Source organism: Schistocerca nitens, chromosome 3 (assembly GCF_023898315.1).
Source record: "Schistocerca nitens isolate TAMUIC-IGC-003100 chromosome 3, iqSchNite1.1, whole genome shotgun sequence".
Lineage (NCBI taxonomy): Eukaryota > Metazoa > Arthropoda > Insecta > Orthoptera > Acrididae > Schistocerca > Schistocerca nitens.
This window is the reverse complement of record NC_064616.1, coordinates 669,890,588-670,034,766: the sequence shown is the minus strand read 5'-3', so window position 1 is coordinate 670,034,766 and position 144,179 is coordinate 669,890,588. Positions and strand designations below refer to the sequence as shown.

Genomic DNA, 144,179 nt, shown 5'->3' with positions numbered 1-144,179 from the left:
GATGCTCCAGTCATTATCATGTGGGAGGGTATAAAGGTACGTGGGCGTACTGACATTCAAATCTTTGAAAGCAGTGCATTCTCTGGTAAACATTATTGTGGCGCTTTGCTCCTTCGCCATGTGCGTCTTTTCGGTGGTGCATTCGGCTGTTTACGGATGATAATGCCCAACAGCATCGAACAGCGCAGGTGGAGGAACTCTTGGAAGGAGAGAATATACGGCAAATCGACTGGCGTGCCTGTTCCCCCAATTTAAAGTCTATAGAAACCTGTCTGATGCGCTGGAGAGACGTATTGCAGCATGTCCACATACACCAACGACCATACAGCAGTCGTCAACTGTCGTGGTGGAGGAATGGAATGCTCTGCCAAAGGAACTCACTAACAACCTTGTGGCCAGAATGTGTGCAGATTACAGACCATGCATTGCTGTCCATGGTGATAACGCATTCTATTAAGAACTATGTCCAGCCATTTGTTATATACAGGAGACCGTCGCAAATCGAGGTGTAATCATTGTCTTAGAATAAAAGTGTCATTACCGTTCGTCTAACTGCTTACCTTCTGTACTGTACTGTGCTGTACTGTACTGTACATATCTCATCGAGATATGTTATTTGGCAGTGACACATTTCGCAAAAGTTACTTGCGTCTTATAAGTTTTGCACACCAATGTATAAACTTCTCAAGCCAGCTTATGGTGAAGGGTACATGGTGCACTACTGCCACTGTCCCGATAACTTACTCTCACCCAATCTCCCAAAAACTCTTCCTGTTCCATACTCGAAAGTTCCGTGGAAAAAATGACTGTTGGTAAGACTCCGAATGTGCTTTAATTTCTCTAAGTTTATTATCATTGTGGTCCTTTAGATACACTGAAAGCCGTCACTTGCTTTACTCACAAATATATGTCTGAGTGAAGCTAAATGTTATTATCTTTACATAAAGAAAAATATTATCTTGGCAATAACCTTCAAATCGTATGCTGCACCCTTTACTTTTATATATGAATTAGTGAACTTGCTCACGGCACTTTTGCTACCCTAAGAATGCAAATCACTTTCAGAACTCAAATTTATAATCAAATTAACTAAGCCGGCCGGAGTGGCCGAGCGGTTCCATGCGCTACAGTCTAGGGCCGCGCGGCCGCTACGGTCGCAGGTTCGAATCCTGCCTTGGGCATGGATGTGTGTGATGTCCTTAGGTTAGTTAGGTTTAAGTAGTTCTAAGTTCTAGGGGACTGATAACCTCAGAAGTTAGGTCCCATAGTGCTCAGAGCCATTTCAACCGCTTTGAAATTAACTAATTTAATAAGACTGAACCTTAAATAGGTGTCACAACAGACAAAACACTGAATAGCAGCTGGAGTCAAAATGATAAAAGTGGCGTATTTAACTTTAAAAAACAATGGCAAGTTTTATTAAACGTTTAGTAACTACTACTTTCTGGAGAACCAGCTTATAAATCTTGCACAAAATTACAAATACAAATCAGCTAAGGAACGGTGTCTGATAGGCAAAGCATACATTGGGGTGGAAGCTATATTAATGCTCCCATAAATTAATCCCTTTTAGAACGCAATCTGTCTTTGTTTACATGAATCCACCGTGAGGCCCAACGCTTTCAAATGGAATAAACTGCAATCAGGTATACCACAAACAACCTGAGAACAGGGAGCTGCGAATATCATTTAACAACCCACCGCCGGTGCAGAATTACTTTACCCTTTCACCTTGAATCAGCAATCAGCGCAAAACGGCGCGCTATTGGCAAGGAGCGGTGCGCTGCTGCAGCTGTATGTTCTAACGTGTCCACAAAATATGAGGACTTCCCTGCTTGGCGTTCTGATTATCAGAACGTGGGAAACTTCCCTATCAGTGGCATAAAATCCTGGCAGACTTCAGTGTGAGGTGCACCCATTCGCTGATCTGGCCAGAGCAAATTGACTCATTGGCAGGATGGTGTGTGCTGGAATTGTCAAACTACAGACGGCCAACTCGGGACGAATAAGTTTACCTTCATGACGCATGATACATCCGAGATGATATGCTGACAGTCACATTACAGATGGTTATACAGCAATTTCCGTAATTTTTAGAAGAATGAGATTTATTAAATGAAAAATATAGTGATTTTAAATTAATTTTCTTTTTTATGAATTGAGTCACAACCTCTTCCAAAGTTTTTCATTACTCTAGTTCATTTTGTAACTCACTTTACATGATGTTTTACATCATTTTGTTTTCAGGTCATTTTATTGATAATTTTCATGGTATTTTAGGTCATAAAAATCCGAGCAAGTTGTTTTTTATATTCGTAAACTAAATGAATTCTCAGTAGGAGCAACTGTGTCCCCCCCTCAAAAATGGTTCAAATGGCTCTGAGTACTATGGGACTTAACTTCTGAGGTCATCAGTCCCCTAGAACTTAGAACTACTTAAACCTAACTAACCTAAGGACATCACACACATCCATGCCCGAGGCAGGATTTGAACCTGCGACCGTAGCGGTCGCGCGGAAGAGTCTCTGATATGCCAAAGAATTCTATAAATTACATTTACGTTTAACAGCACATTTTTCACCTGCTTGCACGAGAGCCTGCCTCAGGTAGAGGCGCACGTTTGCAGGCTGACTGTACCTGCCGTCAACATGAAATCCGTCACCGTCCGTGAGTCCACAGGTAGAGATGACAAACGACAGAAAGTTGGGAGAGGGAAGAGTGAAATAGAAAGACCGTCCACAAAGAATATATTATTATTATTTTTGCGAACATATGTCACTGAAAGACAAGCAGGAAGAAAGTCATTTAGGTTCTGAAAGGTACCGACAGGAATGTGGAGCTATGCCGACTCCAGTGCTGCTCTAGTTTCTCCGCTGAGAATTCATGGCGCGAACAGTCCGATCGAGGTTGTCCGACAGATTCTCGATTGAGTTTAAATCCGGGGAGTTTAGTGGCCAGGGGAGTACGGTAAACTCATTCTAGTTCTCTTCAAACCATGCACGTAACACTGCGTGCTGTGTGACACGCTGCATTGTCTGCTGGAAGATTCCATCGTGCTGAGGAGACTAGAAATCTACTCTGTAGGAATCAGCATGGGTTTCGAAAAAGACGATCGTGCGAAACCCTGCTCGCGCTATTCGTCCACGAGACTCAGAGGGCCATAGGCACGGGTTCACAGGTAGATGCCGTGCTTCTTGACTTCCGCAAGGCGTTTGATACAGTTCCCCACAGTCGTTTAATGAACAAAGTAAGAGCATATGAACTATCAGACCAATTGTGTGATTGGATTGAAGAGTTCCTAGATAACAGAACACAGCATGTCATTCTCAATGGAGAGAAGTCTTCCGAAGTAAGAGTGATTTCAGGTGTGCCGCAGGGGAATGTCGTAGGACCGTTACTATTCACAATATATATAAATGACCTTGTGGATAACATCGGAAGCTCACTGAGGCTTTTTGCGGATGATGCTGTAGTATATCGAGAGGTTGTAACAATGGAAAATGCAGGAGGATCTGCAACGAATTGACGCATGTTGCAGGGAATGGCAATACAATCTCAGTGTAGACAAGTGTAATGTGCTGCGAATACATAGAAGGAAAGATCCTTCATCATTTAGCTACAATATAACAGGTCAGCAACTGGAAGCAGTTAATTCCATAAATTATCTAGCAGTAGGCATTAGGAGTGATTTATAATGGAATGAGCATATAAAATTAATCGTCGGTAAGCAGATGCCAGACTGAGATTCATTGGAAGAATCCTAAGGAAATGCAGTCTGAAAACAAAGGAAGTAGGTTACAGTACACTTGTTCGCCCACTGCTTGAATACTGCTCACCGGTGTGGGATCCGTACCAGATAGGGTTGATAGAAGAGATAGAGAAGATCCAACGGAGAGCAGCGTGCTTCGTTACAGGATCATTTAGTAATCGTGAAAGCGTTACGGAGATCATAGATAAACTCCAGTGGAAGACTCTGCAAGAGAGACGCTCAGTAGCTCGGTACGGGCTTTTGTTGAAGTTTCGAGAACATACCTTCACCGAACAGCCAAGCAGTATATTGCTCCCTCCTACTTACATCTCGCGAAGACACTATGAGGACAAGATCAGAGAGACTAGAGCCCACACAGAGGCATACCGACAATCCTTCTTTCCACGAACAATACGAGACTGGAATAGAAGGGAGAACCGATAGAGCTACTCAGGGTACCCTCCGCCACACACCGTCAGGTGGAGAATCTGCATGTAACGGTGGATTTGATCCCAAGGATAGATGCATCCTTGTGTTGATCCACGGTGCTTCCAGGATGACGAGATTAACCAGGGAACGCCACCGAAACATACACCAGACCATAACGCTTCCTCCTGCGGCATGGACCCTTCTGACGATTGTTGCAGGGTGCTTGCTTTTGTAAGTTTAACGCAGTACACGCCAACGGCAGTCCGGTGTAGCATAAATCGTGATTCATCTGAAAAGCCCACCTGTTGCCGCTCAGTAGACGTCCACTTGCAGTATTGGTGTGCAAATTCCATCCGCCGTCGCCGGTGAGCAGCAGGCAGCATTCGTGCATGAACCAGGCGCCTGCTGCAACATTCGCTGAACGGTCGTTGAGGAGACACTGCTGGTAGCTCCTTGGTTCATCTGGGCCGTCAGTTGCTCAACTGCTGCACGTCTATTCACCAGTACACATCTCCGCAGCCCTCGTTCACCCCTGTCACCTGTGACCCGTGGTGCACCACATTTACCTCAGTGCCGGTTTCCGATAGCGCAAGTTTGCCATGCATGGTATACTTTAACCAAGGTGGCTCGCGAACAGTTTACAAACTTATCCGCTTCGGATATGCTTTCATCCTTGGCCCAGAAGCCAGTGACCACGTCCTTCTGAACGCCAGATACGTCGCTCCGTTTCGCATTACGAGAACGATTACATTTTTTCTTCGCGTCTCATCCCCGTCTCTCCTGACACGCTAAATATACCCTCCACTGCTAGTGCTGCCATCTACCATCTGTTAATGATTATTGTATGTTGACGTTGAACATAGGCAGAGGTAACATAAATGTGACTGTATCTTGTATATTGAAACATTTTATGTATTTTATAGCAACTAAACAGTTATTATATTGAAACAATTTATTGTTATTATTATTAAAATCGAATGTTGCTGTGGCACGATGAAAGTGGCGACGACTGCGAGTTTTATTTGTGTATGGGAGGCAGTAACAAACTGTGACCTTTCCTCTCCCCCCTCGAATGGAACTCTGGATCCACACCCTCTACATCTCCATCTACATTCATATCCCGCAAGCCACATTATGGTACATGGCGGAGGATACCCTCTACCACTACTAGTCATTTCATTTCCTGTTCCACTCGCAAACAGACAGAAGGAAAAATGGCTCTGAGCACTATGTGACTTAACTTCTGAGGTCATCAGTCGCCTAGAAATTAGAACTAATTAAACCTAACTAACCTAAGGACATCACACACATCCATGCCCGAGGCAGGATTCGAACCTGCGACCGTAGCGATCGCCCGGTTCCAGACTGTAGCGCCTAGAACCGCACGGCCACTCCGGCCGGCAGACAGAAGGAAAAACGACTATTTATATGCCTTCGTATGAGTCCTAATCTCTCTGATCTTGTCTTCATGGTCCTTACGCGAAATGTACGTTTGTGGCAATAGAACCGTTCTGCAGTCAGCCTCAAATGACGGTTCTCTAAATTTTCTTAATAATGCTTCTCGAAAAGAACGTTCTCATTTGAGATCCCGAAGCATCTCCGTAAAACGTTTGCGTTGTTCGAACCTACCGATAACAAATCTAGCAGCACGCCTCTGAATTGCTTCGATGTCTTCCTTTAATACTTTTGGTGCGGATCCCAAACACTCGAACAGTACTCGACAATAGGTCGCACTAGTGTCTTGTATGCAGTCTCCTTTATAGATGAACCACATTTTCCTAAAATTCCCCCAATGAACCAAAATCGGCCATTCGCCTCCGCTACTAAATTTCTATATACCCTTTCCGTTTCATACTGCTTTGCAACGTTACGCCTAGATATTTAGTCGACGTGACTGCGTCAAGCAGCACACTACAAATGCAGTACTCGAACAGTATGCATTTGTTTTCCCTACTCATCTGTTACATTTAGAGCTAGCTGCAATTCATCACACCACTTACAAATACTATCTAAATCATCTTGTATCCTCCTACAATCACTTAACGACGACACCTTCCCAAATGCCACACCATCAGCAACCAGCCGCAGGCTGCTGCTTACCTTCTACATCTCCATCTACATACATATTCCGCAAGCCACATTATGGTGTGTGGCCGAGGGTACCCTGTACCACTACTAGTCATTTCGTTTCCTGTTCCACTGGCAAACAGACAGAAGGAAAAACGACTATCTATATGCCTCCATATGAGTCCTAATCTCTCTGATCTTGTCTTCATGGTCCTTACGCGAAATGTACGTTTGTGGCTTTCATCCTTGGCCCAAAAGCCAGTGAACACGTCCTTCTGAACGCCAGATACGTCGCATACAGAGTATGCGAATGAACTTGCCCCCCTTCTTGCAGCGGTGTTCCGTAGGTCTCTAGAAGAGCGTAGCGTTCCAAAGGATTGGAAAAGGGCACAGGTCATCCCCGTTTTCAAGAAGGGACGTCGAACAGATGTGCAGAACTATTGACCTATATCTCTAACGTCGATCAGTTGTAGAATTTTGGAACACGTATTATGATCCAGTATAATGACTTTTCTGGAGACTAGAAATCTACTCTGTAGGAATCTGCATGGGTTTCGAAAAAGGCGGTCGTGTGAAACCCTGCTCGCGCTATTCGTCCACGAGACTGAGAGGGCCATAGACACGGGTTCACAGGTAGATGCCGTGTTTCTTGACTTCCGCAAGGCGTTCGATACAGTTCCCCACAGTTGTTTAGTGAACAAAGTAAGGGCATATGGACTATCAGACCAATTGTGTGATTGGATTGAAGAGTTCCTAGATAACAGAACGCAGCATGTCATTCTCAATGGAGAGAAGTCTTCCGAAGTAAGAGTGATTTCAGGTGTACCGCAGGGGAGTGTCATAGGACCGTTGCTATTCACAATATACATGAGTGACCTTGTGGATGACATCGGAAGTTCACTGAGTCTTTTTGCAGAGATGCTGTGGTGTATCGAGAGGTTGTAACAATGGAAAACTGTACTGAAATGCAGGAGGATCTGCAGCGAATTGACGCATGGTGCAGGGAATGGCAATTGAATCTCAATGTAGACAAGTGTAATGTGCTGCGAATACATAGAAGGAAAGATCCTTCATCATTTAGCTACAAAATAGCAGGTCAGCAACTGGAAGCAGTTAATTCCATAAATTATCTGGGAATACGCATTAGGAGTGATTTAAAATAGAATGATCATATAAAGTTGATCGTCGGTAAAGCAGATGCCAGACTGAGATTCATTGGAAGAATCCTAAGGAAATGCGATCCGAAAACAATGGAAGTAGGTTACAGTACGCTTGTTCGCCCACTGCTTGAATACTGCTCAGCAGTGTGGGACCCGTACCAGATAGGGTTGATAGAAGAGATAGAGAAGATCCAACGGAGAGCAGCGTGCTTCGTTACAGGATCATTTAGTAATCGCGAAAGCGCTACGGATATGATAGATAAATTGCAGTGGAAGACTCTGCAGGAGAGACGCTCAGTAGCTCGGTACGGGCTTTTGTTAAAGTTTCGAGGACATACCTTCACCGAACAGCCAAGCAGTATATTGCTCCCTCCTACGTATATCTCGCGAAGAGACCATGAGGATAAAATCAGAGAGATTAGAGCCCACACAGAAGCATACCGGCAACCCTTCTTTCCACGAACAATACGAGACTGGAATAGAAGGGAGAACCGATAGAGGTACTCAGGGTACCCTCCGCCACACACCGTCAGGTGGCTTGCGGAGTATGGATGTAGATGTAGATTTAGATGTATATAGAAAATAACAGCAGTCCTGTCACACTTCCCTGGGGCACTCATAACGATATCCTTGTCTCTGATGAATACACGCCGTCGTGGACAACATAATGGATTCTGTTATTTAAGAAATCTTCGAGCCACTCACATACCTGGGAACATATTCTGTACGCTAGTACCTTCGTTAACAGTCAGCACTGTGGCACCATGACAAATGCTTTAAGGAAATCTTCGTGCATGGTTCGCGAGATCTTATGTGAGAAAAGGGAAAGCTGAATTTCGTTCGAGCGATTCTTTCTCAACCAGAGATGATTTGTGGACTAAAGCTTTTGACTCTCAAGGAAATTTATTACATTCGAATTGAGAATATGTTCAAGGAATCTGCAGCAAGCCGATTTTAAAGATATTGGTCTGTAATTTTGCGCGCCGTTCGCTGTGGCCGAGCGCTTCTAGGCGCTTCAGTACGGAACCGCGCGACTGCTTCTGTCGCAGGTTCGAATCTTGCCTCGGGCATGGATGTGTGTGATGTCCTTAGGTTAGTTAGGTTTTAGTAGTTCTAAGTTCTAGGGGACTGATGACCTCAGATGATAAGTCCCTTAGTGCTCAGAGCCATTTGAACCATTTTGTAATTTTCCGGGTCCGTTGATTTAGCCTTCTTATATGCGGGAGTCGCCTATACTTTTTTCTAGTTGCTTGGGACGTTGTGCTTGGTGAGAGATTCGTAATAAGTGCAAGCCAAATAGGGTACCAATGCTGTAGAGAAGTCTTTGTAAAACCGAATTGGGCTTTCATTGGGACCTGGCGACTAATTTCCTTTCAATATTTTCAGTTGTTTCTCTATACCATGGTTGCTTAATACTAGTCCTCAATACGGGAGTCTGTGTGATGGTCAAACGACGGTATGTTTGTACGATTCTCCTGCGTGAACGATTTCTTAAATGCAGTATTTAAAACGTCAGCTTTACTATTACTATCTTCTGCTGCCACATCAGACTGGTGAACGAGTGACTGGATAGAAGCCTTATACCCACTTAGCAATTTTACTTAGAACCAGAATTTTCTCGGGTTCTCGACAGTAAGGTATGACGGTGATACTTGTTGTAAGCTTCACACATCGATCTTTTAACAGACGCGCGAAGTTCTATTAACTTTTGCCTGTCGTCATTGGCGCGTTCTCTTTTGAAGCGAAAGTGCAACAGCCTTCGCTTCCTTAGAGTTTTGCGGATTTTGTTATAAACCACGGTGGGTCATACTTCTCCAGAGTATTATTTATAAGCCGTTTAAACTTTGCCCATAATTGCTCTACGTCCATCGTACTGGAACTAAATGATGTCAGTTCATTGTATAAGTGGGATTCTAACAACTGTCTATCTGCTCTTTGTAGCAGAAATACTCTCTTAGCCTTCTTGACTGATTTATTAAGTTTAATAACCAAAGTCGTTATGATGGCATCATGATCACTACTCCCTGTCCGTATACTGACGCTGTCGATTAGATCAGATCTGTTTTCGTAGCTGCAAGGTCTAAAATATTTCCACTCATTGTTGACTGTCGAACTAGCTGCTCAAGACAGTTTTCGGGAAACGTGTTCAAAAGAACTTCTCAAGATTGTCTGTCTGTAACCCTTACAATATCGAATCCGTAGTCTATATTCGGTAGGTTAAAGTCGTCTCCCACGAACGTTTCATGATCTGGTAATTTCCGCAGTACTGAGTGTAGACTTTCTTTGGATGACTCTAGAACTGCAACAGCGGAATCGGATGGCCGGTAAAAACATCTAACAATTAACTTGATTTCAACTAGACCTGTTATACGCGACCAGTTAACTTCACTGTCACATTCAAATTCGACCTCAGTAGAGACAACATTTTCGTCAACTTTAATGAACACCCCCTCCTAAGGCATTTAATCTGTCCTTCCGATATACATTCCATGAATCGCTAAATATGTCAGAGATTTCTACTTTGTGTTTCGGCCAGCTCTCGGTTCCGATAACAGTTTGAGCGTGAGAATTTTCCTGGAGGGCTGTAAATTCGGGTACTTCGTTACGAATACTTCCACAATTTACTGATAAAATTTTGACAGTAAAAGTGTCTTTAAGTGCGGTCTCATTTCGCTATCTGCGAGTCGTTGGCGAGTGTTCATCAGAGAACCTCAACCTATCTCCTAACCCCCCCCCTCCAAAAAAAAGCAACATCCGAATAGCTGCTTCTTTGTGTATTGAATCCCTGACCTATTAAGGGGAGTCCTACAATTCCGCACCCAGTAACTCGGGTCCTGAAATCTGCTGCTAAGACCGTCACAGAGTCGACGAAGCCATTGGCTGGGACCCTCCACACGGCTCCAAACCATAGGACACCGATCAACTCTGGAAACAATGCTGAAAATTGCGAGCTCTGCGTGCACCCCTTGCACGGCGTTCATCGCCTCCGCCAGCCGCCCGTTTGAACTGAGGATGGCCTCAGAACCCAAGCGACAGGCTTCGTTAGTACCACAACTTGCTGACGACTACACCCTGCACGCTCGATAATCGCAGGCAGGGCCTCCTCCACATCTGGGATGAGGCCCACCGGCAGAAATGCCGAGTGCACATCGGCATCTTTTGCGGCCTTGAACGCTATCTGCTTAAGTGGCTCCACAACGCGCCAAACGTTGGAGCTCGCGGTAATTAGTAAACAACTTCCCTCATAAGCTGCACGGACACCGCTGAAGGAGCCACCACCTGTTGTCCACTCACAGGGTGAATGGGCCAGGTCAGATGGCCAGCCTGCACACAGGTCCTCCGCCTCTAGCGATGCGAAAACGTTGCCACCCCCCACTCATCCTCCTATGAGAGCGGATGCACCACGTCGGGTACAGTACTAGGTGCCTCTGCAGCAGAGCCTGTGGGCGAAACAAGCGACACCTGGGGCGTTTCATGGAACGTGCCAGATTCTCCGCCACTTCCACACCCCGAGGCAGTAGCCTGAGGACGACTGACCGGAATGAAAAGCACATGAAGCCGTTCGCGAACTAAGGTCAGCTCCTGTAGCGTCGGCACACAGCATGCGCATATCCTACCCATCCTAGTATTACTAACTTAAGATGCAACTATAATAGCACAGACCGAAACCTAGATACGGAACTTACCTCCTGACGTGTCACCAATAGAGGCCGACGCCTTATGAGCTGTGAAGCTGGCTGTTCAGCTGAAATGAAAACTGCACTACGGACTGCCTGACAACCCTTTAAAGTTGGAAATATACTACTAAGAAAAGTCAGAAGAAGCTATACACGTAACTTGCCTTTTTCCAGGTGTGTACCAGACGGCAGCAGAACCCTGACTTGAACCACACCACACACGATCACACAGGCAATAGCCACATCATTTCCAACAGAAAAAACATTATTCCGTTAAACTGAAGTTAAAATTCCGCTAAAATCCGCTAAATGCTTGTTATTGTTGTTTACCCTCCTAAAAATGAAACTTCAATGCAGTGATAACTTACAAGGAATTTTTTTACCGTTATTGCGTATTATTACTATTACTTCTACATCTGAAAGGAATTTTATTAAACTTAGATTCCACTCACTGCATTAATGTAATTCAATCCACAGTATTTCAGTTTCCCCCTCGTCCTACAGTAGGACGTCTTGCATGTCCACTACTGAAGTCCTGGGGCTGGGTGAAGAAATATCTGTGGCGTATGCTCTCATGGTGCTAATTTCTAGGAGAACATTCTCCGGCATCTCGTAATAGTAACAGCACTTACCAACATGATTAAGACCAGCTCTTACTGTAATAATGGCCTTCTCCATAATAGTAGTTAGTCTCTTCTGGAGTCTGCTCTTTGGAAAACAGCCAACGTGGTATTTATTAAGAAATCAGAGGACAGGGACCCAACTGACTTCAAAACATACAAGCCAGTCTGCCATCTAAACACATTGGCAAAGGTAAAGGAGCGGCTCCTTTGTGATCGACTACAATCACACAGGCAAATCTTTGGGCTAAATCCACACCAATATGGTTTTAGAGCAAAAAGATAAATCAACAGGGTATTAGCAATAATACACACGACAAACGATAAACATGCAGTTGCAATTTTAAGCGCTATCACAGTTGCTTTTGATAACTCTTGGTGGCCTGCATTGTTAGCTTGGTTGAGGGAGATACAACTTTCAACTGTCCTGTACAATAGCTTACTATATTATTGCAAAAATAGGACAGCAGAGTGCTAATCAGAACACCAGAAAGTAGGAAGAAAGTAACGAAAGGATTCCCACAAGTCTCAGTCTGTGGACCAATACTTTGGGACGTTGCTATCGAACCACTCCTAAACAGCTTGGATGCAGATGACAGGGTAAACGGGTTAGTCGCTTATGCAAATGACTTTTTAGTTGTTGTATCAGCAAACTGACGAGTACTCCCAGAAAACAAAACTACCACCTTCTCATAAGTATAAGCAATTGGTACAGATTAAATAAACTCAAATTAGCTGTAAACAAAACAGTATATTAGTAAACTTGATAAGTTAACATAAAGACGAAACAAGTAAAACGATATTTAGGAATACATACCGACAAACGACTCACTTTCAATATGTCGCTTGACTGGCAACTGGCAAAGCGATGAAACGGATGCACAAACTTGCAAGGTTAAACATATTTGACGATGCTACGAAAGTATCACACAGTTCTCTTGGAAGCCATAGTATGTTTTGTAGCAAGTGCATGGACGCACCGCCTGTGTCTAGTGACCTATAATAAAATAGTGAGGCGAGAACAGAGGAGCATACTACTCAGAACGTCAGGTGCTGTTGGCACCACGTCAGTAGCAACCTTGTGTGTGGATCTGGGGACTTGCCCCGTTGACATCACTAGTCGTTATAGAGTGGCTGCATGTTAGGTGAGGAGGGGCAGAAATAACAAGATTCGTGGAATAACACGGGAAAACATTGTAGAAGTGCGTCCATTAAACAGCTGGCGCTCTAACACATGGAAACAGTAGTGGGAGACGTCCGAAGAAGGCCGTGGAGTTTTCTCCTTCTTCCCCAATATTCTCGAATTACTGGAGCTGTAGTACGCAGATCCAAGTCGTGGCATGATCCACTTTTTGACTGGCCACGATCCATACCGGAAACATTTGAACCGCGTGGTCTTAGCCAGTGCAATATGTGCACATGCGCGGCATATGGTTTTCCTGAACACGTGGCATTACACTGCAACACCATCACATGCGTAATGCCTACAACAGAATACAGTGACATCAATGAAGTATTGCGAGAACCAGTCAAATGGTGTGCTATAGGCAAAATCGCTGATAAGGTTTCAAGTACACTACATGACGTATGTAGACAGATAATCGATACGGTAGATGTTGAACAGGCACACAACAAACACAACAGGACCGTTGGGAGGACATACAGTAAACTCAGAGACGGCCACAGATACAGATGCAGATGCAGACGCACAAAATGACACAAACACAATAACATCGTCAGGCCACAGGTTGATAACATAAGGAGTATAACACCTAAAATAGATAAATAAGACCGAACAGGGTGGCACAGTGGTTAGCACACTGGACTCGCATTCGGGAGAACAATGGCCATCCTGGTTTAGGTTTTCCATGATTTCCCTAAATCGCTTCAGGCAAATGTCACGATGGTTCCTTCGAAAAGGCACAGCCAACTTCCTTACTTCCTTCTCCATCCATACCTAGTCCGATGGGACCGATGAAGTCGCTTTTGGTCCACTCTCTCCAAATCAACCAACCAAACAAAATAAATAAGATAATTAGAATAAAAGCAGACATAGAACGTGATTGGTTCATGTATCTTAACTGCACTTTAAATATGATAACTAAATAATGTAAAGGAAAATGACTAATATAATCAAAGAGCACTCCATCTTCAGGACACAACTGGCCCGTCTGGACCATCCGACCGCCGTGTCATCCTCACTGAGGATGCGGATGGGGGAGGGCTTGTGGTCAGCACACCGTTCTCCCAGTCGTTATGATGGTTTTCTTTGACCGGAGCCGCTACTATTCGGTCGAGTAGCTCCTCAATTGGCATCACGAGGCTGAGTGCGCCCCGAAAAATGGCAACAGCGCATGGCGGTCCGGATGGTCACCCATCCAAGTGCCGGCCACGCCCGAAGCGCTTAAATTCGGTGATCTGACGGGAAACGGTGTATCCACTGCGGAAAGGCCATTGCCAATATAATCAAAGAGACAATCATTAAATTTAAGGAATGTTCCGTACAGGGTGGCGAAGCTCGAAGTTCAGGTACTGAGACCTACCACCTGCACAGGACACTGGTTAAGGGAAACAGCATAATGTACTCTAACATATAGCACACAGACAATATACAACATCACACCTACATAAGCATTTAAAAGATGTAATCAGTGGTACTAGTTTTTGTACACTAGAAGTAACTAAAAATAGAGACACCCATGATGCATTCATTTATTAGTCCAAGAAGACATAATTTCGTAAGCTATTTGATTTGAGACAAGCTTAATGTTTCTGCCATGGCCCTTCCACCTCGAATAGGAACAACACGAACCATAATTTGTACGTCATAATTTGTTTTAACAATAAAAGAATTTTCCGATCGTTTCTTCCCTCTATTTCTATAATTTTCTTCTTAATTACTAACATTTACTATTTTAACACTCTGTTTCCTACAACTAATTTAATTTTCTTTGTAAATCAATGTTATTACCCTTGTTTTATTACTCAAGACAAATGGTGCTAGTAATGTTCAACATTGTACATTACATAAGCTGATATCCTTAACAAGAAAGGACAATAAAGAATACATATGTAGAGAGACCGATGTTAGAATACCTAAAGTAACGAACAGGGGTCGACATGAGGTTTGCGAACTTACATCACTTAATGCCCAAACTGTCCATTTCTGCACCAAAAATCTGCTTTGAGAATGGGAAGAGTTATCCAAAAATATAACACCATACGTCATAAGCGAATGAAAATAAGCAAAGCAGACTACTTTTTGTGTTGAGCTATAGCTTACTTCAGATACCATTCGAATAATAAAAATGGCAGCGTTAAGTCTTTCAACAAGATCCTGAAAGTAAGCTTTCCATGACAGTTTACTATCTATCTGAACACCCAGAAATTTGAACTGTTCTGTTTCACTAATCATGTGCCCATTCTGTGAAATTAAAACGTCCGGTTTTGTTGAATGTTGTTTTAGAAACTGTAAAAACTGAATCTTACTGTGATTTAGCGTTAGTTTATTTTCTACAAGCCATGATATTATGTCATGAACTGCACTATTCGAATAAGTGCCAATGTTGCACACAATATCCTTTACTGGAAACCTAGTGTCATCATAAAACAGAAATATTTTAGAATCACCTGTAATACTAGAGGACATATCATTTATATAAATAAGGAACAGGAGTGGCCCCAGCACTGATCCCTAGAGCAACCCCCATTTAACCATGCCGCAGTGGGCTAGTGTAGCTTGATTGTGACTACTTCTTACATTTTGATATAATTCCCACTTTTTTCTACATGATATCCTTATCCCACTATCAGCAACCCAGGCTGCCTTTTACTGACAGTACCCTGTTTAGAACATTCTAATGGAAAGCAACTTTCAAAGAGCAAGAGAAATGTGTCGAGGAAAGTATTATATTTATATCTATGTTATCAGCACTATAAACATCCTGCCACTCTTGTTCGTTAACGAGGTTTAAAAAAGTCTCTGTTGCCATTGCATTAGCTTTTCTACATAGTTTGTAATTATATATAACATTCGTTTGAGTACAAAAACCTTTTGTGCATCATGGTCTGAAAAGCCATTCATCCCTCTACTAACAGAATGCCCATCTAGTACTGAAAAGTGAATAAAAATAGTCTATGGCTGAACTACTGTTCCCCTGCTCCCTGTTTGGAAAAAAACACAGTCTGCGTCAGATCATATGAATTTTTCTTCCGCAGTCACATAGAAAATTAATATTGAAGTCACCACATATAACTAATTTTTGGTACTTCCTATAAAGTGAACCAAGAACCCTCTCTAACTTGACAGAAATTCTCTGGACTCAGAATTATGGGAACTATAAACAACAACAACAACAACAATTAGAAGTTTAATTGCACTAAATTCAACTGCCCCTGCACAATATACAAATACCTGTTCCTGAAGTATCTGAAGTAAGTGAAAGTTCGACACGAAAATTAGTCTACTTTGCTTATTTTCATTCACTTATGATGTATGGTATTATATATTTTGGGGTAATTATTCCCATCCTCAAACGATATTTTTGGCTCAGAAACGGGCGGTTCGGACAGTAAGTGATGTAAGTTCACGAACCTCATGTCGACCCCTGTTCATTAAAAAAAAATGGTTCAAATGGCTCTGAGCACTATGGGACTTAACATCTATGGTCATCAGTCCCCTAGAACTTAGAACTACTTAAACCTAACTAACCTAAGGACAGCACACAACACCCAGCCATCACGAGGCAGAGAAAATCCCTGACCCCGCCGGGAATCGAACCCGGGATCCCGGGCGTGGGAAGCGAGAACGCTACCGCACGACCACGAGATGCGGGCCCCTGTTCATTAGTCTGGTTATTCTGACAGTGGCCTCTCAATCTATACATATATTCTTTACTGTCGTTTCTTGTTAACAATATCAGCTTATTCCTAAGAGTTAGTTGCTTTCACTCAGTTAATACCACGCAGAAATTCAATCTACATTGATTGCGTTTACGTAAACTTATGGCTTTCCTTTTTTTGGGTTCATAAACAGATTTCTTATCTGTTATTACTTTTATGTTATAATTTCATGTACTGACACGTTCCATGACCTTGGAGATTTGCTTCTCAATTTGGTCCTATGGAACTAGGACTTGTAAAATAAAATACATGTAAAACTTTATAATGTACGACCTGCTTTTAAAATATCAGGCAACAAGTCTTTAAATATGCAATAAATTAAATGAAATGTTCCGGAGGGACGTTTTTATGAAATACAGTTGGCTAAGGGCCCCTTCCATCTCTGCACTGGACCAATGGTAAAATCAAAAACATGATAGCCAGATCTGAAAGTTCTTGGAAAGAACATGAGCCACTGGCATCTCTGTATGACCTAATTTCATTCCTGAACGCCTCAGAATTTTTTATTTCTTTCCACTAGACAATAGCGAGCTTCGACCATCGAAAATCAATTTCGTTTAATGTACAAGCTAATTTCCTTCGCCTGTGATACTACTGGTTCTTTTAGCACTCGTAATCATTTTCTTGCAACAATTACCGATACATTTTAAACACTTTCACATTTCGGGGCAAGTGGTGTTGTAGCTTAGAAGCAAGGGAAACAAGGAAATTTTCACATCTTTTCCTTATGGCACTCTCAACCTCAGACGAAATTTTGTCGGAAGTGTTCATACCTTGCGGCAAGACTTAGACTTCATGATCTACGTATACTCTCGGTAACTTATATTTGGGAACAACTGCTGTTAAAAGATCGCCTCTATTCCCTAGTACAACAATTCTCCTTACAAACCCACTGATTGGTAAAATGACATTGTTCAGGAGCCGTGATTGGTCTACAGAATTTGACTGAATTGCCTTATTTACAAGCTGTCATTCTTCCAAATGAGGTTTCAGAAAAGTGAGATAAATTTTGTTTACGTTATAACTTTACATATTACGGAGGAGTTGGGCAGTACAGCCCTTCACCAATCGCTGCTATCTCAAATAGGGGTTTTAGTTCAAGCCACTGGGACAAAACAAGAGAAACAGCCCCTAAAATAGACATCAAACGTATATTGCACAACTGAATTATTTTCAGTGGATTAGATCCGTCATTTATTGCACTGAATAACTTTCTGTAAGCAATTTGACGAGATGAAGACTTGGAAAACGTAGAATACGTTTCTCACAACAAAAACCCCAAACACCTGGCCAACGTTTCTACTAAACCTAAACTTCGCCCGAAAAGGACATGAAGACCCAACTGTAACGACCGGCCATCGTGTCATCCTCAGCCAACAGGCAACACTGGATGCGAATGTGGAGGGGCATGTGCTCAGCACACCGCTCTCACGGCCGTTTTTTGTCAGTTTACGAGACTGGCGTCGCTACATCTCAAGCCCCTCAATTTGCCTCACAAGGGCTGAGTGCACCCAGCTTGTCAACAGCGGTCGGCAGACCAGATGCTCATCCATTCAAGTGCTAGCCCAGCCTGTCAGTGCTTAACTTTGATGACCTGGCGGGAACCGGTGATACCACTGCGACAAGGCCATTGGCCAAAGGTTTTACTCTGGTAGAAGATACCGCCATGCCGCACAGCATGAGAGACACAAAGGAGTAAGACAAGATGAAGAACCTCTCCTTTCAAAACCTGATACCTGTGGCGTGCATTCAGGGGAAGCAACTGAAGCACTGCTTCGATAACAATACCGGTAATAATATGTAATAGTAACTACACATCTATTCAACTATATATATATATATATATATATATATATATATATATATATATATATATATATATATATAGGGTGAGTCACCTAACGTTACCGCTGGATATATTTCGTAAACCACATCAAATACTGACGCATCGTTTCCACAGACCGAACGTGAGGAGAGGGGCTAGTGTAATTGGTTAAAAAAATGCACGGAAGTAAGTTTTTTAACACAAACCTACGTTTTTTTAAATGGAACCCCGTTAGTTTTGTTAGCACATCTGAACATATAAACAAATACGTAATCAGTGCTGTTTGTTGCATTGTAAAATGTTAATTACATCCGGAGATATTGTAACCTAGCGTTGACGCTTGAGTACCACTCCTCCGCTGTTCGATCGTGTGTATCGGAGAGCACCGAATTACGTAGGGATCCAAAGAGAACAGTGATGGACCTTAGGTACAGAAGAGACTGGAACAGCACATTACGTCCACATGCTAACACCTTTTTATTGGTGTTTTTCACTGACGCACATGTACATTACCATGAGGGGTGAGGTACACGTACACACGTGGTTTCCGTTTTCAATTACGGAGTGGAATAGAGTGTGTCCCGATATGTCAGGCCAATAGATGTTCAATGTGGTGGCCATCATTTGCTGCACACAATTTCAATCTCTGGCGTAATGAATGTCGTACACGCCGCAGTACATCTGGTGTAATGTCGCCGCAAGCTGCCACAATACGTTGTTTCATATCCTCTGGGGTTGTAGGCACATCACGGTACACATTCTCCTTTAACGCACCCCACAGAAAGAAGTCCAGAGGTGTAAGATCAGGAGAACGGGCTGGCCAATTTATGCGTCCTCCACGTCCTATGAAACGCCCGTCGAACGTGTACCTCACCCCTCATGGTAATGTACATGTGCGTCAGTGAAAAAGACCAATAAAAAGTTGTTAGCATGTGGACGTAATGTGCTGTTCCAGTCTCTTCTGTACCTAAGGTCCATCACCGTTCCCTTTGGATCCCTACGTAATTCGGTGCTCTCCGATACACACGATCGAACAGCGGAGGAGTGGTACTCAAGCGTCAACGCTAGGTTACAATATCTCCGGATGTAATTAACATTTTACAATGCAACAAACGGCACTGATTACGTATTTGTTTATATGTTCAGATGTGCTAACAAAACTAACGGGGTTCCATTTAAAAAAAACGTAGGTTTGTGTTAAAAAACATACTTCCGTGCATTGTTTTATGGTTTGTATTAACCAGTTACACTAGCCCCTCTCCTCACGTTCGGTCTGTGGAATCGATTCGTCAGTATTTGATGTGGTTTACGAAATATATCCAGCGGTAATGTTAGGTGACTCACCCTGTAGGCTTATATATATTACATTTCTTCGAACCACATAGACCTAATACGATTATTAAGTTACTATAAATATTGATAGAGCATTATAAGCTGAGCCGAAGCAATCTCCATATAGCTTAGCTGTGCACCAAGAGAGATGCGCTCGCAGAACTGTTGGTCCAGCACAGTGTGCACTTTTCCAGCCAACAATCAAAGATAGGTTCGCCTTAATTACCTATATGTATTGTCTGTTCTTTCGAACATGTCCAAAGGAACAGACATCACATATACAATATACACCAATCAGCCAGAACAATATGACCTCGCACCTAATAGCCGATATGTTCACTTTTGGCATGGATAACAGTGACGATGCATCATAGCGTGTAAGCAAGGAGGTCTTGGTAGATCACTGGAGGGAGTTGGCACCACATTTGCGCACATGCCACGTTTAATCACAGCACAAATGTGTTCAATCGGGTTCAGATCTGGTGAAATGGGGGGACCAACACATCAATTGAAACTCGCCACAGTGATCCTCGAACCACTCCATCACACTTCTGGTCTTGTGACATGGCGCATTATCTTGCTGAAAACTGTCACTGCTGTTGGGAAACATGATCGTCATGAAGGGGTCTACATGGTCTGAAACTAGTGTACAATGCTCCTTGGCCATAATGGTGCCTTGCACAAGCTCCACTTGAGCCATAGGTGCCCATGTGAATGTTCCCCAGAGCATAATGGAGCCGCCACCAGATTGTCTCTGTCCTGCAGTACAGGTGTCAAGGAGTTGTTCCCCTGGAAGAAGACGGATTCGGACCCATGCATCGGCATGATGAAGAAGGTCTCAGTGTTCATCAGACCATGCAAAGCTCTGTCACTGTGTCAGTTTTAGTGTTGGAGCAACCTGCATTCTACCCCAAAGTACCGTCATCCAAGATGGCGGCGATGACGGCATTCAAGATGGCGTTCATGATGTCAGTTGATGACTTCATCCAAGATGGCGGCTGTGACGCCAGCTGATGACACAAGTACCATTACCCAAGATGGAGGGAAAGTGCCACGCCCCCCTGCCACCCCCCCCCCCCGCCCTGTGGGAAAGTTCAAATTCCATCAGGACAATGCATCACACCATGGTTACCTCTACTAACCTAAGAAAATGGCGGGAAAGAAAGGTCACTTGGGTTACCTCCACTAACCTAAGTCATCCAACCGCCACCTCATCCTAGGAACTGGCGCCAAGTTTGAATTTTGGCAGGAAGATTGGTCAATTGGGCTATCTCCACTAACCTAAGAACATGGCGGGAAAGAAAGGGCACTTGGGCTACCTCTAGTAACCTAAGTCAGCCGACTGCCACCTCGTCCTAGGGATTGGCGGGAAGTTTGAATTTTGGCGGTAAAAAAAGGTCACTTGAGCTTCCTCTACTAACCTAAGAAAATGGCGGGAAATAAAGGGCAGTTCCGCTAACCTAACTCACCCAACTGCCACCTCCTTGTAGTAGGGATTGATTGGGGAGAGGACTCGACCTGTGCTGGACATAAGTCTCTTATTCTGCATGCAGTATGTATTTACACAATATGATGCAGTACACCCATCCAGTGTGTTCACCATGAGGTCCAAACTCCAACTGACTTAGTACACAGTACCATCACCAGAGAGCACTATCATCAAATGGTTCAAATGGCTCTCAGCACTATGGGACTTAACAATGGAGGTCATCAGTCCCCTAGACTTAGAACTACTTAGACCTAACTAAAATAAGGGTATCACACACATCCATATCCAAGGCAGGATTCGAACCTGCGAGCGTAGCAGCCACACGGCGCTGGGCTGAAGCACCTAGAATCGCTCTACCACAGCAGCTGACACGCTATCATCCCTCTCATCTATTCGACCGCTTTCTCTCCCCTGCGATTCTAACAGTACTCATGCAATGTGTGTATCCTGTACATGCATGGTTATGTCACAGCATATAGCCCACATGTGCATACTGACATCACATCTCTATTTAAATAAGCGCTTAGTCGTCCTCTGGGCTTCGTGCGTGCATGTTCACCACTGCTGATGTCATTCCCCTCTGTACCTACAGTCCAGTGAAGACCTATTTGCAGAGCGACTAACCCTGAGAGTTGCTATAGGAAAACTGTTCCACAACTCATGACATATGTGTGTGATGCACTTACTGACATCACAGATCATGCAATAGAACTCCACTACACTGCTCGTGATTCTAATGGTACTCGTGAAATGTGTGTAGCCCGAGCGTGCATAGAGATGTGACAGCATCAAACCAGCACACGCATACTGGCATCTGCCGCCCCCTGTCCACTAGACCACACAGGAAGCTACCGACAGCCCCACGAAGTGATGTGGCCGTCAGATGTCAAACCATGCACAGGTGCCTGTTCGGGTCCCACATGCGTGAGGTGGCGACACCCCTTTCATACTTGGTACCTGAGAAATTCCTCTCGGATTACACGTTCACCTATGCACCATTACTGACACGACCGGATGGGAGTGAAGATTCCGCCGCAAGCCACAGCTGGACCCAAGCCAGTGCGACCCATCGCTCTATCACCACTGGCATGATAACACATAGCTGCAGTGTGGGTCCAGTGGGATCACTGTTCGCAATTGTTTTCTGCAGACGAGACTTTCACCGGTAAAATTATTTTGCACAGATCGCTAAATTGCACTGACAGGTAAACCCACAAAAGTTTTCTATGGATCATCAAATACATACAGGACTCACAAGGACATTGGCAGCCAGGAACATATTTACCAGTGTAACTACAATTAAATATTATGATCGCTGCTACAGTCTGACACTGATCAATGTACAGGCAATGTCTCCTCTTAACGGCTGTGGTTCTGGAACGAATTTCAGCATCTATAGTGCACATAGTTTTCCATGTAAAAAATCTCTCTCATACCCTCGCGGTTATCGATGAGTTGAATCTCTGTATCTCCCATGACAGGACACACACTCATCTTCTCTGGGCATACCACAACATAAGCCACAGTAACTTTACACTGCAATATATACACATTATACACAAACAGTGCAGTTATCTTTTATATCTCTACAGCACCCAAAGAAATTGTGGTGTACACTCACACCAGCTCTATCTCTCGATTCTCCTCAGCCCTAGGAAATTGTCTGACAAAGTCTTACAGTCAACGCTTCTGGAAGGTGTTGCATCCTGCCAAGTTTCTCTCAAACAAATGTTTGAAGGACAGGCGTCAGGCCCTATGTGTGATAACGAATACTGCAGCCACGGACGTAATGCTTGGAAAGACATCATTGATGCAAGTTGGTGTACTGTAATCATCATCACTATCGATATAACAACAAGGAAAATGCGACTTCGTTCTTCCTCACAGTCCTAACATAGCACCCCATCAATCACATGTTACCCTTCCTGATCTCAACATACACTGCTATGTAGAGACCCCTGTATCACAGCACAATTGATGTCTTGTGAATGAATGTGGGATTATGATTGGCTCTTATCGAATTTACCCACAGAATTAATGATGCTGTGGGTGCTGAAGCACCGTATGCGCTTTCTTTTCCTTTCTGCAGACGAGATTTTCACCGGTAAAAAACTATTTTACACTGATCACCATATTTTACTGACAACTAAACCTCGCAACGTGCCATACATATCGTCAAATATGGAAAGACTCTTAATCAATTACACTGCCCTCCCACTGAGGACAGGAGCTTCAATATTAGAGCTTGAAACCGATCTCCAACCCAGCAATATATCACTGCATACTGTGTCGATGTAGTAAACATACAATTCGTATCCTATGCCATACAAAAATCGCAACATATGGGACAAATAAATGCTAATACGTGTAAAATGGAATCGGGTATTGATAGTAAGGTGAATGGTTTGGGTTCCGAAATTAAAACGTCATTGAGTTCTGATATTGACGATAAAATGAATAAAACGGATACAAAAATGATGTGAGATATGAGAACTTCGCTAAATTCTGAAATAAACGAATTACATACTGAAGTTGTCGAAATGAATTCCAAAATGGAAAATAAAATTTCGAATTTGAGGGATTCGTGGAAAAATGCCCTGACTTTGTGTGGTAATAATATGAAAAGTAACAATAATCAGGTCAGGCAAGAATTTAATGCTGCAATTGTAACTGTGGAAAGTGAACTAATGTCACAGATAAGGCAAGTTGTTGAGGATAGTGTTCAGTTAGAGGAAAGAGTAAATTCTGAATTAGATAAAGTTCATGAACAGATTCAGAATATAGAAAAATGCTATGAAGATATTTACATTGTCTTAGCAAGTAAAATTAAAGAAGAAAATGATGTGTGTACGAGGGTTGGTGTGCAAATTTCTAGTAAACTTACTAATGTTGAAACTAACATTAGTCAGTTTAGTACTGAGGTAAATGAGCAGCCATGTTATCATGAAGGTAAACTAACAATGGTTGAACAGAAAGCTGACAACAATAATGTGTGTGTAGTGTCTAATGGTGTTGTGGAATCTACTGAAATTGCCTATTTGACACATCGCCAATTTTTTAAATTTAACCCCAATAAGAATGTTCATCCAAAAGAGTTTTGGAGTGATTTCAAAGATGTGTTGCCTAAAGTGTGAAGCGATAAGCAAAAGATCGGTTTCATTACGTCAAATTTAATGGAGGAAGCTAGAATATAGGGGAATTTAGCTTCTGATAAGTATGACAGTTTAGGGGATTTCAAACAGGCTTTTTTCGAAGAATCCTGGGGCAAGAGAAAGCTGATGGAAGTTTTAAACAAGTTTTGGTCGGGGGAAAAGTATGAGCCAAAGAAAGACTGCATCAAAAGTTTTGTACAAATGTCATATTTAAATGCAAAGATAGAAACAGAGCAGATCATTATGGGCATAGAGAATAAGTTGCCGTTATATTGGCGGAATAAGATCATTTCGGCTCATCGAGATGAGATTGATAGGTTTATCCATTATTTAGAAAGAGTAGAAAACGTTTTGAAAGAGAAGGAAAATAATAGGAGAGAATATAGGCCTCCCGCAAGCCCCAATGACAATAGGACGGAAGTCAATGTAAATAGAATAGGTGTACAAAGAGGTAATGGTTACTCAGGTAGGTAGAGAGGAAGAGGAGGTACTGCTGGAAGTAGGTTAACGACAGAGTACAGTATTTTGATTGCAATCAGCTGCGAGTCGATGCCGTAATGGATGAGCGTCACCTATCAGGTAATAGAAACGTCAGAGGCAGCGACATCACACGGCAGGGAAACGCGGAGCGGTCTGCGATGACGTTAGCGTTTGCAGACTGCATCGTATAGACGAACCCGCTAGCAACGCCCTTTGTAAAGAAAGCACCTGCTAAACAATGTATTGAATGTAATGTTAATGAAATCAGAAGGGCAGAGGAGAGGGACACTGAGAAGCAGTTTATTTCTTTAGAAAAGGAAGTAGCGTTTCGTGGAAAGTTCTACTAAAGATCGCAGGAACCATGCTAAGAAGGAACTTAATATAGAAAGTAAAGACTCAGGTCATGAGGTGGGAGTGAATCAGCACCACGAAACCGATGTGAGACTACATGTAGACGGTGGAAGTGACACTATGGGAATACAGGAAGATGTTGTAAATAGACTGAATCAAGTAATTTCGGAGAGTGAGGATGAAGGGACGGAAGAGGAAGAAGAAGTAAATGATTTAGATAGTTCCGACGACACCTTGGATAGGGTTACAGAAACAAAGATTATGCTGGAGGGTGATAAGTTAGAGAAATGTTTTGATTTGTCTATCGTGGAACGGATAGTAAAAGCCACCACTAATAAAGAAGTGAAAGGGGAGCCAGTTAAATGTACTTTCCACAGAAGGGGTAGGCTTTGACAAACGCGAAGTAGTGCAAGATTTGTTGGAGGAACCAAGTCTGTAATTAGAAGTGAATACGTGGGACAACCTATAGTAGTAACTGTATTTGAAGAAAAGGTTCCTTGCTTGATAGATACCGGATAAGAAATTTCGCAGTGTCGCAGAAATTTATGAATGCTCTCCCAAAAAGTAAACAAATAGTGATAATGCCTGTGAGTGGGTTAAAAATTGTGATGGCCACGGATAGAAGCAAGAAAATAGTAAAGCAATAAATATTGTACCAATCAATATAGGTGGGATACAGATAGGACTGAACTTTTTGATTATCAATTGAGTCAGTGTGGAAATGTTAGTAGATGCCATCTTCTTGAATAAATACGAAGGGTGGGTTAATTTTGGAACCAATGATGCAATGATTAGGGTAAATCGAAAACTGGTATCTATACCGTTCATAGGTAAAAGACATAGTGTGAATAATGAAGTAAGTGATACTCCAATCCGATACTGTACTACTGCTGAGGTGATTGAAGGTTATAATGAATACTGCGACAGCAAGGAAGTAGATCCTTCTGAGCTAGAGAACGTCAGAATCAGGATCAATGAAGAATTAGAGGAACTAACTGATTTGACGAATGCACAAAAACAAGATCTGAGGCAAATTTTAAATAGGCATTGAGAAGTATTTTCGAACCAGCCGGAATTCAAAAAAAATGTTCAAATGTCTCTGAGCACTATGGGACTGAACATCTAAGGTCATCAGTCCCCTAGAACTTAGAACTACTTAAACCTAACTAACTTAAGGGCATCACACACATCCTTGCCCGAGGCAGGATTCGAACCTGCGACCGTAGCAGTCGCGCGGTTCCGGACTGCAGCGCCTAGAACCGCTCGGCCACCACGACCGGCAGTCCGAATTAGTTCGGAACTATGAGTGTTATTTAACTGTGAAAGAAGATGCACATTTTTTCCGAAAACCCTTTACTGTTCCAGAAGTGCATAAGGAAGCTGTTCGCGATTTGATGCAGAACATGCTTGAATGGGAGATAATTGAAAAAGTAATTAGTGTCTACAATAACCCATTGGTTGTAGTAGGCCTACCTAAGAAGGATGGCTCAATTAGCCTAGTTATGGATGCCAGGGCATTAAATAAAATTATCTTACCGGAAAATGATAGACCTGAAGACATAAAAGAATTGTTACAAAAAATTAAAGATGCAAAATTTTTTACTTCTATGGATATAACTTGTGGTTACTGGAATTTAACTTTGGCTAAAGAATTCAGAAAGTACACAGAGGTTCTGTTTGAAGGACGATGTTACCAGTACAAGGTAGTACCCTTTGGGTTGAACATCAGTGTGTGTGCTTTTGATAGCGCAATGTCTCAGGTCTTAGGTGATCAGTTATTAAGGCAGATAACTGTTTACGTGGATGATGTATTAGTTTCGACTCCCACTTGGGAAGGGCATTGCATATTGTTAGACAAGGTATTAGAGGCAATTAAAATGGGGGGAATGAAACTAAAATTAGACAAAACCGAATTTGTGAAGAAAGAAATTAAATTTTTGGGACTTATTGTGAGTGTTGAAGGAATTACGCCCGATCCAGGAAAGATAGAAGCCATTAGAGATTATGCAGTCCCAACTACCCGTAAAGAGCTAACGGGTGTGTTTTACCTTTTCGTATTTTACCGAAAATTTGTACGGGATCAGTTATTTAATGAACCTTGTTTGAGGGAACTTTTGAAGAAGAACATGCCTTATAAGTGGACCCAGGAATGTCAAACAGCTTTCGAAAAACTTAAAGAAGCACTGGTGAACAGTCACATTTTGAACCATCCTGACTTTTCAAAAACTTTTTGTTTAGGATCAGATGCTTGTGGTTACGGACTGGGGGTGGAATTGTTCCAAATCTAAACGGTTGGTGAAGAACCACTCCACAAAACGATCTCCTCTGCAAGTCGGTCGTTGCAACAAGCGGAGAAAAATTATAGCATTTCCGAACTGGAAGCATTAGCCATTGTTTTCGGATTGCAGAAATTTGAGCAATACCTTTTAGGACATAAAGTTATGATTTTTACCGACCATAATGCTCTAACATATTTAGATACTTGTCAGCTTAAGCATAGCAGACTGAGGAGATGGTCTATGTACTCACAGCAATTTAACTATGAGATGAAGTATATAAAGGGTTCTGAAAACATCGTGGCAGATGCATTATCTAGAAGTGTAATGGAAAAGGAGCAGGGGGTGTATCCATTAAGAAACAGGAATTGTGATGAAATTTTGCTGGCGGTTATTCAACAGCAAGAAGAGGGAGTGATTAAGCATATCTGCAAGAATCGTAAACGGAAGCAAAACCAGGATGATAATTTGAAATTAGTAAAAAGCAGGATAGGTCACCCCGACTTTCCAAAATTAGCCGAATATTACCAGGTGCACAAAGATATACATTTCAGAAGGAGAAGGAACACTGATGAGAACTGGCGCATTTGCTTCCCTGAACAACATGTGGATTTGTTAATTGATTTTATACACGATAAGTGTGGGCATTACGGAGCCCATGAATGTATTGCTAAATTGATTAGAATATGTTAAGTCACATAGGTTATTTGGCTTAAGAAACATAATTGATTTAAAGAAATACATACTTAAGGAACCATTAAATAGCAGTAACTAAGAAGCCTCAAGTGACATGCATTCTTTGCATTGTCAGGTGGTTGATGATCACCAGGCGTCCCGAGTTGTTGACAATACTACTTCTCTTTCTTTTCGTGTTGTCAACCTTCCTCTTCATCATTCAGAACTTTTGCTGTTGTCTTTCCTACTTCCCTGTTTTTGTATATAGTGAACATAATGATAGAATAGACTTTGCAGAGTGGGTTTAGTAGAGGCAAAAGGAAGACAATTTTTGAGAGCAGTTGGAGTAAATAACATGACTAAGAAGTGACTAATCGAGAGAGGAAGGAATAAAAGAATACTTTAAGGTGACTATACAGTAATGTGAAGAGTTGTCAGAAGCTTTTGTGGCTTATGAAGATGTTGTAAGAGATAGATATATCCATTATATGTATCAAATATTTGTTTTGTTTGATGTATGTTACATGTAACCAAATTCTATAAGAGAGTGGCCTGTTCAAATGAGTAAAAAAAAGTTCTGTATTTGATGTCTGTTGAAAGCCACAGTGGCTGGCTTATTTCAGTAGTGTAATTTTATTGAATATAGGGCATGAGATGTGTTTGGGAGCCACACAAGAGGGCATGAGTCAGGTGTAGTAATTCTCTATAAGGGATTTATGTATTTACTGTCTATATAATATGTAATTTTGATCATGAGATGATGAAGAGCCACAGTAACTGACTGGTATTAGAGGTGTTTTGAGAGCCACAGAAGTTGGCTGAAGTTATTTTCAATAATGTGTAACGAAGAGCCACACTAATTGACTAGGAGGTTCAGTACTTTTCTATAAGGATCCTTTGTATTTTTCTGGAATATTGTGTACAAGATGTACAGAGACACAGAGGTGGCATGAGTTATGTTCAATATCTTCTATGAAAACTTTTGGTATTCACTGCCAATAACAAAGTATATTCCTTGTATAATGTATGTCTAATGTGTTTTGATAGAGCCACAGAATCTGGCAAGGATAATTTGTAGAAAATGTATAAGGGCTTTCTATAGAATTGGTATTCTTTGTACATAGCAGTCCATAAGATGTGCCTCAGAGCTATTGAAGTGGACATGAGTAAATTTCAGTGATTTCATGAAATTGTTTTCTCTTTAGTTCGATGTATATAGGAGGTTTGCATAATTGCAGGAGCTGGACTGAATGATTTTCAGTGCTTAATAAATTCTGTATTTCTTTATGTAATGTGAAATGATGTTATTCAGAGCAGCCAGAGATGGCAGAAATAAATTTTCAGTATATTTAATGATGTTGTAATTTCTTTGTATAATAGTTTATTTATGTAAAGTCAAGCAGTAAGATTTTTTTCTGAAAGAATTTGTAACAGTAACTTGTTTAATGATTAAAACAGATTTTGGAAAAAGAATTCAGTAGTAGTGACAATTTCACGTACTGTTAAAGATTTGAAGGAGACAGTTAAATCATTTTTCACTGAGTTAGTTAATACTAAATGCAAAGAAATGTTGGATTAATAATTAATATGAATTTGCCTAAGAAAGAGTTTCAAGTAAAGTGAAACTGTTACTACAGTAAAATTTTGAAAAAAAATTTGAAAAGTTCTTTGAAAAAGTTTTGTTTTTTACCTTGGGATCTGAGAGTCAAACTTGGAGAAATTTGTAATTAGGATACATGTGTGTGTTAGGATGTAGATACTAAGAATGGACACTAAGCCATACTGTATATTGCAGGCACGAATAATGTGACGGAATCGGAAATGGTACAGAGAAAGAACACGATTGTTGAGACAGAGCTGGACGCTGTATCCCAGTAACAAGTTATTATGTAACCCCTATGTAAGTGTTAGTGATCCGCACCCATTTGTTTCGTCAGTGAAAGTAGTCGTAACCGCAATTTTGTTTTGGAAAAGTATTGTAGGGATAGACGACCCTCGTATCGCCATAAAAGTTTATGTTTCAGTAAAGTTTTAGAACACTCCATAAGCGATGAAACAGAATATTTGTTTTGGGTTAAAAACTAGGCACAAAATGAAAAAGTTTCCTCATGAGAAAATGTTGTAGTATTGGATTGTGGGAGAGAAAAGAATTGAAAGTTTTTTGTATAAGAATATTCTGTCTCCATCAAGCCCTAGCCAATGATTATTTGATGTAATTATATAAATGTTATAATGTAATCTGTAATATTTTGTTTATTTGTGAAAGACTTTAGTTCAACATAGACTTTCGTAAGAACCATTTTAGATTTGACAGTGTCGATATGGATATTGACATTCTTTTGTAATAACCATAAACATTCTTAAAAGAAATTTTAGGTTCTTAGGGGGTGTGTAACGTCGTGAGTCAAACCACAATAGCATTGTATTGCAGTGAGCTACCTTGCAGTACAGGCTCGTAGCTTCGGAGTCGGTGGCGGTGATAGCCGCTTGTATCTCGTCGAGATTCACTCGCACCTGTCGCTAGCACGGCCATGGGAAGCGCTACTTGTGTCAGTTCCAGCGACAGAATATTCAAGCCCTTAAGAATCTAAATAAACGATACTAAATATTATTCAATTTTGATAAAACTTAATATGTAGCCTTTTGTTATTAAAAAGAAGTTGGTTGCCAAATCTCAGCTTTCTGGCTGGAGTATTTTCAGAATTAGAGAAAATTACCTAAAATACCAGAAACTGACACTAGTAAGATTAAAGTCAGTTCGGATGCATAACAGTTTGTCTTCTACTATCATTTGTAATCATTACTGAAGTTTACAAAATGTTAGGTCAGTATGTTTGAATTTTTACACGTAAATAACGTTCACTATTTTTTGTTTTCATAATAGAGAATTCATTTAATAACTATTTTTTTGTCGTGTAAATGAACGAAAGCTGTGATTCCCCTTACTTGCTGATGACGTATGTCATGACGTGTGGTTGTTTCTGTAAGAAGGCAGCCACAATAGTTATTTGTAGAGTAATATTTTTCTAAAGTTTTCGTTTCCTTTGGTTTGGTGGAACATTTTATAATAGTTGCAGCATAAAATGACGTAAATGCATCTGTGAATGTTGATTGGAGTAAATCAATTTAGGTGCAAATATGATATTGAAAGATTAATCGGATCGGCTGTTCATTTGATCAACCAATTAGAGTGAAGTCTTTCTCGCGCTCTATCAAGTAGTATGTGCGCTGCCAGCAACAGCATTGAGGCAGTCGTAGTCTCGCTGTCGGACGCGCAGGTCATGTTGAATGTGTCCGAAAAAGTTACATGTAAAAAGAAGAAGGTACTGTTATTTCGAGTTCGGTTTATATCGCCATGTAAGCAGATGCAATTACAGACAGATTGTGAACATTTGAGCTTTGTGAAAGAATTAGTTGGAGAGATAAACTCGTGTGAATCTCGGCCTTTGTGAAGAATTCTGCATGGCGTATTTCGTTATCGTTTCAGGAATAGCTGGAGAGAAACATTTTTTAAAGAAATCCACTGAAAAGGACCGCATGTAAAACTCATTTTGTAGCTGAGTATAAACTGTAAAAATCGCGTAACAATTGGGGTTGAACTTTGGTACATATCTGGCTGTCTTGCGTGTGTACTAGATGGTATGAGCTGTGAGATGAGGACAGTGATATTAGCTGTTAGTTCTAAACGCTGGCTGATGGCACCTAAGCAAAATAAAGAACTATTTGCCGGATTTTGACATTTTTCTAAGAGATGAAACAATCGCCCTCCACCCGAAAATTGTTATAAGGTATTTACATCACATTTAGCTACAGAGTTAATGCGGACTGTGCTAACGTAAGTACTGACGATGTTTTTCTGCAACGCTGGTTTTAACATCGTCAGGACAGTATTTACGTTGCAAGAAGCGGGTTGATGACCAGACGCCGTACTGAGGTAGGTGGAACTTTTGAGGTTGACAGTACGACGAAAGAAGCAGTAAAGCGTATTTTAACCAAGCAATTCCGCACGTTGTGTTGCGGCACTTCTGCGTGCTAGAGGGGGCCCTACACGATATTAGGTAGGTGCACCAGTTTCTTTGGCTCTGCAGTGGATATCTACATCAACACAAAATAGCTTTTGCCTAAATTGTTTTGTGCAAATTATTTCTTAAAAAAGAAGGAGATAATTAAAAATGGATGGTCAACACTAGAACTACCGAAAGGCCAAAAAATTTACTAGATATTTTCAAGGTAGTATTTATCTCAAATGTGAATGGTTAGCTGGCAGCGGTGACCTAAATACGGGGTTTAGCTTTTTTTTTTTTTTTTTTTTTTTTTTTTTTTTTTTTTTGGAAAGGATAGAAATTCTAGTGGGGAAAACTGGGAACATTAGTTTAGGAAATTTAATGAAGTCAGTTATCGAGCATGGACAGTCTTTTAATCGTCTAAGATCGCCTCTAGCTGTAGCTGCTTTTCGGGAAAATTGAATAGCAACTGCGTTTGAGGACCAGCTTCAAAACAAAATATCTCTACGCAATCAAAATGGAAAGCGCAACAGGGAAATCCTTAAAAGGCATATGAATGCAGTGTGTTTTCTGGGAAAATAAGAGTTGGCCGTTCGATGACACCATGAAACAACAGATTCTATTAATCACAGAAATTATGTGGAATACTTGAAGTAAATTGCAGAGTATCATCCTTGTTTGACAGAGCACATAGAGACCTCTATTGTGTTTGAAGAAATTTCTGATAGGATTCAAAATTATCTAATGCAAGCCATAGGTTCGACCGTTTTATCTGCAATAAAGCAGGAAATTGTAGATGTTCGTTTAGGAGCCATCATAGTTGACGAAATCTCAGATGTGGCAAATAAAGCACAATTTTCTGTTGCCCTGCGTTATGTACATGAAGGAAAGATAAATAGTAGGTTCTTGGGAATATGTGATGTAAATAGTGACACACATGTCCAGGCTGTTGCATAAGTATCCGGTACTTCATATCAAAATTCGGATGTAACGAAAAACTAATTGCACAAACGTTTGACTGGACAGTGACTATTGCGGGTAATCTGAATGAGGCCCAAGAATCAATCGAAGTCAGTTATCCTGCAGCCATATTTTTCACATTTACTGAACTTCATTTCGTCTCAAAACACCTGCCAAACACTGGAGTCTAAAATACTTACTAATTCGGTTGAAGGACTTGCTGTTTTTTCGGTATAATCTGAAGGTATTGTTTTTCTCTTGAACAGATTCGACAAAAAATTTACCTTCATTTATAAGCTGTACAACGTCCTCCAGAACCAAGGAAGTGATATTTTGTACTGTGAATATAAAATCCAAGAAACTCGCCGCATATCAACTACACTCTTAGACAAGGAAAACGACGCACGACGAAGGATTCATGCAAATTGGCTAAAATCGATATCCATACAGGTTTTGACACAAAATGTACAACTGTGAACTTTAGAGGCCAATGGATGAATGTGTGAAGCTGCAGCGCAGTTGGCAAGGATGGTAAACGGGAGACATGTTGATATGAAGGCATAACCTCTTTGCGAATTTTATTACTTGTACTCCATTGGACGGTACCTACGCCTCGCAGACAGATGCGTGAACAGCACACGCAGAAGTCACCATTTGAGAGAAGTCGTGTAGTTGGGCTCGAATATGCTGGTTCGAGTTATCGGCAAATCGCTCGACATTTGAATAGGAGCGATGCCACTATTCGACTTGTTGGTAGTAACAGATGAACCACGACCGAACACAGCATCAAGAACGAAGCAGTCGACTAGAGACGATTTAACGTGAGGATCAGAGAAGAGCTCAGAGCCCCAGGTTCATCATTATCATTGATCCGACGTGCAAATGGTACTTTAGTGAGCACAAGGACTATTAACAGGCGGCTCACGGAAAGGAGGCTGAGCTCACGGCACCCTTTGCATTGACTACCATTGACCTCTGTACACCTGCAAGCCCGTTTGCAGTGGTGTCGGGCATAGTCGGCCTGTAATCTCATTGAATGGACTAGTATTGTCTTCAGTGATGAGTCCCACTTCAAACTGAGCCCTGATGACCAGCGAAGACGTGTATGCAGATGTCCCAGTCAGCAGTGGGATACCGACCAAAATGCCACAAGATGGCCACCGAGTGAGATCATAGGTATTTTCTTCGTCCGCTAAAAGAACTTATTTAAGATAAAATAGTGTCAAGTTTAAATTTTCTTTGTTTTTTATACTTGCTGTAGTGTCCGTTCTTGTTGCACAACTGAATATTAGCGTCCCAGCAAAGCTTGTTCTTTGAAAAAACTTGTTCTTTAGCTGAAGTCCCGATAATCTCGACATAACCCCAAACGTTGCATAACATAAACACAAAAGATTCTATTCAAGTTTTCTTGAGAGTGCAAAATTCGTTTTAAAAAGACAGCAACTAGTTTCATCAGTGTCTATTGTCGCAATAAAAGTGTAATTAAACGTCTCTAACTCGTATTTAACTAACACATTTCGTATTGTTTACTAGTTAGATAGACGCGATCTAGGCCTAAATTTTCCGAGTTATAAACGTTTAAAAACGTGACCAAACACGCCTGATAACGTAAATTCTCTAAAAGCAAAGTAATTACAAATTCATTCTTCTGTCATTGTGTCTCTAAATAATTACAAAAACAACAACCACCGCACATAAGACCTTTGTGTCGTTTTTTGCTTACACACAGTCAATATCGCGTCCTTGATAAATTTAAAACATTCTTTAAACTTAATTATTGTTTAGAAACTGACCATGAGTGAGAAATATGGGAGCTGTTATAGGGTAGTGAGTAGAGGGATTTGTTGCCAATCTTGTACGAAATATTTTCACCGGGGGGGGGGGGGGGGCGAGGGGATGCAGTGGGGTGAATGTTGGGAGAACAGAAGAGGCTCCCTCCTGGAACTGCAGAATATGCAGTAGGAACAGTTTGAGTGGGGAACAGGAAAGGAAAATCTGTGCCCTTCAGGCACTGTTAGAAGAAGCAAGGAAGGAACTGATAAGGATCAAGGGAGATAGGGGGGAGGAGGGTGGCTGGGAACTGGCAGCTGGTAGGAGGACAGGAGGAAAGGGAACGCGATCTGACAGTTTTATCATCAACACCAAAAACAGGTATCTACCACTGCCAGAGTTAAGTGGAGCAGAGCCTCACGTAGATCAAGGAGCAGGAAATGTACAGCACACTTCAACCAAGGCCAAGAAGCCTAGGAATGTGCAAAGTGTTAGGACGAAGAAAGTGCTGCTGCTAGGTAGTATTCATGGGCGAGATGTACGCCCTAAGTTACAGGAAAGTTTAGGGGCAGCGTACCATGCCACCAGTATCTTCACGACAAATGCAGGGCTAAGTCATGTGAAGGAGGACCTAGAGTCTTTATGTAAGGACTTTACAAAAGAGGACCATGTAGTGATAATGGGTGGGGTGGGAAACAGTTTGGACAGGGAGGGGGCATATGACATAGGTGGTGACCTGGACAAGATAGCTTCCCTGACTCATGGCACCAATGTACACTTGGTTGAGCTGTTCCAGTGTCATGATCGACCATACTTTGATGGAGCTGTGAGGCGAATCAATGTGGGGTTCGGGATGGCTCTATGAAGAGCTTACTTTGCTCATGTTTCTCTGGTGCCCGTCGGGACTATCAACAGATGGGGTTTCACTAGGCATGGCCTACACCTAAATAGGACTGGGAAGGAAAGATTGGTACAGCTGATTCATGAAAGTATGGGGGGGGGGGGGGATCTCGGTCCGCACATGGTCAAATAACTGTTGCCTTAGGTAGGAAAAGTAGGTTTTTTTAGGATAAATCCAGACAACAGGTTCCCCTGCCTAAAGAGTATCTCAAGCAGTTTAAAAAATACTGAAACAATCACATCAAATACCACTCATACAAGATGTCACGAAGAAAAACAAACCATTGGAAAGAGTAATGTGGGGCATTTCACACACTTAACAATCGTCCATCAAACCATGCAATCAATGAAAAATAAAATACAACTATTAGAAGTTGAGCTCCAATCTTTGAACTGCACAGTAGTTTGTATTACTGAGCACTGGCGTAGAGACACAGAAATCCAATATCTAGTATTATCACTGTATGATAGGGCAAACTCTTACTGCAGAACTACTTCAAGGGGTGGAGGATCATACATTCATTCAGATAAGGAACACAGTTCAAATTAAGACATGACCTCAGTACAGTAAGTGAAGACAAACACTTTGAAATATCAGCTATTGAATTAACAGGGCTTGATATCACCAAGAAATTAATCATTATGTATGTGTATAGATCTCCCAGTGGCAATGTGGAAACTTTTTTCAATAAATTAACAGAAGTCCTAGATAAAGTCTCAAGTACAAAGGTAAACGTAATTCTGTGTGGGGACATTAACATCAACACTAATATCAGAAATGAATCCAGCAGCACCTTCATAAACATCCTTCAAAGTTTTAGCATCTCCCTGTTGGTCAATAGTGCAACAAGGGTTACTACAATGACTGCGTCAGTAATTGACCATGTGGCCACAAATATGGACAGGGAAAAATGTGATGTAGCTGAAAAAGATCTCAGGCTATCAGACCATCTCCGTCAAATAACAACAGTAAAATCAGGCATCAAATCATTCCCTAAACTACAAGCCAACAAACGACATATATCAGAAATCAAAATAAAAGATTTTTCAAAAGGACTAGAAAAACAAAGCTGGGATGAAGTGAATAAGGAAACCAATGTGAATATGAAATTCTCTAAGTTCTCCACATTGTTTAAATTGAACTTTGAAAAGGCTTCAAATGGTTCAAATGGCTCTGAGCACTATGGGACTTAACATCTGAGGTTATGAGTCCCCTAGAACTTAGAACTACTTAAACCTAACTAACCTAAGGACATCACACACATCCATGCCCGAGGCAGGATTCGAACCTGCGACTATAGCAGTCGCCCAGTTCTGGACTGAAGCGCCTAGAACCGCTCGGCCACCGCGGCTGGCGTTTTGAAAAGGCATTTCCAAAAGTATGCATGTCTGTATCAACACATCACAAAAACAGATCGTTAACAGCAGGTATTAAGAAGTCCTCCCAAACACTTAAACATCTCAGTTCCATGAAAAAGAATCGCAGTGATCCAGAATTCTTAAATTTCTATCATAGATACAAAAAGATCGATAGGAAGGTGCTGATTGCTGCAAAAAAGTTATTTAATGACAAAATGATATATAATGCAGAGAATAAAAGCAAAGCAGTCTGGGATGTTATCAAAGGTAATAAATGATCTACAACACTTAGCAAACTATGTAAACGAGCATTTTTCAACTATTGAAGAGACGTTACACCAAAAATTCCCCTAAACAAATATAATACCTGTAAAACATGTTGCACTAAATACAATGATGTTACTTCCAACCACAGAGAATAAAGTCAATAAAACTGTTCAAAAACTAAAAAATAAAAAGTCAGTAGGCTTAGATGAAGTACCAGTTTGTGTACTGAAACAATGAATCAGGATTTTACAAGGCCCCTTAACAAATGTAATAAATGAATCCTTCACATTAGGGACATTTCCAGAGCAGCTAGAACAGGGAAGAGTTGTACCTTTGCTTAAGAAAGGTAATGCAGAAGACATGGAAAATTACCGCCCCATTTCCCTGCCATCAGCATTCTAAAAAATAATAGAAGCAATTATGAAAGACAGATTAATGAATTATCTGAATAAATACAATATTTTAAGCGAATGACAGTTTGGTTTTCGAAGTGGCAAAAATACAGAGTCAGCCATAGTAGAATTCACAAAAGTTGTACTTGATGCTCTTGATAAAGATGAGTGTGTCACAGGCATATTTTTATATCTTTCTAATGCGTTTGATACAGTTGACCACAAGATTCTATTAAATAAATTAGAAGCATTAGGAATAAGAGGGGTAGCTAATGACTGGTTTCAATCATATCTAGCAGAGAGGGTGCAAAAAGTAGAGATTACACATACTTCAAATAGATCTAAATATTTAGTAAAACACTTATCAGAAGCAAAATACATTAATATACGGGTTCTGCAAGGTAGCATATTAGGACCAATACTATTCCTGATATACATCAATGACTTTCCCAGTAGTGTTACTCATCGGGAAAAAATTCTCTTCTCTGATTTAAGAAATATTATAGCTGCTGAGAAAACAAGAGAACTTCTTGCCAAGAAAGCAAACGAAACTCTCACGGAAGTTTACAATTGGTCAATAAGCAATAAAGTGACATTGAACGTAAAGAAAACTAATGCCATGAATTTCAGTTTAAGAGGAAAAATGACAATGTTAAATTAAATGTAGATGGCACCTCTATAAACTGTGTAACAAATACAAAATTTCTAGGAATCTACATCTGCATCTACATGACTACTCTGCAATTCACATTTAAGTGCTTGGCAGAGGGTTCAGCGAACCACGATCATACTACCTCTCTACCATTCCACTCCCGAACAGCGCGCGGGAAAAACGAACACCTAAATCTTTCTGTTCGAGCTCTGATTTCTCTTATTTTATTTTGATCATTCCTACCTATGTAGGTTAGGCTCAACCAAATATTTTCGCATTCGGAAGAGAAAGTTGGTGACTGAAATTTCGTAAATAGGTCTCGCCGCGACGAAAAACGTCTTTGCTTTAATGACTTCCATCCCAACTCGTGTATCATATCTGCCACACTCTCTCCCCTATTACGTGATAATACAAAACGAGCTGCCCTTTTCCGCACCATTTTGATGTCCTCCGTCAAACCCACCTGGTAAGGATCCCACACCGCGCAAGAGGACGAACGAGTGTAGTGTAAGCTGTCTCTTTAGTGGACTTGTTGCATCTTCTAAGTGTCCTGCCAATGAAACGCAACCTTTGGCTCGCCTTCCCCACAATATTATCTATGTGGTCTTTCCAACTGAAGTTGTTCGTAATTTTAACACCCAGGTACTTAGTTGAATTGACAGCCTTGAGAATTGTACTATTTATCGAGTAATCGAATTCCAACGGATTTCTTTTGGAACTCATATGGATCACCTCACACTTTTCGTTATTTAGCGTCAACTGCCACCTGCCACACCATACAGCAATCTTTTCTAAATCGCTTTGCAACTGATACTGGTCTTCGGATGACCTTACTAGACGGTAAATTACAGCATCATCTGCGAACAACCTTAGAGAACTGCTCAGATTGTCACCCAGATCATAGATCATGAACAGCAGAGGTCCCAGGACGCTTCCCTGGGGAACACCTCATATCACTTCAGTTTTACTCGATGATTTGCCGTCTATTACTACGAACTGCGACCTTCCTGACAGGAAATCACGAATCCAGTCGCACAACTGAGACGATACCCCATAGGCCCTCAGCTTGAGAAGTCGCTTGTGAGGAACGGTGTCAAAAGCTTTCCAGAAATCCAGAAACACGGAATCAACCTGAGATCCCCTGTCGATAGCGGCCATTACTTCGTGCGAATCAATAGATCGTTCCCTTCGAGGTGATTCATAATGTTTGAATACAGTATATGCTCCAAAACCCTACTGCAAACCGACGTCAATGATATAGGCCTGTAGTTCGATGGATTACTCCTACTACCCTTCTTAAACACTGGTGCGACCTGCGCAATTTTCCAATCTGTAGGTACAGATCTGTCGGTGAGCGAGCGGTTCTATATGATTGTTAAGTAGGGAGCTATTGTATCAGCGTAATCTGAAAGGAACCTAATCAGTATACAATCTGGACCTGAAGACTTGCCCGTATCAAGCGATTTGAGTTGCTTCTAAGAAACTCATGCTAGCAGCTGTTCGTGTTTCAAATTCTGGAATATTCCATTCGTCTTCCCTGGTGAAGGAATTTCGGAAAACTGCGTTCAATAACTCCGCTTTAGCGGCACAGTCGTCGGTAACAGTACCATCGGCACTGCGCAGCCAAGGTATTGACTGCGTCTTGCTGCTTGTATACTTTACATACGACCAGAATTTCTTGGGATTTTCTACCAAATTTCGAGACAATGTTTCGTTGTGGAACCTATTAAAGGCATCTTGCATTGAAGTCCGTGCCAAATTTCGCGCGTTTGTAAATTTTAGCCAATCTTCGTGATTTCGCGTTCTTCTGAACTTCGCATGCTTTTTCCGTTGCCTCTGCAACAGCGTTCGGACCTGTTTTGTGTACCATGGGGGATCAGTTCCATCTCTTACTAATTTATGAGGTATGAATCTCTCAATTGCTGTTGCTACTATATCTTTGAATTTGAGCCACATCTCATCTACATATGCATAGTCAGTTCGGAAGGAATGGAGATTGTATCTGAGGAAGGCTTCTAGTGAAACTTTATCCGCTTTTTTAAATAAAATTAGTTTGCGTTTGTTTCCTGTGGATTTGGAAGAAACGGTATTGAGCTTAGCTACAACGACCTTGTGATCACTAATCCCTGTATCAGTCATGATGCTCTCTGTTAGCTCTGGATTGTTTGTGGCTAAGAGGTCAAGTGTGTTTTCGCAATCATTTACAATTCGCGTGGGTTCGTGGACTAACTGCTCGAAATAATTTTCGGAGAAAGCATTTAGGACAATCTCGGAAGATGTTTTCTGCCTACCACCGGTTTTGAACAAGTATTTTTGCCAACATATCGAGGGAAGGTTGAAGTCCCCACCAACTATAACCGTATGAGTGGGGTATTTATTTGTTACGAGACTCAGATTTTCTCTGAACTGTTCAGCAACTATATCATCGGAGTCTGGGCGTCGGTAGAAGGAGCCAATTATTAACTTTGTTCGGCTGTTAAGTATAACGTCCACCCATACCAATTCGCACGGAGTATCTACTTCGACTTCACTACAAGATAAACCACTACTGACAGACACAAACATTCCACCACCAATTCTGCCTAATCTATCTTTCCTGAACACCGTCTGAGACTTCGTAAAAATTTCTGCAGAACTTATTTCAGGCTTTAGCCAGCTTTCTGTACCTATAACGATTTCAGCTTCTGTGCTTTCTATTAGCGCTTGAAGCTCAGGGACTTTCCCAGCACAACTACAACAATTTACAACTACAATTCCGACTGTTCCTTGATCCAAGCACGTCCTGTATTTGCCATGCACCCTTTGAGATTGCAGCCCACCCCGTACTTTCCCGAGGCCTTCTAGCCTAAAAAAACGCCCAGTCCACGCCACACAGCCTGCGCTACCCATGTAGCCGCGAATGAATATTGATTCTCAGTTGAAGTGGTGTGAACACACAGAGGTACTTGGAAACATGTCATCAGCATGTGATGCACTTAGAATCCTATCATCAGTGTGTATTATGCAGTGTCTTTTAGTTACATATTATTCATATGTACACTCAATTCTTAGCTATGGCATTCTGTTTTGGGGAACAAACGAGCAAAATATGAACACAATTTTCAAACTCCAGAAAAGAGCCATAAGAACAATAACCAAAAATACTAGTCAAGCTCATTGTAAATATCTGTTCAAAACACTGGGGATTTTAACTGCTCCATGTGAATACATTTACCAGTCAGTTGTACACATCAAAAATAACATTGGTAATTACTGCACAAACAGTTATGTCCATGACCATGCAACAAAAGATAGACTCAACTTACATTTACCAAGAAAAAATACACATGAAACTCAAAACGGCACTTTTTTCGAAGGAATAAAACTGTACAATAAATTACCAAAAGAGATTAAAGAAATTGCAGAAATAGACTTATTTAAGAAGGCAGCTAAGAAGTACCTGTTGTGCAATACATTTTATACATTGAAGGATTACTTAGGTAAAACAGAGTAGGGGTTTGATAAAAAAATGTTATACAAATAAATAATAAAAATAATGATTATAAAACATTCAACATTCCACACAAAACCTTCACTTTATGTTTTTTTCCCTTCTTTTTTCTCTTCTGGAAACACTCTCCCTTCAAGCTATACATGATAGTACAATACTAACACCTCTTCCTCTTTCTGAGCTTAACATCTCACTCATTATGGAGGGATGCTGACTCAGTTTTTCAGGATGGGAAATGGGAAGTTACGGTACAGAAAATGGTCCAGAGATCATCAGTGTGTGTGTTTGTGTGTGTAGTGAGTGAAGTGCTATGAAACAATGTGTGTTTAGTGTGTGTACTGACTGGTAGTGAGATATGAGTGAACAGTGTTGCATTACACTATTTAATAATTTATTTGTAAAAAAGTCTGTAAATATATGTGTAAACGAATTAGCTTATTTTAAATTGGTCTAAACTTGTAAATACTTTGACATGTCCTATATACTTGTAAAAAGAGATCTACAGATGAATAAAGCTACTACTGCTACTACTATTACTACAACCGGTCTGTCGCCTGCCATATAGAGATGGATAGTTCGCGAACTAACGGGTCCAAAGGAACGGTTCACCAAGATGAACGAAAGGACCGAGGAACGAATTCCAAGGAACGATCGATTCATAGTTCACTTCGGTCGCGGCGGTCTACTTATAGTTCCTGGGAACGAGGAACGATCGGTTCATAGTTCACTTATGTCGCGGCGGTCTACTTATAGTTCCCGGGAACGAGGAACGATCGGGCCATAGTTCACTAGTTCACTTAGGTCGCGGCGGTCAATTCGGCACTTCTCGTTCCAGCCTCGGTCGCGCGCTCGTCTCAGTCTCGGTCTCCCTCGGCCGCAGTCGTCGTTCTTCGCATAACCACCTGTCTCAGTTCCACTGCCGACTGCTCCTACTTAGTTCAGTATCCAGTTGTTCGTTTCGTTCACTGGGCTCGCCTATTTTACATGTGTTCCAAACTGTTCTTGCGCTTGGTTCTGGCTATTCAGCGTCACGACCGGTAATCAAAAAGTATTTGATAGTTACGTAAATTACATAAAAATTACGTTGTATGTAATAGGTACGTCTTTTCAGGTAACAAAAGGGCATATCAGCTCACTTTATTATATCGATTAACAGCAGAAGACATACTTATAACAAGGCAAGTTTTTTTGTTATTCATATATTTTTTGGTTTCGTCGACTTGATTTAGCAGCTAACTTTCAGTAATTTGCTTAATTTTTAGTGTAAGAAAATTAATATAAAACGATTTTCGTGTATCTTTCATATACAAAACATTACATTTAGGAAGGCTCTAATTTGTTTCCAATTTGCATTACCTGCTAGTTTGGTTTCTTGGAAAAAAAAAAAAGAAAAGTGGGTTGTGGGTCATTTTGACTCAATAGGAAAAGCGGTGCCTCTCCATTTGAAAAGACATAGATTGCCATAAAATCGTATTTACTTATTATCTCAAAAACATTTGTTCAGAAGGAGCTTTCAAACCAAAAATGTTGTCACTGTGAACTTAATTATTATTATTATTATTATTGCTGCATTAACTTTAATAATGCAACATAAAAACCTAATTTTTACTAAGCGTGTGAGGCAAGTATGAGAAAACCACATTTTATTTTATGCTTCCATAAAGTCTCTATTTCCCCTACGAACTCAGAGACAACGTGAAGTATGTATAGAGTGTAAACGATTATTGTTTACAACGTAGCATAGCTATGTAGTGGAAGTCGAAACGAAGAATTTTATATAAGACACTTGTGGTCTATTAAGTTGGGAAACAGTCACCAACAGCTTTACAAGATTACATGAGCTATAGCCCAAGCGCGTCGCGATAGATTTTCATGTTCTCTTCTCCAGCTCTCTACACATCGTCATCGATTGTTTCGCAATTGTTACTTGCATTAGCTTGTTATTTCTTCACTGCCTAATTATTACGTGTTTGTCTGTTTGTTGTATCTGCTCGTAACGGCAACACATCGTCCGTAATTGACGAGCAGTCTGTACTCGGGGCAGGTTTTCCGTGCGCCACCCTGTATTATTTCCCTGCGATCAGCCACACAAGGCTATGGTTGGCTAAGCGAGAGATTTTGCAGAATCACAGAAATTACTTCTAACAGTGTGTAAGAATTCTGTAATGAATAAAAACTCTATACTCCAGAGGGGCAAGTGCCCCCTCTCGGTGCCCTCCATCCTTCAGCCACTTACACTACTAGTTTTCAGTTTTTCATAAGAACCATATACCAAGCACAAATGAACGGTGAACGAGTAAAAATGAACGGTTCCCAAAAAAGAACGATCAGCAGTGAACTAGTTCCCAAGGATGAACGAGTTTACCCATCTCTACTGCAATAAGGCCCAACAACCAGGAGTGATGGTCTTGGGTGCCACTTCATTTCACAGCAGGACGCTTTTGGTTGTCATCCACGGCACTCTTGCAGCACAGGGGTGTACATCGGCGATATTCTACAGCCTGTTTTGTTACTCTTTATGACAAGCCATCCTGGACTTATATTTCAGAAAGGTAATACCTGTCCGCACATTGCTAGAGTTCCTACTGCTGGTCTTCATGCTTGCCAAACTCTACCTTGGCCAGCAAGGTCGCCGGATCGCTCCCCAATCGAAAACGTGTGGAGCTTTATGGTTATGGCCCTCCAAACGATTTCGCGATTTTGACGGTCTAATGCACCAGTTGGACAGAATTTGTCACGATATCCGTCGGGATGACATCCAACAACTCTCTTGATCAATGCCAACTGAATAACTGTTTGCATAAGGGCCAGAGGTGGACCAATGCGTTATTCACTAGCTCAATTTGTGAAGCTCTTTCTCTTGTACAAATCATCCAATTTTTCTGAAACTGTAATCAATTGTTTGACTGTAGATGCACATCACGTGTACTTTTTTTTTTCTTAGAGTGAATAGACACATCTGTCACACAGTGTCTGATAACATTGATACCCACCTGGATTTAAGATTTCAAGATCATTCTAAACTGAAATTTTTAAATTTACTAACACATGAAAACTATGGGCAATACTGTAACTAGTTCCCCGAAAGCAGCTTCCAGAGTCCCTTAGATGCCAATGGAAAGTTCTTCGATGCTATTTGATTGAAAAATAAGATGGCTATAGTGTCCATTACTGACGAATTTAGAAACAAAATCATGAGTGAACTTGCAAAACTGCTGTGCGCTAACACAGGTCCAAACAAAAGTTTTCAGCAGTTTAATATGTTAGTGTCATTGTTATATACGTTTCCTGAGAGTTCATCTTTAGTAAAAGAGTCATTTTCAGCTGCGAAGAGAATCAAAAGCTACTCTCGAAATTCTACTGGAGAAGAGAGAGTCTCATCTTTCAACTGAAGCTGGTGTACTAGGAGGACTAAGAAAGAAGGAAAGAACATTTCTTTGAGGAGGTTTGCTTCCCAGGAGTGAAGAACAGAATTTCATTCCGTTGATGTTGCAGAGGTGCTCTAGGTAGAAATTAAAGCCAGACACTAGTTATTTTCTATAAAAGTATGCTTATCGTAATTTAAATTGACATTAAGTCTAACTACACTGATGAAAAAAATGCAACACCAAGAAGGATTTGTGCGACAGAAACTAAAGTTGATAGGCGTATTTCTACACATGAAAGATGATGTCTATTCAAATGTCACTCCAGTCACATAGCAGTGGCATCAGTAGAACCACTATGAGGATGCAAATCACGTTTGCTTTAAATACACTTTGTAACGGTCGTGAGTGTCAGTTACCTATGGGATCAGATGTGGTGAGTTGTTGTTAGTCAGGAATGCCTTTAAGATGACGAAGACGCCATTATCAACACCTCATTGCGTTTGAACGAGGTCGTGTAATAGGGCTACGAGAAACTGGATGTTCCTTCTGGGATATTGCAGAAAGACTTCCCAGGAATGTAGCCATTTTACGTGATTGCTGGCACCGGTGGCCACGAGAATATAGAGAATATATTGTCACAAGAAGACCTGGCTCCAGACTGCCATGTGGCACTACCAAGAGGGAAGACCACTGTGTTCGGCATATGGCTCTGGCTCCTTGTATTGCATCTACAGCTGCAAGTTCAGTATCAGTTGGCACCACAATGACACAACGAACTGTTACAATATATCTCAACGGAAGGGGGGGGGGGAGGGGTCACAGATGGCAACTGCAGTGGGACATTAAGCAGAATCAGCGCCGACGACCGAAAATGTGTACTGGACCGGGATTCGAACCCGGTACACATTTTCGGTCGTCGCCGCTGATTCCGCTTAATGTCTCGCTGCATCTGATAGCAGTGACCCCTCCCGTCCCTTCCACTGACATACAGTGTTTCACAGCTGCGGGATCTGTGTGATGTCTCTTCTTTCGAAGGAACAGACACCTCGCCTTCATAGAGCTGTTACAAATCTGTTATATGAAGGCCAGCCGCAAGTCAGATACCCTGTAGCATACATTCCACTGACCCCAAACCACCGCCATTAGTGACTTTAGTGGTGTCAAGCGACAGTTCATTGGAGGGCTGGGTGTTTTGTGATGTAACATGGTTCTGCCTTGGTGTCAGTGGTGGCTGTGTGTTGGTAGACGAGCCTGCAACCAACCTGTCTGCCTACTAGACGTTGCACCTACACCTGGAGCAATGGTCTGTGGTGCGATTTCGTATGACAGCAGGAGACTCTCATGGCTATCCCAGGCTCTGACAGCAAATTTGTACGGCAATTTGGTGATCCATCTATTGTGCTGCCATTCACTAACAGCATTCCAGAGGGTGTTTTCCAATCGGATAACACTCAGTCATATACCATTGTTGTAAGCGAACATGCTCCACAGAGTATCGACATGTTGCCTTGGCCTGCTCGATTACCAGATCTGTCTCCAATCCAACAGATATGGGATATCATTGGACGACTACTTCAGTGTCACCGACAAACACCATCAACTGCCCCTGTGTTGACTGACCAAATCAAATGGCGTGGAACTCCATCCCACAAACTGCCGTCTGTTACCTGTGCAACACAATTCATGCACATTTGCTTGCGTGCATTCAACATTCTGGCAGTTACACTGGTTATTAATCTTAATCACTTACATATATTACCTAGACAAATGTATTACTGAAATTCCATTCTCAACATTAATTTTTTTTCACCATTATTTCTGTCAGCATATTTCAGTATCTATTCTTTCAGTTTAAACTGTTACCAGATGTAATTTAAATTTTTAATATTCATTCTTTTAATTTAAAATATTACCTTTAGTGAATGTTATGGAGATGAGCTTAGCCTTTGATTTACTATTGTTTACTTCAAATTGTAATAGTAGTAAAATTAACTAATTAATAATATAACTATGAAACAAATGGGGGTTATAATGTCTATGAAACAGCCTTACTTCTTTAGTGCTATCCGACTTTGACTCTGTTTAACTGCGTGAATAATACCCCCATTATTGTTTGTATCAATTTTGAATAATAATTTCTGTCAGTAAAGCTCTTATCCTCAATAAGTGGTTTGCTGCCTGCAGAAATGATAGTAAACTTAATTATGGTATGTAACGAAATCACAAATTAATTAATAAAAACATGATGAGCAATGTTACTAATCTAAGACATTACAACACCAATCAAATTAACTTCTTAAACTAACTACCCTATCATTGGCACAATGGAAACTCTATTCCTTACCATGCCCCTTTCTCTAACTTACGTTGGTTGATACTGGCCACACAAGCTGTTGTTCTACTGAAGCTCCATCTAGATGGACACAGAATCAGAGAGCTCAAGCAAAGAGCTAGTGGAACATATACTCATTTACAATTATAGGGCCCTACTTTGTCAGCTGTTTGCGCTAATATCACCGTAATACAGTGTGAAGATCACGACGGTCGTCCCAGCCACCGGCGCGATGTCTTTACCCTGTGAAATCTGGACTTCATCTAAAAACGTGGACGTGATTTCCGTCCAAAAAACTCCTGACCTTAAGTTGCTCAGCTGTAGAGTCCATCACGAGTCGATACACAATCCACTTGCACAAATGCCAGGAGTAATTGGCAGAATCAAATGCGTGGCAGCATTCGAATGCTACAAGTGAGCACAAATACGTTTTCTCTTCACAGAGCAACAGATGATACTTCTTTTGTTGACATGTATGCACTAACTCTGAGCAATTGGAGAGGGATCACTAGTCGCAATGCCAGAAATATCTCCAAACCTATATCTAGCCCTCCACTCGCCGACCAGCACCACACCAGACGGCCGAGTCCTCTCTAGGTCTCTACCTCTTGTTGCCGCCAAACTTTCCACTTCCTCTCACATGTATCCCTACGCGTTTTCGGCCAATCAGAACTTTGAAATTTCGCGCGGTTCTCCCACCTTTTGACAGGCGCGCCGTATTTGTGTCTTGTTCCAACGGTTGTATTGGCGCAATGGCGACAAGCAGCCTCTCTCTCTGTCTCGCATGTACGCTCTCTCTCTCTCTCTCTCTCTTTCCTTCCACCTGTGTGGTCTCAAGCTCCCCCTACGGGCACTGGTGACACTCTGCCGCCAAAGCAGCTGTCGTGTGAAGCTACAGTCAGCCGCCGGCCACCTCGCCAGCCAGCTCTTTCCTGTGTCCGTCCAAATCACCTTCCCAGTGATAATATGCGTAGTTCTCAAAATCTTACATACCAGTATGAACCTTGGTTTTGCTGTTAGTATTATTCTGCCTAACTGCTATACCTGTCCACGTGGTATTTGTCATTAATTTCTGAATCAATCTCATGTAAGGTGCTGAAATCTGCCGCCTTACATAACATACCCCTTAGAAAACAAATTCCAACTTGTATCTTTCGAATAGTATATACCGATCAAGCTCGAAATTTCCTTTTTTTTTACTCACCTCCATTGTGCCAATCTGCCACGTTCATCCTGATTTGCATGAATACTACCTCAAAAAGATTCTACATTAAAAAATTTAAACTGTGGTCATCAATTACTTGTCTACTGGTCACCTCTTGATAGAACTTCCTGTTCTGTGACTCATCATGGATACTTGTCTATCCAGATGACCCAGTGAGCAATAAAGTGTAAAAAATATTTAAAACAGATCAGACTAACAGTAAACAGTGTAGCTGTCTGTCTGTACTGCAATGGTAGTCCCCCACCTACTTTTTTGAGGCCTCATTCATCTCTCACATACTTCAGTTATCCTTCCCACACATTCACTTATCTTAACCCAGGAATTTAATTATGCATGACTACTTATTACCTGCGGCCATCCACCATTAAATTTCTTATTTTCATATGAAATGTGACTCAAAATTTAAATGTGCACAATTATTAATCTTAAATAAAATGCAAAGATGAGGCATGACCCATTACTAGTATTACAATTTCGTTATCTGCTGTTTCTTTAAAGATTATTTTGATATGAAAATAATGACAAAACGAGAGAAGCAGCAGTATCATGACTTATCTCTCTGTTCAATTCTTGAGACCAGCACATTTACTGTTAATTTGAAAGACATGAAATCTTACAAGTGAACTAGCAGTATCACTTGAGTTAACTTAAAACAATGATTCTAAGGTGATCTACAAACGTTTCTGCAGCTGTATTAAGTTGTCAAACAAGCAACATCACAAACTTGTCAATTTTAACAACTTTACACGGCATTTTCTTACATGATGTGCATTTACATTTATTGAATGATTGAAAAGGTGTAATTTCGATTGAAGCAGCACCAGCAAACATAATAAAAACAGAGCATATACACACTACAAGTGTTATCCACAAGAATATGTACTCTTTCTGGCCAACATTTAACTCTAACATCTGTATCAAAACATTAAAATAAAAAATAGTTCACATGAGCTGAACAGAACATAAAACAGAAATATAAGGAAACATCAAAATTCAGACAACAGGCTGCACAACATTTGAAATTATGAAAATGGTAACATGTAAAACAACACAAAAATCTGTGATGGGACATTAAGAAATTATGTGAAAATGTTACCATGTAAAACAAAATATGTTTGACAAGGCATTGCAAATACTAACTTGTGTGAAAACGTGATTGAAATTGTACAAAAATTAAGGCTTGAATCCATTCTGAAAGAAGTTAAATGGCAATTTGTACCTTAAAAATCTATGCTAAAATTGGACTTCCCAAATGTAAATGACTCTTTTCCGAAACATGTATAAAAACATTATGGTAACACATCTGGAAATAACCCCCCTAAATGTCAAACTTGATAGTGAAATTCTCCAATGGAAACATGTACCCAAACTTTATAACAGAGTAATGGCAACTAGTGCCCAAAATAAAACAAACTTGTGGAAACATATAATTAGAATTGTAAACTTACATACGGAAATTACCCCGTAACATCAAAATTAATCATGAAATTCTGCACTGGCAACTTGTGTCCAAACTTTGTGGAAGCTTGACTGATAAGTTTGCAGGTAATCGTATACTGGACTGACATTTGGTCCTATAAACTCGAAAGAGAAATGTATAGTTGTGAGAGGAGCTCACTAATGCGGTCTTTTAGTCATTCAGGGGAGTTCACTGGTACTGTCTGTAGTGGGTGTGTTGAACCGCCGTCTCTATTGCCCATGTAAAATACCGTGAGCCGCCACCCTGTGCCAATTGTTTGGCACTGTTGAAGATCTGAGCCACCCAGCTGAGCTGTGCGCCATGTGAAAAGCTCTCGCTTCGAATGCGGCTACCTCTACTAAGCTAAGGGGAATCCTCAAAGCACCCACTGTTCTTTCCACTACCGTTTTACTGTGCAAACTACCACAGAAATCTAAGTTTTCAGCTCCAATACATTGACGTATGTGAATGGGTTGAATTAAGTATGAATGACAAATAAATTTATAAAAGTGACTTGAGAATCTGTAAGTTAAAAACCAAATTGATTAACTTTGTAAAAAATGTCTTGAAAATAGATTTTTCTACTAAGAAATTTTACATCGACTAAGTATTACATATTATCTTACCCCTTAAGAAAGTGTATTTACTAAAAGTATGAAACAAAACAAGGTGAGGATCCTCCATTCTATAGCATTCATACATACATGTTAATGTGTTAGTGTTAAATACCATGCAAGTCATGCACACAAACTACTAGTTAGTCCTGTTCTAAGTGAAATGTAATCTTCCTTTGAGAACACTCTTGCTGTCGAATGTACAGCTACTCCATTGGTCAGAATAGTTCTCTCCACTGCTTTCTCTGCTTACACAAACTGCACTGTTATGTAGTTTTTCTCGTGAAATGAATTTTTTTAAACATTAGTTGTCGAATAGGTGATGGACCACATACATACAGAAATGTCCCCGAAACTTCTAATTATCCCAACGAACAGTGCTCCTGATTATATAGTTTTGCCATTCACAAGCTAGTATTCCTCTTCTGTCTGATGTCCTGTGCCCTTGCATTCTTCTGTCGCTTGTGTGCAATGCGTCAAGCCCTCCTCCATACATTCTTACAACTTAGTGGTTGTCTTTACTGGGTCTTGGCATTGAGACAAACCGTAACTTCGCTCTTGCTTTTGCAAAGAGCCCATCTACTTCCGTTGAGCTACCTTACACCACGTCTTGGCAGTGAAGGTACCATTTGTAATAATAAATAAATGTCTGCCAATGACACCGTCACCACATGTAACATACAGGGGTTATAATGTCTATCAAACATCCTTACTTCTTTAGTGCTATCCGATTTTGGCTCTGTTTAACTGCGTGAATAATACCCTAATTTTGAATAATAATTTCTGTTAATAAAACTCTTATTCTCAATACGTGGTTTGCTACCTACCGAAATGATAATAAATTTAATTATGGTATGTAAAAAATCACAAATTCATTAATTAAAAACAGGATGAGCAATGTTACTAACCTAAGACATTACAACGCCAATCAAATTAACTTCTTAAACTAACTACCCTACCATTGGCACAACTCTATTCCTTATCGCGCCTCTTTCCCTAACTTACATTGTTTGATACTGGTCACACAAGTCGTTGTTCAACTGAAGCTCCACCTAAATGGACACAGAATCAGAGAGCTCAAGCAAAGAGTTAGCGGAACACGTACTCATTTACAATTACAAGGACCTACTTTGCCAGCTGTTTGCGCTAATATCACCGTAATTCAGTGTGACTATCACAAAGGTCATCCCAGTCACCGGCGTGACTTTATCTAAAAACGTGGACGTGATTTCCACCCAAAAAACTCCTGACCGTAAGTTGCTCAACTGCAGAGTTCGTCACGAGTCGATACACAATCTACTTGCATAAATGCCAGGAGTAATTGGTAGACTGAAGTGCGCGGCAGCAAGGGAACACTTAATGTTGCATTCGAACGCTACAAGTGAGCACAAATACGTTTTCTCTTCTCAGAGCAACAGATGATACTGCTTTTGTGGATATGTATGCACTAACTCTGAACAGTTGGAGTGGGATCACGAGTCGCAATGCCAGCAATATCTCCAAACCTAAGTATGTTTAGCCCTCCACTCGTCGACCAGACTCTCCTTGTCTGCCCAGCACCGCACCAGACACCAGAGTCCTCAGTACCTCTTGTTGCCGCCAAACTTCCTAGCTCCTCTCACATGTATCCCTGCACATTTTCGACCAATCAGGACTCTGAAATTTCGCGCAGTTCTCCCAGCTTTCACAGGCGCGCCGCATTGGTGTCCCGTTCCAACCGTTGTATTGCCGTAACGGCGAGAAGCAGTGTCTCTCTCTGTCTCGCATGTATGCTCTCTCTCTCTCTCATTCCACCTGTGGGGTCTCAGGCTCGCCCGGCGCCCCCTACAGTCACTGGTGACACTCTGCCGCCAAAGCAGCTACTGTGTGAAGCTCTGGCCAGCCACCGGCCACATTGCTTGTTCCACAGCTCAAAACAGCTCTTTCCTGTGTCCATCCAAACCATGTTCCCAATGATAATATGCAAAGTTCTCAAAATCTTATGTACCAGTATGAACCTTGGGTTTGCTATTAGTATTATTTCTGCCTAATGGCTCTACCTGTCCACGTGGTATTTGTCATTTACTTTCTGAATCAATCTCATGTAAGGTGCTGAAATCTGCCACCTTACAATTATAATTAATAATATAACTATAATATTCAGTGCTTCAGTTGTCTGAATTGTCACGGCACACCACTGTGAGTATTTTGATAAATACAGGTTTCATTAATTATCGTTACGTTTTATTCGCAACATTCTTTTTAAAGACCTAAGGATGTGTAAGGAGGATCGTGAACTTGAAAATATGAATACGACATTATTTTATTGCGAAAAGTCACATTTACTACGGATACTTAAAAATTTTGGTTTATGTTTAAGCGAAAAATTCAAATCAGTTATCGAATCTGGTATAAGAAATCAATAAAAATAAACCTTCTTTTCGAAATTTTTAAATGTAAAGTTGTTGTGGATTGGCAAGACAGCCAATCCACTATGAGGAAGCCGAAAGGCACGCGTTTAAACTCACGCAGGCTGGCGTGAGGTCTGCAACAGGACACGGAAATGAGACTAGCAAAAAAGGTACGTAGCTTCTGGAATACTTAACTTTAATCCATAATTGGTGAACATCGCTCTTGACGGTACATGTGTTACAGCATCAATAGTAACTGGTAATGGCGCCTTGCTAGGTCGTAGCAAATGACGTAGCTGAAGGCTATGCTAACTATCGTCTCGGCAAATGAGAGCGTAATTTGTCAGTGAAGCATCGCTAGCAAAGTCGGCTGTACAACTGGGGCGAGTGCTAGACTTGCCGTGTGGCGGCGTTCGGTCTGCAATCACTGATAGTGGCGACACGCGGGTCCGACGTATACTAACGGACCGCGGCCGATTTAAAGGCTACCACCTAGCAAGTGTGGTGTCTGGCGGTGACACAACAAAAGTACGTGACCAGATTACAGTATTTTAAAGGGATAGGTTTGATTCACTCAAACTAAGTTGACACTCATAGTAATGGCTGATGGGAGCGACCGCAAAAAGGCATTTCCCATTGACACGGTCGCTCCCATCTGCCACAGCACCGAGTGTTAACTTTGTTCGTGCGAGTGGTTAAGTAGGCTCTCCCCCAACCTGGTATTGCGAAGGTTAATTGAGACTGTTCTCATGGATGTACAATATGTTAAAAGACGTTTGAATTACTTTCATTGATGAAATAATAACGAACTTGTCATGGTAAATGTTTAACACAATGAAGTGTACTTGATAATTATTTGGCTGTTGTAGCCATGCACATCAAGCAGAAATTAGTTTACAGCACTTATTTATAATGATCAGATTGCTGCACTGATACTTAGAGGTCGGGTTTGAAGTGGATTGGTTCCATCCACCAACGCTTTTTATCTCCCGCCTAGGCTCACAAGAAAGAGCAAGGAGGTTAAGCATTTGGCATGTCTTGCAATATCTTTGCCGATAAGCAGTGTTGCTGTTGCATGAGGTGTGTTTTACAATAGAGAGAGCGAATGATTGAGTGTTATGTTTGTGTATTGCGTTATTTAAGCCTGAAAATTTTCATATAAACAGATGTTGTGAGGCTAACTTTCAATCATGATAGCCACGATACTGTTTGATAAGGTTAGGTGGAAGTGTCAAAACGAACTGTCAATGTGTTCTCAAGAGCAGCAGTTGCGGCCGAAGCCGCTCGTGTACAAAAAAAGTCTCAAGTATCACCATTGGTCGAAAGAATAACGTCTTCAGAATATGAAATAAACCAAAGGGCATATATTTTGCAAATACTGTAAGTATTTTTCCTTGACCGCCAAACAGTTGATGATTTTTTATTAAATTCAAAAGGTAGTTGTCAGAAGTCATAACGTAAACAGGCAGTTTAGTGACAAAAATGAAAGTTGTGTAAGTCCACCCTCCTCCTCATTTAGGATATGCTTGAATGTATGAGAACGACATTATTGCAAAAATTGATTTATGATGTTTTGTTTTGGACCCGGAGCAATTGGTAATGTGTTTAGTATGCCAACACTTTGACAATTTTTTAAAACATATATGTAAAACTTGTTGTACATTAACTCATTTTATGTTCTATGATACCATATGTGCTTCTGCATATCAGCCAAAGATCGAAGGAAATCGTGTAATACGATATTTTAATGAAAATCACAATGTGCGTTACTGGTCTCGGCAGCTCACTCAATAGATACAGTATTATTTGTCATTATTTTGGTTGGAAAGATTTTAATATGTTGTATACCATTGATGGTTTTAGATTACCTGATAATATTGAAGCGTCTTATCATTATGTAATGCTGTTTTGACAGCTAAGTGAGTAACACAGAGAATTTATAGAAGGAAGTGTTGAGAATTAACATGTAATAGAAATGTTATGGTTATGAAACCAAGGCATGGAGCATGGCATAGTACTCAACATGGATTTATGCTTTTAGCAGTAGAAAAGTCTTACTCATGAACAACTAATTAAAGCAGTGGAGTAAATAACATATTTTAATGTTTCATGTGGGGTATGGATTCTTATAGTGTTGAATCTGAAGTAAAATATATGCTGTTGTGTGATAGTTTGCTTGGTTCAGTAATTTAAACAGCAGTGATACATACATTGGGTTCAATTATGAGATAATAACATAATAATACTTTTAACAACCAAATGCTGCTGTTATTTTTACTGATAACAATAAAAATGGGATTTCTTGCAATTATGTATGATGATATAATTATACTGATTGAGTCAAAGACTTGAATTTTTGTGGTATTATTTTGTTAGCTGATTTGAGGGTAGCTGAATATTACATTTGTAACTTTCGAGCAGGTACATAGATCAAATGAGGACCTCATGATGATCTTTCAGACTTTGTTTTATTTTGTAGAGTGCAGGCACCTTATTTACTTCTGCTTAGCATTGAAAGGAGATTTTAAGAAAAAGAAACATCTCAATCTACCAGCAGTAGTTTCCAGACACATTACTGTGTCAGTACCACATCTCTTCTTTGATCCATGACACTATCATAATGGTGGGCATGTCAGTAGTTTGGATGACTGATGAAGTGGAACAGTTGTCAGTGACCAGTCTGCAGAGCATTTACCACATTCAGTTGTATTAATCTCACTTATGTATGCCTGACTATCTGTGTTAATATGTGTTGATTCATATAGGTATTATGCGAAAACAAATTGTCAACTTGTAACACTCCTAGCTCCTTTTGTTTGCTACAAGACATGAACGGTCAGCCCACCATTTGTGTACTATCAGGGGCATGGACAGTCAACCCACCAAGCCAAACTTATGGAGAGAGTCTTCCTGATCAACCCTTGTATAAAACAAACATATGGTCATTAGAAGGTCGGCATTGTATCAACATTGGCATCTTGTTGTTATGAGAGATTTAAGCTGCTTGGAAAATATTTTTCCTCCACAAAATCAGAAATTGTTGGAAATATTATTAGCTTTCTTGAAAACTAAAAATGTTGCAAAATTTAACCTATAGACTAACACCATTCAAACAGCAAAATTACTGCACAGAACATTCAACTTCTGTAAGGATGTTGTGTCATGCTGTGACATTATTAACCTAGACATGAGAGTCACAGGAAGATTATGCAGATACTGATGTCACAGAAATAAAAAATAAAAAAAAATGATAAAAGTAAAAGGTACATTGGAGAAAAGAGTAGTACTCATTTAAACATTCAGCTCACATGCTTTGCCAGAGTCCAGATGGGCTTACACTTCAACACTTTTTATGTCAAAGCCTGTGATGTGTTTCAGATGTCAGAAATACAGACAGACTATTGTTGCATGTAAATGTGGTTGGACCTGCAATAGGTGTGGACCAGGAGCACACAAAACAGAGTTATCCTCTAAATTTCTAGTCTCTGTCTTCCATAGCCTTTATTACGTTATACAGAACCTTCTGTATTTATGATTTGGAAAAATTATTTTACTTTAACTTTATGGCGAGATGGCCATCTGTCACAACAGTCATTGGTTAACTTAAGGGATGGAAGTCGTGTACACCATCTACCTGTGAGTTATGTAAACTTTTGTTGTGTGTGTTATTGTATTTTAACAGTTTGTGTATAGAATTCCCTGAGTTAGAGCTTTGGTACTATCCCAGCATTTGCCTACATGAGAGGGAATGCTACCTATGAACAGCACGCTGGCTCCCGGTGTTGAGACTCTCTCTCTCCTGCCTGTCTTGCAAGGTAGTGTGCTGTGTGCTAATCTTTACAGACTGGCCAACAATATTTATTTACACTGACATCCATTAATTGCAAGGTAGATAACCCTATATTGAACAGAGTATGTTTTGGGGAGCAGAAAATTCAGGGACTGAAGTAATCAGGCAGGTTCTTTCTGGCAAAGAATTGTTCAAATAAAATTAACTTAGACTTCTTTCACACAGTACTAAAGAAACAGAAGGAAAACAAATGCAGCCAATTAAAAGGCTCAATATTACTGAATGTAGCTTGTACGACAGTAAAAGCTACTATTTAAATGTTGATGCGTACAACAGTGAATTGAAATATAGTTGCATCTATCCGCATGAGCTCAGGGAAGCATATGAGATTGCCACTTATGTAGTGTAATGTTGCTCTGTAGTCAGAGACAGTCAGTTTAAAGCCTGAAGGATCTGTTGTGAACCTAGCAGCCTCCTTGGCTCAGTGGACCTGTGATTAACTGAAGACAGTAGAAAATAGTCAAGGCAATAATTTAATTTCTATAAATTATTCCACTCTGCCCACCGTAGATAGCTTGGGCAAAGACACCCAGGTGTGTGGTGAAAGGGGTTACGCGCTCCGCATCCCCCACTCAGGAGAACGTCATTATCAGGAGAAAGAAAACTGGCATTCTACAGATCGGAGTGTGGAATGTCAGATCCCTTAATCGGGCAAGTAGGTTAGAAAGTTTAAAAAGGGAAATGGATAGGTTAAAGTTAAATATAGTGGGAATCAGTGAAGTTCGGTGGCAGGAGGAACAAGACTTCTGATCAGGTGAATACGGGGTTATAAATACAAAATCAAATAGGGGTAATGCAGGAGTAGGTTTAATAATGAATAAAAAAATAGGAGTGTGGGTAAGCTACTACAAACAGCATAGTGAATGTATTATAGTGGCCAAGATAGTCATGAAGCCCACACCTACTACAGTAGTACAAGTTTATGTGCCAACTAGCTCTGCAGCTGACGAAGAAATTGAAGAAATGTATGATGAGATAAAAGAAATTATTCAGGTAGTGAAGGGAGACGAAAATTTAATAGTCATGGGTGACTGGAATTCGAGAGTAGCAAAAGGGAGAGAAGGAAACATACTAGGTGAATATGGATTGGGGGTAAGAAATGAAAGAGGAAGCCGTCTGGTAGAATTTTGCACAGAGCATAACTTAATCAGGTGGCGCAGTGGTTAGCACACTGGACTCGCATTCGGGAGGACGACGGTTCAATCCCGTCTCCGGCCATCCTGATTTAGGTTTTCTGTGATTTCCCTAAATCGTTTCAGGCAAATGCCGGGATGGTTCCGTTGAAAGGGCACGGCCGATTTCCTTCCCAGTCCTTCCCTAACCCGAGCTTGCGCTCCGTCTCTAATGACCTCGTTGTCGACGGGACGTTAAACACTAACCACCACCACCATAACTTAATCATAGCTAACACTTGGTTCAAGAATCATAAAAGAAGGTTGTATACATGGAAGAACCCTGGAGATACTAAAAGGTATCAGACAGATTATATAATGGTAAGTCAGAGATTTAGGAACCAGTTTTTAAATTGTAAGACATTTCCAGGGGTAGATGTGGACTCTGGCCACAATCTATTGGTTATGAACTGTAGATTAAAACTGAAGAAATTGCAAAAAGGTGGGAATTTAAGGAGATGGGGCCTGGATAAACTGACCAAACCAAAGGTTGTACAGAGTTTCAGGGGGAGCATAAGGGAACAATTGACAGGAATGGGGGAAAGAAATACAGTAGAAGAAGAATGGGTAGCTCTGAGGGATGAAGTAGTGAAGGCAGCAGAGGATCAAGTAGGTAAAAAGACAAGGGCTAGCAGAAATCCTTGGGTAACAGAAGAAATATTGAATTTAATTGGTGAAAGGAGAAAATATAAAAATGCAGTAAATGAAGCAGGCAAAAAGGAATACAAACGTCTCAAAAATGAGATCGACAGGAAGTGCAAAACTGCTAAGCAGGCGTGGCTAGAGGACAAATGTAAGGATGTAGAGGCTTATCTCACTAGGGGTAAGATAGATACTGCCTACAGGAAAATTAAAGAGACCTTTGGAGAAAAGAGAGCCACTTGTATGAATATCAATAGCTCAGATGGAAACCCAGTTCTAAGCAAAGCAGGAAAAGCAGAAAGATGGAAGGAGTATATAGAGGGTCTATACAAGGGCGATGTACTTGAGGACAATATTATGGAAATGGAAGAGGATGTAGATGAAGATGAAATGGGAGATACGATACTGCGTGAAAAAATTATGACTAACTGGCAACCTCAGCTGCCGACATGTATTGTTGTTATACCTCGATGTGGACAGCTGAAAATGTGTGCCCCGACCGGGACTCGAACCCGGGATCTCCTGCTTACATGGCAGACGCTCTATCCATCTGAGCCACCGATGATACAGATGAATAGCGCGACTGCAGGGACTTATCCGTTGCACGCTTCCTGTGAGACTAACATTCCCAACTGTCCACAGTTGCGCTATTCATCTGTATCCTCGGTGGCTCAGATGGATAGAGCGTCTGCCATGTAAGCAGGAGATCCCGGATTCGAGTCCCGGTCGGGGCACACATTTTCAGCTGTCCACATTGAGGTATAACAACAACACCTGTCGGCAGCTGAGGTTGTCAGTTAGTCATCATTTATTCCAGGGAAAAGCTGCACGGTCATCAACAGTAACTGTTCTTTGAAGAACAAGTTACTGTCTTCGTATATACTGCGTGAAGAGTTTGACAGAGCACTGAAAGACCTGAGTCGAAACGAGGCCCCGGGAGTAGACAACATTCCATTAGAACTACTGACGGCCTTTAGAGAGCCAGTCCTGACAAAACTCTACCATCTGGTGAGCAAGATGTATGAGACAGGCGAAATACCCTCAGACTTCAAGAAGAATATAATAATTCCAATCCCAAAGAAAGCAGGTGTTGACAGATGTGAAAATTACCAAACTATCAGTTTAATAAGTCACAGCTGCAAAATACTAACATGAATTATTTACAGACGAATGGAAAAACTGGTGGAAGCTGACCTCGGGGAAGATCAGTTTGGATTCTGTAGAAATGTTGGAACACGTGAGGCAATACTGACCTTATGACTTATCTTAGAAGAAAGATTAAGGAAAGGCAAACCTACGTTTCTAGCATTTGTAGACTCAGAGAAAGCTTTTGACAATGTTGACTGGAACACTCTCTTTCAAATTCTAAAGGCGGCAGAAGTAAAAAACAGGGAGCGAAAGGCTATTTACAATTTGTACAGAAACCAGATGGCAGTTATAAGAGTCGATGGGCATGAAAGGGAAGCAGTGGTTGGGAAGGGAGTGTGACAGGGTTGTAGCCTCTCCCCAATGTTATTCAATCTGTATATTGAGCAAGCAGTAAAGGAAACGAAAGAAAAATTCGGAGTAGGTATTAAAATCCAGGGAGGAGAAATAAAAACTTTGAGGTTCGCCGATGACATTGTAATTCTGTCAGAGACAGCAAAGGACTTGGAAGAGCAGTTGAACGGAATGGACAGTGTCTTGAAAAGAGGATATAAGATGAACATCAACAAAAGCAAAACGAGGCTAATGGAATGTAGTCGAATTAAGTCGGGTGATGCTGAGGGAATTAGATTAGGAAATGAGACACGTAAAGTAGTAAAGGAGTTTTGCTATTTGGGGGGCAAAATAACTGATGATGGTCGAAGTAGAGAGGATATAAAATGTAGACTGGCAATGGCAAGGAAATCGTTTCTGAAGAAGAGAAATTTGTTAACATCGAGTATAGATTTAAGTGTCAGGAAGTCGTTTCTGAAAGTATTTGTATGGAGTGTAGCCATGTATGGAAGTGAAACATGGACAGTAAATAGTGTGGACAAGAAGAGAATAGAAGCTTTCGAAATGTGGTGCTACAGAAGAATGTTGAAGATTAATTGGGTAGATCATGTAACTAATGAGGAGGTATTGAATAGGATTGGGGAGAAGAGAAGTTCGTGGCACAACTTGACTAGAAGAAGGGATCGGTTGGTAGGACATCTTCTGAGGCATCAAGGGATCACAAATTTAGCATTGGAGGGCAGCGTGGAGGGTAAAAATCGTAGAGGGAGACCAAGAGATGAATACACTAAGCAGATTCAGAAGGATATAGGTTGCAGTAGGTACTGGGAGATGAAGGAGCTTGCACAGGATAGAGTAGCATGGAGAGCTGCATCAAACCAGTCTCAGGACTGAAGACCACAACAACAACAACAACATTGCACTAAATTAAACAGCATCATATTTTTACAATAAAAGACAGATTGTGTTACAGAAATAGTTTATCTCAAATTGTAAGCAGTCATTTAGAGTAAAAATCTAATGCTGAATCAGATGTTGTAACATTGGCTGTTGGCAAGTTTTATTAATCTCTTGTTTCATATAATTTATTGTTTGTGTTGATGTGACAGTCTGTCTACAAATAATTACTAAGTAAAAGATACTATACTTATATTAGCTTTACTTTTCCATTGTTCCAGGTATTTTAAGAAATATTTCGAACACAAGACATAAAAGATGCATCCAGAGTGTAAAAAGTTAGGTCTTCCACTTGATGAGGATCACAGTCATTGTCAGAACTGCATTAAAGTTAAAGAATGCAAAGCAAAAGGACTGAGAACTGAGAAATGTGGTATTATTGACTGCCCAAATGATTGTGGATTTATGTTCCACAAGTGCAAAATGTCAGAACATTTACTATTGTGTCTGAATTTAAGAGTTCCTTGCATTAATTCTGGAAATGGGTGCCCATTTACCATGCCTCGCAAAGAGAGGGGAGAACACTTGGAGACTTGCCCCGCCAGTGTTGTCGTGTGTACAGTGGAATGGAACCGTTGGCCAACATGCAAGATGAAAGGACCACATTTGCCCCGACAATCACATAAATCAGGACAACTAGGTAAAGTAGTTTTCCATTATTTTTATGTCTTATGTGCTGTGAAAACTACATGTTTTATGTGAAATGGTTATACTTATGAGTGATGATGTTAATTATAACTTCACCCTTATGAAAAATGTTCACATGTTTAGTGCATATCTGACACTATTAACCCAAAAGTCCAGCAGTTAATATTGATAAATTCGCCTTTGTGTCAACTACGGTCTAACAGAGAGGTTTATTTCTTCTTGCGTGGAAGAAAGAGATGTATCATTTTTACATGAAAAATGGCTTAGATAACCTCTCTCACATGAATTCCTTTACTTTTTCATTAGGTTATCCTAAGCAAGTGTTCTATTAGTTAAATATAAACTTAGACTAATTTACTGTGTGCTTCTGTTGGGAATTTATCGTTGGTCTTAGCCAGTCAGATGATAGGATACAGTACCAGTTAGAATTGCTTGATCATATAATATTCATTGTCACAAATATTTGGCTATTTTTTCCAGAATATGTCATGATTTCAGAGGTGGTCATTAGATTGGGACCTAATAGTTCTGCTTAGACAAAATACCAGGTAACTTCATTTATATAGCAAAGGAAATTATGAACTACCATTGCCATTGGCTACCCACATACAACTCAATATTCACCGAGTTCACTTTGTCTGATTCATCGTCAGTTACCAACTGCAGCAAATGATCAAGCACTTTGGCTCACCATAAATGTACTTTTACCTAAATTTGCTGTTGAGTTTAGTATCTACAGTAAAAAGCCATTTTCTGCTGTTATGTTGCATACTAATCTTGAAACTTAAGAAATGATTATTATGTATATAATGTAGGCATCAAAGCAACAACTCACCAAATAGGGAATTGTTGAGTCATAGACAGGCACACAAAAAGGAATGAAAACTTCACTAGCTTCTGGACAAATGATTTTTTGAGCTAGATTTCACATGCATATGCATGTAGACACCCATACAGCTACATTGTGCCAACTGACTACACAATCCTTGGACAGCATTTAGGCAGATAGAGTAGGATGAGTGATTGTGCTGTGTGGAGTGGGTGAGGGGAGAAAAGAGCCATGAAGAGGGAGGGAGGGCTGGGGTAGTGTGGCTGATTGCTTGGAGAGAGGTGGCAGGTGTGTAAGATAGGACTGTCAGAGGAAGAGGTAGCAGGTGCACGAATGAGGAATGTGACACTGGAGTGAGCGAGTTCATGCAGTGCACAATGATGGTAACAGAGAGGGGTGTTCTGGGACTGGGTGACAGAACAGAAGAAAGGGAGACTTGGTTAGGGTTTGGGTGCAGAAGGTTAGCGGAGATTGAGGCCTTAATATCTGCTGAACCCCTGCATCCACACCCTCTACCCACCAGTAAAAGGAAGCAAGGAAGATTTGGTTTAACATCCCATTGACATTGAGGTCATTAGATATGGAGAACTAGTTTGGATTGTGTCAAGGATGGGGAAGAAAACTGGCCATGCCCTTTCAAAGGAAACACCCCGACATTTTCCTGGAGCAATTTAGGGATATCACAGAAAACCTAAATCTGGATGGCCGGATGCGGGTTTGAACTGTTGTCCTCCTGAACATGAGTCCAGTGTGCTAACCACTGCGCCACCTCACTTAGTCTATCCAACAGCTGCCCTTTCTTTGTCCTTATACCCTCTCCCAATCCAGACCACCATGTCACTGTCATCGTGCATAAACTCATTGGTGGCCCCTGTGTCACATTTTGTCCCATGAACTTCCTGCCTCTCCTTCCTGCATTTCTATCTCACACCCCTGCTGCCTCCCTCCAAGCTGTCAACCACCCTCTCCCAAATCTCCTTCCCATTCTCCGCCCATTTTCTCCCCTCACCCACACCACCTGACACAACCCCTCACCCAGTTCACCTGCCTAACTGCAATAGCAGTGTTGTGTTTTCAGGCGGCACAGTGTAGGTGTACATATATGAGTGTGCTAATGTGTTCATCCAAAAGCTATCAAAGTTGTAATGTTTTTTGTGGTCCTGTCAGCACCTCAATTCTTTCAATATTGGTGAGTTTTTATCTTCACTCCTAAATTATTTATGTTCTGCCAAAATTTTCCACACCATAGAAATTATTATTAGTACTTTTGATTGCCAGTGTCTCTGAGGAATTAGAAACTTGCTTGATAGCAGCTGTTACAACTGTCAAAAATATCCATCTCCTATCACTGTAATGTACCAACAAAAAATAATACACTGGGTAGCAAATTCTAAGTTCTTGGCTTTGTGTATTGATAATAACTGAAACGGGAAAAAAATTGTAGCAGACTTGCTAAAATTTTCAGGTTGAACTGCTTTCACCATAACAATATTTAACAACTTTGGGAATATTCGAAATGGGTAACTTAACATATTTTATTTCTCTGATGTCTGACAGGATAATATTGTCGGGTAACTCTTCATGTTGGCAAAAAATATTTATTGCACGGAACAATGTTATTAAAATTGTGTGGGTTCTTGTAAGCATCTGTTAAACACTTGGGAATATTAAACACAGCCTCACAGTAGATTTATTCATTCATTCATGAACTTTGTTCTCAGAAATCATCTGTAATTTGAGAGTAATGCAGATTTGGACAAATACAATTGTAGAGGGAAAATTTATCTGCACTTTCTGCTAGTGAATTTAACTTTGGCACAGAAAGCAGTGAAATTCACAGCTATAAAACTCTTTATTAGTCTAACCATGGAAATAGAATGTCTGACAGACAGAAGAAGTGTTTCTAAATGAACATTAAGGTGGTTTTGCATGACAGCCCCTACTTTACCATGGAGGAATTTTTGAATAGACGTAAGTAGTCAATTACAAACCAATAAAGGGCCAGCATGTAGCCCATATATAGAACAGCATTTAAACAAAATTCAGAGAGTATTGCACTTGGGAGTAGAAACAATAGATACATAGGTAACTGCTAAAGAATTTAAATGTAAAATTTTTCCCAAGAAGATAATTTGACAGAAAATAGAGGGAATAAAAAATAAGATAAAGAAAACAGTGGAAATACACACTGTGGCTGGGGGGGGGGGGGGGGGGGGATACAAGAAACAGGGAATAATTGAACAGGAATGTGAGAAAGGTGCACAGATGCATCTGAAAGGTTGCCAATAAAAATATGTTGACGAGAAAAGGTATAATTTGTACAGCTGCGAAACTTTGGTAGTCAAAAGAAAGAGCAGACTAATCTAGCTGAATCAGATGAAGAAAGAACCATACAGGTTTTTGACCTCATATTGTAGTATGTATGTTATGCAAAAATTGCATGTTGCTAGAAATGATAATAAATGCATCTCAAACAGTGTCTGCATATTACCTGTTGGTGACACATGAAGATTTGTGTGCACTGCCACTCAAACCTAGTTTTCCCGTTTTTCACAAGTGGTCACCTTAACTACTTCAGCTATCCTTGCATGCTTTCAGGACTGACCCAAACTTCCATATGTCATACTTTTTATGACCCTATCGTTCACAACGACTTGGATTCCTATCACAGGGTTTCAAGGAAACAAATGTATTCAACGTTAGTATTGCAATTGTCATTTTGCCTATTGAGCACATCATATGGAAGCTGGTGTTAGTGCTGGGAGTGTGCTTGGATAGACAAAGTGGTTGGGGTGATTGCTCGCAGCAAGCAGGAAATCCGGGTTTGAGCCCTGGTCTGCCACAAACTTTAATGTGTCACCAGTAGGTAGTATCTTCATCAGGCCCCGATCTAGGGGGGGGGGGGGGTTTCAAACCGGGTATCTTTCTCAGGTGGCAATTTCAGGGGGTGCCAAATTCATATTCTTGAAGAAAAAAAACCTTGTTTCATAAAGCACCTAGCATTTAGTGCCCATTGGTCTATCGATCATTCATATGATTTTGAAACACATCCCTATTGATTTTTGAACACATTCTAAGTTGATTTTTGAATGAATTATGAGTTGATTTTTGAATGTGTGCATAGTGCACGTGAAGTCTTGGGCAGGGGAATCCCCATTGCATCAAGAAATAAACAAACTTTCCCACAGACAAAATAGGATGGGGCTATAGGAGCTGAGCCAGGTGAATACCAATTGCTGTTTGTTTATGTAGTTGACTGGGTGTGCGAATGTTAAGCATTGTTGTAATTATTAGCGAAATCCATAGGTTCAGACCACCAGAATGGAAATAAATGATTAACAGGAATAACAGGTAAGAAAGATTACATGTTATCTTCTTGGCTTATCCAAGAAAATGAAATTTTGGTAGAAAATTCTTGACAGATTGCTACACTACTAATGGGAAATTTTACAGTCCCTGGTTAGCAGCCACTTAAGTTCTATTCTCAGAATAGTGTGGAAAATGCATTGTACAAGCACGTAATAACACCTAACTGGAGAATAAACATGGGATAACTGAACTGGTAATTCCGGCAGTGTTAGAGAAGTTAACCAGAGAATAAGTTTTGACAATGGCAGAAGTAGTTACAGAATTAGTGATGACAAAATTGTTTGTTAGAATGAGGAATGAGAAGAAATGGGACATCACACAAATTATATAGAACAACATGATGGCTCCAGATTCATACAAAAATTTCGTTCCACTAGTACTTTTCAGTTTCATGCTTCAGAAACTGGAGTGTATGAATGAAATGTGAAACTGTTCCTTACATAAAACCTTTTGCTTGCAATAGGCATAATAGACATTTGATATTGGTATTTCATTTGTTATATTCTGTTGTGTTATTTACATAAAGGAAGTAGATAAAAATGACCATTTGTGCCAAAACAGTCTCACTTATTTGGCATGTGTTACAGTTGCTACAATATTAGAAAGCCTATTTTGTTTTATCTCGCAAACAATGACAAAATAGATGTAATCAAATCGAGAAACCACAACACTCTTGGGTACTATTCGTATTGACAGCGTTTTCAGTGTTACATAATGACATTTTGGTTTTTCTTGTAGTAAAACGTTTGATGAACTTAGATGAGGTAATTGATTCTTTTGCAGAAAGGAAAGCATGATGTAAAGTTGTAGCAAGATTAGAGAGAAAAAAATGCTGGGACCTAAGGATTGAAGAAATGTGTACTGTCTTGCTTGTCTCTTGTCTTTACAGGTTTTATGTTTCCTATATTTAATTTTACATCACACAAAAGAGAAAATTATTAGGTATAGGCGATAAAGAGTGCAAATTTTCTGAAGAGTTGTTATTCTCACGGCCACAAACAATCCCACCTTGTATTAATTGTCAATTGTTTTTAGGGAGGGTAGGATGTCAAACTGACCAACTGAAAGTAGGAGAAGCACCACAGTGCATTTTAATTTCCACTGCCCTGAATAGATGTTTAATGGCTTCCGTTACAAAATATAAATGTATGAATTCCACAGAGTGAAATACAGTAATGTGCGATAGAAGAATGCTGTGTGAAGATGTGTTGAACTGCTCTTTGCCACACTTAAGACCTAATAACACATCCTACATTTCCTCAAACATATATGTTTTGTACGTCAAACTCTTCAGAAAGATATGCACTAGAAGATAAACATATATTTGAAAAATTGAATTTTGACGTCCTATCTCAAACACTGGTTTTTGTGTGTGTGTGTGTGTTGATTTGATTTGATTTGATTTGATTTATTTCGTGTTCCATAGGTCCAACTGTGTTGGATACACAAGGACGTGGAACGAGTCAGTTTTTTACAAATACAATCTGATAATCTAATAGCATATACAGAAATTTGAGTACATAATTATATAAAAATTTATACAGTAAATTCTTTGGGCAGCAATACAGAAAAAGAAAATACATATTTTCTTAGAATCATTAAAACACTACAGAACACAGATACGGAGAACACACAGTTACAGAGCTCAGGTTAAATAAAATTCATAGTGGCATTATGTCAACTTGTATTATATAATATTAAAATATTACAATTTATTTAGTTAAAAATTCATCTAGACTGTAAAAAGCTTTTTCTAGCAAAAATATTTTTAGTGCTTTCTTAAACTCACTCTTGTTATGAATCTCTGTCTTTATTTTGGGAGGAAGAGCATTGAAGAGTTTTGCTCCAGTGTAGTGGACACCCTTTTGTGCCAAGCTCAAATTTCTGAGTTCACTGTGTATGTCATTCTTCCTCCGTGTATTATGCTCGTGATAATTACTGTTTGGTTGAAATATCTCTATATTTTTACAAACAAAACACATGAGAGAAAAAATATATTGGCATGTAGTTGTGTATATTTTAAGATTACGAAAACTATTTCTACAAGAGTCTCTTGGGCGCAATCCACATATAATTCTTAAAGCTCGCTTCTGTGCAATGAACACTTTCCTTGCTAATGGCTGGTTGCCCCAAAAAATAATTCCGTACTCAATGAGACAATGAAAATAGCCATAATATGCCACTTTTGCAGTGTTAGGTTCAACACATGTAGTGACAACCCGTAAAGCATAGGTAGCAGAGCTAAGCCTCTTACAGAGGTCAATAATATGTGAAGACCAGTTCATTTTCTTGTCAATGTGCACTCCAAGAAATTTTGTTGTTTCCATTCTAACTATTGGTTGATTACCACATGTCACACTTATCTCTCTCTCTTTTTCTGTTTTTGTACAGAATTGAATAAAGCTGGTCTTACTGGAATTTAATGAGAGACCATTCACCTTGAACCAATTAACTATATCTGAGAGTATGTGATTAATGAGTTCCTCAAGATTGTTGTCTGTTCTACTGCTCATAAAAATTGTGGTATCATCAGCAAATAATGTAAATTTACACGGCAGGCTTGTACATGATGGTAGATCATTTATAAAAATCAGGAATAATAGTGGCCCAAGAATTGAGCCCTGGGGCACTCCACATGTAATGGAACTCCATTCAGAATCTGAGGAAGTGTCACATACTCCACCCAAGCTATTCAACACAACTTTTTGTTTCCTGTCTTGGAGGTACGATTGTAGCCAATTGCCTGCAACACCACTTATTCCTACTAATTTTGCTTTTTGCAAGAGAATCTGGTGATCAACACAGTCAAACGCTTTGGATAAATCACAGAAGACACCAAGTGCTAGCATTTTTTCATTAAGAGTTTCTAGGACTTCATTTGCAAGTGCGTAGACTGCATCTTCTGTTGAACGGCCCTTTTGAAAGCCAAACTGGCTCTTACTGAGAACTTCGTTCTTCATGAGATGAACAGTAATTCTTACATGTATTAGCTTTTCTAGAATTTTGGAGAAAGCTGTCAGCAAAGAGATAGGTCGATAGTTAGTTAGTTCAGCTTTATCACCCTTTTTGTACAGGGGCTTCACAATGGCATACTTAAGTCTAATGGGAACAACACCTTTCTGAAGGGAAGCATTGAAAATATGACAGAGAATGTCCCTTATCCACACACAAGAATATTTCAATAAATTACTAGATATATTATCAACCCCTGCAGAATTCGTACTTTTTAGAGACATGATGATTTTTTGAATTTCTTCTACAGTAACAGGATTAAGGTGCATTTCTGAAATTTTGTTTGAATATACGGCTTGACAAAGAGTTACAGCTTCGTCAACATCGGGCTTGCAACCAATCTGTGTGTGTGTGTGTGTGAGGGGAATATAGAAGGGGGCAACACTATCAAGATTTTGCCCCGGTTCGGATGTACTGTAGATCCGGGGCTGATCTTTATACCTGCTGAAGCTAATGTCAAAAAGATTCTGCAATTGTGAATAAACTTCATAAATTAAGTACTGCTGCAAGACCAATCTCCCTTTTAACAGCTTTATCCAAAATTTTTGAGAAAGTAATGTATTCAAGAGTAGCTTCACATATCTGTAAAAATGAAGTACTAACAAAATGTCAGTTTGGTTTCCAGAAAGGTTTTTCAACAGAAAATGCCATATATGCTTTCACCAATCAAATTTTGAATGATCTGAATAACCGAACACCACCCATTGGGATTTTTTGTGATCTCTCAAAGGCTTTTGATTGTGTAAATCATGAAATTCTGCTAGACAAGCTCAAGTATTGTGGCATGAGTGGGATAGTGCACAAATGGTTTAATTCATACCTAACTGGAAGAGTGCAGAAAGTTGAAATATGTAGGTCTCATAACATGCAAAGATCAGCAAATTCCTCAAACTGGGGAACTATCAAGAATGGGGTTCCACAAGGGTCAGTCTTGGGTCTTTTGTTGTTCTTAATATATATTAATGACTTACCATTCTATATTCATGAAGAGGCAAAGTTAGTTCTCTTTGCTGATGATACAAGTATAGTAATCACACCTGACAAACAAGAATTAACTGATGAAATTGTCAATACTGTCTTTCAGAAAATTACTAAGTGGTTCCTTGTAAATGGACTCTCACTGAATTTTGATAAGACACAGTACATACAGTTCCGTACAGTGAATGGTATGACACCATTAATAAATATAGACCTTAATCAGAAGCATATAGCTAAGATAGAATATTTCAAATTTTTAGGTGTGTCCATTGATGAGAGATTAAATTGGAAGAAACACATTGATGATCTGCTGAAACGATTGAGTTCAGCTACTTATGCAATAAGGGTCATTGCAAATTTTGGTGATAAACATCTTAGTAAATTAGCTTACTACGCCTATTTTCACTCATTGCTTTCATATGGCATCATATTTTGGGGTAATTCATCACTGAGGAATAAAGTATTTATTGCACAAAAGCGTATAATCAGAATAATAGCTGGAGTCCACCCAAGATCATCCTGCAGACATTTATTTAAGGATCTAGGGATATTCACAGTAGCTTCTCAGTATATATACTCTCTTATGAAATTTGTTATTAACAACCAGACCCAATTCAAAAGTAATAGCAGTATGCATAACTACAATACTAGGAGAAAGGATGATCTTCACTATTCAAGATTAAATCTAACTTTGGCACAGAAAGGGGTGAATTATACTGCCACTAAAGTCTTTGGTCACTTACCAAATAGTATCAAAAGTCTGACAGATAACCAACAAGTATTTAAGAAGAAATTAAAAGAATTTCTGAATGACAACTCCTTCTACTCCATAGAGGAATTTTTAGATATAAATTAAGAAAAAGAAAAAAAGAACAAAATATTTAAAAAATAAAAATAAAATAAAAACACAAAAAAATAAAAAAGTTGTTATATTAACTTAAGTATGTTGTTAAATTAACTTAATTATGTCATGTATTGGAAAATTTGACTCGTTCCACATCATTACGAAATATCGTATTCATGATCCATGGAACTAGTATTAATCTAATCTAATCTAAACCATCACCAATGTCTGTTTCTTCACACACTATTAAAAATCATACTGTATTTGGGCCAATGAATTGTCACCCAGTTCCTCACTTCCTTTTTCTACTAATACATGTTTTTGACAGTTGGGTTGTGGGTTATGTAGCTGTTATTGAATGTAAATAATTCATTTTCCTCATGAACTTCCTGTACCACCCATCCTATAAACAGTGGTGCTCAAAATATATGCACCTGTAATTGGGTTTATAATAGCTGCATTCTATTCACACTTCTATTTTCTGGTGCACCACTGCTGTTGCTACTGCAAATTTCTCCACAACCTCCCTTCTTTTGTGCACACAGCTGTATCAGTGTCGTTGCTGCCAATTGCCCTGTCATCTTCTTCTGTGTCAATTTCACCATTAATGCTGTACTATTATCATAATGATTCTGACATGAAACCTCCACAATGACTGCTTTCTCAGCAATGGAGAGTGCACGCTTTTGAAATTTTCTAGTGGATTAAAACTGTGTACCGGATTGAGACTTGAACCCAGTACCTTGCCTGTTGTGAACAGCGCTCTTCTCAAGTGAGCTGTCAGGGCATAACTCACAACCTCTCCTAGCTACTTCACTTCTGCCAGTGCATCTCTCCTACATTTCAAACTTTGTAGAGGCTCTCCTGCACACTTTCCTGGACTATCACTTATGGAAGAAAGGATAGTGATGAGAAATAGCGTAGACACAGTATAGGATCTTGTTTCCGAAATTAAAATTTCACTCTGCAGTGTAGTGCGCACAGCTCTAAAACTTCTTGACATACTAAAGCTCTGTACTGGAGCGCCATTTGAACCCATAAGGGTGATTGCCAGAAATACCTCACTATATCAGTCAGTAAGAGCACTCCCATCACAAGGTGACATTCCGGGTCTCTGTTTGACACAATTTTAATCTGCAATTACTACTGTTGGCTTGTAAGTTGATGATAATTTGTGCTACCATTGTGTAAGTAGTGCATTCCACTAAAATATAATTTTTTTCTTATTGATAATTATGACTGCAACATGAAACCCACTTCACTTTACCTACTGTGAAAAACATTGCCTCATCCAGTCTGAATGTTACATTCATCTTTTGTAAATAGTCTTTAACTGTAGCCAATATCTGATTCAGTGTATTTAAATTTTTGGGATTAAAGAGGTAATTAAATAATTCAGTGCCCATGTGTAGTTATAATAGCATCAATTTTAAATGTTTCAAATATTTTCATGATGCTTTTAACAAGAATTTACAACTTTCTTTGAAAACCGATTTATTTCCTCTTTCCAAAAATTACAGTGTAAGTGGAGTAATTGAGATGTTATGGTGTGCAAGAGATGGTGGGTACATGAAGAGTTGTGCACAGATGCAAAGAAAGCTGGAATACTTTGCAGTAATATGAGCATGCTCTTTGCCTCATTTCCAAACCATAAGATTTAGCTGCTGGCTACTCAGAAAACTGGGAATCCTAGAACCTGTTCCATGTGCAAACACTGTTTTACGTATGCAGCTTTTGTGAAAAATTTATGTATGCTGAGAACTAGCAATATCACTTGTTAATGTAATTAAAATGGAAGTGGTAGCTTTATGTGACTGAAACGTTAAACAGTCTTACTATGTGTAAACTAGTGTGAAAGTCAATACCAACTGTTCTGTATGCAGCCAGAAGTTCACATTCCAGAATGACACAATTTTTTGGTTTGTCACTGTCCTCACTATTGCAAATTGTGCTAATACCCACCTTCTTATGTGCACACAACTGAATTTGGTGGGTGGTTTAGGGTTAAAAAATCTTTTGAGCCATTCCTCAGTTCTGATAGTTCATTTTGTTGTAGTAATCACAAGTGTTTGTCCCAGGCTGCAATAATAATGCATTTGACACACACCCATTATTGCCACCAGCAGGCACAATAGTCACTTGCTTTTGCTAGAACTTTGGTGGTGAGGTTCTGTATCATACTTCCAGTTAGACTGAGCATTATGCCTTGGACCAGGGCATTATGCCCATAGAACAAACATCAGCAGTAACTCTTGTTATGAAGTTTATAATGTTGCCTACATATAAAAATTCCTGTTATAGTGAATGGTTCATACAGTATTACACCTTTTCTTTGTGTAATTCTTCAATTTCCTTAAATAATTTCCAAATATCTGCTTTCTTCTTTCATCAGAATTCACTGTTCATTTTATGAAAACCGTTATTGTCATTCAGGCTGCTGCCACTTAATGGAATTTGTGTGTGTGTATGATTTGAGCTCCTTCTATCACTGTTTCTTATTCAGTTTTTAAATGATGTAGTTTCCTTGTCACCCCAGTGGCACCTAAAATGAGTTCAAGATTTTTACACATACAGCCATAGTGTCTGCCACATATAGTTAAAAGTTTCTAAAATTGGTAGGCTTTTTTTGATCATCATCTTTCTTAATGAACTTAAATAAATTGTATTTTCATGGCTACGACTATGCATAATTTTCCTAGCACTTGTCATTCTACAAATGAAGTCAATCAGCATACGTGATGAATACAGAGAGATTATAAGTCAGAGCCTGTTTATTACACTGCCATGCTCATGTTGATGTATGACTTTTGTTGAAACTCACTGACTTTGTATGAATTGTAGGGTAGAAAGAGTCTTTTGATGTCACAGGCTGTGACTAAACTTTGAGAAAGACCATAGAGGATTGAGGTAACAATGATGCAAATATCTTGAAGAAAGTGAATTTCTTGTCTGGATGATGAGCATTAGTTGATATGAGAGAAAAGTATTATTGCATCCTGGTGGCAATTCATAATGTATGTACTTAACATTTGCGGCCTGAAGTGTAAATTTGTTGCTAAGATGTTAACAGGATATGGAAGGAATAGGCAAAAGGGATAAGACATTTTCTAAGTGGATCTGAATAGTGTTGGATCCATATTCCATGGAGATCCAGGTACAGAATAAAATTTTAATTTGGAAGTACTGTGAACTGATAAGTTGAGATAGTATTTGATGCTGATGCATTTCATGCATAGCAAAATTTCTGTATGGTCTCTAGTTAGCTATATTGGGGAATGTTCAGTGACTTTCAGAACTGTTTGGTTTTCATTTGCATGAAGATGTGAAACTACTGTTGTGGATTATCTGACAATGTGATTATCTGACAGTTGACATAACTGGAATGACAGTCAGAGTAAAAAAAAAAAAAAAAAAAAAAAAAAAAAAAAAAAAAAAAAAGTTTTTAAAATTGCAGAAGTGTTAGTTTCAAGACATTTATTTTTATTTATTTTCTGGCATTTTTCAGATGCCGATTTAGCCCAAAGTGATGAGCGAGCGTTAGTAAAGTCATTTGAAAATCCCATGTGGAAAAGACAGTACCGACACTGTTGTAATAATTTCTTCCCAGCCATTCCTGTATCAAAGGAGAAGGATGGTATTGAGCTCGTTTTCAATGACACACAAGATGGACTTTCTTCACAGGAGAGCTCTCCAGGTATAATTTAATTTGATACAGCAGTACTACTGCCTTTATGTTATTATTATTATTATTACTATTATTATTATTATCTATATTTATTATTTGCCGTCATATGTGAAGTTTGCCGGCTGGAGGCTGTGACAAACTTTGCAAACTACTTCAGAAAAAAAGAAAGGGATATTATGGCCTCAGAGTACAGTCTCTGTTGTTACCTAAGTTGCAGCAAAATGTAACAGTCTTTCATTGTTTGCAGTAGATTGTCTTTGAAACATGCACCTTTTCAAGGATTCACTGTATGTTACTGGGTACTTTTATGAAGGTTGCGTCCATGAGCCCTCCACAAACTTTAACATTTTTTTTTTTTTTTTAATTTCTAAGCATGCATTGTTTCTTGTCTGGATGAATAAATTATTCTGTGTGGAACAGCATTTTAATTATTGGTATAATTATTTAGAAATAGTGTAATTGCTGACTTTTTTTCCAGCTGTTCCTGTATCGAAACAAATTGATTGCAATGAAGGAACTTTTGTTGAGGCTTTAGATGGTTCATCTTCTCCAGAAAAATCTATAGGTAATACTGGGTATTCTAGCTTTTTGTAGCATTTCCAATAAGTGAAACTGTAGGGTAAGAAGTATTCAACCATAAAATTAGATGTTAATTAAACAATTCATTTGGATAATGACTGATACATTTTTGCCAATACTAAATTTTTATTTATCCTCCTAATCTTAATTTATGATTATGAAATTGTTGAATGATGAAACTGTGTTTCTTATTTATTGCTCTGTATTTATGTCTCATCAGAAAAATAAATAATCAGGATCATAGACCAACAAGCCACTTCTGTCAAATTTTATTGCAAGTTGTAAGGTATTCTCTGATTATCAGCACAGGATGAGACTTGATGGGGCATTTTCGTTATTTTTTATTTGCACTGGTGTTTGCAGTCAGAATGAGGTTTTGATCATGTGATTGTATGACATCTACATTTCTTTGATCTTGTTTCACATAATAAAGGGGTCTCATGCCATGGGATTCAGCTTGTTGGAAACCTAAAAATATACATAGGAACTTTTACACTTAAAAATTGAAACTCTGTAACAGTCCTTTGAATTGAGACCTTTACCTTTCATGAGCAATTCTGCAATGCCCACTTCTCTCTCTCTCTCTCTCTCTCTCTCTCTCTCTCTCTCTCTGTCCTTTTGTACTTGTAGTTGTGAACTTGTTCCACATTACAGAAAGTTAGGTGGAATCTACCGAAAAGATGATTAAGAGTGGATGAATTTAAGTGATCAGTAGTCATATTAATTCCTTTTTTAGATAAAATAGTCATATCAGCAAACAAGTAAAAAAGGAGACCTCTAGTAGCAAAAGTAGGAACTTTCTTATCCCATTTTGCATTTGTAGAACACTTGCACTGGTGATAACACAGAGACCAGTGGAACAAAACTGGAGGTTCCTGAGGTTGATGATGGCAGAGTTCACGAAGTGAATGGCTAACAAAACAAGTCCAAACTGTTAGCAAAGTCGTCTTAACGAACGATGGCGATGCCGGTGCTGGAGCTACTGGAGGCTGCCAAGGCTGAGAACCATCGCGCAGTGCGGCAGAGTCACAGCGGGGAGAGGCAGTAATGTCCCCTGAGAAACCAACACGGGTGCCGGCAATGGGAAAACCGGTGTCCGAGAGGTCGGAGGGTGGGTGCCCAAATGTGGACGTAGCTGATTTTGGTGACGACGTACCACCTGGTCCCCTGCCTGCAAGGTATAGAGCCGGCAGCCATTTCGGCGCAGGACCACCGCCGGTATCCAACATGGATTGCGACCAAACCCACGTGCCCAGACTGACATACCCAGTGAAAAGCCAGGTACTCCGTTTTGCGAAGACTGGCGAGGACCAGGCCGGAGGAGCTGCAGCAGAGTCCTAGGTTAGCGCCCATGGAGGAGCTCTGCAGGGCTGCGTTCGCCCATTGGTGTGGTCCGGTATGCCGTCAGGAAAAACGTCAATGCCTCCTCCACAGGAAATTCGTGCACATACTTTTTCATCTGCGTCTTAAATGTGCACACCATGCGCTCGGCTTTCCCATTCAATTGTGGATGGAAGGGGGGAGAGCAAACGTGCCGAATACCGAAGCGCCTACAAAAATCCTGGAAGGTCTGCGAAATAAACTGCGGTCCATTGTCCGAGACCAGGGTGATTGGCAGACCTTCCACAGAAAAGATTTTTGCTAGTGCCTGGATTGCAACTTCTGAAGTGGTTGAGGAGCAGCAAACCACAAATGGGAATCAGGAATAAGCATCAATGACAATGAGCCAAAAGCCATTGAGAAATGGGCCCACAAAATCGATGTGAACACGTTCCCATGCTTGGGTTGCCGGCGGCCAGGAAGAGAATGCTGCCCTGGGAGATGCCTGTTGGCTCACACACTGGGAACAGGCAGCCACCAAGTGCTCAATTTCTCTGTCAATACCGGGCCAGTACACATGTCTGCGAGCCAAGGTTTTAGTACAGGAAACACCCCAGTGCCCCGCATGTAATAACGTGAGGACCTCCTTTCGGAAACTGGCAGGAACAACCACGCGAGGAGCTGTATCATTGGTAGCCAGAAGGAGAACTCCTTCCAAGACCGAGAGGCGGTCTCGTAGAATAAAATAATTACGAAGAGGGTCCGAGGCCCGGCCTGGAGGGCGGGATGACCACCCCTGCTGAATGAGGCAAACTACTTGCCGGAGAACCGGGTCAGCTGCCGTTTCCCTGGCGACTCTAGAACTAGTGATTGGGAAGCCATCAACCGCTTGGTGGGACGCCACATCCAAATGAAAACACATAATCTCTTCTTGATCGAACTTAGGATCCGGGCCCACCAGAAGATGGGAAAGAGCGTCGGCATTGGCATGCTGTCCGGTAGGGCAAAAATGAATGTCATAATGATACTTAGAGAGGAACAAGGCCCAGTGCTGTAGTCTGTGGGCCGCCCTATCCGGAATCTTAGAGGCGGGGCCAAATAACGATATTAACGGCTTATGGTCAGTGATTAACTGAAACTTCGTGCCATACAAGAAAGGGTGAGACTTGGTAACAGCGTAGACAATGGCCAAAGCCTCTTTTTCCACCTGGGAGTAATGGGCCTGCACGGGACTAAGAGTTTTAGACGCAAACGCCAGTGGTTGCTCAGAACCATCTGCGTTGCGATGGGCCAGGACCGCCCCCACCCCATACTGTGAAGCATCTGTAGCCAGGACCAACAGCTTATGGGGGTCAAAAGTAGCCAAACAAGGCGCTGACGTGAGGAGGCCCTTCAGCGAGTTGAACGCTTGCTCGCATGCAGGCGACCAATCAAAAGGAACACCCTTGTGCAGAAGGCAGTACAGGGGGCGGGCTATGGTGGAAGCCCCGGGAATGAACCAGTGGTAATAGGCTATCTTGCCTAAAAAAGCTTGTAACTCTTTCAGTGAAGCGGGCCGAGGAAGATCGACGATACCTTGGACCAAACTTCCTAGTGGCTGGGCGCCGTGCTGAGAGATGGTGTAGCCCACATACTCAATGGACGGTTGGAAGAAGTTTGACTTATGCAGGTTGCAACGCAAGCCCACAGACCTGAATTTGAGAAAGAGGGTGCGAAGGTTGTGCAAGTGTTCCTTCGTACTGCGGCCTGTGACAATTATGTCATCCAGGTAATTAATACAATGAGGGATTGTCGACATGACGTGCTCAAGATGATGCTGGAATATTGCCGGGGCACTGGATATTCCGAAGGCCAACCGCTGATATTGGTAAAGGCCAAACGGGGTGTTGACGACTGCCAGCCGTTTGGAGTCCTCATCAAGTGGTATCTGATGATAAGCCTCTGAAAGATCGATTTTCGAAAAATGTTGTCCTCCCGCTACGGCGGAGAACAATTTATCAGCATGAGGCAAAGGATAGGTGTCCACCACCAATTGGGAATTAATGGTGGCCTTGAAATCGCCATAAAGACGTAATTTTCCCAAGGGCTTCCTTACAATAACGAGGGGCGAAGCCCACTCACTAGAAGAAATGGGAAGAACGACTCCTAGGGCTGTCAGCCGGTCTAGCTCTTCCTTTACCTGAGGGCGGAGAGCCAAGGGGATCTGCCTTGCGCGTAGAATACGCGGGCGAGCCGACGCCTTCAACGTTAAGTGAGCTTCAAAATCTGAAACACGCCCCAGGCCCTCCTCAAAGATATCTGGAAAGTCTGAGATCAAAGATTCCAATGATTGATAGGGAACGTCTTCGGAGACCAACTGTATGGTGTCAGCGATAGAAAAACCGAAAGCTTGAAAGGCATCCAGGCCAAAAAGGTTAGCGGAGCTCGCGTCACTGACAACAATAAAAGTAATAGGCCGAGTGACTGACTTGTAAGTCACATCGGTAGTGAATTGACCCAGTAGGTGAATGAACTCTTTACAATAACCGTGTAGACGCCGGTAAACTGGCGCCAACGGGGGCGATCCAAGGTCGGAATAAGTTTGTGCATTCAACAATGAAACTGCCGTGCCCGTATCTACTTGCAGTTGTAACCGGCACGACAGAACCGACACCTCGATAAAGAGTTTGCGTGCCGATGCATCGGGAGCCTGGCCCGATGAAACTTCCTGAATGTCAACGTACATGTCCTCTGTACCTGCTTCCTTCGATTCTTTTGAGGCTGAGCGGCAAACTTTAGCAATGGGACCTTTTTTATTACATTTGCGACAAACGGCCCAACGCTGGGGGCACTCTGACCGATCGTGATGTATATAGCACGACGCACAGGACGGCAACAGGGGCCGGCGGCCGGAATACTGTTTACGCGCCGTGCGGGAGCGGCCGTAACGGCCGGATTGTACCACTCGCACGTCGTCCACCCCGGACGCAGTGGACGCGGCCGCGCCGCCCTGAACCGCCGCGACGTTGCACCACGCTTCCAGCTGTTGACCTGCGGCGTGAGAGACTTCATACGATTGAGCAATGGACAGGACTTCCTCGAGGGAAGGGTCTTCTAACTGCAGGGCCCGTTGCCGGACCTCCCTATCAGGGGCCGAACGAACAATGACGTCACGTACCATAACGTGGGCATACGACTCTCGCGACTGCTCCGTGACAAAATGACACTTGCGACTAAGACCGTGCAGGGTAGCTGCCCACGCCCGGTAAGACTGATGTGGCTGTTTCTTGCATTGATAGAACTCGACCCTAGCCGCCACAACATGCGTGCGGCGGCGATAATATGAAGACAGCAATGAACACAGTGCGTCAAAAGACAAGGACGAGGGTTCCTGCAACGGCGCTAGCTGCTGCAAAACTTGATACAGCGAGCGAGATATCCAAGACAAGAAGAGAGCACGACATACCTCCGCATCGGCAACATGAAACGCCTGGAAATGCTGCTGAAGGCGATGTTCATATGCGTCCCAATCATCCGCCGTCTCGTCATACGGGGGAAAGGGAGGAGGGAACGGCGCTGGAGCAGACTGCGTGGGGAGCAACGCCGGACGCACATGTTTCATGGTGGCCATGAGCTCCGTCTGCTGCTCAACCAAAACCCTCACTAAATCCTCCATGCCGTGGAGAAGCTGCGAAACCGGAACGATGACGCAACACGCGAAAGAACGACCCTACTCGTCGCCAATTGTGTAATAACACTGTTCACGTTTACGTCGCACTTCACTTGGCGTAGACCGGGACTGTGCCCTAGGCATGCTCAATGTTAACTGACTGGGCACGGCCCATGCTGCCTGAGTTGTTGTTGTTACGCCGGCAGAGGTTGCGTCCGAATTCTTGCGTGCCATCTGGTGGACGGGACTCTACTTGCGGCAACTACCGTCTGTGACGCGCCGTGCTGATGTGCGCCTCCCGCGATCTTTCTGGTGGCTACTGCACGTGCGTGCGTGTGTGTGTGTGTGTGTGTGTGTGTGTGTGTGTGATGGATTCATTTAGTATATTTTACATGGTCTGCAAGACTGGGTGATTTGTTGGAGGTACTGCTATCAGATTGGTGATACATTTTTTTGGCACTTTGATACCTGCCAGAATAGTTGTCTTAAGGTATTTTAGGTTTTTTTGTGTGTGTGTGTGTGTGTGTGTGTGTGTGTGTGTGTGTGTGTGTGTGTGTGTGTAAGGGGGTGGGGGGGGGGGGCAAGACGGGGAGGATGTCTTCTTTCTGCTGCTGCTTCTCATCTCTGGCTCCCTTCCCCTCCCAGCAGCAAAATTACTATTCTAACTTCATCTGTGTTTGTATGTCTGTATTGAACCGAGTGGCATAGAATCACCTCCCTTGTTACCTAGTGCCACCAATATCTGTTGGCTTACTTTGCCAATTCTAAGTTTACCAAGTTGAGTCCTCTAATCAGGTCATCCCTTGCCATTTTTTTTTTCTCCATGCCACCCAGAGTAGCATTTTGACTTCACCCCATCTGACCTTAATGTTTGCTACTTTCATATTGAACCCAATAACATTCAGAGACTACTGTCAGGAACTCTAGATTACTTTTCCTGCAACTGATCCTATTGTAAAACCTGCATATTTCATCATGTGCAAGCCTTAGTCCATATAAAACAAACCCTGAAGCAACAGTATCTCCACATTGACAGCTTCCACTCATTCCACATCAAATTCTCCATTCTCTACAGTCTCTTGTCATGAAAAACATACCAACACTGAATCCTACAACATATGCATCAACAATCTCTTCCATTATCTCCTCTCCCTCAACTTCACTGCAGACCATGTTCACAAACATAACTTGCAGACAGTCTCCTCCTCTCGTCCCTTCACAAATACACCTCCCATTTCTTAAAAACTCTGAAAACCCACTCCCCTCTCTGTTATCATCCAGGCCATTGCTCCAAGTCCATGACTCAAGTCAAGCCTTGGCATGAGATTTAGTGCCACAGAAACTTTCCCACAACACCCACTATTGCCTACTCTCAGATTATTTTCTGTACACCAAGATTCCTATACCTACAGTCATTCCCACTGTAAGATCTGCTCCACGTACACACCTACTGCCATTGTGCTAGCACTGTCACTGCTAAATTTTACATCACCAAACACAGAGAAACATATCAATCCCTGCATACCATTTACTAAGAAACATTTGTTCACGGCATAGCTTTTTGGAACAGATGACCAGCACTAAACTGGTTGAGCATATGAATGGACACAGAAATAGTGTCTGTCTTGGAGACACAGAGTACCTGGTTGCTGAGCTTGCTCCACAGCATGGCTTAAGGGGCTTGAAAGCCTCCTACACAACATGGGCTATTGGGATCCTCCCCAGTACTAGTTTTCCTTAACTCCAGAGATGAGAACTAGTTCTCCACCATATTCTTCTTTGGGTTTTCCCCATTTCCTCCTAGTTTTTAATTTCACTATTAATTCCACTTCTCATTCCTCTTTTTCTTAATCCATGTTCACTTCTGACTCCAACCTGTTCTCCTCTTCAGACTGAAGCTGACACATTGATTATCATTGTACTAATATTTGTCCAGCTGGTTTGCCTCAGATGTCGCCTCATTCTTCTTTCTCCTCACAACAGGTAATTCCCTATCAACCTGTGTTTTGAATGAGTTCCCTCATTTCCAATGTATCCCTCTTTCTTTTGTGAGGAAGAAACTAGCAATTCTAGGAAATGTAAGTAACAGTTTTTTTTCTAAATATCACTTCACGACAATCAGTTACTAGTTCTTCTTTGATGCGATCTTCAGTCTGAAGACTGGCTTGATGCTGCTCTCTATTTTAGTCTATCCGGTGCAAGCCTTTCATCTCTGTATAACTATTTCAACCTATATCCATTTAAACCTGGTTACTATCATCAAGCCAATTTTGACCGCCACACTTCCTTTCATTACCAAATTGATGATTCCTTGATGCCTCTGGGTATGTGCTATCAACTGATCCCTTCTTTTAGTCAAGTGGTGCCATAGATATCTTTCCTCCTCAGTTGTATTCAGTATCTGCTCATTAGTTATCCTTTCCACCCATATGAACTACAGCATTACATCGCAGAGGTGTCTAGTCTACCCTTTTCTTGCTTGAACTGTTTATCATTCATGTTTCACTTCCATTCAAGGCTATACTACAGACAAATACCTTCAGAAATGTCTTTGTAGTATTTAAATTTATATTTCATATCAACAAATTTATCATCTTTAAAAGTGCGTTTCTTGTTATCACCAGTCTGCGATTTATATCCTCTCTAGTTCTCCCATCATCACTTATTTTGCTGGCCAAATAAAAGAACTCATGTACTACTTTTAGTGTCTCATTTCTCAATCTAATTCCCTCAGACTACATTTCAGTATCCTTCTTTTACTTTTGTTGGTGTTCAATTTATAATATCTTCTCAAGGCATTATCCATACAATTCAGATGTTCTTTCAAGTCATTTGCCATCTCTTGCAGAATTGCAATGTCATTGGCAAATCTCAGGGCTTTAACTTCTTCTCCCTGAACGTTAATTCTCTCTGTGAATTGAATAACATCAGAGGTAAGCTACTACCTGCCTCACTCTCCTCTCAGTTATTGCCTATCTTTCATGCCCCTTGACTTTTATATCTGGAGTCTGGTTTGTATACGAGTTGTGGATAATCTTTTGTTCCGTGCATTTTATCCCTGCTTCCATTAAAATTTCAAATAGTATGTCCTAATCAGCATTGTCAAAAGCTTTCTGTAACTCTACAAATGATGTAAACACATGTTTGCCTTTCTTCAGTCTATCTTCTGTGATAAATTGGAGGATCAGTGCTATCTCGGTTCTACATTTCTCCAGAATCCAAACTTATCTTCCTCGAGGTTCGCTATCAGTGTTTCAATTTTTCTGTAAATGATTCATGTAAATGTTTTGCAATGATTTGTTATTAAACTGATAGTTCAGTAATATTCACTTCTGTCAGTGCCTGCTTTCTTTGGGTTGGAATTAGTACATTCTTCTTGAAGTCTGTCTCACATATCATGCACACCAGGTGAAATAGTTTTGTCATGGCTGGCTCTCCCAAGAGTTGCAATAAAACTGAAGGAATGTCCTTTACTCAGGGATCTTGTTTCGACCTGGATCTTTCAGTGTTATGTCAGATTCTTCTCACAATGTCATTTCTCCCATGTTGTCTTCATGTACTTCCTCTTCCCCATCTATAAAATTGTCTTCAAGTTCATTTCCTTCATATAGCCCTTCAGTGTATTCCTACCAACTATTGGCTTTCCGTTCTTTGCTTAGTGCTGGTTTACCATCTGGTCTCTTGATATTTATGCAGCTGCTTCTCTTTACTGCAAAGGTATATCTTAATTCTATTTCTGCTACAGGTGACATCTATCTTTTCACTAGTCATACATGTTTCTACAGCTTTACATTCCTCCTTTAGCCATTCCTACTTTACCACTTTGCACTTTCTGTCTGTCACATTTTTTGGACATCTGTACTCCCATTAACTTGCTTCATTTGCTGCATTTTTATATTTTCTCTTTTGTCAGTTAAGTTTAATGTCTCATGCATTATCCAAGGATTTCTACTGGGCTGAGTCTTTTTCCCTATTTAGTCTTCTCTTGGAATTGCACGTAACTAATGTGCAAATATTTCATATTGTATTACAGTGTTCTCATTGCCTTTTTTTTTTCCTCGCCTTCAGTCTCTTATTTGCTGAGAAGTTGTTACTGCTATGATGGTCACTTCCAGGTGATGATAACTGATTACAAAGATCGTTTTTTGTGGGGAAGGAAAGCTCTGTATTCACATCTTATTCTTAAATCTGTTGATGCCTTTTGATTCACTGTTCCCAAGTACAATATACTTATTTACATCAAAATTGTCTATTGTCTTTTCCATTGTGCTGTTGTCAGAATATATTCTGCTATACATCTTATTTGTTGAATATACATTGTTCCATGCGATTGCTTTAAGGCTCTCAGTTTTTTGTGTGCCTGTCATCTGTGCTGTGGCCCTGAACATAGCATATTTTTGTTTGGCTGGTGCAATGATTTGGGTATTGTGATGCTGGTGTTCTTTGATTTCTTTTAGATATGAAAGCTATGTTATTACTGTTAATTCAGATTATGAGGTCTAATGATCTTCAATAAATTCATGATATGTGATAAAATATACAGTTTTATCCTTTATTTTATTCAAGTAACACCTTAATCGTTTCAGTATAAACTGCAGTGGCAAAAGATTAGGTAGCTTCCACCAAAAGACATTATAAAAAGGTACCATAAACCACTGACATTGCCCACTTTAATGAATTTCCCGTTTCTCTCAGAATTTGTGTGTAATGATGTTAATGGGAAAACAATTTTCAATGATGATGCTTAGTTACACTGATCAGCCAGAACATTACAACCACCAACCTACTATCAATAGAAAGCTGTCCAGGTGATAGCAGCTTCACCTGGTGAGGAATGACTGTTAGTCAGAGGAACACATGGTGCATGTAGGACCAGTGTGTGTGCTGTTCATGTGTAGAAAGGGAGAGGTGCATGATCCATTTGAGTTTGACTGAAGGCAGATTATGATGGTCTGTACAACTGATCAACACTCACCTTAATTACAATTTGTTCACTAACAGAATAAGACAGGTGTTAGTTCAGAGCGTTTCAGAAACTGCTTGACTTATCGGGTGTTTGAGGTGAGTGTCTTCAATGCGTGGTGAACCCAAGGTAAAACCATGTCCAGACATTGTGGATTTGGGTGGCCACCCCTCATTACAGATGTCAGATGTTGTAGGTAAAACAGGGCAGATGGTGATCTGTGGTGGAACTAACATCAGACTTTGATGCTGGGCAGAGTACAAGCATGTGAAAGCACAGTGCACCGAACACTCCTAATCATGGGTCTTCGCAGCTGACGCCCATGCATGTGCCATTGTCATCATGACATCAACAACTATGACTGAAATGGACAGGGACCATTGGCACTAAATGTTGGTGCAAAGGTGGAGCATTGCGTGGTCTGATGAATATCCATACCTTCATTGTGTTGATGGGAGGGTGCGAATGTATTATCTTCCAGGGGAACAGCTCCTTGACTCCTGTACTGTGGGATGGAAACAAGCTGGAAGTGGCTCCATTATGCTCTGGGGAACATTCATGTGGGCACCCAAGTGTCCAGTGGAGCTCGTGCAAGACACCATGATGACCAAGGAGTACCATACACTGGTTTCAGACCACGTACACCCCTTCATGACAGTCATGTTTCCCAACGGCAGTGGCATTTTTCAACAAGATGATGTGCCATGTCACAAGGCTAGGAGTGCGATGGAGTGGTTCGAGGAACACAGTAGTGAGTTCCAATTGATGTACTGGCTGGCCCCCCAACTCGCCAGACCTGAACCTGATTGAACACATCCGGGATGTGATTGAACATTGTGAAAGAGCTCATCGACGCCCTCCCCCCTCCCCCAACTCCCTAGAATTTACGAGTATTAGGTGACTTGTGTGTGCAGATGTGGTGCCAACTCCCTCAAGTGACCTATGAAGGCCTTATTGCTTCCTTGCCAAGATGCATCACCACTCTTATCCATGCCAACCAAAGGCAGACATACCAGCTTTTAGGTAGGTGGTATAAGGTACTGTATATGATATGTCTCTCACAAATTAGGTGAAATTTTGATCCTCAGATTTTTTGCAGTCGGGTCTTACTGTCATTTCAAACCTTGAAGGTATTTGTGGCAGATAAGAAAATTATCTGTAGACTAGATGGATTTTGTTGCTTGGAAGTGGTGATGTACTGGATGACTAAAGACCATCATTGCCTCTCTTGTGGAAATGTGTGCTCTGAACTAACACCAGTTTTATTTTGTTAGTGAAGAAATTGTAATTAAGGCGAGTGTTGATCAGTTGTACAGTGTCGTTGTTGTCCTTTTTCTAGTAGAAAATATTATGTGCTGGTTTGAATAAGCATTTTCTAACTGAAGATTTTTGAATGAGGGATGGATGTATTATTTTCTGGTGAAATCAGCTTCTGATATTGCTTACATCATGGGGACCAAGATTTGCTTGTTTTGAATTTATCTCAAAAAATTCTCTGAGAAATTAGGAACCAACACTACATGATCAGGGGATTATTAACTATCTGCTGTCCTCAGAGGTAACAGAAACAGTGTTTGGATATGCTTAAGTATTGAAAATTCCATGAACATCCAATGACACTATAAATTCAGTTTGGATATATGATGTTCACAAACAACGCTTATTGTGGACTTTGAGATATGTAGCACACAAAGAAAAACTACACAAGTTTTGAAACTTAGTGGCAGATTACAACTGTGTGCCAGACTGAGACTCGAACTTGGGAACTTTGCCTTTCATGGGCAAGTGCTCTACCATCTGAGCTACCCAAGTACGACTCACGCTCTGTCCTCACAGCTTTTTTGTCTTAATACAGTGATCAAATATTTGAATTAAAATGTGAGAGGTCTTACATCTACAAGATTCATTGTGGGATAATAAATTTTGGATGTTGGTGAACCATGAAGCACATAGTATTGTAAAATTGGAGAAATGTGGGCTTGCATATCTACAGATGGAATAGGACTAATAACTAATGTCTTGCACACTTGCAAACTAATACCACTGTTTTGTACTTGCATAGTGACAAGCCTTAGTCAGAATACAAGTAGCAATGAGGAGGAATAAGCAACACTAATCTCTAAGTTGAAGTGTTGTGTAAGAGTCTAGAAGATAAAAAAAGCAGTGAAGTAGTGACCTACAGATACATATATCTGTTGATGGGACATTCTCTAGTGGAGTTAAAGTGTTATGTTATTCAGTTTAACATTAACACCATATAGCTGTGGAAATATGCCAATAGAGTTATGTTTATACTGTTGGCCCCAAGTTAAAATTTTGGTGTTTTAATCTAATGTGTATTCTCCTTAAAAATTATTGTTTGTATTACAGTTCATTTGATGGCCACAACCACCTTAATAATTTGAATTGATTTGAATGGGTTACGCATAATCTTTAAAAGCATGTTACCTAGTCAGGGTTAAAATGCATGTGCCTTCTTCATTGCTTGTTAGTACCTTGTGCTATTGGCAGCTTGTCATCTTCCTTTCTTTCAGTGGTCTGCAACATAATATCATACATCTTGTACAATCTCTCCAAATTCATACTGTGTAACTTATAGAATTCCTTGAGTAGTTAGTGGAAACAACCAGTTTCATATTTCTCATTTATTATTTTTACTGGAATTCACTTCAAAGTTACGGTGAACCACGGTTTCTTCATTATGCCATTCATATCACCATATAGTTACCCCTCTTCTGTATGAGCACAGTTTCAAAAGCTACTATCATACCAATGAGTTACGTGTAATTTCTGTCGCAATCTCCCAATTCTATCAGACAATATTTTTATTTCATACAACACTATTTTTGCTATTGTTTATTTTTTTAGGTCAGCTGAACACCAGCAGCAGCGATGATGTTACTGAATTTGAGTCTGATCAAGAGCAATGCAGTTCTTCCACAAACAAAAGAGTCTATAATTTTGTGTCAAATGAGACACCAGTTTCCAGTACATCATTGTCAAATAATATTGAGGCAGAAGCTGTGGAGCAGCACAGTAATGCAAATGAAAATGGTATTGATACTTTTTCAGAGATTTCTTCAGTTGTTCTGCCTTTGTCGTTTTCATTAAGTCTTACCATTGATAGACTCCCAAGAAGTCAGAGCAAACCAATGGACATATACACATTCTTATGTGCTCAGGAGTTCAGACGAGATGATTATGGTTGGCACTATAAGAATGTACACTGTGATATTCAAGGTGGATTGGATGGATGGGTGGAATATCGTTGCCCATTAGCACAGTATGGCTGCACATACAGTATTAAAAGATTGCACCCATGTAAGTTGGGAGCATCTGTGATTCACAGTGAAGAGCTTGAAAGTTTTGGATTCAAGGAGGCTGCTAACAGCATTGAAGAATCACATTCAGAGTCTGACCAACAGCAGCTGCATTTGGCTGAACTGCCATTTGAGTTACTGAGTCAAATATGCTTATACTTGGACTCATTCAGGTAAAACATAGTTTTGTCTTACCAATAATTATAAACAGCACTTACATATATCACACCTGATATGCTATGTATAGAAGGAACTTCCATATAGCACTTCATTGTGCTAGAGGTTTGTCCTAATGTAGTATTTGCATAAAAATACATTTTTTTTGTGTGTAGTTTATCTGTTTCAGATCCCTATTCAGTTTTATTTTATTGAGATTTATATGTTATCAGTAAAGGTGTATTGTTGAGTTCTTTAGACTGCATTAGATAGATACATAATTGTGTTTCTAAACCAATGTTGATACAGAAAAGAGAGAGAATCACTTCAGAGACTTTAATTTTTGAAGAGTGTCTTATTATGTATCTGTGAATAGATCTCTGAATCAAGCTTCAATTTTCTGCTTCGGAATCTGCCACTTTCAAAGCAATGAAAATTTATTTATATAGTGAAGTGTTTACACTTGTTTCAATGTGATTATTCTTTGCAAACTAAAAAAAATTGAAATGTAAGAACTTGGAAGGAAGAGAAAGTAGCTTTAAAATAATGTTATTAAAGGTTAACAGATTTTTAAACAGAATATCAACCAGCATATGCCATACCATTAAAATGCGAAGTATGGTACTATTTGAAGTTCGTTGTAAGAATGTTTAGCTGTTGCAACACAACTGGATGGAAAAATAAATTTGTAATGCATATAGTCATGTGAATAACTTTATTATTTCACAAAAGTGGAAATAAATATTCTGACTATAAATTGTGGATGGGAAAGCTGTAACTTGTGGGGTGGGGGGAAGAAAATTAAGTATAGGTGATGGCGACATTATGGTATACGGGAACTCAAGCTTTCCAAGTAAAGGTAGAATAAAATAAGGAATACAGGTATGATGGTCAGCACTAAAAGAAACTTATATTATTGTAAAATTTGGACCGTAACATCTTGGCCCATACTGTGGTTGCCAAAAAGTTGTATCTGCAATACTAATTTAATAAAAATACACGTTGTACTTTAATTTTAGAATAGTTAGACTGTTAGGGTTAGATAATGCTGAAGGCTTCAATTAACTCATTGAGTGTGATGCCAGACTTTTTACTATAAGCCAATTAAAACTTGGTACAGTGTGCATATAATTCAGAAAGAGGGCTAATAAGATTGTGATACAGAAATATGGCTTATCAAGCAATGACATATTAATGTTGGTGACTGCATATACTGGACCATTGCACAAGAGGTAAACAACATGGCAAAATCTTTCCAGTTGAATGAGAGGTTGAACATGATAAGTATTTATCAACTTCTGGGCAGTTAGACACTAGACGTATGTGTTGTATGTAATTAAGTTCTGATCTAATGTGGGACGAGGCTTGAGGAAAACAGAGGATTAGTATCTCTCAAAATGGAGAATGACACACTAGCCAGAGTACATAATCCCAGTCTGGTGCAGACAACTGGCCATTGTGGCCCATGTGGGACTGTTTCCTCATGTCTCAGGTGGTCAGGATGTGATGGCCACTGTCACTGACATCTCATAGTAGCAGTCACCAGTGCTCCAGTCCTCCTCCAAGACTCCAGTGGAACAGAACTGTGTGTGCCAAATGTCGTTCTACCAGGCTCCAACCGAACTGAACTGTCTTCCAAATTGTTCTCCAGCCCCTCTTTTTTTCCGTGGCTTACATTTATGGGTTCATCAGTTGTACATTTGCCATCTGGTGGAGTGTGGTGTTACAAATTTGTGGCTTGCTCTCCTTGCCTCTTTGTGCATTCATCAAACAAATAAACACAGAAACATACTGTGATTGGATTTTCCATGTTAGGCTGCCCCATGCTTCTGGCCATAGGAAAGTCTGTTCTTCCACAGCAAGGTTCCAGTCAATTCGTGTTTTTGTGTGGTTCGAAACTTCTGCAGTCATTCTCCAGGAAAGTCCATTTCCAATGTCTGAGCGGATGGGTGAAGCTTTTGGTATTCTAGGACATCTACCAACAAACATCCAATGAGAATTTTTCAGAAATACCCATTCTTGTAGCGGCAGTCTGCCATAATTTCCCACGAACTAGTTTCTCATAATAATGTAATTAAAAATCTGCTGCACTTGTAGCTAATATATCCTTTTATTCCACAACTAATTTTGGAGGCTTTATTGCTCAATCATCAGGTGCCAGCCATTGTGAGCAAGAAGTGGAGGAAGTAGTACAAAATGATGTAAAGCTACGATTAATGGCACCAATCAGATGAATTATTAAGTCATGGGTGTACAGTGGGCAGGTTTTCAGTTGTACACCAATTTATACAAAATGCCTACACCAGTATATAATCATATCACATACACATAGAATTGCTTGCACACCAAATCACTTCCCTCCTATTTTTGCCACCACATAAGCACATTTCTCTTGTGAGGGCACAGAATTTCTTCATGTGCTAATGTGATCAAAAAAGTAGTCACAATAATCATTCTTCCCTTAGAGAGAGAGAGAGAGAGAGAGAGAGAGAGAGAGAGAGAGAGCGCAAACCCTACTACTTCTTGGGTTATGTGTCTCATATATCTTTGACACAGTGTAATTTCTTGCATTCATCCAGAAGATCTTCTGACATTAGGAATCACTTTCCTTTAACTAGCTTTTAACTTATCATTTAAAAGCTTCACAGTGGGTAGGTGCTTTAACACAATAGAGACCTGATACAAAATGAAGATAGGGCTTATTCACAAGGTATGGAAAATTGATAAGTGTGATTACTTAAGTACAATTGTAGGAATTACTTTCAAGTTGAGACTGTAAATTATAAATGGGGCTCACAGATCAGGACTGGTCACTTTATTTTTCATCTGCATCTGTACTCTGCAAACCACTTTATGATGGATGATGGAGAGTAATTCATGTACCACTGTCACTTTTCTCCTTTGCTGTTCCAGCCTTGAATGGTCTGTAGGAAGAATGGTTGTTGGTAAGCGTCTGGAATTGGATGAGCATTTCTATGACACCTTTTCACTTAAGAAATGAACCTCTAGTGAAAAACGCTACTCTTCATAGGTTTTACTCATGTTTCCTTTATCTATCCTGTCTAGTAGGAGTTCAGACTGACATGTAGCATTCAAGTATTGGTTGAATGAGGTTTTTACAAGCTACCTCCTCCATGGATGGACTGCACTTCTGGAGGAATCTCAGTCTGGCATCTGCCTTACTTGTGATTAATTTCATGTCATTGTTGCACTTTACATAACTCTCTATGCATACTGAAATATTTAATCGATGTCACTGCTTCCAGTGAGTGTTCCCAATTGTGTAATTGTACAGTAGTAGACCTTTCTACTTATTTATGCTAATTACCTTATGTTTATTTATTCAGTATCAACTGCCAATCCCTGCACTAAGCATTGACCCCCTGCAGTTCTTCCTGCATTTCACTACAATTTTCTAGCATTAAACTTCTCAGTATGCAACAGTGTTTCAAAAAGCCTCATCCAACTCCTGGTGTTATCCACAAAAAGCACTCCGTCTTCAGGCCACGAGTGGCCTACCAGGACCATCCGACCGCCGTGTCATCCTCAGAGGAGGATGCAGATAGGAGGGGGGTGGGATCAGCACACCACTCTCCCGGTCGTTATGGTGGTATTTTTGACCGAAGCCGCTACTATTTGGTTGAGTAGCTCCTCAATTGGCATCATGAGGCTTAGTGCACCCCAAAAAATGGCAACAGTGCATGGCGGCTGGATGGTCACCCACCCAAGTGCCGGCCATGCCCAACAGCGCTTAACTTCGGTGATCTCACAGGAACCAGTGTATCCGCTGTGGCAAGGCCGTTGCCTGGTGTTATCCACAAGGTCATTCTAATATATTGAGAAAAGTAATGGTCCTGTAACACTCCCTTAGGGTATGCTTGAAGTTACTTTTATGTGTGAAAAGATCTCCTAATTAAGAGTAATGTGCTGTGTTCTGTTTGGTAAGAACTCTTCAATTTAATTACACACGTGGTCTGATGTTCCATATACTAGTATTTTGTTCATTAGGCAGCAGTGTGGAACTGTACTGAATATTTTCTGGAAGTCAAGGAACACAGCATCAAACTCGGCATAGAAATCTACTGCCTTTTTGGTCTTGTGGATGAACGGAGTAAGCTGGGTTTCACACGATAATTGTTTTCAGTACCGTGTTAATTCCTACAGAAGAGATTTTCGATCTCTAGAAATGTCATAGTACATTAGTTTAAAACATGCTCAGAAATTCTACAGTTATAGACATTAGTGATGTAGGCCTATACTTTGGTTTGTCTGTTTAAAGACCTTTCTTGAAAATGGGAGTGACTTGTGCTTTTTTCCAATCACTAGAAATGTGTTTCTCTTTGGGTGATTTATGGTACACTGCTGATAGAAGTGGAGCAAGTTCTTTTGCTTACTCTACATAGTGTTGTGGAGGTATCTCATCAAGTTTAGTCACCTTTCCTCTGTTGAGCAATTTCAGTCAGTTCTCTGTCCCTTGGTTACTTGTTTTGACAGATGCTATTTTGACAATGGTGCAATGATTTAAAGAAGGAGCCGCAATACAATCTTCATCAGTGTAACTGATTTGGAGAAAGGAATTTAGTATTTCAACATTCTTTCTGTCATCCTTCATTCCAGTACCATTATGGTCACAGAGTGTCTGGACATATGGCTTTGATCTATTTACTGACATAGCATAAGACCAAAACTTGGTAGGATTTTCTGTCAGATTGGTTGATAGAAGTTTGTTTTTGTGTAAATTGTACACTGCATGCACGGCTCTCCATATACTACTTTTGGCTTTGTGCAGTTTCTGTTTGTCCATGAAGCTTTGGCTATGTTTAAATCACCAATGAAGCTCTCTTTGCTTGCAGAGCAGCTTTCCAACATGAATGTTTAATCACAGTGGGATCTTTGCCATCCCTCATGACTTTGGACTGCAGATATCAGTCCAAGGAATATTGTACAGTATTCTTGAACTTCGTCCATTGATGCTCAAAATTATCAGTGCTGGAACTGATATGTTCATGTTGACTGCTCAGATAATCTGAAATCTGTTTCTTGTCACAATTGCTAAGCCAATATATCTTTCTACCTTTCTTTTCATTTCTATTTAAATCAGTATTCAGTGGTGTTGTTATGATCTTATGGTCACGGATTCCCTTTTCTATGTTAACTGAATTGAAAATTTTGGGAATGTTGCTAACCAGGAGATCTAAGATATTAGCTTTTTGAATCACTCCTGTGATTAACTGCTCAAGATAATTTCAGGATAAGGCATTTAGAAAAATTTCATATGATGTATGCCATCAGATAGTCTTTCAGAATATTTCTAAATTTTAAATTTCTTGGGTGTCCACCTGGTTCACATTGTAAGTTCTTTACGTTATTTTGGCAGAAAGACTTGCAGCCATCTTCAGATGATTCCTGATGACTGCTGCTCTGCCCATGTCTGTGTCCTGTATATGTTGGCTATTAGTCCCTCCATCACTTTGCTCCTATTGTTATATGTGCACCTGCTGCAATGAGTGCAGATGGTGGGAGTACTGGTGCCCACCTGTGAAATGGTGAATTGTGGTCTCCAGTGTACACAGTATTGTCGTAGGGTGTGGACCTCACTGTACGGGAATGCTTTGCTTTTTGTAGACACAGTACAGGGTTCCACACCTGACCCTGTTGTAGGCCATTATCTTTGTTAATTAGATTGTCTTGGACCCTAATTTCAGTGGACATTTTGATGATACACTCACAGGAGGAGGAAGATTGCCTGTCTTAGTTTTGTTATAGTCTGTAGTATGGCCAGTTTTATATTGCAGTCAGCCATGTCTGATTTGGTAGTCTGGTGTAATTCAGTGTGATTGTCTGTGTTCATGGCACCTCCCTACTAATTTGCAAACACTTTCCCCAACGTATGCCTTGCTGCATAGGCAGCAGATTTGTTAGACCCATGTCTTATGGAGGCTTAGATCATCCTTTACCGAACTTACTATTGTCAAGGATAGGGGGGTGGGCGAAATACATATTTGACATTTTGTCATTCGAAGATTCTGCTTGCTTTTGTGTAGGTGTTACCAACAAACTGGATGCATGCTACTGATTTGTGTTCCTCATTTTCATTGCATGGTTGTCTACCTATTACTTTCCTGAACACACTCCTTATCTGCTTATTACTGTACACATTCCTTTGGAATGTTGTCTTCAGTAGCTTTGGTTCAGTTGGAAGGCTGTCTTTGTGGCTGGTAAATCACACCATGTGAACAAATGTGTGTAAGAGGCCTTCATGCTGGGAGTTCTGGTGACTGCCGGAGAGATGCAGGTACAGATTCATTTGTGTAAACTTTCTTTGCTCACTGTGTCCAATTTGCCACCTTGTTTGTCTTCCACGAGAATGTCAAGAAACAGGAGGGAGCCAACACTGTCCTGTTCCACCTCCATGGTGAACTGAATGTTGATGTGAAACAAGTTGAGGTGGTGGAGAAATTAGCCAAATTTGCCCCATCCAAGTGACCAAACGACAAACATGTCATCCACATAATGGTAGAAATAGGTTGGTTTTAGTTGGGCTTACTCGAGGACCTTCTCCCCGAAATCTATGAAAAAATTCACCACAACCAGCCACAGAGGATACCTCATGGTGATGATCTCCATATGTTCATAATAATTTCTGTTGAACTGAAAGTAAGTTGAGATGAGCACAAACTCAGAGAGTCTCATTCATATTGGTGTTGAATTTCCTGCTTACAATTCCATGGAGTCCTTTAGAGGTAGGCTGGTGAAGGGGGACACTATGTCAAAACTCACCAACAGGTCACTGTCATTGAGAAAAATTTCTTGTAGATGTAGTACAAAATTAATTGAATTTCTGATATGATGATGGCATTTTCTGGTAAATGGTCTCAGGAGAGCAGTCAGGTGTTCAGCCAATCCATATGTAGTTGCTTCTATATTGTTTCTTATCGGTTGCAGTGGGATTGCCTCATTGTGAATTTTTGACAGCCCGTACAGTGTTGGTGAAGCAGCAGCTTGTGGCCAAGGTTTCTTGACTGTTTTCACATTGAAGGTACTCCAAGGAACTGCAGTAATTTTTCTCTTGAAACAACTTCTCAAATTGCCTTACATTTTCCTTCACAATGCATCACCTAGAAGTTCATAAATTTTGTGTAACACAAAGTTTCCTTTGTTGGCTGTCATGATGACCAATTCTGGGCAGTCATGTAACTCACAGAAGGCTGCTCTTTCTCCATTGAAATTTTTCTCTTCAGTGGTGTGGCCCTTCAGGTGGTTTGTATCACATTGTTTATAATTTCCACAATTGGTAGCGATGTTGGAGTTGGGGCAAAGTTCAATCCTTTCTCAAGCATCAACATTGCTGCTGATCATTGGTTGTCCTCTCTGTAAGGCTGATCATAATTCGCTTAGGTGGTTCTTGAATGGTACTTGTCATCCACAAAGAGGGCATCCCAGTGCAGCCTGCAGTTAGCAGTAGCTCAGCAACAACATATGTATTGGCCCAAACACCTGATAGGTCTCCTGAGTCCATCTGTGGGAAAATGCCAACATCACATCCAAAATTCTATTCATTTTGTACAAAATGTACAAGACTTTTTTCTCAGTAATAGTGACTTGTTGATGAGTTTTGACATAGTGTCCCTCTTCACAAGACTAAAGCACTCCATGGAACTAATAAGCAAGAAATTTGAGACCAATCTGAGGAGACTGCTCATCTAAACTTATTTTCTGTTCAATGGAAATTATTATGAACAGAAACACCCCATATGGTGTCCCCTGTCACTGGTTGAGGCGAATTTGCTCATAGAAGATTTTGAGAAGAAGGCCGTGGAGCAAGTCCAATGAAAACCAACGTGTTTCGACCAGTACATGGATGACACATTTTTCATTTACCTACATGGATGGGACAGCTTTGATAAATGTCATCATCACCTCAACTTGCTTCACCCCAGCATACAGATAGTTTACCACGGAAGCAGAACAGGATGGTGTCAATGTGCTCCTATTTCTTGACCTTCTGAACCAGAAACCAGGAGGCAAATTAGGACACAGTGTGTACAGAAAGCCCACACACACTGATCTGTATCTGCATGCTTCCAGCAGTCACCACAACTTCCAGCATGAAGATTTCTTATACACACTTGTTCACAGGGTGTGATCCATCTGCCACAAAGATAGTGTTTCACTGAGCTGAGACAATATTCTGTAGAAATGTGTACAGCATTAAGGAGATACGGCATGCATTCAGACAGTTAATACATAGACAACAGCAGAAAGATAAAGAGGACTACAAATCACTAGCAAGTGTCCTATTTGTTGGAAATACCTCCAGAAAAGTAAGCAGAATCTTGTAGTAACGCAGTGTTAAATGTGTATTTCAGTCCACCCCCTAACCTTGACATTGGTAGGTTCAGTAATGGATGACCTAAGCCTCCTCAAGCCAGGGTCTGGCAAATACACGGCCATTGTGACAAGGTATATAATAGGAAAAGCATTTGCTAATTAGAAGCTATGAATATATACACCACACTGAGTCATGCCAGACTGTCAAATCACTCATGGCTGACTGTAGTATAAAACTGGTCATACTATAGACTACAACAAAACCAAGATACCTGAGCAACGTTCTTCCTTCTGGGACTGCAAGATCAAAGGAGCCATTTGAAGTTAGGGTCTAGGGTGAGATGATCTAATTAAGAAAGACAGCATCCTACAACTGAGTCAGGGGTGTAACCCTGTACTGTGTCAAGGAAGAGCAAAGCATTGACATACAGTGAGGTGCGCAACCCACAACAGTACTGTGAACATTGGAAACCACAGTTAGAAGCTGGGGGTCACCACCACCACCACCACCACCACCACCACCACCTACTGGGTCAGTTGCACAGGTAGTGATAGGAGCAGAACAGATTTGTGGAGGTGATAATGGTCAACATATATAGGACACTGACATGGGCAGAGTAGCAGTCATTATGAATTAACTGAAGACTGCACTGATTGTATTTGCCAAAATATTGTGGAGAACTTATGTGACCCAGACAGACACACAGGAAGTCTACAGATATCATACAATTCCCTCTCCTTACTACCTGCCATAATCACTTGAGTCTCCCAATCTATAGCTGGTGGTACGTTGAAATCTTCTGCTGGTATTATAATTTGAGTTGAATTTCCCATAAAACGTCGATTTGGACTGCTATCATAAATGTGTGTAATTTTTGTATTATTATCTTGACCACAAATTGTTTTGAACAGAATTACCGATTTTAGCTAGACAGTAGACATCTTCAGAATCTACAATAGAAGTAAAAGAAAAAGAAAAACATTTCTATCTGCTACAGTATGGGATTAAAAACAGATGGCAGGAAATATAATATAAACATGATGTATTTCTCATTCTGCTGAACAGCAGCGAGTCGTAACCATGTAAAAATAAGTTGAGTCTAAACTGCCTTGCATGCATCAGCTGGATATAGATAGGGTGCAAAGCTATCCTAGAGGTTGTAGATGCACACATAGCATACAGATAATTACACAGAGTAATTAAGAAAAGATTTATTTAAAAGTAAATTTCTTTGAAATATTCTCTTTTGTATTTAAATGAGCAAAAAGTATTTTTAACCATCTGAAAAATATATTCATCTTCTGACTGTTTAAAGCTGGTCAGAATTTAACAAAACTTAAAAAAAATGAAAATTGGTAACAGATGTTAGTCTGAAATTGAATACATTTTGATGGCACTGTGGTAGTATTATAAAGGAAGAAGATGGAATAAACTTCGAGAACGTGTGTATTGGTCAGTCTGTCATATGCCAATTTTTGTCCAACAGCTTGTGCAATCTCTCAAAGACCTGTCGTCGCCTGAGAAGTGTATGTTTCTCTCGTCTGAAAGAAAGAGGCATAATTTTGCAGCAGTGGAACAAAATTTTAGTCAATGGAAGAGTTTCTTGGGTGACCAGCAAAGTGGTAATAATTCAGTTATATATAGTTTGAGACCTAATTTAACATATAATATTAAAATGAAGTTTTTGTTGAAAATACTAATTCTTCTGTATGTGCCACATGATTTATTTCCAGCAGAAGTTCACACTCTTAATATTTACAGTAGTTAAACATTCTTGAGTTTATGTAGTGTTAGTGCCAGTGGTGATGCACTATTTTAAGACTGTTCTCATTTATTGTTGGAATATTGTATGTGATGTAATTTCATAACCATAGGCAATTATAGAAATGATTGTTGCATATGGATGAAGATAATTCAGAAATAATTATTTGCATTTGGTCACTATGATAGTACTGATAAAATTTATCCTTGCATTTCAAGAGTGAATTCTGTCATCATCAGGTTGCTGACACTCAGTTTGTGGTGTTCAATTAAATTAAATAAAAAAACACTTTGGACTGTGGATATTCATTTTATACAAAATCTTCCACAAACTGTCAACAATCTTATGAAGAGAATATTGTCTCTTGAAATACATAGTTTAATTATATTGAAGAGCAACATTTTCCCACCAGACTGTGTATTATTTTTTTTATTTTTCACACTACCTGTTTTGAGCATAGTCCATTCTCAAGCACATCACCAGTAATATATGTGATTACATCATTGTAATTAATTTAAAAATCACATGCCCTACATAATTGTGGAAAGCAGAGTCATTAAACATCCTCATCTTGTAATATTTCCTGCAAAGCACGCTGTATACACCCATGCAGACGAAAATTATAAATGCTATTAAAGTGGTTAAATGTAAATAATTGTTACCCATAAATTACAGGAACCACTACCTCCCATCTGAAAAATGGATAACATGAAAATGAACATAATTAATATGCAGTGGACACCTCTGACTGTTGTACATATGCATGAAATTTCAGAATACACTCAGTGTCTTGTGTCATTTGTCACACAATGAGCCATTTAACTCCATTACCAGTGAAGAAGCAGAAAGTTTGTCCAATTCTCTGCTCACTATCCACTTGATTATCAGAACTGAGAATGAGTTGCCCTGAAAGATAGTGGTCTCATTGAGGGAAATGTCTGCACTGCAGGAAGCACTTAATCACTGTGAAATTCTGCAAATAGATGAGCAGGTTATTGCAGTGTGTAAGACAATGTACTCATATTAGAAAGAGGTGATATTCACATTCTGGTCTAGCCTTAATGATTAAAGTTTTCTGTGCATTCCTTAAATGATTTCAGGCAAATAAAAATAGTAATGAAGTCCTGTGCACACACTCCTATAATGAATTACTATAAAGATTTATGTGCACAAGAGGGGAAGGAAGGACAGTTAGTGTGTTGTTCCAGTGATGCAGCAGTCATTGGAGAGGTACAACCAGCCTACATTGCACAATTATGTGGGAGGAAGATGGAAGGAATCAGCAGTGGACACTTTGAAGAAACCATCATGGCATTCACTACAGTGATATATGAAAATTAGGAAAACTTAGTTTATATAGATTGGGCAGGAGTGTGAATATGTCTCCTTCAAGATACGAGTACATCGTGTTGTATGCTGCACCACCACTTTCACTAATTGCGCAGGAATTTTACATGACATCCTTATTCACATAAACACTGTTGCAATTCAGCCATTTAAATGAACTGTAGGGCGAGTGGAATGTGACTTGTGGGTACGAAAGTAAGGGATGACTTGTCTGCTAAAGTTATTCTCTTCCAGTCATTAATCCATATCACAAGGTTGCAACAAGTTTCTTGATTCGATTACATTACATTAAGACTTGTTTCACAGATCATGAATATGACATTTCGTAATGACATGGAAAATGTCAGTTTAACATAAGCCTTCTTTACATGATTTTCTTTTCACTTACTAATTCATATATAAAAATTCATATATTGAGTGGAAGGAGTTGTAATTCAGAAATTCTTTTAATTAGCTTTTAAATGCAGCTAGGCTATCTGTGAAACATTTAATGCTATTTGGCAAATGACCAAACATTTTTGTGGCAGCATAATTCACCTCTTTCTGTGCCAAAGTCAGGTTTAACCCAGAATAGTGAAGGTCGTCCTTTCTTCTAGTGTTGTAGCTATGCACTTTGCTATTATTTTTGAAATGGAATGGGTTATTAATGGTAAGGTCTTATGGGACCAAACTGCTGAGGTCGTCGGTTGATGGGCTATTAAGAAATTTCATAAATGAATATATGTATTGTGCACATACTGTGAATATCTCGAGTTCCTTAAATAAATGTCTGCAAGGTGATCTTGGGTGGTCTCCAGCTATTATTCTGATTACACACTTTTGTGTGATGAATAATTTTTCTCTTAATGATGAATTACCCCAAAATATGATGCCATATGAAAACAGTGAATGAAAATAGGCATAGGAGGCTAATTTACTGATATGTTTATCACCAAAATTTGCCATAATCCTAATAGCATAAGTAGGTGAAACTGTTAGTGTTTCTTCCAATTCAATTTCTCATCAGTGCACACACCCAGAAATTTTGAATGTTCTGCCTTAGCGGCAGACTTCTATTCAAAGTCTATTTTTTATCAATGGTGTTATGCCATGTACTGTACAGAATTGTATATACTGTGTTTTCTCAAAATTTATTGAGAGCCCATTTGCAGAGTGCTGCTTAATAATTTTCTGAAAGACATTATTTACAATTTCCTCAGCTAATTCTTGTTTATTGGGTGTGAGTACTATACTTGGATCATCAGCAAGAAGAACTAGCTTTGCATCTTCATGAATATAGAGTGGCAAGTCATTAATGTATTTTAAAAACAATAAGGGACCCAAGAAAAAATCCTGTGGAACACCATTCTTGATACCTCCCCAGTTTGACTACTCTGCTGATTATTGCAGACTATCTGTATCATTAATTTCAACCTACTGCATTCTTCCAGTTAAATATGAACCATTCATGCACTGCCCCACTCATACCCCAATACATATGCTTATCTAGAATAATTTCATGATTCACAAGCCAAAAGCATTTGAGATATCACAAAATATCCCAAATGGGTGACGTTCGATAATTCAGAGCATTTAACATTTGATCAGTGAAAGCATATATAGCATTTTCTGTTGAAAAGCCTTTGTCTTAAAATCTTCAACTGCTATGATCAGTACCCCATAACCTGATTATTAGTAACCTTTCATAATGGTCTTATCTACTAATGAGATTTTGGCACTGCACTGCTACTTACGTATAGTATTGTTGGGAAAATTACTGTAGAAAACAAATGAAGTGAGGGCTTGGAGATGTGCTCTTCCCTTCATCTTTGTCAGAGAATACTCAAGTCTACATTAAAGTCCTCATACATACCCCTCCCCTTAAAAAAGAAAAGTTAGTGTACTTTCAAAATTTCTGAAGTTAAAACAGCAAATGCTATTACTAAAATTTTTATTTAACTAACTTCACACTAAAATATCTCTTCACAGCAATAATTTTAAAAAGTTCAGCCTGTTTGAGAGGATTGTTTTCTCCAGAATAAATTAGGGTTCTCTCATACGCAGAGTGTACTGGAAAAAGAGATAAAGAGAATATATCTGTATCTAAAATTACCAAATATGCAGCAACCAGTCGCAAAATCATGTTTTATTTATTCACTTTTGCAAATCGATTTCAACTGATTAACAGCCGTCATCGGTGCTATCAACCAATATGTGCTCTGAGTAGTAATACTGTCTGAAGCAGAGGTTAAACATCAAATGATGGCTGTTAATCAGTTGAAATCGATTTGCAAAAGTGAATAAATAAAACATGATTTTGTGACTGGTTGCTGCATATTTGATAATTTTATAGTTTATGGTCACTGCTCGACTTGGAAACCACATGGAGCCCACCATTCATATCTGTATCTGTTCCCATGGAATATGATGTTCTATGAAGTACATGCTATCTGATTCAGAATCCATTTTCAGTTCATTGACTTCTGCCTGAAGTCCCATTCTGTTTGTATGAAACACATGTAATGTTGTGCAGCATGCTTTCTCTGTATTCACAAAGACCTTTGTCACTAAGGATTAGTTTTTGTGTACCAGTACTTTTTGGTTATGATCTTCCTCATTAGCCTTGTTTTCCACAGTCATGTCAGACATTGATGCTTTTGTGACATCCAGCACTCACGTAATCTTGATAAACATGTTGCAAGCATCTACTGGGCTTAATTGCCCTTGTCAAAAAGTTGGAGGTCATTTGTCATTTCAGTTTGCTTCACCAGCTGCCATCCAGTTAAAAGATAGCTTTCTGTACAAGTATGCTAACATCTTCCACTGCTGTAAGAAATGAGCACTGAAATGCACATGTTAAGACTTCCCAAAAGTTTTTAGACAACATAGTTGTATGGAGATAAACAGCGATTAATTTACTTATAATCAGTTATTCAAAATGACAGTCACAATCACATTATTTATTTTGCCGCCAACTGGTTTCAACCCACGATGAGGTCATCTTCAGGGCAATTTACATCGTTTGGTCACTCGCTGGAGTCGTCACCCTGCCTGTGCACAGTTGGTAACTTCCCAAAAGTGTTTTGTTCTGGAAGAGTTTATTATATTGATGACATATCTGTACTTGTTATCTAATGTGTTGACATAAAATTGTGATGATAAAGTTTCTAAGGAGGCTTGGTGGAAAGTTTATTATGGTTGCAATATTTTTCTGTGAAGATACCTATTTAGAACACATCAGCTTTACTCACGGCTAGATAAGATTACATTCCGGGCATGCACATCATATGACATATGCATGTACATGGATACACTTTAAAGAAAACATAAGGATACACTTTAAAGAAAACATAAGGATATGCTTTAAAGAAAACAGAAAACACATATAGGATGCATCCCCCCTCCCCCCCCTCCCTCTCTCTCTCTCTCTCTCTCTATTCGTTTAGCCAATTCCGACCCTCCATGATCTTGCTTCCTCTCACAGACTTTCCATGTTGAAATCCATTACTTATGTGATGTCGTCTGTCCATCTCATCCTTTGCCCCCTCTTCTCTTTGTGCTTTCAGTATGCCCCAGCATTAACTTATTTTCCAGTGAATCATGTCTTTTCATAATGTGCCCAAGCTAAGTGAGTTTTTGTTTCAGAATCAGACATTCCAAGGAGCACTTTGGTTTTATTTGCTGTAATACTGACCTATTCATTCTCTTTGAAGTCCATGGAATGTTAAGGAGCTTTCTCCGACAGCACAATTCAGAGGTGTCTATTCTACACCATTCAGCCTTCCTTATGGTCCATGTCTCACATCCATACATCACACAACTGAAAAGACCAAAACAAATATTATATAGATCTTTGTTGTTAAATTTATTTCTCTACTTCTCAAAACATTGACAAGGTTGGACATTGCCTTTCTGCCAAGTAAGAAACGTCTCTTGGTTTCGTGGCTGCATTACCATCAGCAGCAATCTGGGAGCAGAGATAATTGAACATAGAAACCACCTCCATTGTTTCTCTTTGTATTTGCCATGAAGTGATATGTGTAGTTGCCATAATTTTCATTTTCGTGATATTTGACATTAGACCAGCCTTTGTATTCTCATCTTTCACCTTCAGTAAGAGGATTTTTAACGGTTCTTCATCATCTGCTTATGTAAGGTTCTATTTATCCCAGCTATTTTAATTCTGATTTCTTCTTCATCTAACCTGACATTCCTCATAATGTGCTCCACATACTGCAGTCTTACTGTACTCCTTTTTGTATCTTGACCCTTTTAGTTGCCCCATATATGGTTCTCACCATGGTTTCTTGGTCAGAGTGTAAATGCCACTTGAGGTAGATGAGGTGATCTGGTATTCCCATGTTTTTTAGTGCTTCCCATAATTTGTTGTGGTCAACATAGTGAGAGACTTTAACATAATCAATAAAGCAGAGATACACACCTTTCTGGAATTATCTTGCCTTTTCCATAATCCATTGTATGTTAGTAATTGGATCTCTGGACCCTCCTCCTTTACAAAATCCAACTTGTTCTTCAGGTAGTTCTCAGTCTATATACTGGCGAAGTCTATTTTGTAAGATTTTAAACATGACTTTGCTAGCATGAGAGAGGAGTGCAATTGTTCAGTGATTTGAACATTCTTTAGAAATTCCCTTATTTGGAATCAGGATGAATACTGAGATTTTCCAGTCTTTTGGCCACTGTTGGGTTCTGCATGTTTTCTGACATATTGAATGCAACACTTTCACTGCATTCTTTCCAATGAGTTTGAACACTTCTGCAGGAATTCCAAGTACACTAGCCTTGTTTTTAACAGTACTTCATAGGGCCCATTTGACTTGACCTCAATCTCTAAAACACCTTGCTCTGCTTCTAAAATTACATTGACTCCATTATCATCATCTAATTCTTTCTTATATAGATCTTCTACATATTATGCCCTTCTTTCTTTAATGTCCTCTGCTTCTGTTAGATCTTTAATATTTCTGTCTTTTATCATTCCAATTTCTGCCTGGCATTTTCCTTCGATGTCTTTCAAACAGTGGAAAATCCAGGATGGAATGTAACAGCATTATGAAAAGGTAAGTTGATACTCACCATATAGTGGCGATGCTGAGTCACAGATAGGCCCAACAAAAAGACTGTCCCAAATGAGATGGTCTTTTTGTTGTACCTATCTGCAACTCAGCATCTCCACCTTTGATGTCTTTAGTTTTCTTGTAAAGATCCCTTGTCTTCCTCATTCTCCTACCCTCTTCAACCTCTTAGCACTATTCATTTAAGAAAATATTCTTGTATTTTCTGGCTAATTTCTGAAACTTTGTATTTAATTTAAAAGTTACTGATCCATCCATTTTGATTTTTGCTTTTTTTCTTTCATCTGCAATTTGCAATGCCTCATCCAGTAACCATCTAGCATTCTTGATATTCTTTATGTTTGGAATGTATTTTTCTGTTGTGTCTTCTAACTCTAATACATGAAATGTGTTTTTGACTTCTACTGGATAATCAGAAGGTATGCTATTAAGGTTTTATCTTTAAGATGGAATAGCTCTGGCTACTTTTGTCAGCTTCAACCAGAATTCTGCAATCAAGAGCTCATGATCTGATCCAAAATTAGCTCCAGGTCCTGTTGTAGTTGACTAGACAGCACTCTTCCACCTCTGATTACGAAGTATGTAATCAGCTTCATTCTGTTGTTGCCTGTCTGGCAAAGTGTAGGTGTATAGTGTTGTTTGGGTAACTGGAAGAGGAAGAATGAAATGTCAGTGGACACCACTGTGATATGGACACAAATACTCAAACTGACATGGACTCAGAGCTTAGTGGATTGCTGAGACAGTATCTGTGTGAATCAGATTATTCACTGAACATTAGATTGAATATACAGAACACATTATCTGTAACTGAATGACTGTAAATTAAAACACTATGTTTTGTATGATGGCAACGGCCTTGCCACAGTGGATACACCGGTTCCCGTGCGATCACCGAAGTTAAGCGCTGTCGGGCGTGGCCGGCGCTTGGATGGGTCACCGTCCCGCCGCCACGTGCTGTTGCCATTTTTCGGGGTGCACTCAGCCTCGTGATGCCAATTGAGGAGCTACTCGACCGAATAGTAGCGGCTCCGGTCAAAGAAAACCGTCTTAACGACCGGGAGAGCGGTGTGCTGACCCCATGCCCCTCCTATCCGCATCCTCACCTGAGGATGATACGGCGGTCGGATGGTCCCGATGGGTCGCTTGCGGCCTGTAGACGGAGTTAGTTAGTTAGAGTTAGTATGTTTTGTATGATAAATATGGTAAAAAATATTAATGATAGTCCAAAGATAGAGATAGCAATGCTAAAAGACTAAACTAAAGAGAGGAAGGAAAAGAACCCCTACGTGTGATAACTAATGATAAATATCAGTGAAATGTTATCTAAAATTTTAATTCTGTGTTAAGTGACAAACAGGTGGAGAAAATTTTGTACAATGATGTTGTCGTAAGAAACTTCATTCCCACTGCTGTTAAATGAATGAATAAAGTATTTTCTGCCATCTGAAAAGTATGAGAAATTCTGTGAAGATTGGCCAAGGGTTCTTATCATCCCATTGTTCAGATATGGAAACAGGAAAAACTTCTGAATTTCAAAGCCATTTTACTTCTGTCACTCACTTTTAAATTATTAGGAGAAAACTGACAAACCTCATGCTAAGGTCTCTGCCTGTAACTAGAGGAATCTTAGTTCAGGTCATGCTCTGGGTTTCTTGTCTTATGTGTTTTTTTTTTTTTTTTTAAATCCCTCCAGAGTTCAGAGAAAGTGATTTCAGGTAAGTCTTGGCCATCAATAGGTCTTAAACTCCAATGAAAAGTTACTATGAAAATTCTGTCTTTTGTAAAATGTAATTATTTATGTGAATATTAATTGTGTTTTTTCATAATGACACTCATTAGTATAAAGTCAAATAAAACTTAAAATTTTAGTCAGTCTCATTCAAAGTGGATTTGAGCACCGATAAACTTTCAAAAACTTGTCATTATGGAGTTTTTGCATTGATTTGGTACAAATTAGGTACTGTTAACTGTATACTTCCAGCTACTTACAGAAATGGCAGTTGTCAGTGAAACTACATGTTACACTAAATGGTACTAGACATAAATGTTGTTTGTTGTAGTTTTGGCCTTTTATACCATTTTTATGTGTGTTTTGTGAATTGTGGTGAGTTACAGTTCATATGTGTAAATGGTTCGATGAATGAACCACAACTGTTGAGTGCATAGAAATGGTTTCAAAACACTGGTAGGCAGAAGACAGTTTTGGAAGTGAAAACCATACTGCAGCAAATCTGTCACCTTATCAAAGTTGCTAAACATATACATAGACTCATTTATAAATAGCCATCATAGTTTTTCTGTCAGCCCTTGATATGTAGATGTAATTCAGAGCAGAACACTAAATGAAAGACAATAACGAGAACAAGAAAGTCTAAGTACAATGCAGACGAAATCCAATAAGCAGAGTGGCATGATTGGTAGTAGCTCAAAAGCAGACTGCACTAGACTGAATCATACTGCCTGTCTGGCTTCGTTGCTGCAAATGGCTTGACCCACATGATATGCCACACATGCACCTGGTGATGATGGTTCACTACAATCTGTAGCACCTCTGAGTCGTGGTCAGTATCAGCCATTGGTGGGCATATTGTATTGGTGACTGGGACATATGTCTTTGTGGTGTTCTATCTTTAATACCATATCTGTAAAAGACGAGCACCTTTGTGTCTGTCAAACCACATAGGTACAGTGTCCTGTAGTTCCTTATTTGTGTAAGCCAAAGAATGTAATTCCATTGACAACTGTATGAAGTAACTGTATACTGAGTTGTTCCTAAGACTACATGCATCCATTGAAAACAAATAAAGGTACCATAACAGTATTTGACCACGTGCTACAGCATCAACTAAGTAACTAATAATACTTCAGTGAATGGAATGGGATGTTGCGGATTACCTTCTTTACAGTCTGTATTTGATATGTGGCTTCCATCTTTTTACTGAGATAAAGATGTAATTGAGCATATGACATTTCACATCAAATGAGGACATGCCAGGCACTGTGATAATATTTCTATCAAAAGTTAGCAGAGTTTTTTGCAAAGAGTGCAGAAAAACTGGTATGTCCGTTTTCTGTTTATATACCCATTCTGATACTCACATGTGATTTAATTTCCGGCACTATCACAGGTTGAAAAGTAAATAGCCCTCATATTAATATGATGATAGAAAACAACAGAATGAATAAAGGAAAGCAATTTTTGTATAGAGGATGGGCAAGGAAATGGCTAGTTAATTACTGTAACTCACCTTTTTTATTAATAATTCTTGTGAACCAAGGGAAAATTATAGACATCAGTTGGAAAAATATTCTACTTCTGTTTGGTTTCTCAAACTTTATGGTATATGCTTTTTTACCTTTCAATGTATTGTTTCTTTATAGTTAGTAGCATCTGTAATGTGTGCAAAAAACCTATATGTGTAAGTATTTACTGAATAGTGGTATTTTTTCTTTATTAATTTCAGAAATGGGTATTCAGTACTGCATTCAGCCCTATTGAGGGCTGGGTTCACACAAACTCAGGAAATATGTCTGACCATTTACATCACTGTGCTTATAATGTCAGGTAAGACTGTGTTAAATATCTAAGGTTAGAAGAAATTTAATTGAAATTATTTTTATGAACAGTAGTGGCTCCCTCTCCCTCCCCCTCCCCACCCCTCTCCCACACCCTCCCCCTCTCCTTCTCTCCTACCTACCCCACCTCTCTCTCTCTCTCTCTCTCTCTCTCTCTCTCTCTCTCTCTCTTTCTCTCTCTCTCTCTCTCTCTCTCTCTCTTTGTGTGTGTGTGTGTGTGTGTGTGTGTGTGTGTGTGTGTGTGTGTGTGTGTGTGTGTGTGTGTTCGTGCGTGCGTGTGCGCGCTTATGTATTTTAAGTCTGGGTATGTTTAAGTATACATTCCCTCCCCCATTCCCTACTCCCCCACTCACTTCTTCACCAGATGTCACTGATACATGGTGATCTGGTAAGGCACAATTCAGATGTAGCCCGTTCATGTAAAAAGTTTACCACATGAGTATTTTGCCAGGAAGTGCGGAGATACAGTACCAGCAAATGCATATTTGCCAGTCTGTGCCTCAATATACTAGGTTAAGCCCTATCTCTTTGCAGTCTAATGAAGGAAAAGCATGTGCTGATTATAGTGACTTTTATGTAGGATGAAGATTTTAAAGACTGGCCCCATTGGTGCTCTTTGAAAGAAGGTCTCGTTGGCATTGATGTTCACTCTTCTTGTACCCTTTAATTTTCTTAGTGATCCAAAAAAATACAACACTAAACAAGCACTCCTTACAGCCATCTACATGGCACATGTACACACTTGACAAGCTACACTGAGCAAAGTAAGAAGAAGGGGAAATCTGCCTCAGTATATTGAGTGAAACTACATATACACTATGCTATGAAGAGTATCCGGACACCTGGCTGAAAACAACTTCAAAGTTTGTGGCACCCTCCATTGGTAATGTTGGAATTCAGTATGGTGTTGGCCCATCCTTAGCCTTGATGACAGCTTCCACTCTCACAGGCATACATTCAGTCAGGTGCTGGAAGGTTTCTTGGGGAATGACAGCCCATTCTTCGTGAAGTGCTGCACTGAGGTATTGATGTCGGTCAGTGAGGCCTGACATGAAGTCGGCATTCCAAAACATCTCAAAGGTGTTCTATAGGATTCAGGTCAGGACTACGTGCAGGCCAGTCCATTACAGGGATGTTATTGTCATGTAACCACTCCGCCACAGGCCATGCATTATGAACAGGTGCTCGATCGTGTTGAAAGATGCAATCACCACCCTGGAATAGCTCTTCAACAGTGGGAAGCAAGAAGGTGCTTAAAATATCAATGTAGATCTGTGCTGTGATAGTGCTACGCAAAACAACTAGGAGTGCAAGCCCCCTCCATGAAAAACACGACTACACCATAACACCACCGCCTCCGAATATTCTGTTGGCACTACACACGCTGGCAGATGACGTTCACCGGGCATTCACCATACCCACACCCTGCCATCGGATCGCTACATTGTGTACCGTGATTCGTCACTCGACACAACGTTTTTCCGCTGTTCAATTGTGAAATGTTTACGCACCTTACACCAAGCGAGGCGTCGTTTGGCATTTACCGGCGTGATGTGTGGCTTATGAGCAGCCGCTCGACCATGAAATCCAAGTTTTCTCACCTTGTGCCTAACTGTCATAGCACTTGAAGTGGATCCTGATGCAGTTTGGAATTCCTTTGTGATGGTCTAGATAGATGGCTGCCTATTACAAGTTACGACTCTCTTCAACTGTCGGTTGTCTCTGTCAGTCAACAGACAAGGTCGGCCAGTACGCTTTTGTGCTGTAAGTGTCCCTTCATGTTTCCAATTCCTTATCACATTGGGAACAGTGTTTAGGAGTGTGGAAATCTTGCATGCAGATGTATGACACTAGTGACACCCAATCACCTGACCATATTCGAAGTCCATGAGTTCCACGAAGTGCCCCATTCTGCTCTCTCACAATGTTTAATGACTACTGAGGTCGCTGATATGGAGTACCTGGCAATAGGTGGCAGCACAATGCACCTAATATGAAAAATTATGTTTTTGAGGTGTCTGGATAATTTTGATCACGTAGTGTAAATGGTCTGTGAGGAAATCCAAATGAATGAGTGGTTAGGCACACATTATATTTGTTTTCTAGTTGGCACTTAGGCCACAGCTGGTTTCTGCATAATAATAAACATTTGTAATAATTGTATGTGGAAGACATTGTCATTTAGGTACATTGCTGGTATTATGAGGGGTAGCGAAGCGAAAATTAGACAGATGGAAAAAAGTAAGTAAACTGTTTATTTCAGACATAATCACCATAACATAATGTTTTTGACTCACTTTGAGTTAGGATGGTCAATGCCTTAATTGAAAAATGTTGCAGTTGCGTACAGTACTATGATTGTACCCAGGCATACACCTCTTTGTTCAAAGCAGATCGATGGCCACAAATGTCTTTCTTCAGGGACCCAAAAATATGGAAATCACACGGGAAGAGCTGGGGGTTATGTGGGGATATGTAAGGGCTTCTCAGCAAAACTTCTGGAATGTAGTGGAGACAACCTTAGCAACATGTTGGCCCACATGGGTACAGTCATGGTTCCATAGGCAACCACAAACATTTTGCCATGAAGGCATTGATCATCTTATCACACAGTAGGATAAATTTGTTAACAGTTATGGAAAAAAATTTTGAAGTAATAAGCAGCTACTTACATTTTTCCGATCTGTTTTATTTTTATTTGACTGCCTCTTATACAGTTAACTTAGTTAATAGGGTCAAAGAGGTAAGGCAAGACATGTGACATCAACATGCAGCAGAAAACTGATGAGAGATGGATGTGGTTTCAATTCTGATACATGAGTAATTCAGTGACCATCCTAACTAGTCTCAGTCAACTGTTAATAAAATGTACAATGCAGTACACATTGGTTTTCTGCTGATGGAAGGAAGAAAAATGCCTCAAGAAATTAATGTCACTCAGCATACACCTTAAGTTGAGGTTTTGGGTCATTCGCCCATCTAAAGTTTTTACATCCTTTATCACAGTTTTGAAATTGTATTTTATAAAGTAAACTTACTTACACAGTTTCAAAGCCATCAGTAAATTTTTAGCAAATATAGTTACAAAATGACAGATTTCAACATTAGAGTATATCCCACAATTTACGGATGGTAAATGCAGTAGCAGTATATCACAAATTGCAGGAGACAAGAACAATCAGACACTGAATAAGCCAATGATACTGTCTCCACCCTCTCTTGTCCTCTTCCATTATAAGGAGGACAAATGTTTAAGAAAAATGAAGAAAATAGATAAGTGAGAACAAAAGGTGTGAGGAATCGTAACAGTGGCTACCCTAAAATTGACCTTGAACTTTTACTAAGGTAACTGTTAATTCCTTATCACCATCTCTCTAGTTCCTCAATTGATTGATCATCAATTACTTCACCAGAAGATTACTGCTGTGTAACAACAGAATCTACATCTGACTCCACCAGCTACTTTAAGGTATGTGGCAATTGCGAATAATACTGTCTGTGGTCCGTAGCCTAGGTTGCAAAGGTCTGTCCATACACATGCCAGCTATCTTGCCTTATTTGTTATACTCATCTTAAGCATCCTCAGTTTGAAGCGGGAACAAAGTATCCATTGTTGTTTCATCCTCTCATCCATAGATCAGCAAAAATGGTGCAAAACCCATAGTGTCTTTGTTTGCTGTGTTGTATCTGAATATTGTGAGAGACAGAATTGTATTTGAGTCTCTGTTCAGTGTCTATGTATATTGAGAGCACATTTGTGAACATCTTATTAAAACATTGTGTGATGACATTTGTCTGCTGCTGGTAGGTAGATGTCATCCTGTGGATGATGTTGCATTATGAAATTACTCCTGACACCAATCTTGACTAAAAAATTTTTCTGTGATTAATGAACTTTAATTCAAAAGTATATCTTCCACAAGAAACCACATGATTTACAGAACTTTGACAGTTCCTATAGCCTTGATGACTGTGTAGTGGATGAAGTAGTCAATGAACCTGTTATCCATTTATTCCCATTTGTTGACTCGATTAATCTCCCAAAAAAGGAAATTCCAGTGTAATGAAGTGGAGCAACTGTAGGAGGAATTGCTACGAGATGTCCTCGGAATACTAAGGCATGGGCTTCCATTGTTGGCAGTTCCCTACAGTGGCTTACAAAATGTCTTTCAGTTCAATTGAGACTTGGCAAATGATATCTGCTTTAGATTATATCAAAGGTCTTTGAAACTACCTGATGACTTGACATTGGAGTGTCATGAAAATACTTCAGTATGTAAATGAACTGGGATGATGAGCAACCATTTGCATCCCGTTGGGTCATAATTATTTTTACACAGTGTTCCATCTTTTAATCTTAATTCTGCTTTGGTGACATCTTTCATTTCTATGGTATCTACGATCTTCACTGATGTTGGATTTTTCCTTTGTTCATTACTGCTGCGATGACTTGGATATAGAGTTTCACTCTACCAAAACAGTACATAAATGTTGTAGTAAATGATAGGAGTATGGGTAGTGTTGGAAGGAAAGAAACATAAGTGAGTGTATGAGAGGGAAACTGGAAGCTGATGACTTCTCTCTGCCTTTTGTGTGTTTTGCACATTATTAGAACAGCATGCACTTCGGTGTTAGTCCATTGTATATTTGATGTTCTTAAAAAATATAAATTGCATTTTATAAATAATAAAAATTAGTGGACCACGAAACTTTTGCTCTTTTATGTAACCAAAGCAATATTGAGTACTTTCAATGCAAGTACAGTTTACGCGTACAAATCTATATAATTATTGTTGTTATTCTGTACCCAATAGAACGTTCTTCATCATGATCAAAAGCAACAGTTTCCTGTTATTATTGGTAAGTGTGAAAGTTGTTTATGAATAACAATAAAATGTTTTATATAAGTTCAATGAAGTATTGGAGCGAAGTTTGATATGGTTTTAAGGAAATGTTTTTTTTTTCTAGAGCTACATAATATATCTGTATTGCTTTTCTTGATTTTTGCTACAACATCCTTCTGTTTCACGTTACAAACCAACAATAACTTTTGAGTAAAACCTGAATTAAACATTGAAAATTTGAATCTCGCTATAAATACTGCTTATTTTGAAGTACCAGATGGGAGGATAACTATATAGAACAAAAATGTTCCATAGTTTATGTAGCCGTTTATATGAGGGTTGCCCAGAAATTAATGCACTGCATTTTTCCTTCTTCAGCAATTCTTTATGAAACATAATGAGAATTACACACACACAAGAATGGTGTTTTATCCACACACCCTATTTTTCCACGTAATCTCCGTCTCATTTTATATCCTTCCTCCAGTGTGAAACAAGGGCATGACTGCCCTGTCAGTATCAGTCCTTGTCCTGATGGCAGATAATGGCATCCACACTTTCTTTGGTAATTGACAGGTGTAGCACCAACTGCCGAGTCCCAATGCGTCTGTCCTTGCAAATGACTATATCAGCTCGCTGCAACACGTCAGGTGTGACAGCCATGGATGGCCTCCCCAACCGCTGCAAATTGTGGAGCTCCACTGAACTGCCTTCTGATGACCTCATCCTCCATGCCCAGTGACTAACTGTGCTTCTGTCGACAGAAGATGCTCCATAAACTTTGCACAAGTGTTTGTAAATATTTCCCACAGTTTCTTTCTCTGCAGTGAGAAATTCAATGACGGCACATTGCTTGTAAGGTACATCACCAACAGATGACATTTTGAAACTGTCCTGCAGCTACACTACCTGTCGGAAGTGGCGGAAACTTGGCACGCTCACTCAGGAGACTTCAAATAATACATATGTAACGTTTCACACTTGTAGCATTGTTTTTGGCTGAGAAAAAGAATGTGGTGTATTACGTTCTGGGCAACCCTTGTATATCCTTATCCTGTTTCTAAGCAGTTCACCACTTCCGGTTTCTGGGGGAACCTAGTAAGACACTGAAGACACTGATCTCATACACAAACAGAGCAATGAAAATGAGGTAATGCCCCTTAGATATGCAACACACCTAACATACAGGAAATACAGTTATGAGCTTAACTGACCAAGGTAACTAGGGAAATTACTGTAGTCTTCACTTACTTATGGTAGTTTACAGTAACCTGCAGTAATTCTACAACTCTACATGGGTACAACCAGCACCTATTATGTTCCTTGAATGGATTTTGTGAAAAGCAGATAGCATCATTGTTTATGCGTGTAACAGTGACTTTGTGCCCTGAAGCTTCAGTGCCCTTTTCGCAAGATGTCTTACTGATTTCTTTAGGATTATCAGTTGGCATACATAATAATCAAATGTCACAACAGTGAATGGACTGCTATATTAATGGGGCTGATCAGATGATTGCAATGCACTATTTCTCAGTCATACAGTAATTCTTCTAAAATCATATGAGCCTTTGTTTTCAGATATTTTATTTGTTGTAAGGAAGAGGACCACAACTGATTTTGGGAATGACAATTCAGTCAGCTGCCAACAGAAATCAAAGATTCTCCCTGAATGGAGAAGGCAGGCATCAGTGGTGAACAATTTGCAGCTAGCTGCACCCAGTGTGCTCAGTGGCTACTGGCGGGACCTCTTCCATATCTCAGATGAGAGCCTCAGAAAACGCACTTAGCTGACACTGGCTTTCTTTCCCAACTTGTGCACTGTTTCTCTGAGGGCCTTCCATCATCCACCCAACATTGGAGCTTCCACTGACTACCATACCTAAATTCTGCACTTCTCCAGACCTTTCAGCGAGATTGGCTTTGGTTCTAACAAGAGAGGAGTCTGATGCTGGATTAGATACATTCTCAGCAATGGGCAAGACCTCAAATATGCTTTCAAGACATAAAGGGGCAGCTGTGTGGACATTACCTTCTTTTGCCTTCCATGTAGAGGTTGACAGGATGACTTCGTTACCCACTGTTTTGAATCAGTTGAGCAATCATGATCTGTGTAGAAGTTTCATTTAGTTCAGAGTGCTTGTTTTCATAAAAATGATTTCACATTTTTGGTGATTTTCGTTTCACATGTTTCTTTATCCTGAAAAGGCTTGGACCCTCTTTTAATCTAAATTATAAGATGAAGTCACACAGATCCAGTGAATAGGATGGGTGTGAAACTATCTTAGTTTTAAGACTTAATTATGTTACTCAATGTAGAATATTTACCCACCTCAGCAGCCATGTGTGTTAACATGCTGCTTACAGGTTGGGGAGGTGCATCGGGCCCGGATCTGCCTGGCACATTAACTGTGAAGGTCGGTGTGCTGGCCAGCCTGAATATGGATTGTAGATGGTTTCTCACAGCTAGCCGTTGTGGCCGAGCGGTTCTAGGCGCTTCAGTTTGGAACCGTGCGACGGCCACGGTCGCAGATTCGAATCCTGTCTCGGGCATGGACGTGTGTGATGTCCTTAGGTTAGTTAGGTTTAAGTAGTTCTGAGTTCTAGGGGACTGATGACCTCAGAAGTTAAGTCCCATAGTGCTCAGAGCCAGTTTTGGTTTCTCACATCCCATTAAGTGAATTCTGGGCTGGTACCCAAGTCCCACATCAATCATGTGATTTGCAAACATATAGAGAACTTTTACTCACTTTCACATTAATAACAATACATGCATGCACTTTCGGTGCCCATATTCCATTCTGGCGGTAGGGGGGGGGGGGGGGTGGAGGGTGGCATAATATATAATAGTGTGGTGACGGGAAGGCCATCCAGCCAACACTTAAATTAACCATGCCAAATCTGTTAATGACCATGCTGACCCTATGTTGATACGTGGTACAAAGGCACAAGGAAGAAATGATGACTCCATTTACAATATTAGCTGTGATGATTGTATGAGACAAGTAAAAATGGTATGCTGAACTGGAATTTGAACCCAGATTCCTGCCATTTCTGGGCGGTACAATACTGGTTATTCCACCCACAGAGGGTCACTTTTAGCTATAACTCATTACAGATACAGATTACAGATCAATACACAACTTTATCTTGTCACATAAAGTCATTATCATTTTGTATTTTGGCCAAAAAAATGGTCGATGCACAACACTTTGCAATTTGGAATATTGTCATGGTGAAGAACCAGTTATCTCATAACCACATTGCAACCTGTAATTATTGCAGTAGCTCTCATGACTGTAACACCATGCATCACCATCTGTAATAATTTTTCCTAGAACTTGATATCAACACATTGATGTGTCATACTTACTTGACTTGACTTGACTTAATTCCTTTGGCCCCTATGGGGGCGTAGGGCATGTAGGAGAACTCTCCATCCGTCTCTGTCTTTGGACACTTGCCTCAATTCTGCGCAGGTCTTGCTAACTCTTTTTGCTTCCCCTTCCACTGTCCTCTTCCATGTGCCCCTAGGTCCTCCTCTCTTCCTTGTTCCCTGGGGATTCCATTCCAATATTTTTTTCCTGATGGCTCCATCTGGTTTTCTCAAGGTGTGCCACAACCAACTCCACTTTCTCTCTCGTCTCTGGTCTTCTATAGGTATCTGGTTTGTTATTCACCAGAGCTCCTCATTACATATTTTTTCTGGCCACCAGATATTCATGATGCACCGGAGACACCTATTTCTGAAGCTTTGTAACTGGGATGTTATCTTTTTATCCATTTTCCAGCTTTCACTGGCATACAGAAGGACAGCCTTCACATTTGTATTAAAAATACAGATTTTTGTTTTGTATGTGATATTTCTGTTTTTCCATAATGAATACAATTGTATGAAGGCAACATTTGCCTTTTTAATGCGGTTTTTCACATCATCTCCAGCTCCACCATCTTCCGTCACTATACTACCCAGATACAGGAATGAGTTGACAGTCTCCACCTGCTGCTCCCCTATTAACAGTGGCACCTCCGTGTTCCCTGAATTTACTCTTATTTCCTTTGTTTTGCCTGTATTTATCTTGAGGCCAGCAGTCTCTACTGCTTCTTTCAGCAAGTTTAATTTAGCTTGCGTATCAGTCAGCCTTTGAGCTAATAAAACTATGTCATCTGCAAAATCCAAATCCTCCAGACGTTCATGGATCCCCCACTGGATTCCTCGTCTCCTCTTCTCATAACATAGTCTAGAACAAGTAGAAAAAGTGTTGGTGATAAAATGCAACCCTGCCGGACTCCAGTTGTTACTTTTATGGCCTCTGTCATATTTCCCTTGTGGAGTACACAACATTTGTAGCCATCATATAGATTTTTTATAATGTTTAAGATCTTCTGTGGTATGCCATTCTTCCGCAACACCTGCCAGAGCACTTTGTTTCACAGAATCAAAGGCCTTTTGAAAATCAATGAATGGCAGGTACATGGTTGCTTGGAATTCTTTGCTTTGCTCTAAAATGATCCTAAGAGTGTTAATAAGATCAACACAACTGTGTTGTACCCTAAAACTGGCCTGTTCTTTACGCAGTCACTTTCCAAGAGACTCTTTAGTTCTGTTCAAAATAATTCTGGTGAGGACCTTACTGGGCACTGACAACAATGTAATACCATGCCAATTGTTACAGTCTGACAAATTTCCCTTTTTCAGGAGCTTTACCACCAAACCATTTTTCCACTCCTGTGGAGATTTCTCTTCAAGCCAAATATGCTTCAGCAAGGGATGGAACATTTTAACAGTACTTTCAGTATCAGCTTTTAAGAGCTCCAGTGCCATGTTGTCTAGGCCTGGAGCCTTTGTACTCTTTAGTGTTTTCAAAGCTATCCTAATTTTGTCCATTGTGGGGCTCTGCAAATTTATATCTTGATCTTCTTTGACTTCCTCTGGAATGTCTCTTACCTGTTCCTCTTGGTTGTCTTCACAATTTAACAGTACCTTGAAGTGCTCCTCCCATCTCTGTAGCTGTGCCTGTTGAGTTGCAAGCATCACCCCATCCTTGTTCTTAACTGGTCCTCCACATCTGAAGTTCTTCATTGACAACTGTTTGGTTATATTGTAGAGCTCTTTCATATTTCTTTGTCTTGCTGCCTCTTCTGCTAATTTTTCTTGCTCATCTATCCATTTTCTTTTATCTCAACATAGTCTTATTTTCACTTTTTTGTTCGCCTCTGTGTATTCCTTACGCACTTCTGCGTTCTTGTCTTACAAAGATTTAACTTAAGTTTTAGTTCTTTCCCGTGGCTGATTTTATTCCATATAGCATCAGAGATCCATTCCTTTCTTTGATTTGCCTTAAATCCTAAGATTTTTTCTCCCACATATAAATAACTTTCTTTGATTTTTTGCCAACATGCTTCAATTCCCTCTTCCATAAAGTTTTCTTCAGAGAGGACCTGGAATCTGTTTTGTAGTTCAAGGGCAAATGTTTCTTTGATCTGTTGGTCTTTTAATCTTGCCACATCTATTTTCTTTCACCTGTGATTGAGCTTGGTTTTATTTGCCACTATCTTCAGTCTGAATTCTGCCAAAACTAGGTGGTGGTCACTTCCAACGTATGCTCCTCTTCTATTTTTGACATCTAACAGAGTGTCGGAACTTGCGGCTTATGTTTATGTGGTCTATTTTAGTTTTGCTAACGTGGTCTGGAGAAACCCAAGTTATCTTATGGCAGTTACAATGTGGAAACAATGTGCCTCCAATGACTAGGTCATGTTCAGCGCACGTATCTATCAACAGTTCACCATTTACATTCCTGATCCCCGCACCATGCACACCCATGATATGTTCAAGCCCTTCATTTTTTGAACCAACTTTTGTGTTCAAGTCGCCCATTAAAATTTTTATGTCCCTAGAATTTGTTTGTCTAAGAACTCCGTTAAGCTCTGTATAAAATGCATCTTTTAATTCTCCGTTAGCTATTTCAATAGGTGCAAAGCATTGAATTACAGTGACATATCACACATTTGTTTTAAAGTGTGCGGTTATTATCCTTTCTGAGACTAGTTTCCAATCCAGTGAGCTCTTCTTGCTGCTTTTAGATAGTAAGAGCCCTTCACCATTCCTATGCATTGTGTCTTCAACTGTCTGACCCACATACAGCAGCACTCCACCATTCGGTGTTTGGAATTCCCCAGATTCTGGCCACCTTATTTCACTTAGTCCCAATATATCTAGTCAGTAGTTCTCCATCTCTTTTTTAACCTGTCTTAGCCTCCCTGCCTCTCTCAACGTCCTTACATTCCAAAAACCAATACAGGTTTTTCTTTTCAGGCCAAAGGTCATATCCTTAAGATCCACCCGGCTGTTTCTCCTTTTAGTTTCTGTGATATGTGTTTTTTGGTTGTGTGGGTTATCAGCCCACAGTCCCTGAGTGTCCTGGTGGATCTGTCACCTCATAGCCTGGACAGCTGCCAAGGTTTTATTTCAGGGCCTTACTCCTTAGATAGCTTGTCTTCACCACGACTACAGAACACTATCCATCCCTTCGCAGTAAGGCCTATGTACATCAACGTTGTCCTGGTTTCCAAGGATCTTCCGCTGTCCGCATTAGGGGACTGTGTCTGCTGCCACACAGTCACAGGGAGGAAAAGGAAAGGAAGGGAGTGTATAGGATGGGATAGAATAGAATAGGACAGGACAGGACAGGACACTGGGAGACACACTTCGTCTGGATCCTCTATGGGGACCTGTCCGGCTTGGGAGCCCCTGCTGGTAGTTACACTACCGCCGGTATAGCCCTCCAATTCATTGGATCACACAAACCCCCTTGCCTACACGGACAGTGTTTCGTTAACACAGTGTCTCCTGAGGGGGTTGTGTCATACCCACAACTGCAAAATTGTCAAGCATGTCAATCAGTAACTTACAAAAACCAGCATTTGCTAATGTCTCTGCATGGATGATGGTTGGTCAGTTGATTTACAACAGTTTGGTACCTAGCAGGATAACTCATGAGTACTACACTTCCACTCACAGCAAAGGGTTTCTAGTTACTACTGGATCTTCATTCATGCCGTGATTCATCTTCTGATTTATATGATCTTGTTTAATTGACACTTGTTTGTTTTGTGATACAGTTTGTGTATGGATTCTGTGATTGTGTGGAAGAGGCATTTAAAAAAATCTGTACATTGTTAGTGTTAAATCCTTTACAACAGAACTTGGATAGAGATGCACACTTAACTTGTGACAACCAACCAATAGGTACAGCTGTCTGTATGACACAGATAGAGGCTCACAATTAAAGGCTATTTCATTTCTATATTTTACACAAAGTCATTATCATTTCGTTTTCTGGTCAAAAGATGTTTTACATACAATGCTTTGTGGTTGGGAATACTGCAGTATTGAGGAGGCAGTTGGCAATATTGGGAGCAGGGTGTATATGCTCTGGGACAACTGGGAAATCCGGGGAAAAACCAAGGAATCTTTTCATCCGGGAGAAAACCGTGGAAAACCCGGGAATTTTTCAGAATTCCAGGAATTTTTCATTGTTTTAGTTTTCTGTTAAATTTATGTAATTTTGACTGTTAAAAACTGATACTCTAGCAAAGAATATTACTTTATCCCACTACTGCAAAATAATGCTGCAGCAATAAAACATAAATGAGAGAGAAAAAAAATAAAAGTTTAGTTGCAAAGGAAATGCACACTTCACAACATCCCGCCTGCCAACAGCAAAATGTGTCAATGGCCTTCGGTTGAAGACAATGCAATACTTCGTAACAACTAATTGCTTCTGATGAGCGTGACATCAAAGCTGTTTACATTAGATTCGTTTGAGCAGTTGCCAGTGGGCTCATGCGCATTTGCATTTCAGTCACATGTGAGCAGTACCTTCTCCTGCTTCTGGCTACTTGTAGGCAGATGCCAAGCGGATAAATTTATCTGGAGCGCCCAAACTGCCAGATTTATGCATGCACAGAGCAGTCTTAGTTGTAGTGGGGGGTGAGGTAGTTCCCATGTGACCTGTGTTTATGTTTAGTGATTTTTTGCTGTTTCCTCTTGGTTTACAGCTCCCATGTCAAATGGAAACAAAACAGGTTTCTGTGGCCAAGAGCTATGAAATGAATTAAAATACATTCACATAATTATGGAAGGCTGAAACAATTATTAGTTTAACTTTTCTGATTTTATTTCCACATGTTTGACAGCCAAGCAATAATCGCCTTGCAAGCAATAATCTCCTTGCGGAACAATGAAGTTATTTTCGTCGGTTTTCTAAAGAAACTTGGTTTTTATTAATATTTTCCACGGAGATGATCAATTTATTTGAAACGAAGCATTTCATTCCACAGTATGGCTAGTTCCAATTGTTCGCAGAATTTCAAGTGCACGTTCTCATCTTCTGGCACGTACGGCATTTTACCATAATAAAGAACCAAATGTGAGACAGTACTGTGGTGTCACCGCCAGACACCACACTTGCTAGGTGGTAGCTTAAATCGGCCGCGGTCCATTAGTACATGTCGGACCCGCGTGTCGCCACTGTCAGGATCGCAGACCGAGCGCCACCACAAGGCAGGTCTCGAGAGACGTACTAGCACTCGCCCCAGTTGTACGACGACTTTGCTAGCGACTACACTGACGAAGCCTTTCTCTCATTTGCCGAGAGACAGTTAGAATAGCCTTCAGCTAAGTCCATGGCTACGACCTAGCAAGGCGCTATTAGTTACTTCATGAATCTAAAGAGTCTCACTTGTATCATCAAGAATGCTGTATACCAAAGGACGATATAAAAGTTAAGTGTTCTAGTAGCTACGTTCTTTTCTTTATCACATTCATCACGTATCCTGTTCCAGACTTCGCGCCAGTCGGCGTGTGTGTACGTGTGCCCTTTCGGCTACCTGTCTCTGTGGACTGGCTGCCTTGTCAGTCCACTACAAGTACAGTTCTGGTACTCCAAGAAATTTGCATCCCGAAAACCATAGTGAAAAGCTTAATGTGAGGTTGGGACCTACTTCATTCCGATTATGGACATGCGAATGCGCACAGCAAGCTGAATTATACACTTTAGTATGGTTTACAAAATTCCGATGCTCTTGGAGTATCCTCTGATGTCTTGTTTCTTTTATGACATATTGTAAGACCTCTTAATGCTTTATACATACGAACATACGGGCTTCCTATGCCATCGTAGCTGCCTAATGCCTGCTTTCTGGCGCTCTGTGTCAACTACCAAAACGAATCTATTTCTGACAGGTTTCAGGAAAATATTGTGAATGGTGGTTTGAAAAGTATTATTTTCAAAGTAAATTTTTTTTACACAATATAAAACATATTACGTGTGAGAATGTGCAATGTATTTCTTAAATCACACGTTGAGGACCAGCTACTTAGAAGAATTTCGAGCCCAGAAGACCACACATTTATGTCATTATTTTAAATTTTACTGGTACATTTCTGTGATGTATCTTAAAGTGTGACACTTGCAAAAAAAGACTAATATTACATGTGAAAGCTCAGCTTCTCTTGTAGCTTATTAATCAAAAATGTCTCAAATGGCTCTAAGCACTATGGGACTTAACATCTGAGGTCATCAGTCCCCTAGATTTAGAACTACTTAAACCTAGCTAACCTAAGAACATCACGCACATCCATGCCCGAATCAGGATTCGAAACTGCGACTGCAGCAGCAGCGCAGTTCCGGACTGAAGTGCCTAGAACTTCTCGGCCACAGTGGCCGGCACTTATTAATCTTCGAGATCTATATTATATGTGAAAGCTTAGCTTTTGTTGTAGCTACACTACATATGTTAATTTAAACCATTTAAGTGATGTTGCTATTGGCTGACATGTTCCCTCTGCTCTGAATAACTGCTGTCACCGGCTGGCAAGATCATGTGACAAGAATTATGATTGGCTTACAAAAGGGCATTGCAATCTTGATTTCAATGCTTTGGCAACTAACATGCGCCGGCCGCGGTGGTCTCGCGGTTCTAGGCGCTCAGTCTGGAACCGTGCGACTGCTACGGTCGCAGGTTCGAATCCTGCCTCGGGCATGGATGTGTGTGATGTCCTTAGGTTAGTTAGGTTTAAGTAGTTCTAAGTTCTAGGGGACTGATGACCTAAGATGTTAAGTCCCATAGTGCTCAGAACCATTTGAACCAACTAACTTGCAGTGCTTGGTGGAATTTGAATTTATAAGTCCATATTGACGAAAACACGGAAAAAGTGTATTTTCACCCGGGAAAACATGTATTTTTTAACCGGGAAATCTGGGATTTTTTTTCCTTGTCCACATATACACCCTGTGTGAGGGAGTAACTTGAATGATTTATGATGATGATGATAGTGGATGATATTTGTATGAGGTGCATCCAGAAAGTAAGTTTCCCTATCTTTTAAAACGAAGACAACATAGTTACATGAAAAACTTTATTGGCAACAGGTACAGCAATGTTTGAGCTATTTTTTGACATAGTCACCAAAATAATTAAGACACATGTCATATTATGGGATCAACTGTTGTATTCCTGTGTCATAGAAGTCTGTCGCCTCTGAATGGAACCAGTGTGTGACAGTCTTCTTCAACCATGGCGCACAATTTCTTGAACAGCAGGTGCTTAGTGACAATTTCATGTGACAAGGCTCATGATATTCGTGGAAAATGGCTGCTGAACTATGTAATCATGAAGAAATGGTTCTCCAGGATGCGCCGCCACACCAGCTCAACCAGGTAATCATTGATGAGGGATAGTTGCCCACTGTGGTCTTCATTATGTGCACTTTGATGACCTTCAGAAAAAATCCTACACCAGCGACACACCATCTGTTTGCTCATGATGTTTTGCCCATGTAGCTGACAGAACAAACGATGAATTTTGATGGGCACTATGTTTTGTGCATTAAGGAACCTTACCACTGAGAAATGAGAGACAACTTTTTGGGGCACTGCTGACAGGTGGAACCTGTCCAGCTAACGTTTGATTGACATGTCATAGATCTGTTGTGCATGCACAATCTTCCTGGCTAAATTCATTGAGAGAGAGAGAGAGAGAGAGAGAGAGAGAGAGAGAGAGAGAGAGAGAGTAAACATTTACAGAATTTGTTAACAATCCTGTGTAAACAGTTTTTAATATAGACTATGCAGTGTTCATAGTTTGTTTGCTCCATTTTAATATATTACCATTTACTGGGAACAGGACCCCTGCGGGTCTGGGGGTTAGAATAGGGCTGAGGTATTCCTGCCTGTCATGAGGCGACTAAAAGGAGTTTCACATGTTTCAGCCTTTATGTGATTGTCCCCTGTAGGGTTTGACTTCCATTTTTCAAAATTTTCCTGAAGAGCGAGCCAATTGGGAAAGGGCGCCTTACATGGTGCATCGTGTCCATCATGCGCTGAGACCTATTGCATCCTTCATCGACGTGGATCTCCACTTCTGCTCATTCTCCAAAAGTTGGGCAAGGTCACCCTCCTGGGTGCGTATTTTTCCATCAACTGTGCAGTATCATTTTCTACGCTGATGATGATAGTGGACTTGTTTGCTTGCTTGCACCTGATATCCAGCACGGTAGCCAGTCCATTGTGGTGGGACCGCCATGTACCCTGTTGGTTGTGTGGCGCCATGGCGAGGCCCCCTAGTTGGAGTTGGTGGCATCAGGGTGGATGACATGCGATGAAGTGTAGTACATCATCTCTTGCTGGTGGTCAAACACCAGCAGTCTCGTAAGTGTTCATGGGCTGAATTCAACACACAGAAGTACGACCCCAAATTGTTCCCTTCCCTGGCACACCATGGATGGCAGCTGCTCTTATGCGCCCTGGTACCTTGTATGTTTGAGAGCTGATGGGGAATCTTTCATGACGATGAAGCTTCAGTTTTTTGTTGACCATTTAGAGGACAAGTTTGTGGAGGCGAAGGGCTTGCCCAAAATGAGATGTGGGTCAGTCTTAATCAAAACAGCATCCTCTGCCCAGTCATTGGTGTTACTCGCGTGTGACAAGCTGGGGGATGTTTCTGTAACCATCACGCCCCATAAGAGCTTAAATATGGTCCAAGGTATCATATTTTATAGGGACCTTCTTTTGCAGTCTGACGATGAGCTGTGCGCCAATTTAGAGCAATGGGGTGTACATTTGGTTTGGCGTGTCCACCGGGGCCTGAGGGATAATCAGGTTGCCACCGGTGCCTCAGTCGTAGCCTTTGAGGGTGATATATTACCCAAGAAGGTCAAGGTGATATTCTACCACTGTGATGTAAAGCCCTATACCCCTCCCCCAATGCAGTGCTTTAAATGCTGGAAGTTCGGCCATATGTCTTCCCACTGTACTTCTAGTGTCACATGTTGAGATTGTGGACGCCCATCACATCCCAATACTCCATGTGCCCTGCCTCCCATCTGTGTCAACTGCGGAGAACACGATTCACCTTGCTCGCGTGACTACAGGATGCTCCAGAAAGAAAGGAAAATCATGGAGTACAAGACCCTGGACCAACTGACCTACACTGAGGCTAAGAGGAAATTTGAACGCCTACATCCTGTATGTATGACATCGTCTTAAGCCACTGCTACAACAGTTCTAGCCCCATCATCTCCGCCAGCCCCAGTCACCTCTCAGAGCCGGAAGACTACACCTGCCCCCTTGATAATGGGGGCATTTCCTTCCCTGTTGCTCCTGCACCACCTACTTTGGAAACAATACCCCCCAACCATTGGGGATATGAGTTCCCTCTTCTGTGCCAGAGAAGCGTAAATCATCTTCAGCTCCTCTCGCTAGGAAGGGGTCCCATGGGTCACTCCCATCCCAGGTTTCCGCTAGTGGGAAATATGACACCCGCTAGTGGCTGAAGAGCCCCAAAGCAGCTGGTCATAGGGCTTCATGATCATCCTCAGTCCCAGAGACTGAATCAGTGGAGTCCTCCCAGCCAGGGAAACCCAAGGAGCAGTGAGAGAAATCCTGAAGAAGATCCCCAAGACCAAGGAAATTGCGGTGGTATCGACACCACCGCTACCTACAAGCTCTGCGTCTGCGAATGAGGTGGAGATTCTGGCATCCGTTGAGGACGTAGATCTTGCCATACCCTCAGACATAATGAATATAGACTGCTCAGGCAGTAAGTCAGTGGCAGCATGTGACCCTGAGGCGTAAATTGCCTCATTGAATGTTACATGCCTTCCCAGTCTCACGGTGACGTCATCCTCTAGTGGAATCACAGAGTTTTTTCCACTGTCTGGCTGAGCTCTGGCGACTGTTAATTTTTACACCTGCTTTTTGCATTGGCCTCCAGTAAACCTGGTTCCCAGCAATGCGGTCCCCTGCCCTCCATGGCTATAAGGGATATTACAGGAACTGTAGTGACTATACTAGAGTGTCGGGTGGAGTTTGCGTTTATGTCCTAAACTCAGTCTGCAGTGAAACTGTGCCCCTTCAAACCCCTCTTGAAGCTGTGGCTGTCAGAATAAGGATGACACAGGAAATAACTGTCTGCAATGTATATCTTCCTCCAGATGGTGCAGTACCCCTGAATGTGTTAGCTGCACTGATTGATCAACTCCCTAAACCTTTCCTACTTTTGGGAGATTTTAATGCCCATAACCCCTTGAGGGGTGGCACCATGCTTACTGGCCGAGGCAGAGATGTCGAAACTTTACTGTCTCAGTTCAACCTCTGCCTCTTAAATACTGGGGCCGCCACACATTTCAGTGTGGCTCATGGTAGTTAGTCGGCCATTGATTTATCAATTTACAGCCCAGGATTTCTCCCGTCTATCCACTGCAGAGCACATGCTAATCTGTGTGGTAGTGACCATTTCCCTGCTTCCTGTCACTGCCCCAGTGTCAGGCACATGGATGCCTGCTTAGATGGGCCTTAAACAAGGCAGACTGGGAAACTTTCACCTCTGCTGTCACCACTGAATCTCCCAAACATGAAAACATCGATATGATGGTTGTGCAGGTGACTACAACAATTGTTTCTGTGGCAAAAAACGTGATCCCTTGTTATTTATTGTGCCCCAGGTGAAAGACAGTCCCTTGGTGGTCGCCTAAAGATGCTGAAACAATTAAGGAGCATTGGCAAGCTCTAAAGCGGCATAAATGGCACCCTTCCCTGGAGCACCTCATAGCCTTTAAATGGCTCTGTGCCCACATTCGCCAACTTATCAAACAATGGAAGCAGGAGTGTTGGGAGAGATACGTCTCCTTAAAGTCTGGGCAAGGATCAAATGTGTTTTCGGGTACCAGACCCCACCAGGTGTTCCGGGTGTTAACATAAATGTCGTGTTATTTACCGACACAATGGCGGTTGCCGAGCACTTTGCTGAGCACTATGCTCGAGCCTCTGCATCGGAGAATTACCCCTCAGCCTTCCACACTCTCAAATGGTGGCTGGAAGGGACAGTCCTCTCATTCACTACACGCGACAGTGCATCCTATAACGCCCCATTTACAGAGTGGGAGCTCCTCAGTGCCCTTGCACACTGCCCCGACACTGCTCCTGTGCCAGATCAGATCCACAGTCAGACGATTAAATATGACTACAAGCAACATCTCATCATCATCTTCAACCGAATGTGGTGCGATGACATCTTTCCATTGCAATTGCAGGAGAGCACCATTGTTCTGGTGCTCAAACCCGGTAAAAACCCACTTGATGTGGGTAGCTATCGGCCCGTCAGCCTCACCAATGTTCCTTGTAAGCTGCTGGAACGTGTGGTGTGTCAGTGGTTGGGTTGGGTCCTGGAGTCACATGTCCTACTGGCTCCTTGTCAGGGCGGCTTCCACCAGGTTCACTCTACCACTGATAATTTTGTGTCCCTCAAGAGTGCCATCTGAACAGCCTTTTCCAGACACCAACACCTGGTTGCTGTCTTTTTTGATTTACGAAAAGCGTATGTAATGACCTGGCAACATCATATCATTGCCATATTATATGAGTGGGGCATATTAGGCCTACTCCTGACTTTAATCCAAAATTTCCAGTCACTTCATGCTTTTCATGTCCAAGTTGGTGCCTCCCTTAGTTCCTCCCCCATATCCAGGGGAATGGGGTCCCACAAGGCTCTGTATTGAGTGTATCTCTATTTTTAGTAGCCATTAATGGTCTAGCAGCAGCTGTAGGGCCGTCCGTCTCACCTTCTCTGTATGCAGATGACTTTTGCATTTCGTACTGCTCCTCCAGTAGTGGTGTTGCTGAGCGGTACCTACAGGGAGCTATCCACAAGGCGCAATCATGGGCTCCAGCCCACAGTTTCCAGTTTTCGGCCACAAAGTCAGATGTTATGCACTTTTGTCAGTGTTGTACTGCTCTCATCTGGACCCGGAACTTTACCATAATGACGATCCACTCACTGTAGTGGAGACATAGCGATTCTTAGGACTGGTTTTCGACACCCAATTGGATTGGCTTCCTCACCTTCGTCAGCTTAAGTGGACTGCGCATCCGAATTACCATCTCCTTTTTACACCCATGGCGGTTCATCTCCCGCATCGGCGGCCCTGTTCAGGGCTTCCAATTGCAGTTCGTGTCCGATCCCTTCTTTCCGAACTGGAGTCCTTGCCTTTACCACCTATACTTGTGGTCCATTCACGTATACCTCCATGGTGTACACCTAGGCCGCGGCTTTGCCTTGACCTTTCACATGGCCCTAAGGATTCAGTTAACCCCATGGCTCTCCACTGCCACTTCCTCTCGATTCTTGACATGTACCAGGGCCATGAAGTGGTTTACACCAATGGCTCGACGGCTGATGATCGCATCGGCTTCACGTATGTCCATGGAGGGCATATTGAACAGCATTCCTTGCCCGATGGCTCCAGTGTTTTCACTGCTGAGCTGATGGCTATTTCTTGTGCTCTTGAGCATCCATTCATGCCCTGGGGAGTCGTTTCTTCTGTGTGCTGACTCCTTGAGCAGCCTACAAGCTATCGACCAGTGCTACTCTCGCCATCCTTTGGTAACAACGATCCAAGAGTCCATCTATGCCCTGGAATGGTCCAGTCGTTCAGTGGTGTTTGTCTGGACCCAAGGTCACGTCAGAATCCCAGGCAATGAACTTGCCGACAGGTTGGCCAAACAGGCTACACAGAAACTGCTTATGGAGATCAGCTTTCCTGCAACTGACCTGTGTTCAGTACTACACTGCTAGGTTTTGTGGCTTTGGGAGATGGAATATCATAACCTCAGTACACACAACAAACTGTATGCCATTAAAGAGACTATGAATGCGTTGGAGACCTCCACGCTGGTCTCTCGCAGGGACTCTGTGGTTCTCTGTTGGCTCCACATTGGCCACACTTGGGTGACACATGGCTATTTTCTGTGCCGTGATGACCCACCTCAGTGTCGGTGTGGTGCCCGGCTGACAGTGGCCCATTTCTTGGTGAGCTGTCCTTCTTTGGCTGCCCTGAGATGGACTCTTCAGTTACCGGACTCATTGCCATTAATTTTAGCTGACAACGCCTCATCGGCTAATTTAGTTTTATACGTAACAGTGAGTTTTATCATTCTATATATGTTTTCATGCGTGTCCTTTGTCCCTTTGTATTCTCCTCTCTAATGCTTTTAGGCTGGATGTTTCAATGTGCCACAGAATGGCTGGCTTTTCCTTTTTATTCTTGTGGTTGGCCAGCCACGGTTATTTGCTTTCTTGTTTTTATCCCTTCTGCCTGTTTCTTGCTTCTCTCTGTGGTTTTCTTTTCCTGTTTTGTCCATAGTAGTGTTGGTTGTCCTTCTGTCATTTTTCTGGTTATTCCATTCTCCTGTTATTGTGCTGTACGCACCTTTCTTTTCTTCTTTCCCTTGTGTAATTATTTTACCGGGAACAAGGGACTGATGACCTTGCAGTTTGGTCCCTTCCCCCTCCTTTAAACCAACCAACCAACCAATACCTGGCTGGTCAATACATCCCACTTCAGTTACATGATTCACAAACATTACGAAAATGTTCTCACACTTTCACGTGAGATAACACTAGATGCAGATGGATGTCGTACACACAAATTCCATCCCTGAGAGGGGGGAGGGGGGGGGGGGATGGCGACAGAAAGGGCATCTAGCGACCTTCTTCTACTAACATTACCAACTATCCAGATTAATATTTCAACCTCATGAAGATGCAAGATAAGGGCATAATAAAGGTAAGTGGTATTTGGCGAACTAAATATTTACCAAGGGCTTCCTGTGAGTTAATGTATACAATCGAAAGATTACCATTGTGTGATTGTGTCTAAAATTAAAAAAACACACTGAAATTTTCCCTATCACTAGATTATTATTATTACCTCTTTTCAGATTTCCAGTGTTTGCCCATGTCTGAAAGCATGCTAACTTTTGCTGCTTTGCCTTATAATTGAACTGTGCTGTGTATCATTGCAATTTCTATGAATGCTGTATTTTTAGGAGTACAATAAAAAGTTAATTAGTGAAATAATTGTGTAATCTCTAATGCAAGGCTCCCTGAATATATACATAAACAATTTTATTCTTATTTTACAGACATTCGTATGATGAGCAGTATTATCGAGTAATACCACATGAGCTAACCCGCCGAATAGAACTAAAATGTTCCACCCAAAACGTAAAGTTAACACACATAGAGAACGTGTGGTGATGCAGTAACTCAGTATATCTTGTATGAGAGGAATATGGATATCATCAAACCTCGCAAGTGTGACATCTCCATTTAGAAGTTGGTTCAGAAGCACCAAACTTTTTGTGGCTTCATTAAAGTTTTCCATATGCGTCCTTGTCTTTAAGCATCTAATGACATGACAAGATCGAAAGAAAATAGTATGACGTATACTGATGGAGATGGAAATGTGAAGACTTTTTTTCAGTACTAAGATAACTACTGCCTACAGTAAAAGTTTAATTAAAGCACTGCCCAGGTTTTACATTTAATATTGGATATTCCTTGTTATTTATTTCTTACTATGGCAACATAGAACTGAATTATAAAGTTCCTTGTACTACCCTTTTTTAACATTTTTTAAAAAATATTTATAATGTGCAATGTTGACATTTTTCTTTGTAATGAAGGAATTGTGATGTGCTACATATAGTGAAACTAACCTTCTCAACATTGAATTATGTGCAACCATGTGAGTCAGATTTGGTTCATAGGTAAAGCACAGTCCTTTTTCTTTACTTTCTGTTGAGCAAGAGCACTGCCTAAATAGTACTTACTGTTGCTAAACAGGTTGTTGCTGCTGATGTATGAACATATATTGCACAGTATGTTGTTCTAATTTTTTATTTCTAAAATATGTTATTAGTATCGATTTATTAAATTGAATTTATTCCTGTTACAGGCACATTTGAAAGTTTCCAGAACTGTCAATTTCAAGACTGGTTCTGCACAGCCATCCTATTTTGTTTTCAGATTCCTAACACCACCTCAATGTATTTAATAGGTGCAGGACTTTTTTATGTTCCTTACTCAGTGATGCTTCCAGTTAATGTTTGTAGCTTTTGTCAGTTACTTCTCTGTCTCAGTATTTCAGTCAAGCTTTCTTTAAGATATAATTCATTTTATTCCAGTTTACAACTCCTAAAGCTTTCTTCAAATTTTTGTGTCATAAAAGTCTCTCCATTACAATTAACTGTAAGAGTGTGTATTCTTCCTAAAAGTCTTTACTTTTTATATGGCCTAAGAAATTGTTCTCCAATATCAGTCTCAGTTTTCTGTGCATTAAACTGACAAAGAGGTGACAGCTCATTTAATAAATTTCACACGTAGGGGGTTCATGTTCTTTTCTAAGCATGGTGATCATTGAAAATTTGATAGTACATTTCTTGTTTAATAGATTATGGACAGAGAAAGACTATTGCAAAATTTCTTAATATGTTCATAGTTCTACTGAAAGTTTTCCACTTTCGTTTCTTTGCTCTTATTGTTCATTTAATTTTAAACGGTTTGAGCCACTGGTTTCTTTTGTATGGAGGTATTCTTAATTGAGGTAATAAAAGAAATTTTGATTTTGTAATTACAAATGGCATAATGATTGAAGTTTTAAAAGTTGTTTAAAATATCTGTCCCATAACAATCTATCTTGGTCTTTAAGGATTCTCTAAACAGCAATATTAGATCTAATCAAAGATAATGTAAAGTGTTTCTCTAATGGGCATGATTTTATGTATGCAGTCAGGCATGAATTTGCCCAAAAAGTGTGGACCCAAATCCCCATCTCGCCATTGTGACTGAAGTAATTACCATTATGATTTCTATAATATTCATGGCCAGTTTTCTTCTTCTTCACCCAACATAGCTTGAGCTAAAATTTAGTGTCCACAGAATATGCATTTAGATTGTTGAGCATAACGTTAAAGGATAATTGATTCCTTCCTACTATCCTGCTGAAGTGGTGGCGCTACTATTTTACAAGTGCTTTACTACAGCCATGGTTCCACAAGGTAACACATGCTACTTGTTTCTGATGTGATAGTTATACACCGATTTTCGTGACATGATCAATTAAAATGCAGCAAACATCAATAGATACAACAAGCAGCATGCCAGAACAACTTAATACCTCTGAGACTAATAAGTACAGAAAACTGACTTGATATTATTAGTACTGGGACAGTGAGTATTGCACTGAAGATAGGGAAAGTAGGGGTGATCAAGAGCTGAAAACTATTAGACTATTGCAAATTACATTGGAAAGTGTATCACAGCTTATTCATTGCTTATTCCGTAAAACAATGGGCAAAGCATATTAATAGAGCTGTCTTATGCTAAAGAAAATTAGAGAAGTGGTATACTGATTGTGTAATTTAAACAATAAAATTGTAGCTGATTATAAAATAGCATTGCCAGTAACAGAAAACATTTGCTAAAATATTAATTCATTGCTTAAAAGAAAAGAAAACAACAACACAGGTGCATATATTTAAAAATAAAGAATAAATATTGAAAATAGATTGTACGGCATTGCTTGTAGTGCTCTGACAGACTCTACATAATGGCTGACATTGTATTGTAATGTGACTCATTTTCAGTGTTTGTATCATTGTTGTTGGCATAATATCAAAAACAGCATTTGGGTTGGTCCATGTGTACACATTGAAGTCGCACATCTGTCTTACCACACACTAGTTTTTCCATCTTCTTTTAAGATTCAGCAAGATGTTTTTCTCGGTAATTTAATCAAAAACATTATTTATTTATTGAAATTTTCAGTGATCACTCATTTCCAATTCTTCAAGGATGTCCAGTAGTAGTCTGTCACTAGCTCTATGCAAGACGTTGGAAGTTATGCTGTAGGTTTGCAGCAAAATGTTTCTATTTTTTTCCCCATATAACTATCAAGTGTTTTATACTGAAATAAGATCTGAGCACTTACACTACTCAAGAATGTATTGTTTCTCTAATTTGGTTTAGAATTTTTTTTCATTGTTTTAGCCAAGAAAAATGTGTACTGTATGATATGTGCTCACATAGAATGTACTGTAATTTCATAGCTCTATGCCCCTGCTCCTTTTACCCTTCTCCACTCCTTCCCATTTTGATGGGATACTTACTGCCATTCATGACAGTAATGATTTCTGTTTGGTTTGCTGTAGTGATTTGCCTCAAATGTATTGAAATGCTGTTGTATAAGTTGATGTTTTTTACGTTTATGACAAATCACAATTTGACAATTGGCGTAATAGCATCCCATCAGAAGATGTCTATAACCAGCTGAAATTAATAATGTAGGCCTATGGGTTACTTTGAATAACTGTGATTGAATAAAAAGTTTGTAAATTGTACTTAAGAGATTACTGCACTTCATTAGGGAATGCAAATGTTTATTATTGCTGTGCTAGTTTCTAGTGACCATACTATCAAAAAGAACAGAGTTGTTGGTGTATTACCATATGGTATTCCATCACAAAACAAAGAAAAATAAATTTTTATGAGTTGTAGAAGTAACAAGTATATGAGACACCATATTTTATGAAGAGTTTATATCAACTGTTCCTCTATTTTCTGTAACTTTATGAAAGATAGTAAATTGAAAATGATGGTGTCACTATAGTCTGTAAGGTACAATTAATTGAGTGCCAAGTATTAATTAATTCTGCTGTTCTTTCCCTTAGCATTTCACAGTCAATTACTTTGCTGTGACAGTTGACTGTAGGATTGCAAATCTTCAAAAGTAACTATAAGTCTATCACATACTAGTGCAACAATATTGATTATAATTGTTTCTGAAGAGGATGAGTCATTTCATTTCCTTGCTATTGTGATCCATTCTCATGAGTCAGTGGTGTGGGAAACATGGTTTAAAATACCATTAAAAATGTCCACTAGAACCAATTGAAACTATTCACGATATTGAATTCATTTCCTCAGTACTTTCTGCTACTCTTTGAACATCTTTTACTTTATATGGGACAAGGCTGAGTTCTCTGCAAACTACTTTGTGTACAGTTACAAAGGCGATATTTTTATGCCGTGCAAATATATGTAAGGAGTTGTTAGGTTTGAAAGCAAGTGGTATATCTTGTAGTTTTTCCTTAAATGTCAATGGTCTCAGGACTTATCTTTTTTACTGATCAGGTTTTTTTTGGGCACACTTATCCCATGTGAACTGGGATTAGGTGTGCCTGTAAATACAATGTACAAATGTTTTTAACCATCTGTGTGTACTCATTATATTCATAAGTGATACACCAAATAAGAAATATTTGTTATAACATGAACACCATTCTGGGTACACACAAAACAATGTTCATTGTGTCCCACAACCAATCACTGAATGTGACCAACAAGGACACAAGTTCTTAGCGCAAGGTCACCATTTTTGACCAGATTGTGGAAACAAATTGTACCAAATGTTGGATTACTAACCCTTCCAAAAGATGGTATTTGAAGTTAATGAAATACAGAATACAGTATCCAGTCACTCAATTCGTTATCATTTTTATAGGCACGTAAACACTGTTTGAATGAGGATTCTTACAAAGCTGTTCATACCTGTGTTTTCAGAAGATACAATATGAGAAAGAGCAACTTTCATTCGTATCCTCATTTATACAGTCCATTAAATAGATAAATCTCTCTTTTGTGTAATCCAGTACTGATTAAGGCGAGCCTACAGTTTTATAAATTATGACAGATCAATAAAGTTAGTCAGGGAATCATCTTTCTCTGGTTCAAACATTCCATTCATCATAAACTGGTAATAAATCTGCTGATGATGAACTTAGTGGGAATTGTAGGAGCAATGGTGGTTTTCTCTACATTATCTGGCAGCTGCTAGAGGGAGATGTGAATAACCTCACACTTCAGGCAGCAGGAATCATTGTTTCTCTCTCTCTCTCTCTCTCTCTCTCTCTCTCTCTCTCTCTCTCTCCCTCTCCCTCTCCCTCCCCCCCTCCCCCCCCTCTCTCTCTCTCTCCCTCTCCCTCCCCCCCCCCCCTCTCTCTCTCTCTCTCTCTCTCTCTCTCTCTCTCTCTCTCTCTCTCTCTCTCTCTCACACACACACACACACACACACACACACAAAAGTGTAGAAACTGGGATATTTGCTTTGAAATGTGCCTCTAACAGAGTAAGTGCTTAAATTTGTGACAAATTTTAGTGTTTTCAATACACATAAATATAACAGATTTCTGAGGGTTGTGAATAAGGTGTGCATAATTATATTTTGACAGTGAAGTAATTTAAAATGTATATGCAATAAACTTGCATATTATATGCCCAAGTTGGTGCAATTCACAATATTCATTTGCCATCTCTCTTATACACAGTAAAACACATGATACTTTTGTTAGAATTAATGAATATCGAAGTTTAATAATTCAAATGGTGCATTTGTATGTAAACGAAGGAATGTGTGTTTCTTGCTGAAAAATGTGCCTTATGTTATTAATGTTGCCAGTTTGAGCTAATTGGAGGCATTCAGCTATAATGGTTTCTTTTAAAACCAAAGGATAGCTGTACTTTTCTATACTTGCAGCTCATTGCTGGTGTTGTTTATGAATGATTGGTTTAATGCTGCATTTCTTGTGCACTGCATTTTGCGTGACTGTTATTATATATGTGATACAAAGACCTGAAAGTTACTAGTTATATTTATTAAATTCCAGGTAAAAGTTAAGACTACATTGCTATTTATTGGCAGGAAGTATACTGGCAGTGAAATAATTTTAGGCACTGTAAATTTTCATTGTATTTTATAAATTTTGCTGGTGTGGGAGATAAAACCTTTTGCATGTGTGAAGTTTTTCAGTTTTTGGTGGAACAAAATATGATGTTCCATGAAACAAAGATTTTTGTTAAAAAAAGGAAATAGTTTTTGTGAATGATTTACAAGTCCTGTGTAGTGGTCAGTAACGTAATATGAATGTAGGAGTTGTAAAAGACTGACTACATTACAAAGTGAATGTAATTTTGCAAGCAGCATTGTATGTTAAAGGAATCTGTCACTGTTACATGCAAAATAATTGTATATTTGAGGTAATGGTGGAGCAATTGATTACAAATTGAAAAGCTATTTTTGTGGAAAAAATATTGTGGGCACTCAACAGTATTATGTACCCATGTATTTGTAAACAGTGTGTTTGTTTTTATTATATTGCTGATATGTACTTCAGTTTGAGCGCCTTTCAACAGTCATTAATACTTTCTGTTATTTTTATTCAAATAAAAACCGCTAAATGGTACAACATTCTTTCCTTAATGTTTTCCCTATTACCTGTGTATTTCAGTTACAATTCATCAGGATGATAAATGATAAGGTAAAATTATCCTTCCTTTAAATATATCAAATTTTATGACACAGTTACATTAATATAAAAGAAAATTATAATGTGACATGTCATTTTAGTCTGAGTTGAAAGTGTGCTTAAAGAGGTTAACTTAAGTATGAGTTGTTGATAGGGACACATAAAAGAAAGAAAACTTGCCACATTTTGGAGTTATCCTTTGACAAACTTGAGTAAACACACACACACACACACACACACACACACACACACACACACACACACACACACCATGGTGTGAGCTAGGCTATTTTGCAGTAGATTGAGTGGTTGCATTGGGGATAGTGTCGGGTGCGGTGGGTGGAGGAAGAGGGATGCAGGGAGAGCGACTGAGGGTGGGTAGCTAGCAGCTCGGAGGGAGTTGGCTGGTTTGCTGGCTAGGAGTTCGGGAGGGCGGGGTGGCAGGCATATGGGCTGGCATGATTATAGTGGCTGCCAGAAAGTAGCACGTGCTGAAACTGATATGATTTGGGAAGGGGTGACAGAACAAAAGAAGGGGAAACTATTGAGTGGAGAATGTGGGGACAGTGGACTGTCAGAAATTGAGGTCAGGACAGTTATGGGAGTGGAAAATGTGTTATAAGTATAACTCCTATCTGCATACTTCAAGAAGTTTGTTGCAAAGAGAAGGATCCAGATGGCTAGGGTTGTGAAGCAGCCATTGCAATTGAGCATGTTGTACTCAGCTGCATTTTGTACCACCAGGTAGCCATATCAAATTTTATATATGACATGGCTGCTTTCACATGTGGCCCAGCCTGTCATAGACTTGTCTCGCCGCATCAGAGACCAGGCCATTTGTGAAAGCAGCCGTGCCATGCATCAACTCTGCTGCAAACATTGTACAGCCTGATATGTTGGTATGAATGCAAACCAGCTGTTCAACAGGATTAATGGCCACACCAAACTGTTATCAAGAACAGAGTTGAACACCTTGTGGTACAACATCCAGTTAAGCTCAACGTGCTCAGTTTCGACGGATGCTTACAACCCAAGTCAGCTGAATACTTTCCTCCATCACCAGCTTCTCTGAACTACACATGCGGGATTTATTCTTACAACACATCCTCCATTACTGTAAATGTCCTGACCTCAATCTAAGGTAACCCACTGTCCCCACACCCTCCACCCAACATTTTCCCCTTCTTTTGTCCAGTCATTCCATCACAATTCACGTCACCTTCAGTGTGTGCTGCTTCTCACCAGCTACTACAATAATACCAGCACATATACCTACCACCCTTCCCTCCCACATTCCTAGCTAGCAAACTGGCCACTTCCCTCCAAGCTGCTAGCCACCCACCCTAGTCTCTCTCCCTGCCTCCCTCTCCCTCCACCCACTGTACCTGACACTACCCTCATGACTACCAGTCCACCTGCTGCAAAATAGTATTGGCACTCTCATCTAGCTGGCACCATGTAAGGGCATAGGTGTGTGTGTGCGTGCGTGCGTGTGTTTGTTTTTCCTCTAGGTCGTCAAAGGAGAACTCCAAAATCTAGCAAGCTTTCTTTCTGTTATGTGTGCCTATCAACATCTCAATGCTTCTGCTTTTTGATGAGTTGTCTCCTTCAATCCTGAAGTATTTACATTCTAAAAGAACTTTCCTTCAACATTTAACTTAAGAATGTGTACTGTTTGAAATTTACCCCAGTTGTATTATGAGACTTACCAATAAAAACCATCACCTTATTGTGTCAGCGGTTACTGAAAAGGAGCCAGATATTGTTAGTCTGAGTTTTTGTCCCTGTCTATTAGAAAAATAGGCATGATTAAAAAGTGGGTTGCAGTGACAGTAGCAAGCAGATGTGTATCAAATTGATTTTTTCTTCCCATATTTTAGACACTTATTGCTAATTCATGAAAATTGCAACACTAAGAAGGAATTTTGTAAAAGAATGGAAGTTACATTACACATGGCATGTAGCTGTGCAAAGAAATTATAAAGTGAGCAAAGCACTGAAATTATACTATTTGCTCAAAACCAAAACTTTTGAGGATATGCCACTTGCTACAATTGGAGACACAGCACACTGCTAAATAAAATAAAGTACGAGGCCTGCTTAAAAAGTATCCAACGTATGGCTAGAAAAAATATTTCAAATACTTGACGGGGTTGGGACCATAATCCCCTTCAAAGTAGGCCCTTTGTGCTTCCACACATTTAGTCCACTGATCCTTCCACAGCTGGAAACACCTCTGGAGTCTTCTTTTGGAATGGTGTTCAGCTCTGTTGCCATGTTTTGTATTATCTCTTCTCTACTCTCAAAATGGGATCCTTTCAGGGGCGGCTTCAATTTTGGAAACAACCCAAAGTCGCAAGGGGCGATGTCTGGAGAGTAGGGAGGTTGGCGAACGGGTGTAATTCCATGTTTGGCCAAGAAATTTTGGATCAAGTGGGATGAATGTGTTGGGTCATTATGGTGTTGCAGTTGCCAGTTTTTCGCCATTCACATGTCTGGTCTTTTGCACCGAACTGCGTCACGGAGTCGCCGGAGAATATCTTGATAGTACTCCTTTGTCACTGTTTGTCCTTCCAGTGCGTATTCGTGATGCACAATTCTACAGACATTGAAGAAGACAGTCAGCATCACCGTGATTTTGCTTTGCTCCTGCTGCACTTTCTTCGGCCTTGGAGACTTGGATGCTTCCATTGCGATGTCTGTCTTTTTGTTTCTGGATTATACCCGTACACCCATGACTCATCTCCAGTTATCACGGTATTCAGAAACCCAGGATCAGTCTTGGTGGTGTCCAGAAGGTCCTGTGCAATGTCAAAACGGAGGTCTTTTTGTTCCGACAACAACAACTTGGGCACGAATTTCGCAGACACTCAGTGCATGTTCAAATCATCACAAAAAATTGCATGTGCAGAATCCTTACTCACTCTAACCTCTTGGGCAATCTCCCACATAGTCCAACAATGATCTGTAATCACCAAATTTTGCACCCTCTCAACAACAGCTGCACTCCAAGCAGTTTGGGGCCTGCCAGAATGCTAGTCACTCTCCACTGATGTGCGGCCATTTTTGAATCAGTTGAACCTCTCCTTAATTTGTGTTACACCCATCGCATCTTCTCCATACACCTGCTGAATCTTACAGATTGTTTTGCTTTAAGAATCACCAACCTTTTGACAAAATTTGGTGCAGTATGTTTGCTTAACACATTCAGTCATGTTGAGAGAAACAGTAATCCGATGAACCCGGTGTGTAGCATCTCACTCAGTGTCCGACAGGCAGTGACTGATGTGCTGGAAGGCGGGGGACATAATTCACGCATGCACATAAAGGTCTCTTTATTTATTTATTGTTCCATGGGACCAAATTAAGGAGAAGTCCCCATGGTCATGGAACGAGTCAATACATGAAATTATAACATGATAATAGAAACAGATAAAATGAAATATAAGAAACATATTCAGGCGACAAGTCGTAAGTTTAAATAACGTAAATCAACAATGTAACACTGCAATTTGCTTAATTTTTCAGCTCTTCCAGGAGCTCCTTGACAGAATAGAAGGAGTGAGCCATGAGGAAACTCTTCAGTTTGGACTTAAAAGTGTTTGGGCTACTGCTAAGATTTTTGAGTTCTTGTGGTAGTTTATTGAAAATGGATGCAGCAGAATATTGCACTCCTTTCTGCACAAGAGTCAAGGAAGTGCATTCCACATGCAGATTTGATTTTTGCCTAGTAGTAACTGAGTGAAAGCTGCTAACTCTTGGGAATAAGCTAATATTACTGACAACAAACGACATTAAAGAAAATATATACTGTGAGGTCAATGTCAGAATTCCCAGACTATTGAATAGGGGTCGACAAGAGGTTCTCGAACTTACACCACATATAGCTCGAACAGCCTGTTTTTGAGCCAAAAATACCCTTTTTGAATCAGAAGAATTACCCCAAAAAATAATACCATACGATATAAGTGTATGAAAATATGTGAAGTAGACTATTTTTCGTGTTGAACTGTCACTTATTTCAGATACTGTTCTAATGGTAAATAAAGCAGCATTTAGTTTCTGAACAAGATCCTGAACATGGGCTTTCCACAATAGCTTACTATCTATCCGAACGCCTAGGAACTTGAACTGTTCCGTCTCGCTTATAATATGCCCATTCTGTCTGATCAAAATATCGGTTCTTGTTGAATTGTGAGTTAGAAACTGTAAAAACTGAGTCTTATTGTGATTTAGCATCAAATTATTTTCCACAAGCCATGAACTTATTTCATTAACTAAATTATTTGATACTGTTTCAATATTACACACAAGATCCTTCACTACCAAGCTGGTGAAAGACCAAGAAATTTCTTTGGAATTTAAAACAATGTCCCTTATTTGCAACTCTGGTAAAAATTAAAAATTGGCCAAGTACAGTTAAAAAAAAAAAAAAACCACACACACACGCATGCACGCTTATATATAGAAAATCCAAAATTTGTTTGATCAGCCCACTCTTCCAAACTTATAATAGTATGTTGCAGTTGGCAGGATGCTATGAATATGGCTGGAAGAGGAACAAAATACTACGAATAAGGAACACAGCACTTTCCTTCTTACTGTGGATGTTATACTCTTTATAACAATAGAAAATAGAGCTACATTCAAAATGCTGCCTTGAGGGACATTATTCAACTTTTAAAATGTGCCAGACAGTAATTCGCCACCTCAGTATCTAAAGAATTGTTTGTGTGGGAAATACTTTAAGATATAGGAAGTCACCTATGGAAGCTCCATTGATGGAGCTGTCCAAGAATATTGTGCCTCCAAGCAGTATCATATAACTTATCAATAGAAAAAAATATGCCTATAGATTGCTTCTGTGTAAGACAGTTTGTTGTAGAGCCATGTCCAGGAGGTCAGGTTATCAGTGGTGGAACAATACCCACAGAATCCACACTGAGAGAGGCAAATGTGTCATCTCTTGGGTCCACACAGGTGTCAATGTACTATTCACTCCGAGTTGTTTCCTACACAGCAAGTTAAGGTGGCACTTTGATAACTATTGGGGCATGTTTCATCTTTTCCCACTTTTAGGAGGGGGACTAAAATTGACTCTCTCAATAATTTATTAAAAAGTTCTAGAAGTATTTTTGTTGGTTTTCCTCAAGTTGCTACAGCTTGCTGTACTTTATTCAGCTGTTACCAGGTGTTGTAACATGAGGCTCAGGAAGACCAAAATCATGCACCTACATGGAGAAGGGCCAATTATGGGAGTCTTGTGTCATGGGATCTTAAGTCCAACCATCACTTTCCCTGTTTGGACAGTGTCGCTGGAATTCCAGATCAAGGTTAACGGTACAGTGAGGGCCATTTTTATTATATACAGGGTGATTATGTGATGATGTTACAAACTTTCAGGGATGATGGAGAAAAGTCCAGAAATAACCAATTCGAAAGTTATAAGTAAAAATTGTTCTGATACCTCTAACAGTGGAATAAAGGGACCAGTAGTGTTGTTACTAGGACTGTAGGTTCCTGGATCATACCCAATTTGCTATTCATCAATGGGTGTGGTTCCAACATAGTGGAAGCCCACCTCACATTGGACTGAGGGTTTGTGAACACTTGGATCAGACATACCCTGAAAAGTGGATAAGCAGAGGAGGCCCTATTTCAGGCAAGCATGTTCACCTGATCTTACCCCACTTGATTTCTTCCTACTGGCCCATGAGAAAAGTCTTGTGTACAAGATGTCTGTTGAGATGGATGAGAATCTCGTGGCAAAAATTCTCACTGCCTGCAACACTGTTCAAACAACCCCGGGGATATTAAAATGGGAATGACAGAACTTTGTGCAATAATGATGTGCCTGTGTTGACACTTTGAACAACTGTTGTAAATGTAGCAGCTTGTGAAACTTTTGCAACTAAATGGAATTCATTACTACTGTACCACAGTCTCTCAGTCTCTCTGACATCAAGTTGTGTGTGCCATTACTAGTCTATCAACAGGTGAAATTATCTGAGTGTGTTGGGGAGTATTTAGTGAGAATTCTGTAGGTTATGATCAGAATTCAAAGGTTGGAGCCCTCAGTTTGATTGCTATGTGAGACTAAGGAAGAACTTCAGTAAATTTTCACTTCTACCTTTCAACTTGGTCATTTCCAGATTAGGTTCCCTTACCTTAAATTGATACATTTACCCTTCTCCATCATCCCTGAAAGTTTGTAACATCATCTCAGACTCCTGCTGTATATACTCCTAAGCTGAACTTCTGGTGTGGACCCTTCTAGATGACATTTTTTTTATAATTAACCTGCAAAAACAGCACTTCAGAGCAATTTTTCAATTAAAAGCCTATAAGGCACAATTAAGGCTTGTTATTTAATTTTTAAAATTTTGCTGTACAATGAAGTTATTTAATGAGGTGATGAGATTTAAAAAATGAAAAGATTGGGAATCATTAAGGTATTCAAATTGATTTACTAACATTACTTTTAAGAACTATGTTCCTTAAAAAAAATCTGAGATTCATGCCCATGCACAAACCAATAGTTCAATTTTGAAAATGACATAACCATAAACAGTTTGTAGCAATATAATTGTTAAGACAAAGAATATTTTTATAGAAATTCATTTGTATTAAAGAACTGAATTTGTTTATTTGACTATTGAATCTCCTGGTAAAATACTTATTGTGGCTGCATGACCTTGCTATAATGTCACATTTC

At 40.2% G+C, this 144,179-nt stretch overlaps 1 protein-coding gene across 2 annotated transcripts; it reads left to right on the top strand.

The window, feature by feature from the left end:
- The first annotated feature begins 54,458 nt into the window (after positions 1–54,458).
- LOC126248629 (F-box only protein 30-like) lies at positions 54,459–132,109 on the top strand. Of its 2 annotated transcripts, none has more exons than XM_049949804.1 (8): positions 54,459–54,745; positions 61,687–62,105; positions 74,651–74,839; positions 75,309–75,395; positions 88,210–88,834; positions 98,636–98,771; positions 108,801–108,901; positions 132,058–132,109. In XM_049949804.1, the coding sequence occupies exons 2-8, from the start codon at positions 61,724–61,726 to the stop codon at positions 132,065–132,067; spliced, it is 1,530 nt and encodes a 509-aa protein (XP_049805761.1). In that variant the 5' UTR covers positions 54,459–54,745; positions 61,687–61,723; the 3' UTR covers positions 132,068–132,109. The 2 variants fall into 2 exon arrangements, with proteins under 2 accessions (XP_049805761.1, XP_049805760.1); XM_049949803.1 differs by lacking the exon at positions 132,058–132,109 and adding an exon at positions 131,243–132,029.
- The last annotated feature ends 12,070 nt before the right edge of the window (positions 132,110–144,179 follow it).

What these genes read in the sequence shown, in the direction of transcription:
- LOC126248629 (XM_049949803.1), top strand. Translation starts at nt 61,724, where the DNA reads ATGCATCCAGAGTGTAAAAAGTTAGGTCTTCCACTTGATGAGGATCAC. An exon ending in TTCACAGGAGAGCTCTCCAG is followed by an intron (nt 74,840 to 75,308) that starts GTATAATTTAAT and finishes CTTTTTTTCCAG; the next exon opens with CTGTTCCTGTATCGAAACAA. An exon ending in CTTGGGTGACCAGCAAAGTG is followed by an intron (nt 98,772 to 108,800) that starts GTAATAATTCAG and finishes TATTAATTTCAG; the next exon opens with AAATGGGTATTCAGTACTGC.